Consider the following 120636-nt stretch of genomic DNA (forward strand, 5'->3'; position numbering starts at 1 on the left):
CAATGATGTGGTATGTAAATATGGAAACAATCAGTACAATGGTATGTTTATATATATATATATATATATATATATATATATATATATATATATATATATATATATATAAAACCACCCGATACCATCACAGTAAGGTACACTTGCTGACATAAAAAGCAGTAAATTAACAGTCACAAATAATCAAGTAATGAAGATAAAGGACAGACAACAAGCCCCAATGGCGTCATCTAGCGGCCAGTGGAGTGAGGGACGTACAGATTCTCTCCTCACAATCAAATCAGTATTCAGTACGGGAGAAGGTGTTTATATGGAAAACAAGGAACAAAGTCACTCCACAGACGCCAGAGCTAACGAATTAAAGCTGTGTAGATGTACGAACACATATTATACAATAAAATAAAGAGCGTTATACGTTACCTGAACGCCCACCTGTGGAAACTGGCGAGCGACTTCTCATGATATATACTTATTAAAACTTCCTGTGTAAAACAAGCTGGTTTACATGGAGTTGATGTAGCAGCTACATGATAAACTACGTATTTAATTATCGTCTATTGTCGCACTTCCTTTACACAGCTGTCGTGGTATCGGTAGTTTCCGCCAAAATACCAGTTATCCGCTACAAAATTTTTGTGACAAAAATTATATATATTATATTATATTATATTAATTTTTGTAGGGATTTATTTATTTATCATTCAGATTGCCAGCTGTGTGCAAAAAGGTATGCAAATAATCCTAGGATCATGTTTCCCGCCCCTCGGTCACGTGACGCAAACATTGGATCATGATGGCGGCGCCTATACAGAGTCTGCTGAATGAAATCTGTGCATCAGAAGATCCTATCGAGGAGCTCAAGAGCCTCCGGACGGTCCTTTTATCGACGCCCGTGAGCGTTTTGAGGCAGGTGGTGTCTGGAGCACGACTGGAGATCATATTCGGGCTTTTAAACACAAATGACAAGTGAGTGTTGATAGACTGCTGAGTCAACGGGCATAATACATACTGCATACTACTCACTGATGCATATATAAATGAACTCTCCTTCAGTGTTTTTTCTTAATTTTTTATTATTTTCAACATTGTACATTAATATTGAAGGCATCCAAACTATGAAAGAAAACCTATGGAATTATGTAGTAAACAAAAAGTGTTAAACAACCTAGAATATGTTTTATATTTTAGATTGTCCAAAGTAGCTAACGTTACCTTTAGCTTTGATGACAGTATGGCACACTCATGACATTCTCTCATCAGATTCACGAGATAGTCACCTGGAATGGTTTTCAGTTCACAGGTGTGTCTTGACAAGAGTGAATTTGTGACATTTCTTGCCTTCTAATGTGCTTTTGACCATTAGTTGTCTTGTGCAAAGGAAGGATGGGTACTGAGTCAATAGCCCTATAAGTGCTACTACAACTGCTGTACAAATCCATATTATGGCAAGAAACACTCAGTTAAGTAAAGAGAAAAGATAATTTCTTTAAGAAATAAAGGTCAGTCATTCCGAAAAATCTCAAAAACTTTAAATGTATCCCCAAGTGCAGTCGCCAAAACCATAAACTGCTATGATGAAACTGGCTCTCATGTGGACTGTCCCAGGGAAGGAAGACCAAGAGCTACCTCTGCTTCAGAGGATAAGTTTATCTGTTTATTAGAATGTTTTCCAACCGGACAACGACCCCAAACTAACCTCTAGGTTATGTAGGAGCTAATTGTCCAAGAAGGAGAGTGATGCTGGATCAGATGACCTGGCAATCACCCAATCTGAATCCACCTTAGATGGTGTGAAGAATGGAAAATATAAAACATATTCTCGGTTATTAAACACGTTTTTGTTGACTACATAATTCCATATTTGCCCTGTCATAATTTCAATGTTTTCAGTATTAAAATACAATGTTGAAAACAAAAAAAAATTAAGGAAAATAATTGAATAAGGTGTATCCAAATGATTGACTAGTACTGTGTATATATATATATATATACATATATCACATGGTTAAGTGAATCCAATCAACATATAATGCAAATAATTTTGATTTCAGCTGAAATAAACTTGAAAAAATACTTTAAAATGCCCCAAAACTTAGAGCATAGAACATCTACGCTAGATCTGCATTTGTTGAAATAAAACTTACCTATAATCCATATATTACACACTACAATTTTTTGCATTAAATCGTCAAAACTAACAAAACTATGATAATTTTAGAAAATTTGATAATCACAATATGGAAAAAAAAATTGTAGTTGAGAATAATTTTATACCATGAAAAACAGGATTTTTTTTCTTGCTCTCTTGAAATAAGAGTTTGATCTGTTAAGAGGCTGTACATTTGCATCATAAATTTCCTTTTTATGTATATTAATTATGTTTAGGAGTATTCTTTTTAAAATCAACCTGCAAAAAGCGAAAGAGTGGAAAATGTCATGTAAAACTAAATTCGGACTGTTTTGGGTGCAGAGAGCAGATCGAGGTGTGTGTGGAAATCCTGAGTCGTGTTCTTCAGGCTTTAGAACCTGTCCAGCTGGTTCAGAACTACAAAACGGCGCTCCAGAATGGACTGAACCATCCGGATGACTCGGTCAAAGTGCTCACCCTCACACAGGTCAGTGGTGCAGGTGCAATGTAGTTTTTCACCATGAATTTCCACAATTGTTTTAAACCTTAGTTGAAAAAATGCGAGCTAATTGCTTTGACAGAAGCAAATAGTATTGATTAACAACCTTGTAAGCTCACAGTGCAGCTGACTTTAAAGGTTTATATAAGGTGGTGATTTCTTTGCAGAATTATGGGTAATGACGTTTTTCACCAGGAATTCTGCTGTTAAACACGATTATTTAAAAAAATAAGTAAAAAAATGCTGGCTGATGTTTTCAACAAAGGCATAAACCATTGATTAAAAACTTCATAGCTCACAGTCTGTCTTTAAAAGTTTCCACGTTATAATTCAGAATCCATTAGGGATGCTCCGATCAGGATTTTTGCAGCCTATACCGATAGTCGATTTCTTGTCATGGTGATCGGCCGATACCGATGCTTAATATAGGCTACTTAATATAAGACAAAGATAAATACAAACAAAATGGAGCAGTCTGATGCAGCCCACAAGGTTTAATTAAACATTGTCCAATAATAAACTTTGGAGGACAACATAAACATTTAATCACCTAAAATAGAGAAGTCTGATGTAACTTAAACCTTGTCCAATACAAGCCTGAGCAGGACAAAAATTAAATAAATACATAATTTAAACTCCTAAAAGAACAAATTGGAGTAGTTTGATGCTACTCATTAGAAGGGATGGGCATTTCAAGCAAAAATATTATTCGAAAATGGCTGGGTATTATTCGAAAATCGCAGCCCTCCCCGTTATGCACGCACACATGCATGTATAGGCCACACACGAGAAAAGCGGAGTGGTCTGACGTTTAAATATAACTTAAAAACGTAAATATACATTTCATATTTGTTTTATATAATATAATGTTCTTTTTTAAATTTCACCTATGTTGATTATATGAAAAAGGAATCGCATGAGATAAGGTAAGATAGGATCATAAGATGCCCAATATATCAGGAGACATTTGGAGTGGGTCAGACATGATTTTGACCACTTAATTAAGTTTTGTTTTGTAGAAAGCCATTCTTTAAAGTGAATTTCGTTTTGTAAAAATTGTATCTTAATTTCAATCAATGTTTCATCAACCAATTGTCTGGATTTAATAAATAAGAAGCGAAATATAGCAGACAATATAATAGGACACAGAGGCGCCCGCGCGTGAACTGGAGCGCTTCTCATAAATGAACTGAAACTAAGCGTATACACGACATGCCTCACAGACCTGAGCTTGAAATGTCTACTTTAAAAAACAAAATTCAAATCGATAAGAAATGGGGTACTCTCTGCTTATAGGCTAATCCGTATGAAGTGTGCATTTCTCTCTATAGGCGCGTTCACTACATTCGAAGATGGCGTCAACATCGCCAACTGTATCTTTGCAGACAGAAAACACTAGTTTATTAATAAACAGCTAAAATGTATCAGGCTGCATAAACATTACTTTTGCCGGTTCTTTGTGGAAGCTTTATGCATGCGCTTGATATGCGGAATATGCAATATTACGATAACGCTCATTATGGTTTAGTATTGTCTCCCATATATATTTAAGTAATTAAATTAATATAAATATGCGATTAGACTAATTGCTTAAATGAACTACTCTTAGTCAACTAGAAAAAAAAAACTTTAGTCGTGCACGCGCAACCCAATTTATTTCACATATATCCTAACCAGCACGTCAGTGTGGGCGTTCTGAGCGAGCGGCGCTGTGTGGACTGAGCGAGCGAAGCAACTCTTCAGAAAGGCGATGTCTCTGGAGGACAACGCTGCTCCACATTATTTTGAAACATACATGGCAAATAGCTCATTTTTTCATTGTTTCTCCACACATCAAAGTAATTCCACACCGGAGATGACATGACTGTCAAATCATTTAAGTCCCCACGCATCATGTACCTTATTCTCACGTTTTGACGTAATGAAATTGTGATCGGTTTGTGAGATCGGCCAAGTTTAGTGAGTACCGATCGAGTCATAAAATGTGATTATCGGCCGATACCGATCTCCGGCCGATCGTTCGGAGCATCCCTAGAATCCATTCCTCTATGGAGTAAATGAATTGGATTTTTACTGTTGCACTCTGTACAAGTTTACTCCAAATATGGGTTGATCTTTCATGTCATTCATCCATCCGTTGTGTGTCTGTGTCCACAGATCGGCCGTGTGGCTGGTCACGCTGATGGAGTGACACAGATGCTGAACAGCGTGGAAATCCTGTGTGATGTGATTCAGTGCATCAGCATTGAACGTATCGCCGTGGCCAAAGAGGTACAGAGACCCACACTGCAATGCAACATCACAACAGGCAAAAAGAAAAGTCAAAACACTTTTCCTGTAAGAATTATATTGAAGTGGGTTTTTGTTATTTTATATGTGTTTTTTTGTAAGGCGATAGCTGCTCTTAGTAAACTCAGCAACACAAAGGCGGGGCTTGATGCTTTGTTCCGCTCTGATTTGCTGAACAAGCTGAAGGATGTGATGCACACCAGTGACATCATCAGATACAGAGTTTATGAGGTGCGTGATAAACGACGTATGAATGGAGTGAACTTTATGAGAGAATGGAGCTTAATCGTGTGCGTTCTGCTGTGTGTGTGTGTGTGTGTGTGTCCAGTTGATCGTGGAAGTGTCCACAGTGTCTCCAGTGTCTCTGGGTTACTGCGCCAACAGCAGTTTACTCTCACAGCTGCTGGAAGAACTGTCCGGAGATGATGTTTTGGTCAGGTAATGATCACACACACACACACACACACACACACATACACCCACAATATACTATGACACATTTATGCCTGCAGAGATAAACTTTCTCTCTTCTCTTTCCAGAGCAACTGCTATAGAGATGGTGACCAATCTGGCTCAGAGTCAACATGGCCGTCAGTATCTGGCACAGCAAGGCATCATGGATAAAATCTCCAACATGATAATCGCAGCAGAATCCGATGCCCTCTCAAGCCTTTACCTTCCAGGTGTGTGTGTGGTGGTGGTGTTGTTGTTATTGTTGTTATCATTATTAATATTGTTTGTGTTTTTGCTGTTGTTATTAATATTATTATGTATTTTTAAATCCTCATCCAGTAATCATTGAAATGTCATGGAAAATGTTAAATATAAATGCTAAAAATTTAAATATTATTATGAAATATTATTCTTTTTAAATCCTTATATTATTGAAAATGTAATGTAAATTGTCTATATTTAAAATGCTGAAAATAAGAAGAAAAATAATATGTACGTTTTCAGCATTTGAAATGTAGACAACTTATATTCAACAATTTGCATAACATTTTCAATAATATAAATTTTTAAAATATATAATAATTCATAATAATATTTAAATTTTTTCTATTTGAATATAAACAATTTATTTCAAACTATTTTTAAATATTTAAAATAAATAATAATGAATATTTAGAATTATATGAAGAATATTTACATGTATTGTTGTTGTTTTTATAGGTCTGGTGAAGTTCTTTGGCAGTCTGGCAATCATGGATAGCCCTCAGCAGGTCTGCGAGAAGTACCCAGTGTTCCTCGAGGTGGTCTTCTCCATGGCGATGAACCTTGACCCCACACTGACCCCTGTTGCCCTGGACACGCTCGGAGTGCTTGGCGGGACTGTGGAGGGTAAACAGGTCCTGCATAAAACAGGTAACTGTGTAAGTGAACGCATCCTCAGAATAGGCCATTCAAAGTGAGTCATGGTTCTGTTTCAGATCTGCTTTTAATAGCTGTGTCCCAATTCAGAGGCTGCATCCTTCCAAGGACACGGACTTCAAACGACACGCCTTCAAAGGGCGCGAAGTTCGACCCGAGTGTTCGGACTTGTGACAGCTGCCATTGATGAGTGCCAGTAACGTTTGTACTGGACTTTTAAAAAAAAAGTTACATCCAGCTGTCTGAAAACAAAACAGGGTTCACAACCTGCCTAATGTTCACCTAGGTCCATTTATGTACATAATAAAGAGTATAAACTATACAAAATCGCATTTTAGTAAAATATGTCAATATTTGATCCGCTTAAACGTTTTTTGGTTACATTTGTAGCATTAGATATTCAAGTAAGTTGAAACTTAATACTTACCCTGTAATGTAAGTGTAATCCAGAAATTTCTCTCTAACAAAATCCTTTCGTCACCGACGCGCAATGAATTCTGGGGTAGCCAATGCCGCCAAGGATCCATCTGTTGTATGCTTCATTGCCCGGGAAACAAAGGATGCATTTCGAGACCGCGTTTGAAAGAGCCTTGGAATTGGGAATGCCTTCATCGCACCGCTGTGACACAATCAGCCTTCGAAGGATGCAGCCTCTGAATCAGGACGCAGCTAATAACATACAGCACGATTCACAAACAAATGACTCTTATGAGCTGGTTCTTTTATTAAATCATTCAAATAGACTCTTTATAGATGCAAACTTTCTATATTCTTTCATGGGAGTTTATAACTGGAGTTTATAATTTTACAATAATTTTTTATCTTTTTATCCAAGTATCTGAAACCCTGACTAGACCATTGAAAATATTACAATTATTTATCATTTTTGATATAATTTCTAATTCGCGAAATGCAATTTCAAGTTTACTAGCAAATTTTGGTTGTTGATTATTTATCTGTTAAACTAATAGAAATTGAACTGTAAAGTTTGGGCCCTGTTATTAATTATTTAAATAAATAAAAAAATTGTACCGGTTTAAAAGATTCTCTGTATTATTTACAGTGTTATCTAAAACAGAATAACTTTCATATGTAAGCAAAAGGGACATAAATTAAGCTGAATCAGAACTAAATTGAGCTTTTGTAAGTCGCTTTGGATAAAAGTGTATGATAAATGCATAAATTCAAATAAATCAAATCAAAAGCATGCAAATCAGAATCTTACTGAATTGAATCTGTAAATCTGCATTGATAAACAGACCTACTAGTAATTGTGATGCTTGACTTTGTTTCTGAAATATTTGTAACTCTGCAGGTGAGAAGTTCACGTCGGTGTTGAAGAGAATCAGTAAAGTGGCCTTCGAGGGAGCCACTGAACTCCGAGTCCGATGTTTGGAGGCTCTGGCACAGCTGATCACGTTACCTGTAAGTGTGTGTGCGGGTGTTTCCTCATAGGAGCAGGATTTGTTTTCAGATTTTCCTGTGAAGCTGAAATATTTGTGGTTTGTGTAGGTGGAGCAGCAGACGGATGACCTGTTACTGTTGACCGAGTCGTGGTTTAACTGTCTGAGCTCTCAGCCGATGGGGATGATACGGAACATAAGCACACAACCCTTCCCAGAGCTCCACTGCAGCGCGCTACGAATCTTCACTGTGAGTTGTGTTACAAATGAGGCACTATACACAATGTACTAAACTACGTAGTGTGCACATTTAAAGTGCACTTTTTTTTTAATTGTCTCTGTGAACACACAACTTGCACTATACTTTATACTACAAAATGGCATAGAATAGTGCATAAATAGGCTAATTGGGACGATGTTAGAGCATGTGCTGCACAGACCAATCAGCAACTGACTTTGACATTTTTTTCTGATTTGAGACACCACCGACTCCACGTCACTGTGGTGTATTCCATCAAACAGGGTCCCCGCTGGTCCTTAAAATGTCTTAAATTCAGTTTAATCAAATTTAAGGCCATAAAAAGTCTTAAAGGTGCAATGTGTGATATTTCTTAGGATCTATTGACAGAAATGCAATATAAGATCCATAACTATGTTTTCAGTGGTGTATAAAGACCTTATTCGATGAGCCCTTATGTTTTTATTACCTTAGAATGAGACATTTATATCTACATAGGCGCGGGAATCCCCTTCTATGAAAGTCGACATATTGTGACGTCATGTGTCTACCGTAGCCGAAAGCGAACAAACAGCGCTAAAGAATCCTCATTGCTTGACTTACTACTCTCTGCTGCTGACTCAGACTCAGACGACGACATCTTTTGTCTTACGTCGGCCACCGTAGCTTCTCATTCGAGTTTGAAAACCGAGGGATAGACCGCGAGTGACTTGCTGTTTGCAATTCGCAAAACTCACCACTAGATGCCGCTAAAAATTACACACTGCTACTTTAAATATCTCAAACGGTATAATAAAGTCTTAAAGCTAGGTTAGGCTATTTCTTAGAGTCTGCAAAGTGTCACGAGAGACAGTGTAAAATTATCTCATGTCTCAAAGCACATAACATTATAATAATAATGAATACAAACAGCATAGAGAGCTCTGACCTGTACCACCTGACTGCTGCAGAATCATTTTGGCATTGATAATGTTGACATAGAAACACATAAATCCAAGTCTAAGGACGTAACAGCTCCTTACGGGTTGCTTATGATCTACTGTAAAAGTCAGCATGAAATGGAAGTTGTGATAGTCTTTTCTTCCCTATTGTGATGAATATCTCAGTGAAATAGTTTCTGGAACAACAAATGTAGGGCGGGACTTGAATTTGTACATGGGGAATTGATTGGATGGTTGTGGTTTGCTATTGGTCAATCTCATGTGAGTGACAGGTTGCCCCGCCCTCGCGCCATTAAATACATCATCAGAGAAGAAAAGAGATGTCATTGCAAGTTATTTTGATTACAAGGGCGTATGAATTTTAAAAATTGTGCACGGATAAATAATTTATAATAAACACTGCAATATCCCATAAATAAGAATTGTCAAATTTGATTTCATGGTGACTTTAAGCAGTACATGAAGTATTGCTTGAAGGTGCTTCTGTTGCTACATGAAAACGTCTGTGTATTTGACACAAATATTGCATCTAATTCACTTCATGTGTGATAAAGCACACAAACTCCGCTCGAGTGTCAATGCAGGAAGCAGAAAGTGTATAACTTCACGTACCGTTTTCAAGATCTCCCCTGCCCGCAAGCACCGATCGGTTAATCCAAACGCAGTTGAAGTCGTGTGTGTGGTGATCTCATAAAACGCATGCTTACGTTGTGTTCTGCACTGTTCAGGCCATTGGCTGTCAGCCGTGGGGTCAGCAGCTGATGATGGACACTCCTGGATTCCTGGAGTGGGTGATGGATCGCTCAGTGGGGAAGGGAAAAGAAGCCAAGGATTGTAAGTTTGAGCTGGTGGGGTCGTTGTTGAGCTCCTCGAGCGCTCAGGAGATCTTTGGAGCACACAATTACTTAAAGCTAAGAACCTACATGAACGAGGGACCCTATTACATCACTGCCGTGTCTACAGTCACCACAGAGGGAGCCGACTGAGAGACGCACAAATTCATACTTCACTAGGAAATCCAACTTTTTTTTTCCAATGTTTGAGGCTTGTTTTTCTGTCGAGAGCAGATGAAATGTGACCAAAAGCTATTTTAGCAGCTTCTTCTGGAGCAGTTTGAGTCTATAGCACTTAACAGACACACACAGCTGTTCCAACTGTTTATATTTCCAGATGTTGAATTTAGTTCGGTTTATAATTTGTTGTGGCAATAAAAAGTTCATTTGAGTGGTTTGTTTCTGATATGATTTGATTTATACTATTATTCAGCAAGGATGCATTAATTTGATCAAAAGTGACAGTAAAGACATTTAAAATGTTACAAAAGATTATTTCTAATAAATGCTTTTCTTTTGAACTTCATCAAAGAATCCTGAAAAGAAATGTATCATGGTTTCCGCAAAAATATTTTCAACATTGATAATAATCAGAAATGTTTCTTGAGCAGCAAATCAGTATATTAGAATGATTTCTGAATGATCATGTGACACTGAAGACTGAAGTAATGATGAATCAAAGTGAAGCAGTGGATTCAGGGTTGAGTTTTACTGGACAAACCTTGTTGCACACACATGCAATCCTTACTGCCTCACAGAGGTAAATGTACAAAATAATAACATTAAAAATACAAACAAAAACATATTCTTTCACACATCCATAAAAACTCCTTAGAGGCACATTTGGTGACATACAGGAAAGTGGCACTCTGGAAGATAAAAGAGTGGAATGATCCATTTCAAAGGTTTCCAAAATTTTCCCAGTGATCTGAGAAGAGCTGAGGGTGAATCTCAAGCAGGCTGAGTGATCATGAAAACAAAATCCTGCTTTTTTTCTTGAACAATCTAAGAAATACGTATGATCCGAATGCAGAGTGTATTTGATTGGCCAGTTAAAAGTAAAGGTGTAAATTCAGTTACTCCAACACTCCTTCATTCACCTTCTCAAACTGTTCCTGAGACAACACAAAAAAAATCAGCTGCCATTAAGATGAAGACTGGTTCTTCCAATTCACTTCAGTGGGAAAAAATATCAAACCATATATCAGAATTACCTAACATATTCTCAAAAACTTTTATACCAAAAAGAAAAACCCTCATCATTCGCTAACCCTCATGTTGATCCGAAACTCTGACTTCTGATGAACGCAAAAGATATTTGGAAGAAAATGTTTTGTTTCCTACAGGTTTGGAACAACATGAGGGTGAGTAAATAATGACTGGATTGTTGATCTGAGAATGTCATGTAATGAAGTGTCATTACTAATACTGACTTAACCACTGATTGGTTGATTAAATGTCAATACTTTGGATAGATCACACGTTTTATCCTCCCATCTGCTTTGTTCTTGTCCAGCCATTTCCCACAAATGAATATCGTGGTCACACCATTGGCTGTGTTCGTAATTTCGATCCTGCTCAGGAGCCAACCAGGACTGAGTCCGGAGTTATCGTGCTCCACACACACTCGGAGCAGGTCACCCATGTCCAGCAGTTCCAGAATAAACCGGTTGGTCTGGCCACGCTCAAACAGGTTCCTGAACTTCTGGCAGAGTTGCCTCCGGCCGGAGTCGCCGTTGGAGCCGAAGATGGTGATGAAGACGTTGGCGTCGGTGCCTGAGCCCTTTTCGTCGCCTGTGATAACAATGGCCTCGTATTTTACAGGTACAAGGCTTTGGGCCTTGCTGGTGAAGCTCTCGATGAATTTGCTGCACTCGAATGTCTGAAACTCATCTCGTTTTGAGGAAAGAGGGATGGCGGCGTCACATCGGAAGATATACCTGAGTGGAAAATGACAGTTTAGGGTTAGTAAAGAGCATGCATTTACTAGACAATAACTCAGATCCTAAAGGTTTAAACCATAATCTAACACTGCTCTTAAAATCACTCACTTATTGCCTAGCTCCTTCTCTGTGACAACAACCTCCTCCACAAACCAGGAGGCTTCAACTTTGACTTTCTTGCCATCTTTAGGGATGTGTCCCAGACAGATACTAGCGATGTCTCCCAACTCCTTGGAGGAGAACTCAAAGCGGTCTGAAGAGCCTCTGAAATCACACATTACACAGACTGACACATGTTAACCAATGTAAAAATAATAGCAACTGAGCAGTGGCGTAGCACAAATCCAGGGGGACCATAAGTCCAGGGACCCCCTTTGGTGGTGGGGTTAGTGTACTTGTTTATTTACTAACTTATTTAATAATTTAATTAGTTTTATCCCGGAAATGACAAGTGCAAAATCTAAATCGCTGTCCATCATTTTGCGAGCAATTGTTGAAAGTTTTCGCACAATATTTGAAATATTTTTTATGAAATATTTTATGAAATAATATTTTAAATATTTGCTTTGCTCGAGAGTTATGATGGTGAAGAAGTCTCAAACCCCAGTCCGTTATTCACTACAGGAAGTGAAAGTGAAATATAGCATGGATAAATGACCCGTAGCAGATATATACAGGTGGAGCTGGGGAAGCAGGAGGGTTTCTGAAAGTGTACTGCGCTGCTACAGCAAATGCTGTACAAGTATTTGAAGGTTAAGCACACAAGCTTATTGGCTAACTGATACAGCAGGAACCAATCAGCTGTGCCCTATAGAGATTCATGTGACTGCAAGCAGGTTTAGTTAAGGACCTATTATCCTGTGCCATAGAGTTTTATGACAGAACTTTGGATTTGAAATATTTGGAAATAATATTATAAATGCAAACATTCCCTCTTACTCAAAATTCTAATATGCCAAAAATTACTCTGTTAATGTTTCTTGTCTTCTCATATTCAATTAGAAATTAGGAGCACGGAAAATGATATTTTTTTTAAACTCAAAATGGCAAAGTTGAGCAGTTTGTATCAGAGGTGGACCAGCCTAAAAATATAAGCTGAGACACACAGAGAGCATTACTATGAAGCCCCTAAAGGGACATGGTGAAGAAAATAGGAAATAGCAAACATCGTGGCTGTACACTACAAAATGCTTATAATAACACAAAAAGAATAGCTTATCATTGCAGAGCTGTAGTTTTAACAGAATCCCCATTAGTATGTATCACTACTCTTTCCCTGTCTGTTACTGGAACCATTCCTACCAATACTCTGTTCGTTGTGATTTTGTAATACACGATTTGTGGGGTACATTTTCATCCATTTCACCACTCAATCACTACTTGTTCTTGTATATAAGATATAAAATACAAAATACAAGATACAAAAATAAACAATTAAAAATAATTCCAAAGTGGTGATTTGGGGCCCTCTAGAGTCTGTGAAGTATAAAAATAAAGTCTGTGCTATATGAACCTTTATTCATATAGCGCTTTTTACAATACAGATTGTTTCAAAGCAGCTTTACAGTGATAACAAGAAAATAATGCACCCCCCATACCGTCACCTATGTGTACACCTACCGTAAAAAACGCTTCTTTTTAGTCGAGTTCTCCATCACAAATTCTTTGGAACGTCCCTTCTTCCCTTCTAGAACGATCCAGGCGTTCTCTTTGGTTTCAGCATCATCTGTATCTGCTGTCTTGACCAGAATCTCATATTCTGTATGAGGCAGAAAGCAAAACACATGGCAAATTTGAGGGTCAGTAAGATTTTTTTATATTTTTGAAAGAAGCCTCCTCCGCTATTGTACATTTTAAAATGTAATATACCTTTATGTAAAAAAAAAAATTTTTTAAGCTACGTTAGTATGGAGATACATGTAAGACTGTGTCTGTCTCACTGGTTTTTTCATCGAAATCCACAGCATCATTGTTGGCACACGCCAGCTCTCTCATTATCTGTCCATCATCCTCTTTCTTGGCGAGCCAGCGGTCACATTGGAAACGAAACTTCTTCTCCATGATGTCATCATGCACTTCCACATACTCCAGGTGCCAACCAGGAGCCAGACCTGCCAACACAAACACACACACATATACTAGTTTTGAGCATATAAACCTATAAAAGTTTTATGACAGACTTACCCTGAGATGAACTGGCTAATTTGCTCATCACTAATTTCATTGGCTCATTAGTGTTGTGCTGAGCGCTCTGATTGGCCTACCTGAGTTGTCATGCCAAATGCGCACTTTCGAGAGCTCGCCCAAGCTGAGGATGTCTGGGAAACGGAAAGTGTCCGTCTGTTTGCGTTCAAACTTGTTGGTGTTGCTGCTTTCTTTCAAAGCTAGCGTTCCAGTGTCACCATTCTCGCCGAAAATAATCATCCACACGTTAGCATCGGTTCCAGCCGCTAAAAAACCAACCAATCATAGGTTACAATCTGTCTGTGACTATTAAAAACAACCAATCAAGCCTTTAACAGTATGAAAAGTGTGTTCACACTTGCAGTTCGGTTCTTTGGGTTCTTTTGGTCTGGACCAAAAAAGAAAATGATACATTTAGAAAAAACTTGAGCATTCTGTCCTTTTTTGGGTCGCATCTTGTGACATTACATCCTGTTTTTGGTTCGATTTGATGTCTTTGGTCCCTGTTGCGTCCATATTTCAGTCGCACCACCCCAGAGTTTGTTTTGGAAGCGGACCGAGACCCATCTTTTCAGGGGTCTCAGTCCGATTGTTTGGCACCAGGGTTCAGACGGCAGCGTTCACGCTTATTCAAATGTACCACACTAACAGAGCAATCGCAGCAGAGTTCGTTTTTTAATCGAACCAAACATGCCAAGTGTGAACAAACCCTCAAAAAAATTGCAGACCGTTTTGAGGAATTGCGTACCAGTTGCATCGCTGGTCTTCACAGAAACGGTGTAGATGGTGAGCTCCACCATTTCCTCATCATCTATCACGGCAGACATTTCACATATGAGGGTTCGTCTGGGCCCGTATGATCGAGACAGCCATTCCTCGTACGTAAATAATGCCACTTCATTCGTCAGCAAGTTATGCAGTTCAACCTACATAGATGCGCACATTAATACGCTCAAAGGCTTGAGAAGTTCCAGTATACTGTATGCATCTTTCTCTTACAAACCTTATCCAGGAACCAGTCAGGTCTGCTTCCAGAACCATCTATACGCACTCTCATCTTTCTCAAAGGAGCGATATCCTCAATCTCCAGATTGAATGTGTCCTTCTGCCCTCGCTCAAACCTGCACACATACACACACACACATCAAACATACAAAAATTAGACCGTTTAAACATATATGTATAATAATCATTTTTAGGAGACTCTAGTAACCTATTCGCTTATAGTTACATTCTAATTTCCTCTATTTTCATAAATATTATAATAATTTCAGCTCAAATCAATATTTTTGCTAAATAAAATGCATGAAACTTTATATTTATCTTGCACTAATTACCAGCTGACTGTACACTATCCCTGTGTTTCTTTGTGTGCGTGTACATACGTACCTGTCCTCTAATTTTGGCAGCAGCATTTCCTCTGACGTGCCGTGGACTCCAAACACAGTCATATAGATCTGTGTGTCCGTACCTGCATGCTGGACGTCTCCTGTTATCACGGTTACCTCATAGATAACCTTGGAGAAAGATACCTTTCATGAAGTACTGTACACATCTTTTAAAAGTTTGGGGTCAGTAAGATAAAAAAAAATATATACATATATATATATATATATATATATATATATATATATATATATATATATATATATATATATATATATAAGGTCCTTCTCAAAAAATTTGCATATTGTGATAAAGTTCATTATTTTCCATAATGTAATAATAAAAATTAAACTTTCATATATTTTAGATTCATTGCACACCAACTGAAATATTTCAGGTCTTTTATTGTTTTAATACGGATGATTTTGGCATACAGCTCATGAAAACCCAAAATTCCTATCTCAAAAAATTAGCATATTTCATCCGACCAATAAAAGAAGTGTTTTTAATACAAAAAAGGTCAACCTTCAAATAATTATGTTCAGTTATGCACTCAATACTTGGTCGGGAATCCTTTTGCAGAAATGACTGCTTCAATGCGGTGTGGCATGGAGGCAATCAGCCTGTGACACTGCTGAGGTGTTATGGAGGCCCAGGATTCTCCGATAGCGGCCTTAAGCTCATCCAGAGTGTTGGGTCTTGCGTCTCTCAACTTTCTCTTCACAATATCCCACAGATTCTCTATGGGGTTCAGGTCAGGAGAGTTGGCAGGCCAATTGAGCACAGTAATACCATGGTCAGTAAGGCAAGGCAAGGCAAGGCAAGTTTATTTATATAGCACATTTCATACACAATGGTAATTCAAAGTGCTTTACATAGAAGAAATTAAAATAATCAAAAGAAATCAGAATAATTAAAACAGTTTAGAATAAAAGATAAAATACAGAAATCAGAATAATTAAAACATAAAATAAAATACAGTGCAAACAGTCGGACGAACAGTGGCACAGTGCTCATTCAGTAAATGCACAGTTAAACAGATGTGTTTTGAGTCTGGATTTGAATGTGACTACTGTAGGAGCACATCTGATCTCTTCTGGAAGCTGGTTCCAGCTGCGGCTGGCATAGTAGCTAAAAGCAGACTCGCCGTGCTTAGAGTGAACCCTTGGTATTTCTAGCCGATGTGATCCTAATGATCTGAGTGATCTGTTGGGTTTATATTCACTGAGCATATCTGCAATGTATTGAGGTCCTAGGCCATTGAATGATTTATATACCAGTAATAATACTTTAAAATCAATCCTAAATGTAACTGGCAGCCAGTGTAAAGACCTGAGGACTGGTGTGATGTGTTCATATTTTCTCGTTCTGCTCAGAATCCTAGCAGCAGCGTTCTGTATGAGCTGCAACTGTCTTATGGTCTTTTTGGGAAGGCCAGTGAGAAGTCCATTACAATAATCCACCCTACTGGTGATGAAAGCATGCACAAGTTTTTCTAAGTCTTGACTGGAAACAAAGCATCTAATTCTTGCAATATTTTTCAGGTGATAATATGCTGATTTAGTTATTGCTTTGACATGACTACTGAAACTAAGGTCTGACTCCAGAGACACACCCAGATTCCTGACTTGATTTTTAGTTGTTTTACCCCTAGACTGAAGGTATGCGTTCACCTTGAGAACTTCATCTTTGTTTCCAAACGCAATGACTTCAGTTTTGTCTTTGTTTAACTGAAGAAAGTTTTGGCACATCCAATTGTTTACTTCATCAATGCATTGGCAAAGGGAGTCAATGGGGCTGTAATCGTTAGGCGATAGGGATAAGTAGAGCTGTGTGTCGTCTGCATAGCTATGGTAAGCGATTTGGTTCTTTCTCATTATTTGGCTCATTGGGAGCATGTACAGGTTGAATAGGAGTGGCGCAAGAATTGAGCCTTGAGGGACTCCGCATGTCATGGATGTCCACTCAGACTTATGGTCTCCTATACTCACATAATAACCTCTGCCTCCTAAGTATGACCTGAACCATTTTAGGACTATCCCAGAAAGCCCGACCCAGTTTTCCAGCCTGTCAAGAAGTATTTTGTGATCGACAGTGTCAAATGCAGCACTGAGGTCGAGTAGTACCAGCACTGATAATTTGCCTGTATCAGTATTTAAGCGAATATCATTTATTATCTTTATGAGCGCGGTCTCTGTACTGTGGTGCGGTCGGAAACCAGATTGAAAATGGTCAAAGTATCCATTCGAGCTTAAGAATTTGTTCAGCTGATTGAAGACAACTTTTTCAATGATCTTGCCTATGAAAGGAAGATTTGAGATCGGTCTATAGTTGTTTAATATGGTCTTATCCAGATTGCTCTTTTTCAGGAGGGGCTTGACAACAGCAGTTTTCAGGGAGGTCGGAAAACTCCCAGAGAGAAGTGAGGCATTTACCACTTCTAGGAGATCTGCTTCTAAGCTGTGTAACACATTTTTGAAAAAAGATGTGGGAAGTGCATCAAGGGCGCAGGTTGATGTTTTTAGTTGCTGTACGGTTTCTTCCAAAATTTTGCCATCAATTTCTTCGAAATCAGACATAGTGGCTACTTTCTCGTGCTGTTGTCTGATCTGCCTGACACCAGCGCAACTCAAGGATGAGCTGATCACCTTTCTGATATTATTGATTTTCTCAGAGAAGAAAGAAGCAAACTCACTGCACTTTCTCACTGAGAGCATTTCACTGGGAATCTGGCTTGGGGGGTTTGTCAGTCTCTCTACAGTAGCAAAAAGAGTGCGCGTGTTGTTTATATTGCTGTTTATAATATTCGAGAAAAAAGTCTGTCTAGCTTTGCTTAGTTCCTTATTGAAAGCATGGATGCTGTCTTTGTAGATGTTATAATGGACTACAAGTTTTGTCTTCCGCCACATGCGCTCTGCTTTTCTGCATTGTCTTTTCATATTTTGCACTGCTGTTGAGTTTCTCCAAGGTGCTTTTTGTCTGCCACTCTTCTTCCTGACTTTCACAGGAGCAATATCATCAATTACACTCTTAACTTTTGAGTTAAAAGAATCAAGGAGAAAATCAACAGAGTCAGCAGATATGCTTGGTGTTAAAGATATAGCCTTCATAAATAGTATACTAGTGTTCTCATTTAAGCATCTCTTCTTGACAGACACAGATCTAGCTTCAATGGCAGGAGAGATCAATATATCAAAGAAAATACAAAAATGATCAGACAGTGCTACATCCTTAATAACAATTGATGAAATGTTTAGACCCTTACTGATAAGTAAATCTAGAGTGTGTCCACGATTATGTGTGGCTCCATGTACATGCTGAGTCAGATCAAAAGTTTTTAAAACAGTTTTGATTTCTTTTGCCATATTGTTTTCTGCATTATCTATGTGGATGTTAAAATCTCCAGCAATGGCAAAGCAGTCAAACTCTGAGGAAATTGTTGATAACAGTTCTGTTAAGTTCTCAGCAAAAGCTGGAGAGTATTTTGGAGGCCTGTAAACAATGATAAGTAAAATGCGTGGAGCACCTTTTAACACAATACCCAGATATTCGAAAGACGGGTAATTCCCAAATGATATTTGCTTACATTGATAGACATCTTTATAAAGAGCAGCTAAACCTCCGCCTCTTCTGACAGCTCTGCAGACACTCATAAAAGTAAAGTTAGGAGGGGCTGTTTCATTGAGGACTGTTGCACTGCAACTTTCTTCTAGCCAAGTTTCATTTAGCAACATAAAATCCAGGTTGTATGTGGTTATTAAGTCGTTGACTAAAAGTGATTTAATTTTAAGTGAGCGGATGTTTAAAAGTGCTAACTTAACAGTCTTACTTTTTGTCCCCACAGCAATCTTGGTATGTCGTGTAATAGGCACCAGATTAGATGGGTTTGCTGTACGGCTTTTGAAGGCCTTAGACTTTCTATCATGTAATCAAACAGCGATAGAAAAAGATACAGGCACACTGGGTTCCCGCTTGTTCTGTAAACATTTGAGAAAGTTATTGTTATCATAGCGGGGACCCGACACATATCACTGAGAGCTGGTATCAGTTGTTTTTGGTTCACCTCGAGCCGCCGGAGGAGGGTGTGGGCCCTGGCGCTGTGGCAGAGGCCGAAGAGCTCTCACAGGTGGAGGGGGAGGGCGAGCTGGGCCCGTAGGCTTTGGTGGTTGTGGGGCCTGGCGTTTTTTGGTTGGTATCTGGGGGCTCGCAGCAAAAGAGTGGGATAGTCTAGTTCCAGCATGGACCAGTTGTTCCATTTTCTCTGAGAAGCACAGAAGTGGAGATGCTGGAGAGAGTGATAATGTTTCCGGTGAGAGTGATTTTTGCTCTGGTGTTATTGGAGGCTGTAATATGCTGTCCTGGTTTCCCTGGCTGTTTTCCAGAAAGTCGTCCTTGGGTGCTGTATATTGGAGCAGTGCTGGTATGTCACAGTCTGTCTGTGGTGAGCTCTGTGGGCAGGGCTCAGCTGAGATTTTGTCCGTGAGCAGAGGTTGTTGTGGCTGAGTGGTGTTATCACTGTCCTTGTGTGATGTGTCAACCGCATGTCCATTCAGGGGCTGAAGTGAAATCCTGTGGTCATTCATACTGTATCCAGGTGTGTGTGTGCCATTCAGGTTGAGTGGATTGGCACACATTGCAGAAGGATGACGGAGGGAGAAGTAGATATTGTCCTTTAGCACTCTTGAACCAAGTTTGTTTGGGTGGTGGCCATCCTGTTGAAACAGTTGCCTCTGACTCCAGAAAAGATTGAAGTTGTCAATAAAGTTCACTCCTTTTATATTGCAAGTTTTTTGCAGCCATGTATTAAGCCCAAGCAACCGTGAAAACCTGTTTGTTCCTCTTGCTGGGAGTGGTCCACTGATGAATGTTTGAACTTTCAGTCTTTTAAGTGTTTCAAAAAGTTCATTGAAATCCTTTTTAAGAAGTTCCGACTGCTCTTTATGAATATCATTCTTCCCCACATGAATGATGAGTCGATTTGCAGTCTTATGTTTCATCAGAATGTTCTGAAGTTCCCTGTTTACATCAGATGTTGTTGCTTGTGGAAGGCAGCACGTTGTTGTATCCCTGGTATTAATGTTTCTGATTACGGAGTTGCCCACTATCAGAGTCCTGGGCTCGGCTGCACTGTGAGCTGAGTGCAGCTGTCTGCTCGACCTTGAGCCCCAGTTAGCATCAGTGTTAGCTACTGGCTGATTCTGTCTGTGTGTGATCACATTCATCAAATTTGGGGATTCCTCATTCATTAATACTTCAAATCTGTTCTCAAGATGTATAGGCGGTGGTAGGAGACAAGTGTTTGCAATCCTTGTCAGAGCCGTATCTGGGGTAGAGGATGCTACTGCAGTAATATGTGATGCTCGTGACAATCTGATGTCTCGAGTGCCTTTGGGTCTTGCACCCTGTTTGTGCCATCGATTAGTAAAACGATCAGCTTGTTTCTCTACACTCAGTATGGCCTGTCGAGAAGGACTAGATTCATGGGACTCACCGGCTGTATGCTGAGGACGTCCATGACGAAGCTCTGTTGTGTGTTCCGTCTGGTTTGGTGGTCCCGCAATTAACTTTGTTTCAAGAATTGCAATCCTTTGTAAAAGTCTGTGGCAGTTGGAGCAGCAAGTAGATTCCAGAGGAGGCATTTTCTTATCCTTATGAATGTAGGCAGTTTTGTTTTCTCTTCCCCGGAATGTAAGCTTTCAGTGGGAGGCTGGTTGAATAAAATAATTCTGCTTTTTTTTTGTAGTAATCCAAACGTTTGAGCACTGTGCTGATTTGCTGAAGTTAAAATTAGGTGATAAAAGGAGATAAAATATAGAAATATAAAAGCGATAGAGCAAAGCGCGGAGCAGTAAGCGAGAGCGTCCGAACAGTAGCTGAGCAGGAAGCTGAGCAGTAAACCATTTACCAGTGGTTTTGGCACTGTGAGCAGGTGCCAGGTCGTGCTGAAAAATGAAATCTTCATCTCCATAAAGCTTTTCAGCAGATGGAAGCATGAAGTGCTCCAAAATCTCCTGATAGCTAGCTGCATTGACCCTGCCCTTGATAAAACACAGTGGACCAACACCAGCAGCTGACATGGCACCCCAGACCATCACTGACCGTGGGTACTTGACACTGGACTTCAGGCATTTTGGCATTTCCTTCTCCCCAGTCTTCCTCCAGACTCTGGCACCTTGATTTCCGAATGACATGCAAAATTTGCTTTCATCCGAAAAAAGTACTTTGGACCACTGAGCAACAGTCCAGTGCTGCTTCTCTGTAGCCCAGGTCAGGCGCTTCTGCCGCTGTTTCTGGTTCAAAAGTGGCTTGACCTGGGGAATGCGGCACCTGTAGCCCATTTCCTGCACACGCCTGTGCACGGTGGCTCTGGATGTTTCTACTCCAGACTCAGTCCACTGCTTCCGCAGGTCCCCCAAGGTCTGGAATCGGTCCTTCTCCACAATCTTCCTCAGGGTCCGGTCACCTCTTCTCGTTGTGCAGCATTTTTTGCCACACTTTTTCCTTCCCACAGACTTCCCACTGAGGTGCCTTGATACAGCACTCTGGGAACAGCCTATTTGTTCAGAAATTTCTTTCTGTGTCTTACCCTCTTGCTTGAGGGTGTCAATGATGGCCTTCTGGACAGCAGTCAGGTCGGCAGTCTTACCCATGATTGCGGTTTTGAGTAATGAAACAGGCTGGGAGTTTTTAAAAGCCTCAGGAATCTTTTGCAGGTGTTTAGAGTTAATTAGTTGATTCAAATGATTAGGTTAATAGCTCGTTTAGAGACCCTTTTCATGATATGCTAATTTTTTGAGATAGGAATTTTGGGTTTTCATGACCTGTATGCCAAAATCATCAGTATTAAAACAATAAAAGACCTGAAATATTTCAGTTGGTGTGCAATGAATCTAAAATATATGAAAGTTTAATTTTCATCATTACATTATGGAAAATAATGAACTTTATCACAATATGCAAATTATTTGAGAAGGACCTGTATATACTTAAAGACACATTAAATATTACCAAATATTTCTATTTAAAATAAATGTTGTTTTTTATGTTTGTATGTATGTATTTTTCAAAGTTTCCACAAAAATATTTAGCATCACAACTGTTTTCAACATTGATAATGTTAAGAAATGTTTCTTGAGCAGAAAATCAGCATATCAGAATGATTTCTGAAGGATCATGTAATTACTGTTTTAACTGTTTTGTAAACGGTTTACTGTTTTAACTGTTGATCAAATATATGCAACCTAACATTAAAAGAAATCTTACCTACCCCAACTTTTTGAACAGTGGTGTGTACTGTAATCACCTTACATAAGCTATTGAAATGAAACGGTGTACCTTCTGTGAGATGTTGACAGTTTCTGCATCCTGCACAATGAGGAAGCGGGCAGTGAGTCCGTCTCCTCTGTCTTTGGCCAACCAGCATTTACAGCGGAACACGTATCGCACTGCTTTAGTCGGCACCTCGACGGACAACTCGTCCACTAACCAGCAGCTCTCAGGGGTCGCCCCATCGTGACCCAACTACACACAAAACAAACCACCAATCTCTATACGTGCTGTACAACAAGCTTATGACATACAAAACTGAACAATCTGTGTGTGTTTCCTCACTTGCACTGTCTTGATCTCGCCAACATCAGATCCATAACAGGTAAAGTAATCCAGGGATCCAGGCAGGAATGCATTTTTCCCATCTAAGTCGAGCCATAGGCGGTCTGTCCTCTTGTTCTTCTTTCCTATGATGATGACGTACACTCGGCTACTCGTCCCAGCATCCCGATCTGAACCCGTTGTCACCGAGAAGTGGTAGGGGATCACTACACACAAAACATTAATTTTTTTCCCCTCTTATTAAATTCAAATAGAAAATAGTGGTGTTCAATCATGTAAAACTTTTTAATGTTAAATTTTTTTTTTGCATTAAATTAAATTAATGCAATTAAATTAAATTAAATATTTAATTGAATGCATTAAACTAAATTGCATTAAATTAAGTTTAGTCAAATTAAATTAAAATAAGTTATGTTAAGTTAAATTAAAAATATATATTTTATTTTATTTAATATATTTTATTATTTAAATTGGTATGTTGACTAAATAATAACAGAATATTTTTACATTTTGAAAGCTAAAAAAAATATAATTAAATATTTCAGATTCTGCTCTGTTCAAAAGGCAAAAAAATCAAATATACAATTCTCAAATTCATTTCACTCAAGTTGTTACGCTGACAATATAATTTGAAATGAAAATTTCAGATTAACTGGTGGTCTCAGAATTTTGAAGCCCACTGTGTTTCGGAGTGGGACTCTATACGATGTACATACGTGATCCTTCCTCTTCTTCGTCATCTTCCTCTGAATGCCGTTTCTTGTTTTTCTTGTTCATGTTGCTGTCGAAATTTGTCACTTTTTTAATTGGACAGAAGGCGGTCTCTCGCTCTCCCTCATACCCCTACATACACACACAGAGAATATGTAGATGCACTCTCGACTAGTCTGTAACGCAACATTGTTAACGCATGCATGCATGGGCGCACGCATGCACACACGCAGGCAAACCTTAACGTAGAACACCCTGTCGATCCGTTTGTCCTCCCTCTTTCTCGAGAGCCATCGCTCACACAAAAACAGAAACACTTCCTCTGTGTCTTGGTCCACTACTTCCACCTGGTCCAGGTACCAATCAGCACTCAGCATGCTGTTGTCATGGCGAATGCGGATCTTGAACACCTGGCCCAGATCCACTGCTTCTAAAGTGAACGTATCCACCTGACCAATCAGAAGCAGTCGTTGTCAGCAGCCCATCAGAGGGAAAATACACTACTGTTCAAAAGTTTGAGGTCAGTACTTTTATTCAGCAAGGATGCAATAAATAGATTGAAAGTGACAAAGTATATATTATATTATTATATTAAGTTCTTTTGAACTTACAATTCATCACAGAATCCTAACAAACATACCACAGTTTGTGGTAATAATATTAACAATATTAAGCAGCACAACTGTTTCAACAAATAATACATAATTTTTCCTGAGCAACAAATCACCATGTTAAAATGGTTTCTGAAGGAAAATTCAGCTTTCATCACAGGAATAAATTATGTTTGAGAACATTAAAATAGAAAACAGTTGTTTTAAATTGTAATAATATTTCACACAATATTACTGTTTTGTCTGTATTTTTGATCAAATAAATGCAGCCTTACTGAGCAGAAGAGACTTTCCAAAACATTTAAAAAATATATTACTGACCACAAACATTTGAATGGTGATTCAAATGATTTTAAATGATGTCTTTGTTCATTAGTGTGAGTTACTTTTCATGGGGTAAAAATCTCTGAAGATGTTCTCACATAGATAATAAAACATGAGAAACTTTGAGGACATTGCCAAATGGGGAACAGCTTCATAAAGGTCAAAATTTTACCCAAAATGAAGAAGCATTTGGATGATGCCCTCATAAAGACAGAAATAAGTCTGTATTTGTGTGTATGTCTCACCGATCCTCTCTCAAACTTGTTGGTGTTCTCAGACTTGCTGAGTTTGCGTTCTCCAGTGTCGCCCATGTCTCCATAAAGAGTGATGAACACGTTTGCATCTGTGCCAGCTCCATACACATCCCCTGTGGTTACTGTCACTGTATATGTGTGTACTGCAACACACACACACACACACACACACACACACATGCAAAATCATTCCTGTAGCTCAAACAGTAAAGCATGGCACTAGCAACACTAAGGTAATGGGTTTCTTTCCCATTGACGAAGTGCATGAATTGAATAAGGTATAGTCTGACTTACTCTCCAGCGCGTCGTCCACCTCCGTCTCGATGACTTTGAGGGTTCCGTCTCGTGAAAGTTTCTGTACAATGATGTCAGAAGGCACCAGCTCCCGAATGGTCTCGCCATCCTCCTCGGAGCGAGCCAACCATCCCTCACACGGGAATATTGCCGTCTCAGAGCCCTACATGTACACACACATTTTTCAGTCTTGGCAGGCTGGTTATTAGTCTTTTCCTTTAGGTTTTATTAGAGGAAATTAGATTAATAATACTGTGAAGAATACTTTATTCAAAGGTTAAATGTTTAATTTTTTCACTTCATCCTATCTTCACTTAAAATGTAACCCTACATAGGTAAAAAAAAATAAAAAAATCAGCTTCAGTGTCGCTTTTACAACATTCTTCTGTTTGTTTGAGTGGTTGTTATCTGACTCGATGATATGAGTCTGGGACTGCATGTTGACCAGTTTGGATAGACAATGGGATAAGGGCTAGTTTCAAATTTCAGTAAAATAATCACATAAAAAATAAAATCAAATATCAAAATCCATCACACAGGCAATGTAAAGGAAAGCATGTAATATACACTAGTGTGCAAAAGTTTGGGGTTGGTAAAATTTTTCAATTAAACATTTTTAATCAAGTGACAATTTAATGCAAAAATAATTATATATTATTATTATTATATAATATATACGGTATTTAAAGGATCACAAATAAATAAAATAAAATGAAATATTATTACAATTTAAAATAACTGTTTTCAATGTGAATATATTTTAAATTGTATTTCATTCCTGTGATCAAAGCTCAAATTTCAGCATCATTACTCCAGTCTTCAGTGTCACATGAATGATCCTTCAGAAATCATTATAATATGATGATTTGATGCTCAGTAAACATTTCTTCTTCATATTATTATTATTATTAATGTTGAAAACAGATGTGCTGCTTCATATTTGTGTGGAAACCGTGCTCAATTTATGTCAGGATTCTTTGATGACTAGAAAGATCAAAAGAACAGCATTTATTTGAAATAGAAATCGTTTATAATATTATAAATGTCTTTACTTTCACTTTTGATCAATTGAATGCATCGTTGCTGAGTTTTGAACAGCAGTGTCAATGCACAGTTTGTGCAGGTGGACGTGTGTGTTGATAACAGCTGAGTTTCACGCTGGTGTGATGTGCTTGACGGCACTACAGCGTTTCACTCTTCTACTGTACACAGATAGCGCTGTGGAGCGACAGGTCAGAGAAGATTAGTCACTGGAACTAATTATACACAAGGCAACAGAGAGCAGATGTGGGTCAATGAAATGGGTGTACGACAGACAGTGGAGAGGAAAAAAAAGGTTTCCCACAGCCAGACGGGAACATTCAAGACTCAACCTAGTTTCACGTTGCCAGAATTAAGACTAATGTACATTATCTGGTCCACAGTGTAACTTAGTCTGACCAAAATGCCTATTTAGGCAGGAGGGGAATGTCTGACCAACATGTGAAAGGATCAACCACAGTTTGCTGCTTTCTGGAACATTTAGGGAGCTGAAATTGGTATGCTATTTTGGATCTCTTAAAAGTATTTTCAAAAATGTTGTAGGCTAAGATTAGAAGTCTGTCACATTGAACTGTACAGTAGATGTAGATTTGTACACACATAAAGTTTAATAAAGTATGGTACAAAAAAAGCTTGATACCTTCCCTTTCCGGAGCAGTCTGCGAATTTCCACACGGTCTAAATGCCAGCCAGGATTCACCCCACGATTATCGTGACCTATACGGATTTTCTCGATGATATCTCCTATGTCCTCCAACTGCAGAAGCCCAGAATCATCATCATCATCATTGTTGTCAGTGTAAGCCCGTCTTTGAATTATTAATAGAAAGTAAAAAACTAAGATGAAAAGACCAGCTAAGACCAAGGTGAATTTCGTCCAGGCTGGTTTATGGCAGTTTGTACTGGTCTGGTGTTGGTTCAGCAACAAAACTTCACAAGCAAAACTTAGCAAATGAATTAGATTTGTTTTTTTTTTTCAATGCCAGCCAGCTTCTGTGGCTATTTTCATGCCGAGAAACATGTATGGCAAAACTATATCAGGTTTTTTCATATTAAGCAGGGCAAATAGCATTGTTTTTCAAGCACACTAGCTTTCAAAACGGAACATGACCAGCACAGATATGACTTCAGACTCCTCATTTACCTCTACAATGAACATGTCCTCCGCCCCTCGTTCAAAATACATCTTCCTCTCTCTCTTATTGACGCAGAGAGATTTCTGAGACGAACAAACTCCATTCTGCCCGTACAGGATGATGAAGACGTCTGCGTCTGTTCCCGCAGCAAATACATCACTGGTGAAGATTTTAATCTCATAGGGAACAACTACAACACACAAAAAAAAGTGCACAATTAATCACTAAAACTGTCTGTGTAGGACTGTCTGTGACTATGATGAGGCACAAATTTGCATCTGTCTGTATTTATGAAGCATGCAAATATATATATATATATATTTTTACTTTATTAGGATACAGCTGTACATTCTAGTTTAAGGGTATCTGTATATGTGTGATTGTTCACCTAATTACAATTTTGGGCACAAAGCTGCAAAAATAAAATGACATAAGACGGTAGCTAAAGCTTTACAATCTCCTTTTAGATATATAATCTCCCCAAAACGTACAAAATAAGAGTTTTAATCACTTCTGAAATCACTAAATTATGTTTATTATTGTTGTTAAACTAAAACTATTGAAAATCGATTTTGAAATCAAGCTAAAATAAAATCTAAACATTAGATCAAAAATCTGAATTTAAAAAAGAAAACAATTTGAAATGTTACCTGGGCGTATAAGTGAAATAAAATAAGTTGAAGTTGAAGAACGAAAATTACTGAAGCTAAAACTGAAACTGAAGTAAAATAAGAAAAGCACATAACGAAATTACTAAAACTTAAACTAAAATTAAACATAAAAATAAAAGCTAATTCAAAATATGAATACATACTATAACAGTATATACATAATACTCAAATAAAAATCGAAACTAATTAGTAAAGTTACAGAAGCTTAATTTAATGCCCCTATTATGCTATTTTAAATGTTCCAAATTTTAATTGCAAGAATGACTTGAGCAGAACGCTTTGCAGCTGTTCTTCCTCACCATCAGCATTAACAAGTGTATGTTCATCAACAAACCGATGTCTATATTTGAATTTATCACGGTGCACATGTGGGAACTGCAACAAAAGGCATAAAGGCAATTTATTTATCGTCCACATTCGACCTTACAACTTTGCAGACCGTTTACATTCACAGACAGCTATATTATTACACACTGTATGAAATGTAATATTCAAAAAAGCACAATAAGGGCACTTCAAAGAGCAAAAAAAGACATAGAAATGTCTCCATTTAGGTAAACAAGTGTTTGTTTTTACTACAAGTGAGCTAAATCTGATCAAATCCTCCCGTATTAGTCTGTAATCATTATAATTAGCTTTGTAAAAGAGTATAGCAATAGAGTCGTGTGTAGGTGTGTGTCATACAGGGAGTGTAGAGATGTGTCTGCAGTTCATTTGGGTACAGGTCTCTGACAATGACACCATCATCTTCTCCTTTATCCAGCCAGCGGCCACATGGAAACCGCAGCAGCTGACCCAGAGACGGAGCATCGATCTCCACCCAGTCCAGAAACCAGCCTGGAGACGCACCTGAGAAAACCACACACAAACACACACAAACAAACACTGATATTACATTATCCCAAATGATATTGAGAGCCACTGATATTACATTATCCCAAATGAAGTGACAATTTAATACAAAAATGACAAGGGCATAAATGACAAAGAAACACAGATTCATACGGACATAAATAAACCTTCATTTTCATTATGCATGCATAAACCTTAATGAATTCATTATACATGCACAAAAGATAATTTTTTGCAAAATGCATGTTAACTTTTTATCAGGTTTTAAAATGTTCCCCTTTAGATATATTTTACAATTCAAGGAAACACATTTATGTCATTTTACACTACCGTTCAAAAGTTTGGGGTCGGTTAGGTTTCTTTATTGCTTTGGAAAGTCTCTTCTGCTCACAAAGGCTGCATTTAACAGTCCAAATTAAAAGTATTTATTTGAAATAGAATCTTTTGTAACATAAAAATGTCTACTGTCCTTGACAAATAAAAGTATTACAAAAAAAAATCTTACTGACCCTAAACTTTTGAAGGGTAGGGTATGTTTTATGATGCATAATAGATTATTTTCACTTCATAATGAAGCATTTTCAAGCCAATTTGGCAATACTTTGAAATGAACCTTTCTTGCAGAAACGTCTTTACGATTATGTTGTAGTAAAAATACAGTTTAAAACTCAATAACCTGTCTTTATATTATCTGTAAATAATATCACTGTTCTAAACAACACAATAAGTTTATTATTATGAATGGTTGTGCGTTACTTCTTTTTGCTGTAAAAAGAACAGCGGTTTGTTACAGTGTAAACACACAAACGAGCAAACGCACACACAGATTTGAACTCAACCAATCCTCAACTGCATCTACAGAATGTAGATTCAGTGTATTTGTGTTTTCAATAACTTAAGCATTAATAGAGTGATATTTGCTGTGAGTGTGTGCATGTGTGTACCTGCGTTGTCGTGTCCGATGCAGATTCTCTTGAGTTTTCCGATGTCCACAGCCTCAATGGTGAACTCATCAATTAATCCCAACTCAAACTTGTTCTTATAGTTCTTAGAAGCCTTTAGATTAATGATACCTGACACAAACACAAACACACTTTTCTGTAGCTGAAGGACAATTAGTACTAAAGAAATGCAATGTTTCCAGGTTACCTGTGTCATCTTTGGTTCCGTAAAGAATGGCGAAAACATTTGCATCTGTCCCGGCATTCTTCTTCTCCCCTGTTTTTACTCTCATTGTGAATGTGGTTGACATGGCTACACCCACACACCCACACACACACACACACACACACAATCAATGCATAAATGCTATGAACAAATACTAACAGGTTAAAGCAGAATGCTTGTGTAACATTCAAACCTTTTTGCTCTAGTCCAAGTTGAGCAGGCGACGACTCCTCTTCTTCATCTTCATCCCTCTTCATGAAAGCTTCATCCACAGGCACTAACTCACGGCACAGCTGCCCGTCATCTTCGTCAACTGCCAACCAGCGCTGACATGGAAAAAAATACCTGAACACACACAAACACAATCAACACAACCCATAGGAAATAGAAATCACAAATGAGATGTTGTTTCTCTATACACAGTAATGAGATTAAATTGAGCAAATTTAGAATTAAAGATCACATTTTTCATCTGAGGAAAAAAAGACCTCAAAATTAGACCTCAGACTAAAATTTTTGTACTTTTTACAGATTTGTTGTCCACCTTGTTACACTTCTTATCGGCCAATAAAACATAGCTTATAAATCTCTCGTTATGCTATATTATCCCCAAATATTGGATCTTTTTGTCAATTTCTTTTCTTTCAATTAGGGCAAGTGATGCATTTCTTCTTGGAACTGACTGATTTTAGGCTTCATTGATTTGAGGTGATGCACCTTTTTTGAGTGAAAAAAGCAGTATTTATAGACAATTTTGTCAATATTCAATAAAAATGAAAAATAAATGCAGTTTATCACACTAGTGTGCTTTAATGTTCAACCAGGAAGTTTGTTTTGAAATGCTTTTATCATGTACAAAATGGCACAAAGTCACACTTGTGGTGTTCCAAATTGTAACATAAATTACGTGAATATGTAATATATACAACATAGTATATTAATGATACTAAAATAACACTGCTCAGTGAAGATCTAAACAATGTCTCAAATTATGCTTAGGTTTGCTTGATACCAAAGTCCGCAATCCGAAGTCAGCGATATCAATATAAACTCAAACATTTCTCATCTAACATTCCCAAGATAGAAAGATCTGAAATGGTAACCACATTAATTGTATAGCTCTCTACTCTTACTGTGCATCAACAATGTACTCATCTTCCTGACGGACCGGCAGCAGCGAGTGAGACTGGGGAAACTCACATCCAGGACTCTCACCACCAGCACTGGCGCCCGCCAAGGGAGCGTTCTCTCCCCACTGTTCTTCTCCCTGTACACTAATGACTGCACTTCTAAAGACCCCACTGTCAAGCTCCTGAAATTTGCAGACGACACCACTGTCATTGGTCTCATCCAAAACGGTGACGAGTCTGCTTACAGACTGGAGGTTGAACAGCTGGCTGTCTGGTGCAGTTATAACAACCTTGAGCTGAACACGCTCAAAACGGTGGAGATGATCGTGGACGTCAGGAGGAACAGCCCAGCACTCCCCCCACTCACCATCATGAACAGCACTGTGGAAGCAGTGGAGTCATTCAGGTTCCTGGGCACTATCATCTCTCAGGACCTGAAGTGGGACAATCACATTGACTCCATTGTGAAAAAAGCCCAGCAGAGACTGTACTTCCTTCGCCAGCTAATGAAGTTCAACCTGCCACAGGATCTGCTGATTCAGTTCTACTCAGCCGTTATTGAGTCTGTCTTATGCACATCCATCACTGTCTGGTTTGGTTCAGCTACCAAATCAGACATCAGGAGACTACAACGGACAGTCCGGACTGCGGAGAGGACCATTGGTGTCCCCCTGCCAAACCTCCAGGACCTGTACTCTTCCATTCAAACATTACTTTTAACCTGACATATAAGATATATCAGTGCAAGTGGTTTTCAGTTAAAACAGCTCAAACATGAATTTTAGTCTGGGACTTGTCTTAACCCTTATCTTTGAAACCGAGGGAATGTGTTTTGAGATGTGCATGACACTTACATGGTTTCATCTTTTGTATCAAAGATCTCAACGCGGTCCAGGTACCATGCAGCATTCGCCTGCTTGTTGTCATGGCGAATCCTCAGTTTCTTCAGCTGCCCCAGATCCATCCCAGTGATTGTGAATAGGTCCTCCTGAAAATGATCCACATTCAGATGCATTCTGCACACGTTTGAATGTGTGGGTGTGTTGTGTTCCAATCACCTGTCCGCGCTCAAACTTGTTGAGGTGGTTTGACTTGCGTAGTTTTCTCTCGCCTGTGTCGCCCATTTCTCCATAGATGTTGATGTAAACACCTGCATCGGTTCCGGCCCCCAGCACAGTCCCAGTGAACACATGAACTTCATATGAGTTGTCTAAAACAAATGAACACACAAGAGTATTTTTTATTATTCCAAAAAGCATAATAGGAGGACTTTAACACTTCAGCCACACATAGAATGTGAGCAATTCAAAAAGGCAAACTAATTAATTTTATTATCAAATTAAACTTATCTGAAATAGCTCAAGCAGACTTTACAAGGAAAACATTTCACAAAAAGACTAATTTAAATAAAATTGTAAGGAAATACAAATGCATTTAAAATAATACATTTATTAATTATATTATATTATAATTATACATTCAAAATGTATATATATTTAATGTATTTTTTTATTTGAATGTATTAATTAATTTGTGAATTTTAAATAAAGTTCAAATTGATTTAAAATGTATAATATAAAAATATATATACAGTATATCAATAGCTTTTATACATATATACTTAAAGCATTGAATCTCTCTCTATACCCTCTAGGTCGTCGTAATCCTCAGCACACAGCTCGACGAGTATCTCTCCATCCTCTTCACTACGAGCGAGCCATCGGCCACATGGGAAACTGAAAGTTCGAACGACTTCCTTCAATTCCCCTGGGGATTCCTCTTCTTCCTCCTACTCATGATTGTAGAAAGTAAATATTCAGATTAGTAGTCAAACAATATTAGTTTTTCAATAGCTGATTTGCCAAAATTTTACATTTGGTCCCTCACAATATAAAACAATTAGGACTTGACTAAAGTTACTCTAGACTTAATTTAAGTCTAAATTAAGGTCTCATTGAGAAAATACACCTTTTTTGTTTAGAAACAAAGAGCTAATGGTCAAATGGTTTGTCCCCAAACTGGCCTTTTTCTTCTTTTTCTTCTTCTTGTCTTTCTTATCCTCCTCTTTTTTCTCTGGTTTCACCATTGCCATGACCAGCCGTTTAACGTCCACTTTCTCCAGGAACCATCCAGCCCCTATTCCCGAGCCGTCATGGCCAATCCGGATCTTATAGACACGCCCTATATCTAGGGCCTCAATCTTAATCAACCAATGAAAGAGAATTCTATTCAGACACAACCAATCAGATTCCAGAAACTTATCATTTAGCTTTTAAAATAAAGAGTTAGATTTTCATGTACAACTCCATTAACTCACCCTAAAGATCTCAGTGGTTCCTCTCTCAAAGTTATTGGATCGGCTCTTGAGCCGTATTAATTCAGTTTTTCCTTCCTCACCATAAATCTGCAGGAAGACATTTGCATTCGTCCCTCCGGCCCACACGTCTCCTGTCACTACGGTAACTTCATAATTGATCACTGCCGATTAGAAAACACTGATTAATCATTTTTAATTCACAGTAGCTGATCGGAGGAAGATCTATTATTCTACCTCAGATTTAGACTTCCACTATTAACAGTCACATTTTTATTGCATATATTGCAATAGCACAGTGCCTGCAATGGAAATGTCATGGGTTTGATTCCCATGGAATGCAAGAACTTTGGGGAGGGGGGGCATTTTCAAACGTATAAATGCAAATGAAATACATACATTTCTCTATCTCCAGAGTCTCACTTGGGTAGATTTCCACCTCCACCTTCCCATCAGCCTCATCCTTACAGAGCCAGCGGTGACTGGGGAACATGTACTGCAGCCCGTGCACCGGCACCCAGATCTGAACGCTGTCCAGAAACCAACCAGCTCGCAGGCCCTCATTAGTGTGGCCAATCAGCAACCTCTTTACCTACAGGACCCTCCCACAGAGCGGAGGGGAGTCACGATAAATACACAAATCCGGCAGATTCATTTTATTACATGAATCCTCACACTTAACACAATTTCTTTGTCGATAGTTAGTTGCATAGTTAGTATGTACCTATCCTAATAGAATAAAATAGAATAGAATAGAACACAAATAGAACACAATAGAGCAAATGTAAACAACGGAAATAGAATAAATATGAACATTAAATAGAATAGAATAGAATGAATTTGAAAAATAGAACACAATAAAGCAAATGTAAACAGAACAAAATAGAACAAATTTGAACATTAGAAAGAATAGAATAGAATGAGTTTAAGAGAATTTGAACAACAGAACAAATGTAAACAACGGAAATAGAATAAATATGAACATTAGATAGAATAGAATAGAATTTTAACTTCAAATTGAGTGAATGGGACTAACCTGATCAGGTAGCATACCTTGCCAATGTCAAAGGTCTCAATTGTGAAGATGTCCGTCTGTCCCGTCTCAAAATAGTTCCCCAAGTCGTTATCGGAGACGACCAGCAGCATCTTGTTGGTGTCGCCTTTCTCTCCGTACAGCTTTACGAACACCTTTGAATCTGAGCTGGCACCATTAATACTGCCTGTCTTTATCGCAATGTGATAGCCAACAGCTGGAATAAACACACTCTATTTCAGTTTTTATATAAACTTCTATGTTGAATGGTATTGTATCTACTTTTATTACATGGCTTGGTTGAATTCTAATGTAGAATGCGGTCTGTTATTTCTTGATAATTCTACATTCTACATTAGAATTCAACCAGTGTCCTAAGCATAACATGGTGCTAACCATGAAAAACAGAGCGTTGCCATGGACACAGTTCTGTTCAGTCTGGAGCAATACAATCATTTTTAAATCAATAAACTCATTTTTAAATCAATATTTTGTGCCAAATGATTGATTTATTTGGTAGGTAGCCATGTAATACGCGGGATAATGTAGACCGAGGCGGTTGTTAAAGCGAATACAACCCCTTCGGGCTGATTCAAGACCCCTACGCCTGTCGGGGTTGTATTAGCTAACAACCGCCTCGCTCTACATTTTCCCTTACTTGATGTTTGATAAGTTATGCATAAGATAAGTTAAGACTCCTCATGTTGCTCATACTAGTGATTTGAATAAGCCCTGTTTGTGCTACAGAGATGAATGATGCATTAAATCGTGCAGCTTGTTGAGGAGGGATGTGGTATGCTACCTATTTGCACTTTATATTTGTTTCATTATTGCACACATTTGACATTTTTGTACGTGATTATGTTTGTATGTACCAGTGTGCACTCACTGAACAAACGTTGACCATCATCAGTAGGGACTAACTCTCTCACAATCTGTCCGTCGTCTTCGTTACGATCTAACCACCTGAGATGAGACAGAGAGAGAGAGAGAGAGAGAGAGAGAGAGAGATACAGTAGGTGAGTGTGTAAGTGTGTGTATTTGTGCGTGTGTGTTATAGGCGTGTGTGTAACCAAACTCTCTGGTTGGTGTAGGTAGGGTTTCCTCTGCACTCTTTTAGTGTCCATTAGTAACCAGAGTCTGTTTTCTCAACTACATAATTGACTTAAACACACTCTCCCATGTTCTTTACCCGACCAGACAAACGCACATATGGGTACGTACTTATACTGCTATGTAAGCTTGGAATATGCTTTCCCACATCTAATAATGTCTTGCCTGAAACATGGGAACTCGATGGATGACGCCTCAGGCTGCCCCTCCTCTCTGACCATCACCTTATCCAGAAACCAACCACAGCCTCCACCTCGTCCGTCATGACCAATCCTAACCCTCCTGATCTGTCCCAGTGTGACGCTCTCTATCAAAAACTCATCAGCCTGAGAAAAGAGTAAAATACTTACTATTCCTGCAATATATAGTATACATTCTGTGCACATTGTGCAGTGCACACTGTACTGAGTTCTGTATCCCACAACACAATGTGTTTATCTTTAGATTTCATTTCCAAAATGAAGCGGAAATATGCTATTACTAACGCTATTTATTTGTATATAAATATTTATTGTTAAATTAAATCTGCAATTATCTGATCAAAAATGTTGGTATATTATTAGAATTTAAAATAACTGTTTTCTATTAGAATATATTTGAATATGTAATTTATTCCTGTGACGTAAAAGCTGAATTTTCAGTATCATTACTCTAGTCTTCAGTGTCACATGATTCTTTAGAACTCATTTTAATATGCTGATTTGTTCCATTCAATGATTCATGCCAGCATGTTAAATGTCATTACTCACGTTTCCTTTTTCAAACTTGTTGACGTTGTTTTTGCTCATGAACATCAGACGCTCTCCGGTGTCTCCTAATTCACCAATGATGTTCAAATAAACACTGGCATCTGTTCCACTTCCACTGATGTTTCCCGTGCAAATCGTCACGCGGTATTTAATAACTATTAATTAGGCAAAAAAAAATACAAATTGCAATATGTGTGTAAAAATCAATTTGGGAAAAAATCGAATAATCTCTATCTTAGCTTTTTCCCCAACTGTAAACTATTGATATAATGCATGACTGTGATTGGGATTTTATCTTCCATTAGATCAAAACACGTAAACGTTATTCATTGGTTCTTTGAAGTCACTTGCGTTAGAAAAAGAACTTTATTCTTATTAAGAACCGTTATTCATTGTATGGTGCTCTCGAGTTGTTACATGGTTTTTACAAGTTCTTGATGTTTCATCATTGGTTCTTCAGATCTGGGTTTTGAGTTCTGGGTTCTTTAAAGAACCAGTACTACCATGTAAATGGTTTTCTTAAGAACTAAAGAATTTCTTTGTATGGTTTAAAATGGTAAAGGTATGGTTTTTAGGCTCTAACTTGAACCTTTATCTTTAAGAGTGAACGGACGTGTTTTGTATTTTGTGCTTTGTGTTCTCTCACTTGGTAAAGGCTCTGGCACAAGTTTTCCAGTAGCTGGCAGTTCTCTAATGATCTCATTGTCGTCTTCATTGATGTCCAACCAACGGTTACAAGCAAATGAGTATTTCTCTCTAGTAAGGGTCTTCATCAATGTCACCTTTATGCAGACAAACAGTAAATCAGAAGAAAATGTTAGAGCTTAGAGCTCTGGCAACATACTGGACAAACAAAATTCAGAAAGAATGTAAAGTTATAATTTAAATTATAATATAAAAAGTCAATCATTTTATCCCTTAAAACTCATCCTTGAATAATCAAAATGACATATTTCAATATTTTTTCCCTGTAAAAATAGGTTCTTCATGCTTTAAAATAGCTTGAATTGAACTCTACACACTAGCTTCATTTAGTATACGCGGAACCATGAATAAGCAAATTAGCCCCGCCTCCTCTCACTTACACCAGCTCGGATTACCTGATCCACTTGGTCAACCGTAGCAAACGCTGCACAATGGCAAGTGAAAATATTGGTTTAATTCAGCCATAATATGTTTGAACCAGATTTGAAACTGATTAACGCTCTGTACAACGTCGGACACATAAAGGTAATTAATGTGATTCACTTTTGGATTGACTACTGTTATCAAACAGCTAATAACGTCTTGCTAATGTTACACAAACCATGTCCCCGTTGATGGGATTGGTTACATGTTTGTGATGGTAGGAAAGAGGGACAGTTTTCGAGACTGTCTTTGGTACAATGCAGTTTTAAGGAGAAAATACTCAACCATCATGTTACCTGATGAATTTGCACATGGTTTGTCTTAAAAATACAGACATAAAAGACATTAAAAAATTGTTTTTCACCACTGAGACTGTTTAAAAAAAACTATGCATATAGGATAAATTATGTGGTATGCATATAGCATGGCACAGATCATTAGGACTTGCAAGAATTTGATTAGAAATATTTGAGTTCATATTGAGTTTTTTTGGTTGCTGACTCACTTGTCAAACACTAATACATTTATTTTTAGCAGTACAGTGCACAAGTCATTTTAAATGGTACCAGTATCTGAGAAAACGGGATGCTTGCTTGCCTAAATCATGATTACAGAGTGAAATGGACAAATTGGTTCTGTGTAATAGTGCACGAGCCTCTAGTGCAGGTCTCTCACCCTGCCAAGGTGCCAGCCAGAGAACGGATTCCTCTTTTCGTGCCAGATTCTCAGCTTGCGTATCTTCCCGATATCGGGCATCTCAATCTAGAGCACCAGCAAAGATGCAAATGTTTTACACAATTCAACCTTTTCAAAACTACAGTGGCCCTGAAAAATATCTGGACCCTTATAAATATCACTGCATTAGAAATAGTAAACTTTGATAAATTCGTATCTACTATAATGACATTTATAAATTGAATACTCAAGTGTACAAATATGTTTTAGGACCACTGTTTATTCATAGAATGAGACACAAATATAAAGAGACAAGCAGACATACAATGAACTTGTCACACTGTCCCTGTTCAAAACTGTCAGATTTGCTCTCGAGTTTCATCTCATCGCTCTTGCCGTTTTCTCCGTACACCTGCAGAAAAACCTGTGCATCGGTGCCGGCACCTTTAATCTCCGACGTAAAGATCCACAGAGACCAGGGGAATTCTGTGAATCACAAACACACAGAAAAGATGAATTTGTGTCTTGATAGTTTAAGAGTCAATTCAGCAATATTTTTTTGGATGATTATAATTTTAACATTGATTTAATTTTTTTTTATGAATATAATTTTATTTTATTATGGATGTTATTATTTTCATGATGACTATTTTTTATTATTGATGTTATTATTTTCTTTGAATATTATTTTATTTTATTATTACTGTTATTGTTTATTAATATAATTTTATAATTGGTGCTATTTTTTTAATTTTATTATTTTTAAGAATACAATTTTATTTTATTATTGGTTTTATTATTTTTTATTAATGTAATTTTATTTTATAATTGTTTTGAAAAAAAATGTATTACTGATTTAATTATTTTTTATAAATGTAATTTTATTTTATTATGGATATTATTATTTTTATGATTACTGTTTTTCTATTATTGGTGTTATTATTTTCTATGAATATTATTTTATTTTATTATTAATGTTATTTTTATGAATATAATTTTATTATTGGTGCTATTTTAAAGAAAATATTTTTCATTTTTAATTGATCTTATTATTTTCATGAATACAATTTTGTTTTATTATTTTTTATGTAATTTTATTTTATCATTGTTTGGAAAAATATATAATTTTATAATTTTATTATTGATTTTATTATTTGTATAAATATATTTTTATTTTATTATTAATGTTATTATTTTCTATGAACACAATTTTCTTTTTAAATTCATTTTAAGGTTTTTATGAATACAATTTTATTTTATTATTGATTTTATTATTTTTTTACTTTTTGCATTATCATTTTGCAAAACTAGGTCATTGACTGCGTGATTGCACTGAAAGAATGACAATAACTTAGTTGAAATACAACAGCCCTATTTCAGAACATGTAGTGCCTGGTTACACTGGATTACAGGTGCTTAGTGAATAAGATGCAGGTCTTTACACTGAAATACTGAAATAATCATGTTTAGTGAATCTGTAAAACTCTTTGGATAAAAGTGTTTGCTAAATGACTAAATGTTAATGCAAATTTGCCCCTGACTGTTTTAACAGAGCAATATTTTGATAATTAGCTCACTCTTTTGCTTTTTATGTCTTAGTGAGACCATCTCGTACAGTTCTCGCTCCACCAGTCCATCACCCTCATCTTCATCCAACCACCTTCCGCAGGGAAAAACCTGCTCTAAGCCTGTGAACGGGCAGTATACGGTCACCTTTGAGAGAAAGAGAGAGATCACACATTGTATGTATGAGTAAGTTACGTTAATGAAAGCTTCAAAACACCTTATAGCCCCAACACGCACCTTTTCACAATACCATCCGCAGCTGATCCCAGCGTTGTCGTGTCCGATGGTAACTCTGCTGAGCGGGCTGAGCAGTTCCAGCAGCTCCACGTTAAAGATGTCGATCTGGGCGCGCTCAAACGTGCCGCCCTCCAGGAACAACTTGCCACTGTTCTTAATTCCCTTACGACCGTGCATTACGAGGTGGATCTTAGAATTAGTCCCCGCTCCACGAATATCACCCGTCATCACCTGTACGTTATATACGATCGCTGCACGCATACACAACAAACAAATTCCAAATCTCTGATAAATCATTTCTAAGGCCTTTAAATTATCAGCATGATCAAAACTGTACTGAAAATCTGCTATATGCCTTCTGTCGTCTGATTTCATACAGTTTTTGCAACTAAAAGACTTTTTAGAATAATGATAAAAACGTACCCGTTCAGCTCAAGGTTCACGTGTGTCTCTGCTATGAAATCTTTACTGACTTTTATAAAGTAAGTGTAAAAATAACTTTTATATTTAGTTATTTCAAGATGAACATTTACTGGACTGAAGCAACTTTTGTTTACTTGACTAATCATACATCTTTTTTTCTCTTTTTTTTGTTGACAAATCATGCTAAAATGTGAGTATCGAACATGATCCATCAGGCTTTTGAGGAACATTCATTTGTACATCTCTCAAATACTGCTTTTGATTGCATTATATTTTTGATCATAAAACTAAGCATTTAAAATTCATCTTACAAAGACATATTATTGGGAGATATAGAGTTACAACTGATATTTAAATGCATTTTATGTCAGTAGTCTGCTATCCTGTTGTAAAGATCTCATTGATTTACATTTACAAGCTATCAGAATTTCATTTTACTTTTTGGTCATATAAATATCAGTATCTGCACCAAATTGCATATTTTTGCTCAGTTTGGGCATCTGAATAACTTATGTGCAATAAAAGCCTAATGTATCAAATATGATGCATAACATAAAACACATATGCAAACTTTTTTAGATTTTCTTTTATATTTTTACAAAAGGTTCAATAAACATTTTTTACATTTTAAAAAAATTGATTATACTACACGTCAGGGTTAAGTAGAACTTAATGTTTGATTTTACATATAATTAACCTAAGATTATTTAATCACCAATATAGCATTTTAATCATATGCACTTACTTAACACACAAACACACACAGCTCTTACCCATTGGTTGAGTGGCCCCGACGAGCACATCTCTTTGTATTTTGCCGTCCCCTTCTGAGATGTCAAACCATGCATCAACAGGAAACTCATAAACCTCTTTATTCCCCATGTCATCAATAACAACCTACAACACATCACCATAACACATAAACCATTAAACCATATCAATCACAGAGGAGAGAGAAACAAGATATTCTTTATGAGGATTATATTTCAAAAGTGCATTTGTGTACTTTATCACATGCCCAACCAGCAGAAGACCCCTTATTGTTGTGTCCGATGGTGATTTTTCTAAGTCTGCCGAGATTTGGTGCTTCGATGGTGAATTTGTCTTCATTACCGCGCTCAAAATTGTCCTTTCCCTCGCTGGCCAGCTTCCTTTCTCCTGCAAACATCACACCAAGACTGTGCAACATAAAACACTAACACACACAGAAACATCGACTGGTTTTACTACTAACCTGTATCCCCAAACTCTCCAAAAATATTTAGATAGACATCAGCATCAGTCCCACTGCCTTTAGCATCCATTGTGAAAACACTGGCTATGTACTTGTTCTCTGCAATACATGGACACACACACACATTAACACATATACAAGGTAAAACCTGCATTTTATGGACATGTACAATGTTTCTTGGCCATTAACTAAGATTACACCATGGTATTTTTTTGAAAACCCATGGAGCACCAGAAACCACCAGTGAGGTCTTTCTTAGAAACAGCTGTGACATCTAGTCTTTCTCTCTCTCTGTGACATGTAATGTTATATTGTCAGCGGTATATGGGAATGTTGGACTGGTGATATTGTGATCCCCACCTGAAACTCTACTCTACTACTAAATTTCTCCTAATCCTTTGTATGCAACCTGAGTCTGGTTTGGGCTGGTGATGTTTGTGTGCATGCATCCATCATCTATGGTCACGATCGCATGATCTATGTGATGTAATCTATGGTTTATATGGAAAAAACATATAAATACTGCATGAAGTATATCTATAGGTTATGTAGTATTTATTACTGTGTTTTTATTTGAGAGACGTAGAATTTAATCTGATGTACTTTACGTATTCTACATGTGTCAATGAAAAAATGATAGTGTGTCATATTTATGTAGCATTATGTGTGTATGAGTTCTGCTGGTTTTATATTGACTAAGGATTACCGCGTTCCATGCAAGATAGAAAATGACATGGGTTTGGGACAACATAAGGATGTGTACATAACAACAGAATTTTTTTTTTGTTGATGATATCTTAAATACTTAATAATTGTAAGATATGTAAAAAATAAAATAAAAATTGCTCTAGACACATATATGGCAAATTTGTCAGGTGATCCAGTAAAATAAATATAAAAGTAAAATAAAATAAAATAAAATAATGTTCTAACAGGTTAACCTGTTAATTTATTGCCGCATTTTTAGGTGGTCCAATAATGGGATTCATTGTGCAAGTATGTATTGTAAATAAAAGGTCACAACATACGTTTTGGAATGTCCATTGGGTTTAGGCTGCCCAACAGATATCGGACAGTAAGTCCGTCTGCCTCTTCTCTGCTCAGCCAATTGTTGCAGGCGTAAAAGAAGCGGAGGTGTGGCCTATTCATGTCAGTCACAATGACTCGGTCCAGGAACCAACTGGCACTCATGCCTGTGTTATCATGCTCAATTCTGCATTACAGGAAGTACATCACAAATTGTAACTTTTAAGACTTGCCTTTAAGGTAGTTACTCTTGGATGTATGCGGATGTATGCATGTACCTAATTTTCTTTATTGGCCCAACATTGTGAGTTTTGATCCTAAAGACGTCAGTCTTGTTCTTTTCGAAGGCTGTTCTGCTCCTGAAATAGAAAAATCAACCAGTGAATAGACTCAAAACTAAACGATTTACTGTGTCAGTCAATCAAGCTTCTAACTTTGTAATGCACCGATATCTGAGACTGACTATGAATGAGAGTGTGTTTATGAGAGAACCATCTGTCACTGTCATTGACCCACATATCATTCTACGGTCTCTTGCGTTGGCTTTTGCAAAAGCATCTCTCTAATCAAAATGCAAAATGCATGAATTAAAAATCATCCAGTATGAATTACACATCCACTCACACTGCCAAAGTACTCACACACATCCACACGGACTTACCGATGCGGTGAAACCAACACACATGTCACCTGAGATCAGCAAGCTGAAACCGCACCAGCAAACTTTGGAAATGATGACATTTAGACAGATTCAGAGATTCTGTTAAATATCATCTCGATTCCAAAATGTTGCATGTTGACTGTCGGACAGACTTACAGTCCAAAAACATTTATTTTCTATTCTGGTGAAACTCTCTGAGAAGGTGTCAATGAAATTATACATAATAAATTAGTTTTGCTGACTGGATGAATCCCACGAAAACGTGTCTGGAATGTCACAATAACTATAGGCTCCCTTTCCTTAAAGTAAAATTACTTTTCTTTAGATATTGGGGTGAAATTTAACCCATTTATGTTCTTGACAAGTTTCGTGAGATGCACCATCTACCTAAATATAGGCTACAATGTTTCTCAAATAGGTTGTAAAATCAAAAATTTGGAGACATATAAGCTAAACAAATGATTTATGAATAGACAGTTAGGTGTCCAGTTTATGAATTGTTCTTCATCTTCTTCTAAACTTTTCTGAAGCTGCATCTGTCCTTTATTCTCTTTTCTAATTTTTAGAAGAGTCATTATGCAACATTAACCGTTTGGACATTCATCTGAGCAAGTAAAAACTCTCCCATTAGCAATTCAATTCTAAATCATTTACCGATCATTGATCGGCACTGATCAGGATGACTGATTACTGTAGGGAGAGTTTTAAGGGTCTGTCGTTGTACTCATATAAAATCAACACGCACACATGGGAAATTATATGTGTGTGGAGATTTTTATGAGTAGCCTACCTTTTGTGTTGAATATGCGTAAACTTCTCATGTTTTCCTGAAAGACCACAAAAGGAAGTGATGCCATTTGACTGTATCCTCTCATTGATTCAATGAGAAAGTCGCATGAATCTCTTCACCTTCAAATGAATGTCCATGGTGATGCTGTATAGAGAGCACATCCTGTGCTTTGCACCATGTGATTATGGGTAATGGATGAGCCAAGCATGAAGCATTAAAATTAGTGGTTGGACGATATATCGGCCGATATTTTGCATTTTTAAAATGTCTGCATCGGCCGATAAGTTTTTCTGATTGGCCGATGTGTTGGAAGCGGGACCTCTATTTTGACGGGCGGCGCTGAGAACACCAGCGCCTGATCACCAGCTGATCACACAGCGCTCACTCACATTCTCCGTCAGACATATCTAATTTGTCAGACAGAACTGGTAAACAAAGAAAGTAAATGGTATGCGAAAGAGTAAATACTTTTATAGTATTTGTCACAGAAAAGGCAAACAATCATGCTAAAATAATTTCTCATTTACCGTCAACATTCAGCAAATGCGCATCTACATCATTTAAACAAATATCTGAATATTTAACACACATTTAATTTAACAAACCTTGCAGATTTATTCGAATCCAGCTGTGATATCTTGTGATGTGTGCATTTGTAGCCTGCATTAACGTGTTACTGCGACTGACGGTCCGGTTGGTCCGTGTGAAGTGAGTAAATGCGAACAGAAGATCAGCTTCACAGGAGACGCGATCGAAAAACTTTAAATCCTTCATTTTAAAATATGCTGTGCTATATCCAGTTGCCCACTGTGTCATATTCATATCATTTTCACTGTGTGCTGTATGTAAAATTAGCGTTACCTTGTCTTTATTTGAAAAAATATGATTACCAGTGCGCACGAAATTACCAGATTACTTAGTGCCCTATTACAGTTTACTTTCTTTTTATTCACATATTCATTTATTTTTAAACAATTACTTAATTTGTGAATTTGTTGTAGGTTCAAGAAGTTGCCATCTAAAGTATAAGCATGTTTATTTTAAATATTTTTGTTTTCTAATTTATTAAATATTCATTCAAATAAATATAAAGTATATAAAAAATATCGGCTGCCCTGCTCGGGTTAGTGTTACCCCTAACTCTTATAAGATATCGGCATCGGCCATCAAAAAAACAATATGGTGGACCACAAATTAAAATTCATGTCATAAATAATTCATTTCATGAATAATCATATAGCCCTACTAAGGAAACTGTTTCCCAAAGATGTGTAGGTGTGAATGATATGGTCAAAGCATGCAGGATGTTCTCTTGTACAGCATTGTGCGCGAAAAGCAATGCACGGCCACACACGAGCAGATGAGGTGGCCATGTTAATGATATACCTCTTTTCTGTGCTGTAGATTGAAGAAGAATACAAAATTAAATAATTAATATGACAGATATGCACTGTCACTGTCGAAATCCACAGAAATTCGTACTTATTTTGCACCATAGACGTCCTCAAAAATACCGGAAAATTCAGCTGACACATGAAAGATTTGAGAATACAAAACAATTACAAGTAGTTAGTAAACACATCTTGATTTATGCATCGATCCCTTTAAGAAAAATTACTTGACTTTGGAAACTCTCAAGATTAACATCATCAAATACAGATGCAGAATTGAAGCATAACTTACTTGCTGGCCAGGTGAACTTTGGGAGTCACTCCAAACTCTCCAAACATGGTGACGAACACATTAGCATCAGTCCCAGCACCCTTAACATCACCCGTGATGGTCACCACCTCGTACACTGAGGAGATAGCAGAAATATTGGTTATATCTCTGTTATACCCGACCTCCACCAAAGAAAGCATCTTGTTTTCATAAGATTAGAAGGGTTGTAGTCTCAAATGCAGTGCTCAGGTATATCCTGTGTAACCCAACAACTTGCTATTCTGAGCTCACCCACTTTTGTATAAGCTGAATTGCTGTAAGCAATATCTCTGTAACTTAGCCATGTTAATGGAGTGAGAGTACGACATGGCCCTGATGCTCACTGTGTGACCTCTACCTTTCTCTGAACCACTGCAAGACCTGTAACAACCAAATGCATGTTTTATCCCGAGGAGCAGCATGTAGGCGTAACGTACAAAAATAGTGGAAAAATACTATGGAAGTCAATGGGACCCAACAACTGTTTGGTTACAGACATTTTTCAAAATATTTTCTTTTGTATTCAGCAGAAAAAAGAAACTCATACAGGTTTGGAACAACTTGGGGGTGAGTAAATGATGACAGAATTTTCATTTTGGGTAAACTGTCCCTTTAAGTTGCGATGTATAAGGTACTGTTCCCCTGGGTCGGTGCAAAGTGATAACCTCAATTCAACGTGCTACACCTGACTGAACCTGACAGCTTGACGTCCACCGTGCTGAATGCGGTTTTGATGGTTCCATGAAAAGGCCGATTAGAGTGTAATGTTTCAGGCCATAAAGAGGTGCCCATCTGATTCAAATCCACCTCTGGCACAGCGCCCGCCGCCGTTCTGTCATGATACCCTGCTGCCAGGACACTGTAATAATCAGCCAATCCAGACACGCTTCTGCTGTGCCAAACAGAGACCTCTAGAGCTGTCTGCCAATATGAAATCCGGAAGGTTCTGACTGGACGTTAGTGAAATGATCAGAATTTGACTGCAAATCAGATACTGACACTCTTAAAAATGGAAGTTCTGATTATGATTTGCTATTGCAGGCCTAAAAACAAGAACTTTTTAATCTCCATATTGACACTCCAGAAAAATCGTTCATAAGGCGTGGATTATTTTGCTCTTTTTAAAAAAACTTTAAGAAGGATCTTTAAAAAAGACATTCCTCCCTCGTCTATTTCTGTTTTCGCCATTCAACCTCCAACGTTCAAGTAATCAATTAAGAGATGTTCCAGGGTTAAAAGAAATCCAACCTGTGAGAAACCGAGAGGACAAGGGTGCCTGACTGAGAGTGAAAGCAGAGAAAGAGAGACAGACGCAGAGAGAGAGAAAGACAGCTCATCCCCAGAAAAGACAGACAGTTTGACAGTAGGTCGGGTGGCTCTACACTTAACTAAGTCTCCAAATGTAGGCTAATCTGCTCATTTAAAAAGTTAGTTCATCAACAACAAATTACAAATATGTCATTTATTCACCCTCATGTTGTTCTAAACCTGCTTGCTGAACACAAAAAGAGACATTTTTGCAGGCAGTTCACATTAACCAAGGCAGACATGCTACAAAAAGGACAACAGTAGCCAATTATGCACAGTATTCAAAGTCATTCTAGATTTGTGTGAGAAACAGGCCAAAAGTTGTTAATTGATAATCTTCTCCATCACTGAAGCTCTGAAATTTCTGTATGGTGTTTTTATGATTTTTTATTTATTTTTTTGTCAAAAAGTCATGGTTACTGCATGGTGTTCTTTCAAACCCATTATAGCATGTTGGTAAGAAAATGAGGGTGAGTAAACGATGACAGAACTTTCATTTTCATGCAAATTAATAAATGCATAAAATTTTGACAAACTGCTTTGGGGAAACCTCAGCGGGTCTAGTTTAAACACTCACTTTCTCTTTTGTCTCGATGAAAAGACTTGAAGAGACAGACTTGAGAATAAAAAGAAGAACAGGAGTGGAATCCTCTTCCAGAGTCTACCTTTCTTTTTGTTGAATTCATCTTCTTGATCATCCGATTCCTCCGTGTGATAGTTCACCAGCTCCTCCTGGTAGAGCTCGGCATAATCCACCTGTTTGACCTTCGACTTCTTCCCCTTCTTTGGTTTCTTGTCCTCGTCGCTGTCGGAACCTTTCTTTTTCTTTTTATCTTTTTTCTTCTTCTTCTTATCCTCCTCTTCCTCCTCCTGCACGGCATCCTCACCCTCCTCTTCCTCGGCCGACTTCTTCTTTTTCTTGCCGTCTTTGCTCTTTTTCTCCTTGGACCCCATGTCGTCTTGTCCTTCTTTGCTTTCGGATGGTTTACGCTTCTTTTTCTTCTCTTTCCTTACCTCTTTTCCCTCCCGTTCTTCGCTTGAGGATTTCCCTTTGGTCTGTTTTTCTGTGCCGATAGGCTCATTGTTGTTCTGCTCGTCTGTCCCGTTGTCATTCTCTGTCACCTCAACATCTTCCCTGTTCTTCTTTTTCTTTCTCTCTTTTACGGAGTCCCTCTTTTTTCTCTTCTCCTTTTCTGTAAGTGTCTCAGTGCTTGCTGTCTTCTCCTCGAAACTCTTCTGTCTCCTCTTTGCATCCCTCTTACTCTTTCCTTTCACTGTTGGCTCCTTCTCCTCTCCTTCGTCATCCCTTTCTTCGGTTTCTGTTGATTTTTTCTCTTTTGTGGGCATCTTTTATTCATCCAGAGTGTGGCGGGGTGAGGGTGAGCGTTTCCTCGCCGTCTGCGGTGTAAGGTGTCGCTGTCTGACCCGTGCAGGCCAATGGGCCCCTGCGTGCAGCTGGAGCGGGGCCTCAGCTCGGAGCCGGAGGCTCTCTCGCGCAGGTCCTGCGGTGCGGTGAAGAGCTCATGAATAATTACTGGTCCCAGAGTGGTCACATGATCTGTGAGAGAAAGCAAATGAAAACGGAGAGGACAGCGAAAGAGAGGGGGGTTGGGCCTCATAATGTTCATTATTCATGGTCCTGGGATCGCTTTACTAAAGCACGGCGTGCGTTTATATGCGCAGACTAACTTTAAATGGTTTATATTTATAAAAATACATAAACACAATGTCACGAGAAATATGTGCTCATTTAAACACATTGTACATTTCAAATGCACATAAACAGAAAAAGGGCATAGAGAGAAAATGAAAGGGAGATTATAACAAAGACACAGACAGACAGAGATAGAAAGAGAAAAAAGATACACCAGTAGAGAGGGAGTATTACAGAACAGATAATTAAAGATGCTTCACTAACACTTGTAAATAATTAACACTGATTTCATTAACACAGATAAATAAGTTATCGCCACTGGATTAACGTGGTCAAACTATTTAACATGCTTTACCCAACCTAGGCAATAAAGAAGATCGGGCTCCTAATTTAGGTAAATTGGCGCCTGGCTGAAAGTGGAAGAAGTCGCTCTAAAACACTTGTGTGTGAACATACAAGAAAATGAGCATAAACAACAGCTCATAAACACTTTTTAAATTTTCTTGACTGTACAAACCTCGCCTTCACAATGTTGTTAGTGCTTTGGCATTCATATGACAAGTTGCAAGTGTTCTGGATAGTTGGTTTTAATTGTTCGGATTAGTTGTCAAGTAGTTTTTTGCCGGCCCAAATCAAAATAGCTCACCCCCGAACAGGGATTAACAGTAAAGTTAGTTTCTTCTGGCCAAAACCCAAAAATGTCTTTAAAAAATATATTAAAATTACATTTATATGGATAGCTTAAAATTAATTATATAATTTGTTTAGTTTTTTTACTTATACGTGTGCAAAATTTAATTATAATTTTAAACGCATGCATTTTTTCAACAAATGTTCAATTTTGTTTTTAAAGAAAAAAATATGCAGTATTAGCTGGAAATTTTATGGATAGAATGTAACTCCAAGACAGCCATAAATTCCTAATCAAAAATGATGGAAAATGAAAAAAAGATGGCATACAAAACAAAACATGTCTGTTACTTTCAAGGCATTCTTATGCTACCAAAGCAATCACAATTCAGTCTTGCAATTTCTACAAAACATCATATTTACTCATTTAACAATCACATCACAAGCAGTATTCACACACACACACACACACACACACACACACACACACACACACACACGAACAAATAGAAATCATCAAATGTCACAGAAAACCAAGCCATAAACATGTAGCCTACAAATGTAAGATTTGTATTGGTGACAGTGCATGCAGAACTGGTCTAAAAAGACTGATACATAACACGTTATTAGTCTAATGCACATAATGCTTACAACTATTGCTAATTCTTGTGTATTGCTAATCTATATGTGTATGGATTGTTTTGTCTTGGTTGATTCTGAAGAATTTGAACCCATAAGAAAACCTTCTAACTCCTGCCATTAGCTTTATTACGAACACCCGATACTGCTTTCATCTGATAAACACACACACACACACACACACACACAGCCTCACAACAGCTCATTTACACACTGTATCTCTCGCATACATGGTTTTATATCCCCTCTCTCAAATTACCTCAACAAGGATGTTGTGTGTGTGTGTGTGTGTGTGTGTGTGTGTGTGTGTGTGTGTGTGTGTGTGTGTGTGTGTGTGCGTGTGCGTGCGTGTGTGTGTGTGTGTGTGTGTGTGTATGTTTTAGGTTTTGCTATCTTTGTGTGTAGGACGTTTATCTTGTTCTGGTCATTTACCACAATAAAAACACCAGCCATATTAATTTTAAAGGGAATAACTCACACAATGTCTTTCCTTTCGTACAACTTATTTCAGTTTGCACATGTAGAAACATCTTGTTGGCATAAACACTTTTACTAGCACTGACATGACCAGCAGAGGGCGATATGACAGACAGAGCGCTGCCATGATGCACAGTACACACACATACAGAACACACACACACACACACACACACACACACACACACACACACACACACACACACACACACCATATGTTAAATTATTCACTCTTCACTAAACAGTCTGTTGTAATCAACAAATGGGTCAGCTGACCAGCTAATATACTTACATCTGACCTTCTTGTCGGTGTTTGTGTGTGTCCAGTCCGCTTTGTAAACCGGATCAAGTGGTTCATTAAAGAGAACCGATTCAAAAGAACGATTCGTTTTCTGATCTAGTTCTGTGAATTCTTTGAGAGTGAATAATGCATTTTAATTTTTAGGTGAACTCTTCTTGCAGGTAACACTTTACAATAAGGTTTCATTTGTTAACATTACTAAACTACATTGGACATTCTATAACAATGAACAATACTTCTACAACAATACTTCTTAGTTTAGCCAAGATAATGTTATGCTTAGAAAACATTTTAATGTAAAATGTTGTATCTGTTAACATTAGTTAATGCATTGTGAAACAAGAACATGAACATTTTTATTAGCTAATCCTAAAGGTTTATAAAGGCTGTAAAAAATATATTGCTCATGGTAGTTCATGTTAGTTGATGCAATGTTACACTCTAAAAAATGCTGGGTTGTTTTAACCAAATTTTGGGTCAAATATGGACAAACCCAAATGTTAGGTTAAAAATGTAATGTAAAACATTTAACCCACTGGCTGGGTTTGACCATATTTGACCCAAAGTTCGGTTAAAACACAGCATTTTTTTGTGTGTAACAAGTTAATTTGTTTGTCAAATTACGCATCATGTTTGATAAGCATTTAAATTATTAATAACAAAACACCCCATCAGTATTTTCAAATTATTTTATTAATCATTCCAGGGCATTTTACATTAGAAAACATATTCTATTTCCTCTGATTTTCTCCAGGTGATCTCTTTTTTCAGATTTCAAAAGTATTTATTTATTATTAAGTATTTCTTAGTTAATTTTTGTCCGGTTTATTTCAACTTCTTAAGTTTTTTAAGCAAAACTTACCAAGGAGTTTTTAGACAGAAATACAGTTTTTTACAATCACTTTGCTACTATTTTCAGAACCTTGATGTCATTTTTCAAAACTCTAGACACAAAACTCAAAACGGTTATCACTTGTAACACAGGCTGTCTAATGTTCAAAACATTGCATTGTGCATTCACATCTTTAAAGAAATCTTGCACTTGCACAATCATTGGTTCAAAAAACAAATTTACTGTGAAATACCATTGAAACACAACTATAGATCACCCACACACAAGCAACCGATAGTTTCACTCTGTCATTGTTCGTACAATCATTAAATATTGTAGAACAAAATAGGTGATACAGGTTTCATTATGGTACTACATGTACAGTAAATACCTCTGTTACTGTAAAGTACTGCAGTAGTAGAGAGAATACAGACAAAGTGGAATCATTGAACAAAGTTTGTAATATATTGATGCAAAACACTACAGTACAATCACAACATTGGTTTATTTTAATCAAAGCAAAAATACAGTAATTAGCTATGAAATAGAAAAGAAAAGACAGTACTGTAAACCATCAAATGCAATGAAATAGAAAAGAAAAGACAGTACTGTAAACCATCAAATGCAGTGTTCCTCAACTTGCTTGCACTGTAAGAAATAAAACAGCAGTGATTACTGTACTTCTACATTGTCATCAACTCTGTGTTGTGGATTTGGCCACAGGTTCTCATCTACATCACAATGGATGTTTTCATTAGCCAAACATCTTGGAAAAAACCTTCGGGCATGGCGAATCCAGGCCTGACACTGGTCTGCTGTGATGTCATTGCAGGCGTCATCCATGGCCTGGAGAAGAGTGACTTGTTCATGAGGGTGCCTATCATGAACCTTCCATCTCCATGCGGAGAAAAATTCCTCAATCGGGTTAAGGAAGGGGGAGTATGGGGGTAAATACAGGGTGGTAAATTGTGCATGGGCCTGAAACCATGCTTGCACCACATGAGCATGATGGAACCTGACATTGTCCCAGACAATGACATAGGTCACACCTTCAGCTCTACAAACCTGATCGAGCTCATCAAGAAAGGTGACAAGGAGAGCTGCATTATATGGTCCAATATGAGGTCTGCGTCCCACCACACCATCTTCTGATATAGCCGCACACATGGTAATGTTGGCCCCACGTTGTCCAGGTACTTGGATGGTTGCCCGCTGGCCAATGAAATTCCGACCTCTCCTCCTTGTCTTGGCCAGATTAAAACCTGCCTCATCCAAATATATGAATTTGTGATGGTCGTCATCAGCATCCAGCTCCATCACCCTCTAAAAATACATTTTGGAAAGAGATTTAGAGATTACCGTACAATGTAGAATTTTTGGGAATGTTTTTACAACAGCCGTCTTGAAACTGAACTTACCTGAACATACTCAGTCCTCATTTGTTTCACTCTGTCTGCATTTCTTTCGAAAGGCACATGGTATAGTTGTTTTATAGATACCTGGTGCCTTTTCAGTATGCGTGCAATAGTCGGCAAACTTATGGATCCCACATTGTTGAACATGTCTTCATTGTCCAAGATATGCTGGCGAATTTCTGTAAGGCGAATATCATTTCTGGCCCGAACCAAATCGACCACAGCCTGCTCTTGCTGGTCAGTTAGAATTTTGCCTCTGCCTCCACTATTTGGCCTAGTCACAATTCTACAGGGAACATTAGAGTAAGAAGACTCTTGGTCACATCACCTATTCTGTGATACACATTGGTATGCAGTCATTTGACAATTGAGAGTAGCATAATGTTTAGTGCATGCTGATAACTTACCGGTTCTCATTGCGGAAAGTTCTGATTATTGAGGCCACGGTTGACCTTCTCAGGTTTGGTTGTATCATTGTAGCCGCCTCAGTCATTGTCATGCCATGATTTATGACATGGTCTACAACTATTGCCCGAATTTCATTGGACACTCTATGCTGTTGCTGCCGCTGTCTTGGTCCGTGGCCTTGTCCTCTACCACGTTCCCCCACACCTCTCAAACGAGGCCCACGACCACCTCTCAGAAGGGCTGCCTGTCCCCTACCATTCCTTTGACCAACACGTCTTCCTCGTCTTCCTCGTCTTCCTCCCACCACTGCTTGACCTCCATTGTGACCTGGATCACCTGCTGGCTCCATGTTACGTATCACTATGCTCTTGCAATTGGATCCCAATCAACTCTTTATATACTCATTCCACAATGTGCCCTCAATCATCAGTAACGAGTTGGCAGAATTGGACAAGCAATTCCAAGGGCCTGCATCTCTACAGTGCAGTACTGTCAATACTTTAAATAGTCTGAAAAGGTGGTACAGTATTTGGGACCATAGACACAGTGTCTGATGAAGCATTACAGTATGATATAAAATATTAGGCTACATCCATGGATGTTGTAGTCTAATTGGTTCATGCTCCACGCTAATTGGTGACAATGAATCTCGTTATCTTGAAACTTTCATGATTTACTGTAAACATGGAAGATTGTTTGTCTGTTTCCATACAACTATGCATTAAGAGTAACGCAACAGTTACTTATCATTTTGAGCAGTTGTATCAATTGATAGTTAGATCAGTGTAAGGAAATGAATAGACATTCATTTGAAATGTAATGTGTGAATTGCCTTTTGAAATAGTAGTACTTTGATGTTAAGTTGTGTCATATTGAACAAGTGATTTTTGTTGAATGAACAAATGATCTAAGTTTTATGTGTATTGTATCCAAACAAATGAGAAAATGGTTAGAGTTTTGAAAAATGTGCATTTTGATAATTGGTTGTGAGTTTTGTGTCTAGAGTTGTGAAAAATGACATCAAGGTTCTGAAAATAGTAACAAAGTGATTGTAAAAAACTGTAAATACACTAAACTCTTGTAAGAACAGTGAGGACATCAGGTGAGGAAATGACATCACAGAATTAAAAAGAAGCGTGTGGAATGTTCCATTATGTTATTTAGATCCTCATTCAAAAACAGAATTGTATAACAATAATGTAGGTTTTCCCCAATTAAGTTCTGAAATATCGAAAAACAAACATTTTGTTTGTGTGTGTGTGTGTGTGTGTGTGTGTGTGTGTGTGTGTGTATGTGTGTGTGTGTGTGTGTGTGTGTGTGTGTGTGTGTGTGTGTGTGTGTGTGTGTGTGTGTGTGTGTGTGTGTGTGTGTGTGTGTGTGTGTGTGTGTGTGTGTGTGTGTGTGTGTGACAAAGACAAAGATGGCAATATCCGAAATCCTTGTGCGGACATTTTTGGTCCCTTTGAGGAAAACAGTTTATAAATCATACAGAATGATGTTTTTTGATAATGTAAAAATTATGGGAAGGTTTAGGAATACAGGGTTAGTGTAAGGGGGCAGAATATAAAGTTTGTACAATATAAAATCATTATGAAAGTCCCCATAAAGCATGAAAACACAATGTGTGTGTGTGTGTGTGTGTGTGTGTGTGTGTGTGTGTGTGTGTGTGTGTGTGTGTGTGTGTGTGTGTGTGTGTGTGTGTGTGTGTGTGTGTGTGTGTGTGTGTGTGCGTGTGTGTGTGTGTGTGTGTGTGTGTGTGTGTGTGTGTGTAGGTAAAGGACGAGAACTCCAGAGAAATCAAACTATGTTTGTCTGATTAACACTGATTAACCTCTGAAACTGATCAATAATTTACTACTGGATCAACATCTGACACCAACTCTGGATATCTGAGAGAGAGAGAGAGAGAGAGAGAGAGAGAGAGAGAGAGAGAGAGAGAGAGAGAGAGAGAGAGAGAGAGAGAGAGAGAGAGAGAGAGAGAGAGAGAGAGAGAGAGAGAGAGAGAGAGAGAGAGAGAGAGAGAGAGAGAGAGAGAGAGAGAGAGAGAGAGAGAGAGAGAGAGACTAAAAATAATATAAAAACACCACAGAACTCACTTTAAAGAGAAGCAGATCTGTGTACTTTATTGGCTTGACAAACAACTGTACATGTGTTACCAAAACAATGGTAGGTTAACTGACAACAAAAAAACAATGCATGATAGCTAAATATGAAATAAATATTAATAAAATTCATAAATAATAAAAAGTAATAATAGAATAATATTGTGCAGTTTTAGAAATCAGTGGTGACAGACAGATAGATAGCTAGATGTCTTTAAGTTGTCTTCAAGTTTCATGAAATCAGGATCTCAAATTGCAAATATTAAAAAGTTGATTTCTTGGTAAAGTGATAAGGTCACACTGTTATCACAATATCATATATGACAGAAACAAAGCATATAAAGTTCAGCATTATGAACAAGTTCAGTCAATTTAAAAGACACTAAAACCTGAATCACGATTGTGTGTGAGAGAGAGAGAGAGACAGAGAGAGAAAAACCAATGGACTATAAAAACATTCCTCAACATAAACAACTGTGTTGGATTTGATTACACAAAGTGTTACTTCATTTGTAAATTATCATACAACTTCAGAACCTATGCGTTAAACATGTACAAGCATTTACCATTATACATAAAAGTTTCAGCTGAAATGTTCAACTTCATGCCAAACTTTATGCACTGACGTGGTTATTAATGAATGTTAAACTCGCTCTTAAAACAGTGTTATTGTTATAAAGGGCTCAATGTGCCTTAAACAGGTGCAACGTGCCACAATCTCAGGCAATTTGAATATATTTTATGTTTAATATACAACTGAGTGGACTGGGATTTTGGACCAATGATATTCCAGTGTGGAATCTGCAGAATTCCACTCTGCTACTCTGCAGAAGTAGAAACCGTAGAAATAAAACATTCTGTTTTACATAATTTGTCGCTATTTTGTTGGGCGCATGAAGTCTCCTCACAAAGTTTAAAACGTGATATCTGCTCAGATACACAAATACGACACAACTACAGAAAATCACCGAACAGGAAACACGAAACACTTTGCAACCGTCCCGACATGATTTTGTAATAAAAACACGTAGTAATAAAACGGCTGGCCTTTAAGGCAGCGATTTGGACACACGCAAGTACACATGCGTAAGTTCCGTAGTGCCAGGGGGGAGGAGCTCTGCAAACGGGAGGAGCTCTGCAAAACGAACCAATCAGATCGCACGTTCAGCACCGACCCTCGTCCTCTTCACCTGCAGGGCCCCGTGTGCACGCGCAAGATGCCGCGAGCGTGCATGTGCATGAAGTTGAAGATCTCATTCGGCATGGCGTGGAACCCGGGGCGGGGCTTGACGTTGTCATAGTAATGGTGTGTTATGAAGATCCCGGAGGGATTCATGGGAAACGCCCAGAAGCCGTAGAGATGCACTTCTTCGCATAACTCCATGGCCGCGGTGACAAGCATTAGGCCGCTGCTCAGGCGCTTGGCTCGCACGCCCTGCACGCCCCAGAAGCGCTGCACGTTCAGCAGGTACTGCGGGTGGAAGAAGAACACGCCGCGGGTTGACTGGAAGTCGTCCAGCATGTACTTAACACGGAATGACACGTCGGTGTTCCGCGTGTTGTAAAACGCCGGCAAAACCACCGAAGAGTTCTCGTAATTCCGGAGAACGTCATAAAATGGCTTCCTCCATTTCTCCAACTTTTGAAACCTGGTGCAAATAGAGAGAGATAATTAGTGTCCGAATGGTTGTGTTACAGGAATGCAAACTGATCTCATTAGTATTCATAGATAAGTTTTTGCATTAAGTATAGTTATATTTTTTATAGTTATATTTCACCCCCCAAAAAATAAATGCATAGCCTATACATATTAGTTCTGTCAAATCGATTAATCTCATCTAGCATAAAGGTTTTTGTTTACATAATATATGTGTTTGTGTATATTAGTATATTTATATATATGTATATATATATATATATATATATATATATGTGTGTGTGTGTGTGTGTGTGTGTGTGTGTGTGTGTGTGTGTACAGTATGTGCGTATATACTATACAATATATATACACACACACATATATATAAATATAATATATATTAACTCATGTAAAAGACTTATGTTAGATGTGATTTGACAGCACTAATATATATATATATATATATATATATATATATATATGTGTGTGTGTGTGTGTGTGTGTATTTATTTTTTGCTTAAAGAAAATGGAGAGTATTTTAGGTTAGTTAAGATTTGACAGTGACATTCTTTTCATGATTATTAAACATTATATATCCAAACTCTCATTATCGTAATGCTATTTTCGTATTTATATAAAAGTAACTAGTAAAAGTAAAGATTTTTTTTTTAAATCACTAAAGTAAAAACTTCAGACATATTACTGTGATGATAAATTACCTCTCAGTTATAATGCTGGGATTTATTGTTACAAGATCAGTCTTAGATCCCACATCTTCACTGTACACATCTGAGATAGGAGGAATATTACATCTGAAAGAGAGATTGAATGAGATGATCTCTAAATATTCCAATGATCTAAACAAAAACACACACAGCGCTTCTGCATTTTACCGGAAGACAAAGTCAGCGGCATCAATCTCTCGTCCACACTTGCTGCTTTTGATGATGCCGCCGTTCCCGATGACAGCACATTTTTTAAACTGGGATTTGGAATAGGGCATGTCCTGCAGTCAGAGCAGAGAATACATTCAGAAACAGGACAGGAGGAAACGAAATGGGATTACAGGGATGGTTGATTGGAGATGGTTGCTTGGCAACTGTTGCCGGCATTGAGTTTCTAGGGTGTGATCACTGCAAAAGTTGCTAGGTAACGCTTGCCTTGATACTTGATTTGTAATGTTAGTCAGGGTGTGGCTGCTTCACGCAGGAGATTCAACTGAAGAAAAATGACATCTGTGTGTGCAAAGAGACCTCATATATGCAGATATAAAATCTCCTCCTGCACCTCTGGCAAAACAATCTATTCCTATTGGAATCCGTCTTAAAGAATCTTAATTGATTCACATATGAATCTTATGTGAATCGGATTTTGTCATTCTGATTTGATTCTTCTTTGTGACACTTGTTAACACTTAAAGCCTTTATATAAGTATTTGAATGAATTACTGTATGCCTTTTAATGAACCTTATAATGCATTGCATGATCTCATTAATAACTGTAACCACAGTTATAATACATTATAATGCGTATCTATGCAGGCAATACAATGCATGAAAACATGACAAACAACTAATTTCAGACGGAATAAGGAACCTAAACAAATATAATGCATTTGAACTAGGTTTAAATCTGTTTTAATATATAAAATCTGAATTAAATCAATTAAATCTGAAAATATATAAAGTATTATAACACATTATGAATACCTCAAGTTCTATTTTATTGGAATAGTGTCTTGGTAATAATGATGGAAATAGTTAAACTCCATTAGAGTTTCTTTTCTTTTTGATGTCCATTTTATCCTCTTGGAACAAAATGTTCTAAACTATCGGAATCTAATATGAAACTTCCAATTAGGAATGGCTCTAAATGATGATGAAATTCTTCTCTTTCAAGCTCATGTGGTCAAAAAGAAGCACTTTAAAGATGAATTAACTCTACGCTCACTCACATCAGGGAGCATTTTAAAAATCTCCGGGCTGATGTGCAAGATTCCACTGGTATCCACCTCGTAACGCAGTTTAGTGCCCGAGGGAGTGTTTCTCTTCGTGGTAAACAGGAAGGAGGGGGCATTGCAGCAACGTGACAGAGACATTCTATTGGACAGGGGGAGAGATGACATCATCATCACTTTGTTACAACAAAAGAAGCCTACTGGACATCAAGAGAGATGACATCATTCCTTTGACAGAGAAGACCCATTGAGACTGTTGAAGTTGTGGTGGGATAGAAGTAGACAGGAAAGGAAAAAGTGGACTTGTGATTGTGGGACTCACTTGAAATGATCCGACTCTTCCTTGTTTTGCTCCCACTTACACGCCTGCAGGTTCCTCCATCGCTCAAACAGCTCTGATGTCTTCACCCTAAAACACACGCACGCATGAAGTCAATTACATACAGCAATAGCACAAGTGCGGTTTCCTTAAGAATCACTACTAAAGAAAGGAAAGGAAGCGGCGTTCTTGCTCAGATATTATATTTCTTTAAATAGATGCTCTTTTTACAAGGTCTGTCCTTTGAGATGAGACATTCATCAGGATATCTGACTCCCGCTGGACTGCTTACTCTCTACGTACAGACATCTGAGAGAGAAACGTACATGGTCAGTACTTTCACATCTGTGATTTCTTGCCGTAGTTCCTTGCAGGAAGTGGAGTTGAACTCCAAAGAGCCATCGGAGCGTTCCAGATACCTGCCAGAAAACAGAGAGTCAAACACTCGGCACACACTGCCATGGGCTTCCAGACTAACTGAAGATCCTTGTTGCACGTTTGCATTTCTACAGTCTTGCCAAACAATCCTGAGGGAATGCCAATGGATTTCTATCATAGCCTGGAACCAATCCTAACAGAATCAAATATGAATCCTCTAAGAACCAAATAATACATTTTCTTTATTTACACTGCATTTGTATTTCATATTAAAGGGATAGTTCGCCACAAAATTAAGATTCTGTCCTTAATTACTCACGCTCCTGTCGTTCCAAAACCGTAAGACTTTCGTTCATCTTCAGAACAGAAATAAAGCTATTTTTAATGAAATCTGAGAGCTTTCTGTCCCTCCATTGACAGCTAAGCAACTACCACTTTGACGCTTCAAAAAGTTCATAAAGAGACCGTAAGAAATATGAATTGAGCGGTTTAGTCCAAGCGTAGCTGTCAATGGAGGGACAGAAAGCTCTCAGATTTCATCAAAAAGATCTTCATTTGTGTACGATGAACAAAATAAACAACATGAGGTCGAGTAATTAATGACAGAATTTTCTGAACTTTCTGACTCCGAAGCCTCAAATTATCAAAGACAATGTCTGAAGCCCCATAATATTTCTGGTGCTTCTGCTGTAATGAGAAAGCTGCTAATGTTCAAACATTTTTATTTACAGAAACTAGGAGTGGCAATTGAAATTAGTTAAATTAAATATATAAATATTTGTCCAGTATTATTAAATTATGTAATTCCAGAGGTTTCAATAACTAAATGTTCTTCAGCGTTTAAACTTTTTGAAATTATGAAAATGTATGTATAATTACAAAATATGATATACTTATAGAAGAATATATATATATATATATATATATATATATATATATATATTTTTTTTTTTCTTTTTTTTTTCTAACAAATAGGAATTTCTACCTGATAAAATTTAGAGCTTGACATAAATAGAAATTAATTTATAAAATTGTATTAAAGTTTCCAGATTCCAATTTAGATTTTCCCTCATATAGCCTATCCAAAATGTTAACTGTAAAAAACTTTTTAAAAAACTAAAACAACAACAACAGTGAAACATTTATTTGTGTATATATGTCCATAATTTTTCTAGGTCTTCTTGTTCCCATTTGGATTGGTTCACAATTATTATAGGAATTCCATAGAAAACCTTGAGGATTCTTCAACTTTGAAGACACATTCCTTCTGATATGCAAGACAAATTCAGCTTAAAATGGTCTTTTCTGATGTTCTGAGGAGAAATATAAAAGAAATAACAGTTTCACCACGATGAGAAGAGGCAGCAGGGTTTGGATGGATGAAATATGAGTCCTCACCTTGGTTGTGAAACAGAAATACAGAAAATATGCGTTAAAAAAACATGGACTAAATGAATAAACTCTAAAATAGAATGTGTGATCTTGCCTTAGGCATGGCGTCTATGAAAACATATCAGTGCTTTGAGTTTCCATTTGAATGGGCTTTAAATGGACTGTAATGGTGGACGGACGGCCTGCTACTGCAGACCACTTACTGATATTGAAAATGACATCAGAGCCAAAATGGCTGCTAACTGCCTTTGCAGAAGCCAAAGGCCTCCCATATAACATGCACATGACTTTATGTAAAAGGCTACAAACCATACAGCACTTATATATATATATTTTCTTCTTTGTTATATAATAACATGTTCTAAAGATAGATTCCATGTGACCATATGACTATATAATAAAAAAAAATATTATTATTATCAAAAATATTTGTATTATTATAATTATTGAAAATATTTGGTAACACTTTTCGATAAATCCACTTTCTAGACATTCTACTAACTATATGTAACTTTGCAACTATATGTCAACTAACTGTCATTAGACTATTAGTACACTGTCTGCTTAATATCTGTGCTAATTTTTTTTGATGCTCCCCAACAGACATTCTACTTACTATAAGTAACTTGGCAACTACAAGTCAACTTATTCTCCTAACCCGAACCCTAACACCTAACCCTAACCTACCAGTCTACTACAGTCTACTATAGCCTACTAATACTCTAATGAGAGTTAGTTGACATGTAGTTGTAAAGTTACTTATAGTTAGTAGAATGTCTAAAGTGGACTATCGAAATAAAGTGTAACCAATTATCTTATTTTATTATTATTATTAAAATATAATAATTGTATTATAATTTTATTATATTACTATTGTAATAATAATACTGCACTGTAAAATGAAAACCTGAGTATTTAATAATAATAATAATAACAATAAGTATATAACTATTATCATTATTATTCAAAATTGATTTTATTAGTATTTAATTTTTGATTATTTTAATATTATATTTTTATATTACTATTGCATTACATATTTCCATTGTATTATTATTTAAATAGTATTTTCTTATTATTATTCATATTAATAATAATACATAAAATGCTGTTTAGTGGTTTAAATGCCATCTATACCAACACTACTTTGAATAATTAAAAAATGGTTTGTAATGAAGAGTAATGACAAAATAGCAAAGAGAGAAATAAAGTGAAGGAGCAATGGAAGGCAAGGCAGAAGAAAAAGAAACACATTTAGCGATTCCATACATCTCTGACTGGAGTGACGTCATGACATGTGACTGTGCTGTAGCCTGAAGAGGTGCACACTGGGTAATCATGAGAGACCTTATGTGTGATCAGTCAAACACCCTCGATGACACATTACAATCTTCTGTGATCATTTTTATGAAAAGAAAAACCGTAAAAAAAACTAAAAACTATTTGTTTCAGTCAAAAAGAGGCGGTGCAATGAGCAAGCGGGAATCAAGTCATGACATGACACACACACTCACACTCCACTATACAAGCTGTTTGCGTGCACACACACACACACACACACACACACAACGAGGGTCTCCCAACCTCAGGTAGAGGGGAAGGGGGTGATGGGGTCAGAGGTCAGAGGTCAAGGGACAAGGGCGGATGGAGAGTTGCAGACAACATGCAGAAACGGACCGGCGGTGTGCCGAGCACTGAGCATGAGCAGTCGGACCTTCGATGGAAAAGAAGACGGAGAAGAAACATCCTCAAGGGTTGGCAAGGAGGTGAACTGGAGATGCCATCAGTGTGGCCTACCTTTTCTTTCCTTTTTTTTTCTTCTGCATATCAGCTAGGCAGGGCGTGAAAACTACGGAGATCTGAGCCTCAGAGTGCTGAAAACTCTGACGGACACATCTGTCGAGATGCATACAAGTGGATTAGGTTTAGAGTTTAAACTTGTGGTTCAATGACCCTTCAGTTCCTGAAAACCACAACAGCAGGGTTCCCCGGGTACACATCCCATCCGTTTTCTCCACAGGGCAATAAGCAGTTAAATATAGCGGGGCTAAAGGCACATCTTAAGGAAATTGTGCTTTTCAGTTTGTGGTTGCAGAAAAAAGATATGTTTTTATTGAAAATTGATGGAGAATAGGTTTTGTAAATCATAAAAATAGTTTGTTTGTTTAAAAATCGTATAAATGTATGAGGTGGCAAGGTGGGTCTTTTACCCCACACACGGGGTAAAACCAGCACACATTTTTTATACAAATACTTAAGCCAAAAACAATATGTTTTTAATAATGTCTCATAAAGTTCATACTTGTTCAGTACAATCACTTTATACTATGTACAATTTTTGTACTAATTTTTTTAAATAAATATACGTCATTAAAAGTACAGACACAAAATTATTTTTTAAAAAAGTAAAGATTATGAAAGTATTGAATGAGATCCCATTATAAATTAATATAACTTTAGTAACCCCAACTTAATATTTGATATTTCCCATCTGAATCTAACCATGTCATCTCACCAAATGGAAAAGTCAGCCAGATATTTATTATCATATTAATTACTGTGACAGCAGGGGCGCCTTTAGCCCCAAATCTTATACTTTTATTCTTCCGTTATTAAAAAACTGTTGCTTTAATTACCTTCAACAAAACTGAAAATTATTTTTCAGATCAACAGATCATACATTTGTCTCAAAATATATTCAATAATTTTTTATCAGTTCTCATTTGCTACATAACTCTACAACATTTTTTCAAAAAATCTAATATTATATCAAATTAGTGCAGAATCAACTTTGTGCTGAGCTGAATTTTTGTTCCAACTAGTGGTTTAAAAGAGAATCAAGGTAAATGTGCCTTTAGCCCCATTATAATACTATAAATAACAGCACCCTGCATCATATTTGCTGAATGAAACCCAATCCTTGTTTCTTACCATTTTTAGGGTGCTGATTCCAAAAATAGTGCCTGTTTTTTTTTTCTCACAAAATGTTTGACATTATTTTATGCCCAATCCATGATATCAAGCTTACAATTATGGCCAGTGGCAGAAGAAAACGCTAAACAGTGAAGCTAATTTATTTATAAACTTGTGTATAAAAGTGTTTATGTAAAGTTTGTTGACATTTGTTTTTCCACTCCTTTGCAGATTAAGTTCAATGATACATTTTAAATACTCAGGGTTTCTGCAGGTTTTATGAAGGTACATTTAAGACCTTTTTAAGACCTTTTAAGACCAAGTAAAGAATTGAAGGGAACTAAATACATCAGTATGTTCTCTAAATGTAATGTCTAAGAACACTTCAGAGTTTGAAAAAACAACTTGCAACAGATATTCATTACTTTTTAATCCATTTTACAAAATAAAAGCTTAAATTCCTCCGCTCAAAACCACTAGAATATGGAAATCACTTTTTTGCTGATCACACTACAAAAAAATGATGCTTTTCCTCTGTATTTTTGTCTTGTTTTCCAATGCAAATGTCTAAAGATTCTTAAATCATGATACATTTACTTAATACAAAGTCTTGTTTTCTGTGAAACTGATCAAAATGAAGTGAGTTTATGATTGAAACAAGAAGAGATATCTGCCAATGGGCTCAGAAATATAAACTGAATTCAAAGATGATTAAAGATGTTTTAAACATGTTTATTGGAAAACAGGACAGAAATACTGAGGAAGATTTTTTCTGCAACATTTAATGCCATGATTTTATGAATTTAAAACTTTCCCCTTTAAAACCTGTTTCAGGCCTTAATTTGTGTAAGGGCGAAAAAATTATTTTTAAGACCCGCAGAAACCCATTAAAACCACACCTTTGACATTTAACTGCCTTTGTTATTTTGATAAGTGCATAAAAGCTCATACATATACAGTATAAGATGAAAAATCTTCATTCTTATTTTGTGAAGAAAAAAATGCATGAGATGGAAAGTTTTTGAACGTAGCATCATCAAATTAGGTAATAATAGGCCTTTTTTTGCAAATCAGCACAAAAAAAATCAAGATGCAGGGCTGTGTACCATTTATATCATATTTAATAATACATAATTTAATAAATATGTTTAATAACTGTATATTGCAATAACCGTAAAATATATTGTATTTTCTTAAATTAATTACTTGCTTTATAAATTGGTTTATATTGTACAATAATCTGATTCATCTACTATTTGTGCAATGCTTTATGGGATAAGTCAATTTCCATTTTAAGTGCAGTGGCTTTGCTCAGATATTTCGACATGCAAATAACTTGCACTATACAATAAACCAAACTGCATGGAATGCTGTTTCCCACAATGCAATGTGTCCAACATTTCCTTCCCCTTCCAGTATGACGAATAAACCAGAAGTAAGTTTTACAAAATGTAACATGCTACTGTTTGAAATGTGTATTATGAGATAATACAAACGATTACAATTACTATTTTAACAAGAATTAGCTAGTATACAGTGAAAGCTATATATTGTGCAATATACAGTAAGTTAGTATTCCACTGTGAAAAAAACACAGACCTACACCTTTGTCTATTTTTTCTCAGATGTTCAAACTTTCACTTCAAATCAAAGTTTATGAGGTTGCGATTCATTTCACAGCAGGTTTGGAGAAAGCGGATGGGACAAATACTTCCTGAAGTGATTACTGCTGTGCTCAATTTCTTCTTTGGAAATCTAAAAGTGAAACTCTAATTAGTCCTGGTCCTCTGATTCGCTCTGATAATCGTGAAGTGTTTTTTAGTAGCCACATCTCATCTGATTGGCTGATGGAATTAGATGTGTCTCCGGTCCATACATGCAAGCGGCTGATCACTGGCTGTGTGGCATTCTCTCTCACTTTCTCTCTCTCTCTCACTTTCTCTCTAGAGTGTTGGTGTTGTTGTTGAGAGGTTTCTGTGCGTTTTGTACCTTTTCCTCCCATTTCTGGCCGGCTTCATCGCTCCATCATCGGGGTAACTAATGAGCCCGCTCCAGTTGCCCACCTCCTCTCCTTTGAGGCGGGAAAACTGTTGCCCACTAGTGAAAAAATGAGGCAGGTCGTTTAAGGTTTCATTTATTTGTTCAAGGCAGCAAATAAATGTCAAAAACACACAGATTTGTAAGATTTGAGTTTTTTCAATTATGGCTTATCAAAGTAGGTACAACTTTGTGTATGCTGTTACTGAAAATCTTCCAGATCAGACAAGTGACATGACAAAGATGCAGACCACAACAGCCCTCCACAGACTGGAAATAACAAGTCTTTACATTTACAGAAATATCATCATTATCAGCTGCAGTCCACATGTAGCCTGCAGTGACGACAAAAGTGTTTAGCGTGTAACGTTACATGTACCTAACATTTTCAGTATGAGTCTTTTGCTTGTGTACCGAACGAAAACAGTGGAAATTCTCTCAAACTCTGTGTTGTGCCTCAAACTAAAACATGGTTTGCGCGACTGTCGAATACGTGTTGCTGTTCGGTCATTTTTGACCGAAAAATTGTGCATTTGTTTTTTTTTTGGAATGGTCTGAAAATTGGTAAAGGTTTTGGCAGTTGCTGTGAACACACACACACACACACACACACACACACACACACAAATCATGGACATGATTCGAAAATGTTAAATGGTCCTGAAAAAAAAAATAGTAACACTTGTATGGTTCGTACAACACACTTGTATTGGAAATGAATGGGAGACAGCAACCAATAATTTGGAACACCGCTTGTTTAGATTTATGTCTTTTTTCTCACAGTTTTAGAGTAAAATGTGTTTTGCAAAATATATATTTTATATAAAAATTTGTAAATGGTATTTTTGCATTTTTCATAACATTATTTAAAAAAAATCAAGTTCACCTTTTTAAACTTTTTTTTTGCCAAGTGTCGTCTTTAAAAAGAGACTGAAGTCTCAAAAGCATTCAAGATTTAGGACAGTTAAAGTTACAAATATCATTTTCAGGTTCATGCTCAAAAAGTAAATAAATGGATTATAACTACTTTATACATATAATTTAGTACCATAAAATATTAAATAAAAAAACATTCTCAATAGTTTTTTTTCCTGGTCATTTTAGTGTACCGTTACACCCCTAGTATTTAAACACTTCAAAATGTCAATAACAAGAGTATCGAACCAAGTGGCATCTGCAAACAAAAGCTGCACTAGTTTTTAAGTAACCTTGCTTGAAAAGTGTGCTTGTCCTTTCTTTCCTTAAAATAATAATAGTAATTTGGTTTGTTATTATATTATCTAATCCAAAGACATTCAGACATTTTTAAGTGAGACTTATATCTTGAAAAAGCAAAAGTGTTGATATAGTACTGTACTGTATTAGACCTTCTCTCTGTTACAAACATCACAATAAATTCAGGAAAACACTGAATAATTTTATCTGAACTGAAGACATGTATTACCATTCAAAAGTGTGGGGTCGGTAAGACTTTTTCATGTTTTTGAAAATTTTCAAAAATCAAGGCTGCATTTATTTGATGATGAATACAATAAAACCAGTAATATTGTGAGGTATTATTACAATTTAAACTCTTTTCTTTTTGAATATATTTTAGAATGCAATTTACTGATCAAAGCTGAATTTTCAGCATCATTACTCCAGTCTTCAGTGTCACATGATCCTTCAGAAATCATTCTAATATGGTGATTTGCTGCACAAGAAACATTTCTGATTATTATCAATGATTATGAAAAAGACTTGGAAATAGGGCTACATTTCATATCAGGATTCTTTGAATATAAAGTTCAAAAGAACAGCATTCATTTGAAATAGTCTTTTGTAACATTATACATGTCTTTACTATCACTTTTGATCAATTTAATGCATCCTTGCTGAATAAAAGAATCAATTTCTTTCAAAAACAAGACAATCTTACTGACCACAAACCTATGAACGGTATATAGTGTAAATAGTATTTAAAATACAGATGTTGCAAATCTTCACCCTGCACATGGTCTTATTTTGCATGTTTCTGGATATTAATCTTACTGGTGCTTATTTTGGCTTCAGTGCTTTATGGATTAAAACACTGATAAACAAAGAGAGAGAGAGAGAGAGAGAGAGAGAGAGAGAGAGAGAGAGAGAGAGAGAGAGAGAGATCAGACATATGCTGGGTAAGAAGAAAAGCAATAGTCCTGATTATTTTACAGGCATTTGGGAGATAAGACATTGCTTGTAAAATCATAATAAAAAACAATGTATCTAGGATCTTCTTTTAAAAATGTATTAGTGAATGTATTTGAATTTTTTTTTTTTTACTAAACCAATCAGGCAGTTTCATATAGACAGCATTTCAATAGAAATGTTTAAATCTGTGAACAACATGATGCCATCTCTCTTTTTTGGTACATTGTTGTCCCTGAAGAGAAAGTACACTAGTTTAGAAATTCGCTGCAGTAGCCGACATGCACATCCATATCCTGAAATAATCAGTTTAATGTGGACATCAGCTCTTCAAATTCCTGTAAACAGTGTGACCAGGATGAGAAATGCAAACTCAGCTGCTAATGTGAAGAGGGAGAGAGAGAGAGAGAGAGAGAGAGAGAGAGAGAGAGAGAGAGAGAGAGAGAGAGAGAGAGAGAGAGAGGAGGAGGATATGAAGGATAGATGCTATTCTGCAGACGAGTAAATAAGGTCACAGCTGAAGATGTAGCTAAATGTCAATACTTTTTCTGCACTTAGCAAATCAATATCTCCAGGACAAAGGGGAAATTTCAAGCCTGGAAGTAAAATAATGGCAAATGTTTTTGAAACAAAAAAGCCTGTTGAATTGTAGGCTACTTGAAAAAATTAGGCATTTCCTTAACCATGCTTGCATTTTAATGCATTGTATTTTTAGGACTTGCATTTTTATAGGCTGAAATTCAGCATGTTTGAATATTTAAGCTGTGAATATTTCAATTCAAAACATTTCAAACACATTTTCATTATTCAAAATTCAATTGTCCATATTCACATTTCACATTTCACGCCCAAAATATTCAAACTGTTTAAAAATACAACCTATAATATTCAACAGGTAATTTTCAGTCCATTTTATTTCGCTTTGCAAATTCGCCTCCACAAATTCAGTGGTTCAAATTCGACAGTAAATTCAACATTGACATCCAGGAACTGCAGGAAAAGCAGTAGATTACCGAGCATAATCTCCATCTGCTGTTAGTCATCCTCACCAGCAGGGAGTGCTAGCGCGTGTTGTTGACGAAGCCCGAGCAACAGTTAGAGCAAGCCATTCATTCATAAAAACTAATTTACAGCAATTTAAAGCTGCAGTAGGTAACTTTTGTAAACAAATATTTGTTAAAACTGTCATTATGTCCTGACAGTAGAATATGAGACAGATAATCTGTGAAAAAATCAAGCTCCTCTGGCTCCTCCCTTTGGTCCTATTGCCATTTGCAGAAATACACCGCTCCTGGTCAGAAACAACCAATCAGAGCCAGGAGGAATGTCTTAGCAGTGTCAATCACGCTCGTGTACGCACTGATCACCCCTCTCTTGCACAGCGCGAGCGCGTACCGTCGTTCGTGACTCTCCTGTTCGAACTCGTTCATACAAATGAACAAATCTTTCATTCTTTTCTTTCAACGAACGAAATGACTCGAAAAAAGATTTGTTCATTTTGATGAACGAGTTCGAACAGGATCACGAACGTGCATCACAGAACAGAGCAAGGCGAACATTTGTGTCTATAAAACTTAAAGTTTTTTATTTATTTTTGAAATGAGCGATCGTTTCGCTAGATAAGACCCTTATTCATCGTCTGGTATCGTTTAAAGCCCTTTGTTATCGTTAAAAGCCTGGAATGTTTTCAACAAAAACCTTAATTTCTTTTCGACTGAAGAAAGAAAGACATGGACATCTTGGATGACATGGGGGTGAGTAAATTATCAGCAAAAGTTTTTTTAAAAGTGAACTAATCCTTTAACGTTATCTTACTAGCTATTTATAACTTATAGAAAGAGTGCAACGTTATAAAGTTACATGTATTGCGAAATACGTAACGATTTGAGGACCAAGTTTGTAGTCAAAGTATGGCCAGGCCATAGTCAATGTAAAGCATATTGTTGATGTTTCGTCCCTATTAGTGAATGTTCCATAACTGTTTATAATCCGCCGTCATCGGTGGTCCTGTTTACTAGCCTGCTCGTTCACGGCATGCTCCGCTGTGGGGGAGGAGCTGTGGAGGGAGGGCTGTAGCGCAGCAGAGAGCAAGGGGGGTTTGGACATGTAAGTTGTGCTTGTTCAAATTTTCAGGCTAAGTCAACATTTTCTCAAAACTCCCTACTGCAGCTTTAAGTGTATTCGTTTATATTGTAAGGAACTCAGCTTTTTTGGAAATATTAATAATCAATAATATCTTGTTATTATTAATTATAAATATTTGGGTCAGTTAATTGGATTAACTTGATGTGGCTGAATTAATATTACAATCAATTAATCAGTTCGTCCAAAGAACTATTTTGATTATTAATTTATTCTAAGAAAAGGGTATCTTCCATGATCACACAAGAATAATTATTTCTTCGCCTGTACAGCACTTTGAGCCAGTAGCAAAAACCGTGATCGTAAAGTGACTTGTATTGCAAACAAAACAGAACCAAATACATATTATGTACAAGTTTTATTAACTAAATATAGATATTTATATGAATATAAATAAACTAAACAACATACACACATGAATACATAAATAGGTTAGTGATAGGATGAAATTGGAAACCGGAAGAGGGTCTATGAGAAGAACCATCAGAATTTCATTTTCACATTTCATTGAATTGGATACTTGCATTTGTAATGGGAACAATTCTTGAAGTTGTTGAAAATTGAAGTCGTTGATGGTTCCGGCAGTGTCAAGTGGAAGTTGGTTGAGCGTTCTCTTTCTCCAGGAACGCATGACTGGTTTGGTGAAGGCCTGGGACTCTGTTGAGGCCACGCCGAGCACCCAGGAGAAGTGAGGAAGTCGGAAGGATGGGTGATTGGAGTCGTTGTTGGTTGGAGTCTTTGTTGGTTGGAGTCTTTGTTCCAAAACTCCTGAGATTGTCCTTGGTTCTTTGTGAGAGAGTCTTCTCTCTTTTCCATGAGGCCGGATCTGGTTGGAATCGAGGCCTGCTGGGCCCTGGGGCCCTCGTGGAGGGGGAGGGGGCTCCCCAGTCTCACCAGAACAGTGTTGCGGCTGGATGAAAAAACTAAGAGAGGGAGGTCACATGTGGAATGTCTCTAATAAGGCCTGGAGAAGATCCTCCCCTAAGGTTTGAATGGACCTATGAGTAAGGTGACATGTCCGAGAGGGGAAGCGGCTCTTAGTTTATTTATGGTCTTTGTCCCCAGCATGCTTAGACTGTTCATTCAAGCTCAAATAGACATAACAAATTCACATTGCATTCTAAGAGAAGGTGATGTACATCAAAGTGTGTGTCATTAAATGAGGATTAATTTGCTATGAAGCATGATACAGGTGAGGTTATATTGACCGTTGGGTGGTCGTTCAACCACATACACCCCAATCAAACATACCATGTTGTTATACCTAATAGTACACGAGACAGTAAATCATCACAGTTTCTGTGAGGCATGTTCCTTCATAGATCAGAGTAACACCGCAAAGTTTATTTAATTAAAGATGGTCTCTCTCTCTTAAGCATGTGGCGCATGTGGCCACATTCCTTTGAGGTCGTAAAGTCTGTTATCAGTCTTAAAGTGTTCTGTAACCGGACACCCGGCTGACAAAGTAACTTCATTTGTGAGGTTAGTTTTGGGGGAGAGTTTCATAGACCTTTATATTCATTAAATATAGTGAATATGAATAATTAGTGTGTGTCTGATTGGTCCAGACCCTACAATATTGTATCGTCATTATTATGACGGCTGTTTTATGTTAAATTCAGCGTCTTCACGGTTACTTTTCCTGTGTAGCCTAACGTAACGTGCATCTTTCTCTACCGTGAACTAGATTATAATGTTATTCCCCCGATGCGGATGTACAGATCCAATGTTACATTTGAGGTAGACATATATTTATCTTGGTTGTTTAGTTGCCTTAACCTTATTGGCTATAGGCTATAGGCTATAGCGATGTGCTGCACGCAGTAGACTTCTAGGGTTCCCCTCAATAATTCAGGATTCCCCTGCTGGACATATAAAAGGCTTAACGCAGCTTAATGGACTAATACAGTGATATAAAAGATCAAACTCGCAGGTAAGCAGATGGACTCAGAATATGAACTTAACGCACAAAGTTTAATGCTGAGCATTTCCCAGTGATACTGGCATAAAGTTGGCATTGGACAATTCGCACATTTAGGGACCGTCTCTAAAGTTACATACGACAGGTATACACGTTTCTAACTTCAATAGCTTTTGAAGAGAACGACTTATAGTCATAAAACCAACTGTAAAGTGTTCATGTAGGTTTCAGGCATACTGCGCAGCCTTTAGATTTTTGATATTTATTCAAATAAATTGAAGTTTGCTATTAAAGTTAGATACGTGTATATCAATGTTGAATGCATAGATATAAACACAGTTAAACTAACAATAGGACAACAATATGCAAGTGCTATGACCCTTCCCAGTTTAATCTAATGCGATAGGCCTACATGTAGGCATATGTATGTATCTAATATATATAGGCCCATATATATATATATATATATATATATATATATATATAGAAAATGTTAGTATTAATTGATCAAGTGTTGATTTTATGCCAGTATATCACTGGGAAACACTTCATATTCTGAGTCCATCTGCTTGCCTGTAGCCTATACAGCCTACATCCCCAATATGGTGCGAGTTTGTTCTTTTATATTACTGTATTAGTCCATTAAGCTACGATATCCTTGAGTATGATGAGGTATTGAGGGAAACCGATTATAATCCCGTTCATGGTAGATAAATCTGATAACATGTAGGCTACACAGGGAAAGTAACAAGGAAAGTTATTGAATTAAATCGCACATACACTGACCCAGATAATCATCACAAAAAACTTAATGCATGCTCAATTGCTGTAAATGAGTTTTTATGAATGAATTCCTGCAGTTCCTGGAGGATGTCAATGTTGAATTTTATGTCGAATTTGAACCACTGAATTTGTGGAAGCGAATTTGCAAAGCGAAATGAAATGGACCAAAAAATTGCCTGTTGAATATTATAGGTTGTATTTTTAAACCGTTTGGATATTTTGCAAGTGAAATATAAAAGGTGAATTTGAATTATTGAATTTATAATAAGGAAAACGTGTTCGAAATGTTTTGAATTGAAATATTCACAGCTTAAATATTAAATCATGTTGAATTTCAGCCCATGCCCGTCAGTCAAAATGCAAGCATGGTTAATGCAATGCATATTTTTTTCAAGTAGTGCAATTCAACAGGCTTTTTTGTTTCAAACACATTTGGCATTATTTTAGGCTACTTCCATACTAAAAGTAGCACCAGTGTAACAGAAGCTAAGAGGAAATCGTAATAAAATAACCTTGTTGCAATAGATTAATATGCATAAACGTCTATATACAGCAATCGCTTCTTGCCCTAGCCAGTTCAATGCGATTTTATCTTGAGCTGTAACTCCGCGCCAACCTCTGCACAACATGACAGCTTTAAGAATAATTGCAATGGCATTAGAAGGCCAACTCCACCATAAAGTGCTTTTAATAATTATAATATAATTTAACCTGACAGAAGCTTTTAAGAGTACGTTTTATTCAGTGCCTTTATACAGTTCTGTGGATGCATTATTAATGCATGCATTTGTCAGTGTCTCCACAGCGGCAGCCAGGCTGACGTGTAGAGCAGCAATCTGAGAGCTGTGTTTGTCCCCGCTTTAATGCTGAACTGATGTAAATATCAAAATAACTTCACTGTCACATGCTTACACATATTCTGCAGTGCATATACAAACTTCATCGCTTAGAGGTTGCTCCTCCATAGTGCAGGAGACTTAGAGGTGCAGTAAGCGATTTATGAGAAATGCTGTTGATGTTTGAAATCACCAAAACAAACGCGCTCGTACACAAAATGATTACACCCTTATCTTGATAGCTCTGCCCCCAAATCAACAAACACGCTATACACAGGCACCTCCCCCTTATGAGTGGACACAACCCTTTCTGCTGATTGGCTACAAATGTGTTTGGTGCTCTTCCTGATTCACTTTCAACAGCATTTCTCAGAAATCACTTACTGCACCTTTGATGGTGATATTTTGACATTTTCTGAAGAAAATGTGTAAGTGGTGCTCAGAGTCCAAAAATCTAGTAATACTAGTAGTCTATTATATTTTCACATTACATTAAAAATACTTTTAGAATCAATATTTATAAAGGCACAATTGAAAAAACATGATGATCATGATGAGTTGCATGTTGATTCAGAACCCAGTTAATTCAGATTCCAGACTGAGTCAATGATTCATGAAGCGATCTGACAGTAGGGCATATGGCTGCGTCCGAAATGGCATACTCTCGTGAGTAGGTACTTATTTTGAATAAGCTTTGTGACCACTTAAAAACCATTAACTTTACTTAATGTCTTCTTTTACAACTTCATTGTAAAAATGTAGTAATATGTACTGTTCACACATGCCTTTGTTACTTAGAAAACCGAAGATTAATTGGTTGGTTTAAGTACCAAAAATAAAAGAGCAGTGTCAATTCTTAATATAATTTTCACTCGTTTCCTCCACTTATGCATATCTTCCTTAGTTGCGTTCATTCATTTTCCAAAGTCATCTTGAATGTTTGAATTTTCAACTGAAAAGTCTGAGAGAAGAACACATAAGATCATAAATTGATGTTGATTTCCTAAAATGGTTTTGTTAGTGTTCCCTTTGGTTGGGCACTTGGAACATCATTTATAAGACTATAATTCTGTTCCTATTGATGAAGGTGATCCAACAAGAAATCACAGTTATTTGTGGTTTCAAAGGAATAGAAGTAATAAATATGTTGCTTTAAAAAGGTAACCAACCAGATCATTACCCAGTTTACTTTTCAAGTAGAATTATGATCTGTTATAATTGTATTCCTAACACTAATGTTATAAACGGCTTGATAAACACCCCATGTAGTTGTGACAATATCTTGCAAATGACCTTGCTTGAGTCACACACAGACATCAGCATTCAGCATGCAAAACAAATCAATGGCAACAATTTTATTTATTTGTTTTAATAATTGTTTTACATTTTATGCAATTGCTTAATTTTTTTATACCGCAGAGTTCACTCTGGGAGTCAGTAATTCTGAGTAGCTTTACTAAGTCAAGAGTAAATCTATAAAGTCAATTATCAAGTACTCTCTACAGTTCTTTTTTAGTTGCTAGAACTGTTGTGTAAGTGAACTAGACTAACAGCAATTGTCAGAACATCATAAAAATCCTATTTCACTTTACTTCGTTTTTTTAAGTCAATCGGTTTGCATGCTTTTTTTAAGTAGGGTTAATTAGAGTTTACAGTGCAGAAGACGGAAGTAGTAGGTCATCCGGGTACTTTGCCGGAAGTAGTAGGTCATCTGGGTACTTTTTGCCTACTCTTTGAGTACTGTGAATTCGGACATGATAGCGTTTCTATGACTTTCCCAAAATAAATGTTTATTGATCCAAGCCAAATGAGCAGTTCTACTAGAATAAACCTTAATATGGCTTTACACCCTCTTTAAGTCTATGGGATTTTTAAACTATTTTTTATCATTCACCAGGGTTTAGGATTTGGCCAAAGCCATAATCATTTGACAGTTTAGGAATAGAAAATACCATTACCCTTGGCAAAACACCACTAAAAATATAGAATGACCCAGATAACGTGATCTTGGAAGTCAAATGTTTCATATTCAGACTATTACTTGGTCTTAAGTTCATTTTCATAATGAAAGCATATGTTTTTTTAGTAAATCTGAGCTCAGTTTTTTATTCACAGATCTGCTTTGAAACACTAAGGAAAGGCAAAAACTCAAGTCTCCATTTGATCTCCATTGCTGTAAGGTTTTGAATCTGCAGTTTACATGTTACATTAAATCCAAACAATCACCCACCCATACGCTTGTTTCTCTCCACTTCAGCAGAATAGATACGGGGTACAGGACAGCATTCATGCAATCAAAACGCAGCCGTCAGGCTCTTATGTCATGAATGCTGAGTGTGTGTTAGAGGTGGACGCAGGAGGGGGGTTCAGGTGGGAGTGTGAGAAAGCTCGAATTCAGCATATGGGCATCTGCTGGGACGCAGGAACCATAATGCACTGGGGGTGCTTCTTACGAGAGACGCCATTTTACATAGAAAAACACACACACACACGCACACTCAAACACCCTCGCAATGCTGAGCCCTCTCACTGTGCTTACCTCCGCCCCCAAAAAAACTCGAAAATGATTCACCTAGCTTATTCTTAGTATGATGTCATTTTGATGTAAGTGGACCCAAAAAAGGTATGAAATTTGGGTCTTATGAAACAGCACCATGATTTCAATGCATAATTAATTTTCAGTGCTTGAATCTAGGCTATGTGCTCATGCAAAAAAACAACAACCAAAAAAAAAGTCAGAGGCTACATCACAGTCTTCCAGTGCACTTTTTTTTATAGCCTATATCGTATTATGGACATAACAAGGTTCTGCAATATATGGATTTTTGCTGTCACACAGGTTTATGCAAGATGTATGAGCTGTTTAAAGGGCTGAAGATAGAAAAAACAAACAAATCAAGAAGAGAAAAATAAACAGAGGAATAAGAAAAACAGACTTAAGCGTCTCGCTGCATAGACAGTCATTCAAGGGACTGTGTATGGCATGATTTAATGGAGCTCAAATTTAAGAGGTTTTGAAGCAATATGGGTGCAATATGACTAGAATACGTCTAATAACTGGTGAAGACTTTCATATTATAAGTATAAAGTATGCCTTATTATACAGAACAGATACCCACACAGAAGTTTTTTTTTTTTTTGCATTATGCACCATTGATAAAATCATAATCTTACCTTTTAATGTAGTTCTTCCCATAGAGGATTTGCTGCAATAAGGTAACCAGTCCAAAAGCACATATGAAAATAAAACAGAGGGATCTGTTTCCTAGCAGATCTCTACTATATGTCGGATCTGAGTAGCCCATCCTTCAGAAAGCCACGGTCGCTATTGCACTACAGAATGAGAAGACACATCGAGGCACACCCGCGCGTGTTTACCGTCCTCACAGGCACTGATGCGCGCTCAGTCTCCATAGCAGCTGCCGTTCGCCTCAGTGTCGCGTTTGAGCAGTCTGCCCGTGCATATGTCTGAGAAAGCGCAAGTATCACTGCCCACTGAGGTGAATCTTCTGTATGCGGACGGGTAGAAATCTCGCATCACCTGCAAAGACGCGACACTCCTGCAGAATGCGCGTCACGAATGCAGAGCGCGCGCAGTCGGTGACGCGCTCCCCTCCCTCTCATCAGCACCAATGGGGCAGGGAGGGATTGCAGACCTAGACTGGTTTCAAACCATTAAAGAAAGACGACACAAGGGTTTAGGGGGCATTAGAGCAGTATCAATGACTGCAATTACAAGAGAAACATGCTTTGCAGCGCTAGTTGGACATTATGTTTGGTTGGCCAAACAAAACGCCATTATGATAACATGAGTAATGCAGAAAAGATTAACTAAATAAAATCATATTAATAAAATAGTGATACATATGTGATAATAATATAATGAACATAAGTGATAGTAAAAGTAAGAGGAAATAATTATTTCTCATTGGAAGGCCATTTTAATGTTTTCACCTAGGTGATTATTTTTAACTGACAAACAAAATTTAAATATTTTACTGTGATGACATCATACTATATGGGAGAAAAGTGTCAAAAACAGGAATTGCATGAAAAGGAATCAGTGATTTATCATGCAGTGATATCAGAGGATTGTGTATGGCCTATGAAGGTCATAAAGGATTTTTTTAGGGGCAGTTTGAGACGTTTTTGGCAGCTGTGTTATTCATGTTTACATTGACTGTGAGCCCCTGCAGTTAAAATACCATGTGTAAAAGACAAATCAATAAAATGGCTGGCTTTGTTTCCCGAAGAAAATGCTAAGCAACACATTAAATTCATCCTATTTACTTTTGTTGTCTTTAAATTAAGCTAATTATAAATTACTACACCAAACCCTCCACCTAAACCTAACATTAACAGGAATCTTTAGTACAATCTTAAGTTTAAGATGTTAAGACATAATTTCCTCAAGATGTTTTGATGGTTATAGTCAGATGTGTATAATGGTTGTACTTCTATAGGCTATAATGTAAATATGCTATATTAATAGGCTAAATCTTGCTATCGTAGTTGGCATTTCTGGAACAATTGCTAATTAATTTATCCTTTTTGTGAACAGAACAGCTACTTATTACGTTGAAAATACGTTTTGTCGTCGTCATTAAAAATATTTGTTATATCTGTCCGCAGTGCAACAAGAGGGGGACGCATTTAGTTGTTGCACCGTATGAGTGCCGGCGGTGTTTTAATGGAACACCGAAACCTCTTCCGGTCTCTTTCGAATCAGCTCTGAGGAAAGATGGTGAGTTTTACAGCGCCTTGCCTTCAAAATCCTCCAACATCTGAATCGTGGCTTGTTTTAAATCACTGTGACATTAAAAATACCACAAGCATATGTATTCAAGACTCAGTATCATCTATTATGTTTGTGATTCCTCTATAATGAGAGGTTATAGATGATTTTATTTTATCGGTTAGCATGACGCTTAGCATTGCCGTACATTTTAACGTTCTCATGAAAATAAACCGGTTAGCTTTAAAACGATCTCCAGTATTCATTTAAATCGTTTAATTATACATATTCTTGGTTCTTAAAATAGTTGAGACTGTATAACTGTTTAAATTAAACAGTCAAGAAACGAGCGTTAGAAACTAACGTTAGTTGTATAGTTATCGTAGTGGTGTGAGTTTACATGGTTGGCTTGTGCAGACATGTTGTTTTGTTTCAAAGACTATTAAGCTGCTCTTCTAGACAGCATTTTTGTGCATAGTAGTCTCGCAGACTAGTGTGTTTCCTTCCCTAACAGTTTATTGAAAGTCATAGTTAACCGTTCTTTCTTCCTTTTTCATCATTTTTGGGCATGATAGTCTCAACTTATTTAGCTTCCTTCATATCATTGTGGTCAACAACCTAGCGAGCTGCTTTATTTAACCGCATGTTTAGGAATTACAATCTAGTGAGCCGACTACATAAACATCATTTTTGTGCACTATAGTCTCAGAAAAGACAACATCACAATGTTAAATCCAATCAAGCTGCATATTGATGAATGCTGTCTACGTAGGCAACCTGATGTATGAATGAGACCATTTAAGCAATGTGAATTTGTAAGTTTCTATTGTTTTTCAGACGAAGGGTACGTCATCTTTCGGTAAGCGTCGTAATAAGACGCACACTCTATGCCGCCGCTGTGGATCCAAGGCGTATCACCTGCAGAAGTCCACCTGCGGGAAGTGTGGTTACCCTGCCAAGCGCAAGAGAAAGTGTAAGTTCACAGTTCAAAGATTTGAGCTGACTTTCTTTGCACAGATACAGGTTCAAGCAGCTTTATTGCAGTGGTAACATAAAAAAGTGCCCCTATTATGCTTTTTCAAATATTGCCTTTCATGCAGTAATATAGCTTTTTGTGAATGTACAATGTCTTAAGTTTTAAAAATCAAAGCACACAACAAATAGTTAGCCTAGTCTCCTTAAAGATAGAATTTATTCTGAGCTGCTAAAATGTTCTGTCTCACTTCCTATTTACATAAAACATTTGCATAGTGCAAGTCTATGGTCTTCATTGGCTGCCTGTGAACATCTACTTTGACCCTGTAGTTGTAGCTGAGACTGGAAGAGTTTGTCTTGTGTTCTTGAAGACACTGTTTTCAGTGCTGTGAATCCACTTTGATGCACTTCTAAAGATGAGGACTCGCGCTGGAATTTATACTGAAAACCCGACGCCATTGTTAACTGTTCGTATCAAGTGCTTAGGAAGATCTGGAGCTGAAGATCAGACATTGTAATAGACGTTAAGTTTCAGACACGCACTGTAAGCGTTCGACCAATCACAACAGACTGGGCTCAGAGTAGGCTCGTGGAAAGGAGAGATTTAATTTTCAAATGAACCGTTTTCAGACTTTAAGAAATTAGATGGTGGAATTGTTTCTCCTTTGATGCATGTAAACCTATTGTAGGAGACATTCAAAACAAACTCAGAAAAACCTTTAAAATGGCATAAAAGGGGCACTTTTAAAGTAACACATTAAAACAATTAAAAAAATAGGGAAATGCAAAAACAGCTGTGTTCTGTCTGCTATATTAACTTGCCAGTGATGACCAAAAAAAAAACAAATGTCTGAACAATTGACTGTCCAGTGATAACAGTGTTTTGAACTGAGGTAAGCTTGAGATGATGAACAGAACACAGGTGCTCATCTGGTCAAATGCATTTTTATGTTTGCATGTGTGTGAAGTGTAATGATTGGTTTTGTTTGTAGACAACTGGAGCACTAAGGCCAAGAGACGCAGCACCACAGGAACTGGCCGCATGAGGCACATGAAGGTTGTTTTCCGCAGGTTCAGGTGAGTAAACGTGCAGTCAGATTTTCATGCTTCTAAGGGTATTTTTACACGACACCGTTTTCAACTGAAAACACAAACGTTTTGGCTGTTCATTTACACAACCGTGTCTTGGGGGCCTGAAAAAGCAAGCTTTCGAAAATGGTGATGGCCTGCACATGTTTACACATGCGTATTACGTGCTTGTGGAGTGTTTCTTAAGATCCGTGTGAACAGGATTGTTTTGACAACGTTGTCATCTGTTTTCAGTACATCCTTGTTGTGTAAACACCCTAAAAGTCCTTTAGCTTTACATGGAATTTTTTTTAGTTCATTTTTTCCTCAGCATTTTCAAACTTGCTTCTTTTTTTTTTACTTTTTCACAAATTGTTTTTTTTTTTTTAACAGATTTTTGCCGTTTTATAGATTATGCACTTTTATTTTGAATATGACTCTGACACACTGAAAGGTCTCAGCAGGGTCGAGGTTGATGCCGTGATTTTTAACTGTAGTTAAGAGATCTTCTGTTGATTCTGCACTGATGCTTGGTCAAAACTCGAGTGCATGTTGTCCGGTTAGATTAGTTGGCTTACCAATGATGTCCAAACATAAATGTCTGAACTAATGACTGTCCAGTGATAATAATCTTGTACTGAGGTAAGCTGGACACATGCACTCGTATATGGACCTCTGTTCGGATCGGTTTTCAGTAATCCGTTTTTATTCCTCAAACTAGTGGATTTTTGAAACACCTGTTGGCGGGGATTTTATTGAATATCTCTGTAATTGATTGTTAGGGATCTTGTGAAATATCCCTAAGGCCATTTAAATAGTTTTTCTACATTATCTGTGTGCTGTAATAACTGAAATGTTTTCTGTGCATTTCAGAAATGGATTCCGTGAGGGAACCGTGCCCAAGCCCCGTCGGGCAGCTGTGGCTGCGTCCAGCTCCTCATAAAACTGTGTTTCCAATAAAAAGTGATATTTGAAATCTGTCTGAATGCCTCATTCATTCTCAAACACTTTTGGTACTTCTCAAACTGTCTAACAAAACAGAATTATATCAATACAAACCAAATGCTTAATTGAAAAGATTTTTTTTTTAAAGAGTACCATAGTGAATTCTTTTGGTCTTTTCTAAGTTTTTCAGCTTTCATGGAAGCTTTAACCAGAGTTGAGAATTTAAACTCTTGATCAGTTGTTTTGCAGTATAAAATTCTAATGCACTTATCTCGCTAGGAAATAACTTTGTTAATTTTCTTGTTGCACTATATTGGGTCAAAAGCAATAAAATAAGACCCTTTATTTTAAAACTTTATTATTCAATTCAGGCGTAATCTAAATACTTTTTTGTCTTTGATACAAGAATGTGCAGGGTGTCAAAATAGTGAAAAGTCTTTTCTGAAATCCTCTAACTCCATGTTGGGAAACATAAAAATAACAAAAACAGTGAGAAATCTAAAGCGTGTAAAACAAATGCTGTGCTAATGTGATCTAAAGTGAGAAAAATGGTGAAGTGATTCCATAAATGCATTTTTTGTAAACAAACCAGTTAGGAGTTGCTGCAGAAAAAAGCTGTGATCGTGAACACTTTTTTGGGGGGGGGGATTGTGTGCTTTGACAAGTGATGTGTTGCAGTTAAAACAGCAAGTGAACATTAAATACACTAAACCCAGACAGAATAAATCTAGACTCAGCTCAACTGAAGTTCTAGAATGAGATTGGCTGATTTGAGTCTTGTTCTGGAGTTCTTCAGGCTCTAGACCCAGTACTGTTTGGTGGTGATGGGAGGTGCGTGAGGTCTGTGTTTCGGGATGTGGTTCTGAGTGACGTAACATGGGTCGTAGTAATCCCATTCCAGAGCGGACGCCCAGACTGAGCCTGGGAAACCATCACTGTCCATAGAAAGGATACGCAGAGATACACCTAAATGAACAATTAGGAGAATTCAAAGAATGAACAAACTCCAAATATACACATCAAAAGATTGGAATAATTATGTTTTTGAAAGAAGTCTCGTCTGCTCATCAAGGCTGCATTTATCTGATCAAAAAATACAAGAAAACGGTAATATTGTGAATTATTACAATTTAAAATAATTATTTTCTATTTGAATACAAGTTCAAATGTAGTTTATTCCTCATAAGGTTTATTCCTTATTCCAAAGCGGAAAATTCAGCATCATTACTCCAGTCTTCAGTGTCACATGATCCTTCAGAAATCATTCTATGATGATTTGCTGCTCAAGAAACATTTCTTTATTATTATCAATGTTGAAAACAGTTGTGCTGCTTTATACTTTGTGGAAACTGTGATAGGCCTTCATTCAGTTTATACCAGTTTGGGGGTAAGTATTTTTTTAAAGAAATTAATGTTTATTCAGCAAGGATACATTCAACTGATACAGTTCAGTAACAGTTCAGACATTTATAATGTTACAAAAGATTTACATTTCTTAGAAATGCTGTTTGATATTTTTTTTTTACTTTCCATTAATCAAAGAATCCTGAATAAAATGTATCACTGTTTCCACAAACATATTAAGCAACACAACTGATGAAAAATAACCATTATTAAAAATTGAGCACCAAATTAGGATATTACAATGATTTTCTGAAGGATCTTGTGACTGAAATCTGGAGTCATGGCTTCAAAAAAAAAAAAAATCTTTCACAGGAATAAATTACCTTTGAAAATATATTGAAATAGAAAACAGTTGTTTTAAATTGTAATAATATTTCACATTACTACTGTATTTTTGATCAAATAATTGCATCCCTGGTGAGCATATGAGACTTCTTTCAAAAACATTAAAAATTTTAATTGTTCTGAACTTTTGAGCAGTAGTGTTTATGTAGTGCTGGGCCTTTATATAATCTTAAAGAAATGGTTTGAACTTTTGAATAAATGAGATCACAAAACTGGCCTGCACTGGCTCCGAAGTCACTGTCCAGTCCAGAACCCCCCGCCGAGGGGCTTGATGACGCCACATAACAGGAGATCTCCGGCGGGATGATGCTGGTGGACTCGCACTCCACATGGATCTTATCCAGAGAAGCATTCTCCAGGTCCATAGTGCTGCTTCTACGCATGGAAGTCATCGGAATAGTGAACTGTAACCAGTGCAGGGAAATGGTTCAATTACTTCCACAGGATCAAACATATTTCACTGGGAGCCAAAAAAGGTACAGAATGGCACTATAGTAATAAGCTACTATGGTTCTACCAATAGTATAGTGGGGTGTTTAAATTGTAGTGCCATTAGGAAAATTAACCATGGTTTTACTATAGTAAAAGTGTAGTAACCATACTTTTTTGGCAGATTGATTACCATTTGTTTAAGTATATGAAGTAAGTTTTACTACATATAGTCCTACCATGGTTAGTGTAGCCAAACCATGGTTAATTTGTTGGTTTAAAAACAATTTTATTTTAATTTTTTTTGGGGGGGGGGGGGGGGGGGGGGCTATTTGTAGTAAAACCCGTTCATTTTCATAACACCCACTATATGGAAATGGAAATCAAAATTACCACCGTTTTAATTACCAAGGAACCATGGTATCAATGGTGGCCCATAACCACCATAAACCTTCACATCTTGTGGTTTTGTACATTATAGTGCCATGTAAATACCCCGCTATATGAAAATGGCAAATTACCATAGCTTTAAACAACCAATTTGAAGAACTGTGGTATTAAATATGATACCATTAGGCCCATCCCCACAACTATGAACATTGAAATTGTTCCTTAATATCCATTAGGCCCATAACCACCATAAACATTGACATCTTAACTAATATTGAATAGGCCCATAACCACCATAAACATTGACATCTTTCCTTAATAATCATATTAATATTCAGTTTTATAAAGCACCAGGATTAAGAACTGGCATTTTTGAACATAGGCCTACTCGTGTTTTTGACCCTACCCCATTTGGAGTCACATGAAGTGCTGGTGAGTTCGGTGGGACTGTGATGACTCGCTCCGTGTCCGAATCACTGGACAGGAGCAGAACCGGGGCGCTCTTCCTCCAGTTCGGCACGCGCAGTGACTCAGAACCGGCGTAAGTGGCCCCGTCCGGGCGTAGAAACCTGGCACGCTGCCCGGTGGCCCTTCTCTCCGCTGAGGAGGTCAGGGATGAAGTGATGGGTGGCGCCAGCATCGGCTCCGACACCGAAACATAGTTGGTCTTTCTGTTTGGAGCGAACAGAGGCTCATCAGAGAAGCGGGTGATTCTCTGGCGGGTGGAATATGAGGAGTGCATGAGCGAGGTTTCCGACCCGCATCGGTCTCTCTTCCTCCGGGTCATGCGGAACAGCTTGTATCCCACGAACAGGCAGTTGAGAAGCAGGAGCAAAAGGACGCAGGGAATGAGCACCAGGATCAGCAGGGCCAAACTGGACACCGGGAGGCCCTCGGGTAAGTTTGATGAGGGCACAGCCGATCCCAGCTGCGACATTTCATCACAAATCAAGATAGATAATGTGATGTTGATGTTTACACAATTTCACCTGTGCTCATTAATGTTTTCATGTAAAATATTATCTAAAAAATGACTAAAACTGACAGTCGACTGTTGAACCGCAGGTGCGCCCCATTGACATCAATCAATTGATGCGTCAAGAGCTTTCTGGCTTTTCACCGCTTGAAATCAACATTTACAACACCTTTGCAATCTTACCTCATAGATGAGAATGCCTTTGGAGTGTTACGTCTTTTTTGTTTGTTTGTTCTCAAGCTCTTAAAATATCACAATAATGAAGTTCAATATTGCAGGGAGTCATTTTTTGGAGGACTTTCAGCTGAGGTGAAATCAAGAGTGTGATTTCTGACTGGAAAAACAAGCAAAATCACCCGGAAACTTCTGGATGCTTAGGAAAGAAACATTGGGTGACAAATATGAAATGTAAATAATATTAGCCTAATGTTATAGCCTTCCTATATATTTTTCCTACTTCTATTATGTTGCTAAACGTCACTCACAGGGTTGTGAGCCGGAATAGCCAGGATTTAGGACTATTAAAATATAATGTATTTTTTTGCATGTTCCCAAATTATTCTAAATAAAAACATACAGTGGGCCTACATCTTAGAATCCCGACACATAGCTTTGATGTAGCCTAATTAGCCTATTTCTTAATTAATTTTTGCTGAGGCAAACGTTTGGTGTTTTGTTAGCCAGTGTTGTTATTGTTAACTAAAACTATTAAAAATCGTTTTTGTTAATTGAAATAAAATATTAGTAGCCTATAGTATTAAATAAAACCCTAAAATTATATTTAAAATCCAACTGAAATACGTTTATGTTGAAGTAGGCCTACTAAAGCTAAACTGGAAAAAACTATAATAAAAATTTCGCATAAAATTAGGCTACTTAGCCTACCTAAAATGAAAATGAAAATATCAAAATATTAACACTATAATGGTATATAAATACAACTAACACCGATATTATTTTATTATAGTAAATATTTGATTGTATATTGTTCTCACCATGTAATTGATTTCTATGGACGAGAGAGGGCAGTATAAGACCAGTTTAAGATTGTAGTCGTCATTCATTTTCATTAGTTCAGTTGTATGTAAATGCAATCACAAGCACAGTACATGTTGTTCCTTTGTAGCCGTCAAGTAAAAAATTAAAATGTGAACCTAGCCTTGTTTCATGTAGAGATGAGGCCCTTTAGATGGTCCCTTAAGCACTTACTTTTATGTCCATTCATTTGGAAGGAACATTTATGCAAAACAATTTACAAGTGAGTAATAAGTCCACAGAGAATAATACACACCACTTATGCTGAAAGCACAAATACACAAGCTCTGTAGGTGTTGTGAAATGTCATGAATTGCCTCCTCCTTTGATGTTAGAAGAAGTGAAAAATACTTATATTTCTGCATAAATTGTACTAATTTGAAAAATACATATGCACAAAAGTGGATGCAATGGTGAGCAAATATTACACTTTAGATTAACAGTTGACTTTTTCAGTGTTTCAAAGAAATATAGGATCACACTCTTCTAAAAACAGCCATTCTGACCCTGAGTAAGTGTAAGTGTCATTTTAAGCTGCAAGTATGATTCATGGGATGGGACACAAACGCAGCTATGACTGACACAAGACAATGTTCTTCTCACTCAGACAGTTCATATATTTGCACATTTCCTGTGAAACCCAGTCTGTTGAGCTGGACGGAGTCATTTCCAAATATCCCCTTTCAAATATACAGTACACTCTCAGAAACAAATGTGCAAAAATTATATAATAGTAATAATGTGCAAACAAATTGGAAGAAAGATTTGAAAAGAAAATGACATAAATCATGTTCCAAATCTAATCAAGAGTATATATATATATATATATATATAAAGGTCCTTCTCAAAAAATTTGCATATTGTGATAAAGTTCGTTATTTTCCATAATGTAATGATAAAAATTAAACTTTCATATATTTTAGATTCATTGCACACCAACTGAAATATTTCAGGTCTTTTATTGTTTTAATACTGATGATTTTGGCATACAGCTCATGAAAACCCAAAATTCCTATCTCAAAAAATTAACTATCTCTAAAATATATGAAAGTTAAATTTTTATCATTACACTATGGAAAATAATTAACTTTATCACAATATGCTAATTTTTTGAGAAATTTGAGAAACAAATCTAATCAAGAGTATATATATATATATATATATATATATATATATATATATATATATATATATATATACAGGTCCTTCTCAAAAAAATTGCATATTATGATAAAGTTCATTATTTTCCATAGTGTATCAAGGCACCTCAGTGGGAAGTCTGTGGGAAGGAAAAAGTGTGGCAAAAAACGCTGCACAACGAGAAGAGGTGACCGGACCCTGAGGAAGATTGTGGAGAAGGACCGATTCCAGACCTTGGGGGACCTGCGGAAGCAGTGGACTGAGTCTGGAGTAGAAACATCCAGAGCCACCGTGCACAGGCGTGTGCAGGAAATGGGCTACAGGTGCCGCATTCCCCAGGTCAAGCCACTTTTGTACCAGAAACAGCGGCAGAAGCGCCTGACCTGGGGTACAGAGAAGCAGCACTGGACTGTTGCTCAGTGGTCAAAAGTACTTTTTTCGGATGAAAGCAAATTTTGCATGTCATTCGGAAATCAAGGTGCCAGAGTCTGGAGGAAGACTGGGGAGAAGGAAATGCCAAAATGCCTGAAGTCCAGTGTCAAGTACCCACAGTCAGTGATGGTCTGGGGTGCCATGTCAGCTGCTGGTGTTGGTCCACTGTGTTTTATCAAGGGCAGGGTCAATGCAGCTAGCTATCAGGAGATTTTGGAGCACTTCATGCTTCCATCTGCTGAAAAGCTTTATGGAGATGAAGATTTCATTTTTCAGCACGACCTGGCACCTGCTCACAGTGCCAAAACCACTGGTAAATGGTTTACTGACCATGGTATTACTGTGCTCAATTGGCCTGCCAACTCTCCTGACCTGAAGCCCATAGAGAATCTGTGGGATATTGTGAAGAGAAAGTTGAGAGACCCAAGACCCAACACTCTGGATGAGCTTAAGGCCGCTATCGAAGCATCCTGGGCCTCCATAACACCTCAGCAGTGCCACAGGCTGATTGCCTCCATGCCACACCGCATTGAAGCAGTCATTTCTGCAAAAGGATTCGCGACCAAGTATTGAGTGGATAACTGAACATAATTATTTGAAGGTTGACTTTTTTTGTATTAAAAACACTTCTTTTATTGGATGCATGAAATATGCTAATTTTTTTAGATAGGAATTTTGGGTTTTCATGAGCTGTATGCCAAAATCATCAGTATTACAACAATAAAAGACCTGAAATATTTCAGTTGGTGTAAAATATATATAGACTATATATTTAGGCTATATATATATATATATCAGCTCTCATTGGTTAGAAAAAATAAAGGATTCCCTCGATGAAACCATGCAGCACAGAACCCAAAAAAATTTTGTTCTTTCTTTTCTGCTATAACAGACTCCAGTCTTCTGCGGAGGTTTTCCACAATGGATGCTGAAACACCAATGCAGGGATTTGCTCTCACATAAGCATCAATGAGGTCAGGCACTGATGTTGAATGGTGGACGTGATTTCACAACATGTTCCTGGATCAACATCTTTGTTGATCCTGGAACAACATTCCAATCAACCAATCAGATTTGAGAGACAAGTTTAAAGTTTATGTCAAGTTTAGTCTTACAACCAGGGCTAGGTGCTTCTACATCAGTGTTATTCACCTATCATTTCTCTTTGATTTTAGGGATGGGTTGTAGGTTGGGTTAGGTTCAGGGGTAGGGATATGGTTAGGAATATGAATATAATTTCAGACAGGAGTGTTGTTCCGGGATCAGCAAAGAATGTCTTGGTAAATCACGGTGACCTGTTGTATGGTGGAGTCTGGTTCACTGTTTCAATGCATCCCAGAAGTCTTCAGGTTCAAGTTTGGCCTGTGCACAAGTCCTTCCACACTAGACTTAATGAACCATTACTTCATCAACCACACTGTGCTCAGGGGCATGTCCAAGAGATTTGATTCATTTTTTTCTGTATATTAATTAATCTTGGATGTGGTCTTGGTTAGTTTTTCCTGTGGAACACTTTGTGCTGTACAAGTAAAGTTACTATTTTCATCTTATGAAAGGAATCGGGAATATATAGAAGGCTTTGAAACTATAAAAATCATGCTGATTAAATATTTAAAAGCTAAAACTTTCTGGCAGCTACTGGCTTTTAATCAACCACAACATGGCCTCGTATAGCTTTTGTTTATTAGTATTCAAATCCACAGAGCAGAAACCCTTTCTGGTGTGAATTATTAACATCTCAAATGATTAATACAGAAAGATCTTCTTTATTCTTCTTTTATCTTTTTGAATGTTTTTTGTATGGCACAGGTGAATAGGGTAAAAACTGTAGCTAATAGATATCACCATACTTCTGAGCTTTCTGAAATGTTGTTTAAATATTCAAATGAGTCATTGCCGAATTTAATATGCACTGATTTGCATGCATTTCCAGAACTGAAATATTATTTATCTGATAAATAATCTTTCTTATTTCGGATCTCTTTTTATCACTCCATAAATCAGAAAATACTTCAAACCAGCTGAAAAAAAATAAAAATATTTTGGGAATAAAATATTACATAAACCAGGCAAATGATATATGAACAATCCTTTGGAATATAGATAATAAAACTAGAATATAATAAAACTGCAAAGTCTGGTACAAGTGCTATTGAAGGGTAATTTCTGGCTCAGTGCATGAAAAAGTACATTTTGAGTATGTATTGTAATTAAAAGCTAAAGACGCAAATAAATAATGTGTAATAAAATTAACATTTAATTTGATGTTTCCTTCCCACTTGCCCAAAATTGACCCGTGCATGAAAAAACACTGGTTTTGCTTAAACACTTAAACATATTTGTCCCTCTTGTATGTAATTTATTGCATGCATCCTCCATGCATGCATTCTTCATCTTCTATTGTGAGTACTTAACCCATTAAAGACCACAATACCAAATGCCAGTCATTTCAATAATAAAAGTTTATTTCTACTTACAAAACATGCGTTCATCTTACATGCAAGGCAATATCTTAAAGTCACATTTTCTCTGTATAATTTTTACAAATAATTCATTGGAACATGACACAGGAATCTCTCATAGAGACTAAATCACTGACAGTTCTGTACATGAGTACAAGGTCGTCATGGTTAAAGAAGTATGCTAACACTTCAGGGTATAGCACCTATGCTCTTCAGTCAGAGGAGCGTAGGTGTGTGTTCAGCGTGTGTTTTTCTCAAACACCTCATCTTTGTACCAATCACACTTACGCAGGTATGACATACCTATGTGTAATATGTTTGTGCGAGCATCCCATCTCACACTTAAGCGTGTGTGTGTGCCTCACAGAGACAAACAGCTGACGTTAAGTCCATCACTGAAATTAGTGTGTTAGTTAACACTGTCCCAAGCTGTGCTTGATGATCTCCTTGCTGCTTGGAGGAATGCGATCTGGGAAAACCACTTGGAATTCAACCAGTAGGTCGCCGCGCTGGGCTGGGTTTTTGGCTCTGGGAAGCCCCTCTCCTATGAGCCTTCTCAATGAGCCGGGCTTGATTACATCACTGCATGGGAGGGGCTTCATCTGTCCATCAAGCGTAGGAACGTTAACCGTGCACCCACATAGAGCCTAGAGGAGAACAAAGAAAGAAAAGTGTTAAGCATTGTGTCACTGGACCTTCTTTGATATAAAGGTCTATATCGATCCTCCAGCATCTCTCTTTGTCTTGAGGTAGGATCTGTTATATCACACACTGCAGGAGCAGAAGAGCTATAATGCCCCTCTGGCATATGTTGTGAGGTCTAATCCACTCGTCTATATATGATGCTTTTATGTAATGCGAGTATGAACGCGGGCGGAATATAGGCCAGACAGATTGAACATTACTGTTACGCAACGGCAGAGAAGAGCCGCTAATCGCTCTCATTTCTCAATGATGCTCCAGTCTGCGGGGGACGAGAGGTGTGCGTGGGAAGAGAAAGATGAAGTGGATGTGGAAAATGAGAGAGGGAGAGAGCGAACGAGGGCGAGAGGTTTGGTGTGGAAAGTAAGAATGGAAAGAATGAAACGGTTGTTTTTAACATCCGGTGCCAACTCTGATATCTGAGTAGGACTGCCGATTTAATGACCATTTCTGTTGATAATTTGACAATTAACTGGCTACTATTTGGCCAGGTTAAGATTATTGGCATCAAGTGATCAATTTCCGCTTGGCAGTGTCTGTTCTAAAAGTGTCAATGGACTTTTCAAGGGATAATAAACTATGATTGGATTTTTTATGTACATATCACCATTATATCATTATACATTATTATCAGTGATGATAAACGCAGAATATGTCAATTAAATGGCCCTTTTAAGATTTTCGGCATCAAATGATCAATGTTCGCTTGTCTAGTTATCAGAAGTGTCTAAAAGTGTCAGTTCCAGTTTCAAGGGATAATTAATCATTTCTATTGTTTAAATACAATTATGTAAAATAAGTGTAAATTTCATTCAGATCGTATTTATATATCCTCATTATATCAGCCACCCTGCTCTCTAGATATTAATATGGGTCTATTCATAGTTAAGTCTAAGAAAATAGATGCATGAGGGCGTAAAGGCAAAATCCAATCCACTGCTAGAGAGGAGCGAATGACAGAATGTGTGTGAGACGATGCTGAGAGGCGAGGAGGAGGTGTGCGAGATGGGAGGGGGAGTGTGTGAGAGTGTGTGCGCTGAAGCTGCGGGGGAGAGAAGCTAAATTTAGACTCAGCTCTCTGCAGAGGCTTATTGAGTACCAGCGACTGCGAGGGAACATTTCGTACTGCCACGCACACGTACACACACATACACATCTCACCTCTCGCAGCGTGATGGTGGTGGTGTACACAACATGTGAGCCGTCTCGTCTGAAATGGGCGTGTTTCTTCTCCTTAACAACGAAGGCCAGGTCGTTAGGGGCGTGGCCGAGCATCTGATGGCCCTCCTTTGGGAAGGTGATCCTGGTGCCCTCCTTCCATCCCTTCTTCACCTCCACGTCGAACACGCGCTCTTCCGGCCTCAACGTGTGTTTGTCCGTCTGCCGGAGGCGGGTCACTTTCACACGCTTTGTCACGCCCAGCAAAATGTCCTCCAATGACACGAGGATCTCGTGAACCTCAGCCACGCCCGGTGGCTTTAGCCCGCCCTTGTTACGGCTGAGGTGGGGAAGGGGGTTCCTCATGAACGGGTTAAACAGGTCGTCATCCGAGTCGACTTCAAAGTTGAAGAACATGTGCCAGGAGTGGGCGTCGGCTTTTGAGGTGCTGTGGGAGGAGTCGCTTTTGTTTCCAGTTGGAGCTACACCCCCCTTGGTCAAACCTGGAGGAAGATGAAAAGCTTTTATTAGTGTGCATGTCAAAAAAACGTATCTGTTTTTGGAAGGGGTTCACTCTCCGGTTAATAAAGTATGGATAAATAATTTATCAGTCAGTGTGATGACTGTATGAATCAGTTTAGCTGAGGTTTTTGGAACCCACTGAACTCGTCTAAAATGGGTGTGTTTGCACTGTGCATTAATTGCATTTTGACATGCAAGTGCATACATTTGTGATTGCAATTTATTCTCACCTTGTTGATCATAGATGCTGCGTTTCTCTGGGTCGGTGAGAACATCGTGGGCTTGTGCGATCTGTTTGAATTTGTCCTCTGCGTCTGCTTCTGGGTTCTTGTCTGGGTGGTAACGCAGCGCCAGACGCTTGTACGCCCGTCTGATCTCCTCCTCATTAGAGTCACTTGACACACCGAGCACAGAGTAGTAATCCACACACTCTGGTGAGGACGGGGGGCTAGACACCTCGGGTTCTTCACGCGGCTCCTACAGACACACAGACAGATGGCAGGAGTTTAGAGTATGCTCATTTCTAGTTCTCCTTGGTTAACATACACAAGGTGATTCCAAATAAAAAGATGAAGTTCATTGGTTTAGAAGGGATACAAGCACCAAAGACAATGAAGGGGGTCCCCTAATATTCAGAGGCGATGAAATTTTTTTTTTCAATTAATTTTTACTGAAGAATGAAGAATTAGTTCTTCTTGTGAATAATGCACAAATAGCAGAAAATAAACTTCAACTTTAAAAAAATAATAATAATAATTTGTATGGTTTAAAACAACGATCAAAAATTTTAATTATATTTTAATGTAATTATTATAATTTGTAATATATATGAATATATTAAAGTATAAGCATACATTAATTTATTTAGTCTAACAAAAGCGTACAATTTTGAAGAAAAAATAATAATTTTATATTCTCCACTATAAAGTGGGGCACAAATGCACAGATTTTTAAAATGTCTCAATTCTCTATTATTTAATGTACACTCAAAGTTTTTAGGTGTATATTATATAGATATATATAACAAATTATAAATCTATACATGTCTATATTCCCCACTATATATCACTGAGTGTTTATTAAATTGTAGAGAAAACAGAGGTTTATATACAAAAAAACATCCTCTATATTCTCCAATATATAAATCTATACATTCATATTATATTGTAGGGAATAAAGATGTGCATTAATATGCCTCTGTATTCTCCATTATGTAATACCCCCAAGTTTTGGGGTGTATATAATGTAGTGGAGAATATAGAGGTATAGAAATCCATAGGTAAATAGATTACCTCTATATTCCCCACTATATAATAAACACCAAAGTCTGTGAGTGTATATTATATAGTGGTTAATATAGATGCATGCATACTTGATTTAAATATAAATGTGCAGGGTCTCACCTCCGGGGTCCATCCCTCCTCTCCGTGGATCACTTTCACTTTGCACTTGACATTCTTGTGTTTGACGCCGAACTGAGTCCAGATGAGAACCATGATGCTGTTGCTGTTGCTGCCGGTGAGTGAGTGTGAGCCGAGCGCGTGACTGCTTGAGCTGTGTCTGATGCATCTCCCGCCGGTCTCCTCGAGATTTTATACCCGAGCTCTACTCACGGCGCCCACGCTGCGTGACCGAGCTTCCCCTAGCACGCCCAGTCTCCGCGTACACGAGAGGGAATACCGCGTGCCCACCAATCCACGCTCGGCTCTACTGCAGAATAAGATGAGCATCACGCGGATGTGTGCGCCCACCTCTCCATGTGGAGGAGCGTTTCCGGAATTCACAATGAGTCTCATCCCTCCCTCTCTTTCTCTCCCTATCCTTCCATCCTAAATTGGTCTCCTGTTACAAACTGTTCTTTCGGATTGACGGCCAGCATTTTGGGTTGAAAGTAGTGGATGACAATAGATGATTTTTTTGTGTGCATAGAATGGCAGTGAAAAGTAGGGAATGATAGCAAATTAACACGAAAAAATGCATATTATATATTTTTAAATAAATAAAGTACAAGGCGAATTTGTAAATAGGCACCTCCACCTGAGACGTGCACCTTTTTACTAAATTTTGTACTTTAGTTTTACCGTAACCCTTTATTTACACTTGGTCACCTGTTTTTATAATTGCCATTGTGTTCGAAGAACATTTCACTGTCTGAAAGAGTTGTTCAGTTTATAGTGCTAAATTAGCATTATCGAAATTAGGCAATAGGATAATTAATGGATTACTAACTTATAAAATGTCGATGGTGGTTACTGCCCTCCCTGTGTTTTATATATCTTATATTGATTGTCCTCTGAAGATCTGTGCTTGAATTTTAGTTTTATTATAAATGTCAAATCATGTTTGATATGCTTTGAGCAAGCAATAAAGTCTTATTAGCAAATTTGCATATACTCTCTCTCTCTCTCTCTCTCTCTCTCTCTCTCTCTCTCTCTCTCTCTCTCTCTCTCTCTCTCTCACACACACACACACTTCTGTCCCTTTGTGTCAAAGTGCAATTTAAACAGATGGAAAAAACAGCCAGAACCGCTGCACCCACACATTCAATTACAGGCAATTAACGTGTGCTTGTCAAGGCTGGTGCATTGCTTGTGTACCAATAGTTCTTTGTGCTCGTCACGGTGACAGTTCAATGTTCCCATCTCTGCGCAGGAATAAAGATGTCTCTGCGTATTCACAATCACGATCGAGAGCGCGTTCACAAACTGTATTCGGCGTTCATGTATTAAAGCGGAGCCTTGGGGAATGTCGCATTACGCAATGTACGTGCAGGTGAATTGGCTTGCATTCCTCGGTACATAAATGGCCATATTTCCTCGGACGTTACGCGTTCAGCCAATCACAGACTAGAGATGCTTCAGGATTCCCGCTGGCACCGGAATATTGGACAAATTTGGTGTAGATGTCCCTGTCAGAAACGTCAGAGAATCTCTCATCCAGATTTCTTCCATTTTGGAAAAATAGAGAGAGGTTGCGCATGAAAACGGAGCTGAGTGGTGTGAATGGCACCTCGAAATCTGTAATTATAGACCGACCGGACATTTCCGTTGTGTCTCGACTCTCGAAAGACGAATGTGTCCAGGCATGTGAGATCGCCGTGAAAATGTTTCTGAGGAAACTGGGAACATTGTGCTAGTACGGTGTCGAGGACAACTAGGGAACATTGCGCTTCTGCTATGTAAAGCTCTGCAGGGGATCGTAAGTCGTGATCTCGTGCTTTTAATAATAACTCTCGCTCGTGACCAGCGGAAGCCCAACTGTGCCGCGTAATTTTCGCGCCCTCGTGGTGGCGACATCTTTTTTCCGCGCGCTCTGGACGAATGGTCGTTATTAACGTCCACTTAATGACTCCTATATTATTTCCCGGCTAAATTTACCCATCTATAATCCAACAAGAGCGAATGAGGTTATGTAAACTTAGTTAATTGTTGTTCATCGATTTTAACTGATTAAGCGTTCTTCAATGGCCCTTAGCCTAAAAACAGATTAGCTTGAACCCTAAAAAATACTAGATCTTGACATTTTCTGAAGAAAATGTGCTTGTTTTTAGCCTTTTGCTGAGTGGTTTCCGTCACAAATCAAAACAACCTATCCCAAAATGATCCATTAAGGTCTTGTCTAGCTGGGATTTTTACCAATTTTATCGTAGGTGAAAACCATATCTGATCACTTGGAATAGTAATAGCACCTCTCATCAATAAGATACCAAAATTAAGTTATTAATGTTTGTTAATAAGTAACATGTTTTGAAAAAAAAAACTAACCCTATGAACACAAAATAAAAAATCCAATGTGCCATGTTTTTTGGACACTACCATGGAAATACCATGCTATTCTTCAAAGTAGGCCTACCTTAGAGTGACCGGAAAATACAATGCTAGGCTATATAATGATACCATCATCATACCATAATAATACTAGAGAACCTTTTTACTAGTGGAGCCTATCCGATTTTAGAAAATATTTTGCACTCTACTCTCTTTCTATCTAACCTTTTCCTCGTTTTTCCATATTGTGAGAGAAGCTATGTGTTGCAGGGGAGTGATATTCACAGATTCGGTTCTTCCTACACCATCTTCTCCTTCTGTGCTGACTTTTTCTCCCTCAGTCTCTATCAGTAAAGGTTACGGAGGTGATTCATAATGAGTAAAGTGGCATTTGACAGCACCTCTCACTTCATATCCATCTCGGAGTCAGATTCATTTGGTTGTGTAAATAATTACATAATGAACTGCTTTGTTAATGAATTCAGCCAAGATTGGTAGACAGATAGAGTGATTGTCTGAAAAATATTAATATTCAGATGCGTAAAAGACATGAGACAAGGTGGACAAGAGAGAACACAGTAATGAGAACTGACTGTTCTAATAGCTAGCAGCAATAGTCAGTTGAATGTAAAGGCCATACTGCCATCTGCTGACCATAGTATGTATATGTTCTGAACAGTCTAAGCTTTTTTTCCTCCTTCAAACTCTCTAATAAAACAGCTTCCACATAAGGAGGAATGTGAATGGAGGCAAGAACTGCTGAGGTTAGCATGAGCTAAGTGCAAAAACAGCGTGAGAGACTCTACTCTCGCAGTTAACTCACTCTGGCAATAATGCTGCAGAGCAAACAGCCTCTAATGAGAACAAACTAACTTAAATTCTCATCAAACATAAGCTCTAGTCCAAACATAAGCTCTAGCCCTGGTGAGCTGCTGGCCAAAACAGCATTTTAAGGCATCATAGGCATGTTCCTGATGTTCCAAAAGGTAGGCAGCATAATTAAGGTAGCCTACCTTTTAGCTAGTCAAGTATCTCGTTTCATTTAGGATGTTTCCTTTGAATACAGCTGGCTAGGTATCCAGCTCACTCACTAGATTTTAGAACAGAGCTATTGTCTCTGGGCCACAGAACATACAAATTTTAGTCAGATGGAAGTACAGTCATACATAGGACAGAATGACGTAAAATGTTGCCACAAGTTTTGAATAGATTATTTTATTGGTGCCAAACATGAATGTGAGACTCCAAGTTTAGGTTTACTTATCTTTTATCATAATATGTGTCATCCTTTCTTGCAAATGTTCAATGAATGTGATGCAAATCTACTTGCATTCAAGGCAGGTAGCAAAGAATTATAACTTGTAACTGACTGAGAACAGGAAATAATGTCCATCTCATCTAAATGTCATATGATCTAGCTAATTTGTTTAAGTTTTTTGACCTAATAAACAGTAAAAAATTAGTTGATTTAAAAAAAAGGCATACACATTGTGTATACACGTATCCCAATTCTACACACACACACTGTGTACAAATGTGTTTCACACTTTCAGAGACACACATGACTGTGTGTAATGGTGTGTTAGTATAAACATAGCATTACGGGAATTATTTACAGGGGGTCCATGCCATGTTGTGTACTGAACTCCTGGAAGTCCTCGGGAATGGTGTCTGCAAAAGAGATGATGGTAAAATACTATATGAATATTTTATAGGTTCTGTAATAAGTTTTGAGCATATGGTGTGAGTTTATATTTGCTTGTATGCACACTACCATTCAAAAGTTAAGGTAAAATTAATTGAAATGTTATAATTATATATAAACAAATTTAATGAGTTTAATGCATGCTTGCTGATTTAAAGTATTCATTTCTTTTGTTTTAATTACTTTATTTGAACAGTTATGGATTTGTTTATGCTTGTTCCAACTTCATTGTTTAACATGTTTGTGTTTTCTAACCATTGCAGCGGTACTTCAAATTTGACCAGATGATGTTCTCCTGAGAGAAGCAGAACACTCCCAGTCTTCCTCCTCTCATTGTGGTATCAATTGTCACCCCAGAATCTGCCACCAGCTCTGAACCCTCATAGAAACGAACCCTAAAAAAACACATACAAGTCTGTACTGAATCATCTTGATTTTTAACACTTTTCTTTCTCATTTGCTAGCTTGGCTTCAATTTTGAGTCACCTGAATTTTGATTAGCTCACCTGATGTATCCGACTTGTGGGCGGTGTTGCAGGTACCAGCGATATGATACCTTATCCTTCCAGCCAACGTTCCTTGGATCCTTCCACAGGAGACGCACCTGATCATTAGTGTCACCTGTATGCCAGAGAGAGTTCCTCAAATGCTCACCTGGACCAGACTTGGACTTCACTGCCTGAGAGCGAGAGATAAAGATTAGTTCTTTTAATTCCATGAAAGACTTTCTCACACATTTAGAGATCATATATATTAAAATTGATCTAATCAACCTTCAGCTGAATGCCAGGTTCAGCTACGGCTCTGAAGGGCGTGGCCTGCCAGTACGTCTGCTCCGTTTGCTTCCACATCACCACATAGAAACTGGAAGAGTCCTGGTATCCAAAGATGAAGCCGGCATAGTCGTCATCAGTCACCGTATTCACGTGGAACGTTCCCTCGAAATCAACACCACTGAATGCAGTGTAACCTGGTCGTCGGAGAGGCGAATGGTGTCATTCATGTAAATAATAAAATATATCATTAATCATGATGGAAAAAGATGCATCCACTCACCTACAGCGAGGCCTGGATCACTGTTCATGGTCTGGACAATCTCCATTCCCTTTGCAACAAGGCAAAGAATTTTTCAGAATTGTATGTCTCAAACACAGTTTTCTGTAGAGACGTAAACAATTCTATGTATCTTTTGCTGTACCTGGTTAAGAACCACCCAGTTGGGGTCAATCTGAGCATCACCCTCTGGGTCCAGTACAACTGTCTGATAGGCTCTGAAGTCTGTCAGCGTGATCTCTGCATTTTCTGGACAGTTATCGATCCTGTCGATTACCTTGTCCTGGTCAAAGTCGGATTCGCATATGTCGCCTACTCCATCATCTGTATAGAAATGAGCAGGTGAGTGAGGGATGATTGTAATACGATTTCTGTATGTTCACTGCATTAAGTACAATACTTTCTGTGAATAATGGGATCATTTTCTGTTTGATGCTTACACAAAGGTTTTGTAAAGCTTTAGAAGACTTTGAATATAGTGCAAAGTCGTACGTCAACTACTTTTATAAATCTTGACAGCCACTGTTAATTTTCTATTTTTGTTCTATATACTTTCTGGTTGAGTCGGCGATCACAGAATAATGTACAGTGCATGCTGTTGTCTATGTAAGGATTAGTGGTGTACTCACTGTTGTCATCTATCTGGTCAGGGTTCGGCACTAACCGACAGTTATCTGGTCCAGGTGGCAGTAAGTCGGGAATACCGTCATTATCATCATCATCATCACATTCATCTCCAAGTCCGTCTTTATCCGAGTCTAGTTGGGAGCTATTAATGACCAGCGGGCAGTTGTCCTTGCTATCTTGGTGACCATCACCATCACTGAAGATACAAAAAATGATAATTCATAATTTTGGTGTAACAATTAAGAAACTGATATGCAAAGGAAACCATGTCTCTGTTGCATGAATGATGGACTTTTTCATACCTATCTTGGTTTGTGTCGCAAGAGTCTCCAACTAGATCATTATCAATGTCAGACTGGGGAAAAGAGGATTAAGTGTAAGTATTACTTATAGTAAAAACAACAGAACAGTATATGAGGAATATTTGGGTGCCTGCGAATAATGTACCTGATTTGGATTTGGGATGTCAGGACAGCTATCGCACGCATCTCCCACACCATCCCCGTCACGATCCAGCTGATCACGATTTTTCACTCGCTGGCAGTTATCCAGGAAGTTTTTGATCCCTGACGATCCAAAAAATCAGACACCACAATTGGGAATGACTCAGTACCAAAAAGACCAATCTTTTGTTGGAACCGAATCATAGAGACTTTTAGATGTACTTAAATGTGTGTGTGTGTGTGTGTGTATGTATATGGATATCTCTTACCATCTCCATCCATGTCATCATCGCATGCATCTCCGAGGCCATCAGAATCGGTGTCTCTCTGGTCTGGGTTATCCACTCGGACACAGTTGTCACATGCGTCGCCATGACTGTCCTTATCACTGTTCAGCTGATTTATATTTGGCGTCAACCAGCAGTTATCCTAAAATCCATACATATACACAGGAACAAAGTATACTTAATAACCAGAGATAGAAACGCAAGAGGTAAGAGAATCTTACAGGAATAATTAGTGTGAGATTCTGTAGTGCGTTAACATATAAACAACCACGGCATGAATGTGTGTGTATGTATGTCAGTGTGTTTACCTGCTCATTCAATATTCCATCTCCATCTGCATCTGGGTCGCATGCATCGCCTTTCCCATCACCATCTGCATCCTCTTGACCCGAGTTTGGAACGGTAACACAGTTATCCTGGTGTTGAGGACAAAATATGAATCATCTCTCCCAGAGACGGGTAAGTGATGTCAGCAGAGCCGTAAGCAAGTCAATATCGATTGCATTGTTGCCATAATTACCTTTCTGCAGGTTGGGTCACGGCAGCGCAGTTTCTCATCAGGGTACCCATCAATGTCAGTGTCTTTACCACAAAGATAACCATTTCCAGCCCATCCAATGCCACACTGTAATAAACACACACAATCTTATCATTTGCCCTTGAGCATAATGCCTTTCTCATGTGTGTGAATGTGTGTTTCAAAGTACCTGGCATGTGATGGTGCCATCTCTCTCCTCTATGCACTGTGCATTGGGGTCGCAAGGGTTCTGTAGACGGTTTGCACAGCTTTTCTCTGGCTTGCAACCTCTGATCTGGTCACCTGTAAATCCGCTCTTACATCGGCCACATTGATATGATCCCTACACATACCGTAACACATAACACTTTAAGGTGCTATTCTTTTTTGCTTTGCATGTCTTTGTGACATATGATGGCACTTTGCATCATAGAAATGCATTATGAACATGTCGGTTCTCACCACAGAGTTCACACAGATGGAGTTGGGAGTGCATCCTCCATTATCTGGTCCTTTACACTCATCGATATCATCACACACCTAAAGACAATGTAGGAATTAGGAAATGTCCACATACCCAATCGTACACTAGACACCCCTTTGCTTATCACTCCATTAATCAATGGCAGTGCATCAAAATGTCAATGGCAAATGGTCCTTTTTTGTAAATGTCTGAACTTTGTGTTACAACAAATGACGTTCAAACTGTGGCGCTGGGGAAATGCTATATCTTTACACTTCATTTTACATAGAAAAGTAATGCATTAGCATCAGCCCCAAAACGTCAGTGACATACCTGCTTGTGCGTTTGTGCATAGGTCACACCAACACCCTCCAGTGGTTTGCCAGTGAATCCAAGAGGACATGCCTCACAGCGGAACCCTGGGGCCATGTTCACACACCTCACACCAGGGAAGCAGGGGTTAAATTGACACTGCAAAAGACACAAAAATGCATGGAAATGTCATGATTAGTGCTTCGACATATGAGGCAGCTGCACCTATGGTGGCTTGAGTTTGAATTCTGGCTCATGGTACTTTCCTGTCTAACACTATCCTGTCCAATTAAAATGAAGGTAAAAAAGACTTTAAAGAAAGTCTAAAGAATATTTTTTCTTACCTCACTGTAGGCAGGTCAACTTAAAGGGTCATGAAACCCTAAACCAAATTTTCTGAGATTTTAACAGAGGTATGTGTGTTGAACACCATTGAAGACAATGTTAGCATCTGTTAGATTTAATAGTAGGGGGAAAATGTTTAAATTTTAGTTTTTTTCCGCTATTTTTGTCATCCGGGTTTTAAATCTTCATCTGCTGTGACGTGGCGGAGCACTGTTAGTGCATTGATGACTCATCTAGGGCTGAAACGATTCCTCGAGTTACTCGATTACAAAAATTCCTCGAGGCAAAAACTCTGCCTCGAAGCCTCGTTAAATTCCTATGACGCGCACTATGCGCGCGGCGCAGGGATTTGATTGTTTCCCACGGACCGTTTATTCACACGGAGCTGTTCAGGAAGCATATATTTTGAATTTAGTTGGCGCGATGGCGGAGAATAAATATGTAAATAAACAGCAGAAATTGTCTAAAGTGTGGGATCATTACACACTTAATTCACTTAACACACTTAACTCGCTGAAACAAGGTAACGTAGTCTAAGCCTATTGATGTTCGCTGATTTTAATCCCATACTTTATTTGTAGCGATGTCGTGATGCGGTTTGACTAGATATGATTTTTAGCTTTGATGACATTTTTTAGTAAACGTAACTATCAGGTTAAATTGAAAGAGAGTATAGCCTAAAAAAAGAACCCCTACACACACACACACGCCAGTCAGACCAATTGCAGCAATGCATCACATACGCTTAAATATTCACTGTACACACCGCGACGTGATGGAGGAACAAATATTGTATTGCAGTCTTTGCTTTGCACATGGTTTGTATTTCACGTCTGCCAATTAGTTACAAAAAACAACAAAAAATGAAAGTCCCCAGCCTGTTGGTTTTTAACAAAGATTCGTAGTACTAATTTTTCAGTTAAAACGCACGGAACAAAAGTGTGTCAGCTTTTACTGCGTGTTCAACAACAAGTCACGTTAACGTTACAGCTCTTCTTCAGCGTTAAACTACCAGAATACACAAATATGCTTAGATGCTTAGAGTGGTTATATTATAACATCTTAAAGGAAAATTCACATAGGAGATAGCTTTATAACTTGCATACTATATAACTTATAGTATATAACTTATAACAGCTTTAACTGAAATAGACAAGTTTAATATAACTATTCTGTTAATAAAACACACACGAAAAAAAATATCTGATTACTCGATTAATCGATCGATTAAGTGCTAGATTAATCGATTACAAAAAGAATCAATGGCTGCAGCCCTAGACTCATCGGTGTCTCATAATTATTAATCATAATTTTTCATATCCTATTAGAAGACACTTTTTCTTAATTAATTATGACACCACGTGGATCTTTCCAATGACAGACATGTCAAACTGTGATATCGCATAGTAGATGAGCCAATCATGGGACGCAAGTGTTTGTTTTCGTGGTGTAGAAGTTCTAGTGCGTTGAATATGTTTCCTCGCGAATCGCGACACTGCAAACATCAACTGGAGAATGATGGACTTCGGCCTTGATGACGACCAATGCAAGTTACGTATTGCAAGTAATGCGGTACCAAGTCCCGAGGACTTTTCTATCCCTTCAGAGGATACTTTTTTTGTCTAAAATGTAACCCTGATCGTTTTACTTGGCTTTTGTTAAATAAGCACTCGTTATTACAATTTTAAATATTTCGATAATACCTCAATTGTATGCTTAATTCATGTAATTAAATATATATGTCATCGGGGTTCAGGGGGCGCGTAGATCTAGGCTATGCACGGAACTTTTTTTAAAGCGGAAAATTAATTATTTTCAAATATATGCATTCATAGTGTGTATATAAACAACTATATATTTTATAATGACATTATAATTAGACGTAAATTAATATGTTTTAAATAGAATTACGATTACTGTAGGCTAATATATGTAGCAGGGCATTCAGTTACTTTTGAAAGGACAATAATAAAGTGTCCGTGTATTTCATTAGACTAACTTTGCCAGCTATAAAAAAATCTAGCATTTCCTCACGTTTTACCAGTGATTTTTAGTGAAAGTCGATATGCATGGGCCACTGGCGATGACAGTTCCCCCTCTCCCCTGCCGTGACACACCCACTCCCTCCCTTCTTCTCACAGCCATCCACGCCCATTTAAGGTTGCATTTTTCAAAAAGATTGTGAGCTAGACTTGAGCTGAAAGAGGGGGGTTTCATGACCCTACAACTATAAGGTGTCACTTAAATCTCAAAGTGAGTGGCCATGTGTTCATTAATTTCTGTTTCAACTTTTGAGTTCTGAAAGTTGCAGTAAGATTTTTAGTACATCAAAAACATTTTATTTTAGAAAATCAACTCATAAATCCCACACACTACTCAAACTTGCATCACTACGTAATTTTATTCATTTCAGTCAATCGACTTTTCAGAAGAAAAAAGTAATTTGTCATGATATGACCCCTTCAATGAATAGGCATGTACCTCATCAACGTCGTCACAGCTGTATCCATCTCCAGTGTATCCAACAGGGCATGGACCGCACTCCACCCCTTCTTCTGTTTCTATGCACATATCATCACGGAAACACACTCCAGGAGTGCATTTTGATTTCACCACTTCCGTTCCGCCCAGACCTAGAGTTAACCAATAATATATGCATATTTGGTGTGGTTTGGGTAACTGAACACTCCCATGATTGAAATATATCTTGTTTGGGTCTCTTATCTGAATATATGCGTCAACAAACTAATGCATATCATGTTCTTGCTCAATGTAATGTCTTACCACAGGCCTGGCACTCAGAGATGGTGTTTCTGAGGAAAGAAGTTTCCTTCACCTGTAAACATGCGAAATCTGGGTCGTAAATAAGGGAATGTGGAAATTAAGAACATTAAACAAAGGGGTACAAAAGGATAATGGGCAGAAAGGTTTTACCTGCTGAATAAGTACATCTTTCAGCTCATTAATGACCTTTGTGAGCTCCAGCATCTGATTTGTAAGCTGTTTCGTGTTAAGTCCTTTATAAACCAAAAAAACATTTACAATTTTAGCAGACATATACTCACTCTCTTTCTTTATCTCTTCTTTTGGAATCTATTACCCAAAGATGCACTTAGTAATTATGCTGATTTTGTGCTCGCCGATATGATAGTCGTCTTGGATGGAAAAAGTTTGCTGCTGCCATTGGAAAATGCTTTATTTGCAACAAACTTCTAGCTGTAGCAACCAACCAGAACACCCCAGCAACTGTTTAGCAACACCCTGGCAACGACCAATAACACCCTAGAATTGTGGTGGCAGATTTTTGCACATGCGAGCACCACTCATGTTTTCGAGTTGTTACCTAAAGTCTGTACAGAGTCGCTCTGATGAGTGTGGCAGTCCTGCAGCGATGCAACATTTTCCATTGAATCACCGTATGCCAGTTTGAGCTCCTCCAACTGCTCCTGCCAATCAGAACAGAAAGAGCACAATGGGGAGTTTATTTTTCTGTATTAGTGCATGCATCAAAACCCTTCAAATATATCTCAGCATGTGAGTGTGTAACTGTTTAATATGTTGTATACTTGTGCTTTCCCCTGCATAGTTTTTAACTCCACTCCTTGTTGATTGTTTAGACCATTAAACACAGCTGGTAAATCTCTCAGCGTCTCCACCAGCCTGCAGTCCAGGTGTAGCTCCACCCCGGGCACCGGTAACACGCCCTGGCGGTGCGGGAAGCCCCCTGGGTGGCCCACCTCCAGTCCCTTAAGATGGAAGAGCAGCCGATGCTTCTCACCATCAGCCAGTTTCAGGTTGTTAAAGGTGACAGTACTCATCCTACCATCTCTGCGCAGGTATCGTAAAGTAGCTACAAAGAGAGAAAGTGTATTTTGTGCTTATCCATTTGCACATTTCTGTAATTTCTGTTGTTTTTAGAGCTTAAAACTTTTGTTTCCAAGTTAAAGGCAGGGTAGGTGATTTGTTCCAGAAGCATTTTTTGTTATGCTGGTTGAAAGTCTGTTTACATCCTGATAGCAATCACTAAATTTAGTGGTCTAAATATATTTATATGTATATATATCATCTGCGGGAGGCGTAGGACCATAAAATGTTCGTCCAATCACTGCATATGGTCCGAATGCAATGATACGATGTCCTACCTACCTGTCTATGCACCCTGCTTTCACTGACATTACACTTCATCAGTGCGTTTCATGCTATGCAGAGTTAGACATACGTCAATCACAGAGCAGCGTTACCGAAACAGCAGATGCCTTTTTACAGTTCTAGGTATACTAAAAACAACGAGCTTATGCTGCGTTCACACCATAACTACTGTAATTTGGAAAAGATGGAAAACTGTGACGTTCGTGACTCGAATTTATGTGTTTCAATGGCAACACTATCAACACCGAAATAAACTGCAGTCGGGTGTTACAGGTCAGTGCTCTTTAAAGGTGCAGTGTGTGATTTTTAGCGACATCTAGCGGTTCGGCTGCGAGTTGCACTGATGGCTCAGCCCACTGCTCACCCCTCCCTTTCGAAGAAGCTACGGTGGCTAAAATGGGACAAACATATCGTCGTCTGAGACAGCAGAGAATAGCCAGAGTAAGCCAAGAGTGTGTAACATTGTCACTGTTTCTGTACCATAGTCCATTAACCACATCATGGATAAAGTTTACAAAGCCATAGTCAGGTGAGGATCGAGGGTCTTAATATATAATATAATAATAGTAATCAGCTGATTGTCTCACAAACGTAACCAGCACATTTCCCCCCACATAGCAAACCCATAATACAGCGAGGGAGAAGAACCACATGAAACTATGCAACTATATATTTTTTCTAACAGGGTAGTAAAAGTTTAGGTGGCTAATATGAGCTGTTACTGTGGCTGAGCTGGTTAAAGCGTAAAGCCTTGTTTAAACTCGACGTGTCCGCGTGAGCCCAAAGGTGCTAGCGGCAAAAATGGCATGATTGTAACAGCGCGCGCGCCTCCGCATCCCCTAGACACCATTTACTACACACAATAGGCTTTTTTTCTCTGATTTTGAAAACTCTTCGCGATAGACTTGCTTCCAAGATCGACTTGTGAACCGCGATCGACTGGTTGGTGATTCCTGTAACGTTACTGTTTTACCGTCAATGACAGAGTACTAATCAGTGTCTCACGAACGTAACCAGCACATTTCTCCCCACATAGCAAAGCCATAACACAGCGAGGGAGAAGAACTAAGTTACATGAAACCATCCAACTACATATTTTACACCACTGACAAGGGAAAAGTCACTACTCACGGTGTTTATGGCTAGCTTCTAGCTTTCTGCGACTTCTCTTTCAAGGTAGTGACGAAACGCGCTCTGTAATGCTGTTTGTTCGCGTTCGGCTACGGTAGAAACATGACGTCACAATATGTCGACCTTCATAGAAGGGGGTGCCCGCGGTTATGTAGATATAAATGTCTCATTCTAAGGTAATAAAAACATTACGGTTTATTAAGTAAGTTCTTTATTCACCACTAAAAACATAGTTATGGATGTCATATTGCATTTCTGTTAATAGATACTCAAAATTTTTACACATTGCACCTATAAGTTGTTTTTTTATCATTATTGTATTGTTATGAGCTTTTAGACATGATGTAGTTTGACGCCATCTCTCATGATGCTTTTGTTTGCTCTCCTCTGTGTGCGTTTGTGTTTGTTTTTTTTTGGAGGAGGAGGAGGCGTAGCTTTGGAAATACGCTCTGGAGGGTATAGGATCTTATGCTTTCAAAGCTAGCTTGCTATTGCTGGCCTCTCTGAAAATTGCCTACTCTACCTTTAAAGTCAGTTGCAAATTGTCATAGTAAATGAATGCAAATAAAGCCCACACAGGTTTTTTCCCCCCTGAAATCATAAGCTTGAACAGGTATGGTACTGCCAAAGTTCACGTACCTTTGTTGAGTTTTCCGAGCACAGAGAACTCAAAGTACTTGCTGTTGTCTCTTGGATTGTACAGGCTGAATATGGTGTTTCCGGTTCTAGGCTGGAGACGAAACGTTGCGAGAATAAAGAGCTCTGTTACTCCCTGCTCTGCCAAACCTCCGTGCAGGAGATCCGGTAGACAGTCCGGTGACGTTAAGAGGTTATACACTGCGGGGAAAATGTTATTTAAATGTTATACAAGTGTTACTGAAACACAAAGCTCACAAACATGTAGTTGTTCCTCAGGCTAAAGCATGTTGGGAGTGATGCCCAGGCCCATTTTAGGTTGATGTCATTTCTGTTAGACGGTAAATATGGTTGCTGTTTATTTAGTTGGTTGCATGATGCTAAATAAATGTTTAAGGATTTGTAGTTCTTTGAAGTTTGTAAATGGCAATAATTAGTTTTTTATACATAACACAACTCAGCTGTAACAAGTCTAATGGCATGTAAATTTATTCAAATTTTGAATGTTTGGCATTGTGCATGGGAAAATGGTGTGTGTCTAAATGCTGAAACCCAGACCATATCTAACATGCTTGCAAAGTGACACAATTTGGTGAGAACCATTTGAAAAAGATATAGAAATTTCACTTCATAGAAATGTGTTTGTTGGGTTCATAAGCAGATAGGCTTGAATTTCAGATTAAAATCTTGAGTTTGTAACTGAAGCAACTGGTCTTAGTTTGTATAATTTAGATTGACAGGGATCAAACTGGACCTTATCCATTGAAAATTTTCGGTGGAAAACTTCATGGAAACCAGTTGAACGAACAGCCGTTGTGGTGTCACTGCCGGATGTCAAATACAGATGTTGGTTGTTATGGCGATGGAAGCGTGCCATTGGCTAAACAGGCAAACGTAATGTAGTATGAAAAAATGTTAATGACTTAAGAATGACGTCTTTTCCTATATTTGAACCAAAAAAGATTGTCTGACTCTCATTTCCATGCCTTAGCAATCATCACTAATCATCAACTAAGTATAATCCCACAAAAACCAAGGCAATTTTTGTTTATCTTCACTTTCTTGTGAAGAATACAGTTTGCTAATTTAAAAGATCTGTTTGTTGCTCAAAAGTATAATTTCTGTTCACAGATGGTGTGCTGAAATATTTACATGCTGACCGTGATTGTCAACATGTGTGATTTGGCTTTATGTATTATTTGTCATTTTAATGTTCAAACATTCTCTAAGTCATATGTATTGGTGTAAATATTACATTGACATTTAAAAGGGTAATGTTTATATCCTCATTAGGTGGAAGTACTCAGTGTGTGTGTGTGTGTGTGTGTGTGTGTGTGTGTGTGTGTGTGTGTGTGTGTGTGTGTGTGTGTGTGTGTGTGTGTGTGTGTGTGTGTGTGTGTGTGTGTGTGTTTGTGTGTGTGTGTTGTGTGTGTATGCGTGTGTGTGTGTGTGTGTGTGTGTGTGTGTGTGTGCGCGTGTGTGTTTTCTTTAAGTATTATGTGTCCGCCTTTCAGATTCAATAAAATAATGCAATCTCATCCTTGCTGCAAAAGACATTATGACTTCTATAGCCCAAAATGAACTACCTTTCTCTCTCTCTCTCTCTCTCTCTCTCTCTCTCTCTCTCTCTCTCTCACACACACACACACACACACACAGGCAATGACCAAAAAAACTAAATTGGAGCCTGATGCTTTGTGATAAACACATCTACATTGAAAGAGGATCAAAGTAAATAGGAAAAAGTGTGAGAAAAAGAGCAAGAGTGTAAATATAATTACAGTAAAAATGTTATTCTAAAATAACTTAAATAGTCATATTATTAGTTAAACCAGGCAACTTAACTAATGATGAGTTAAAGAAACATTTGAACCTATTAAGGATACTTTATGTGTACTCACCGGTTGATTCTGCGCTTGCTGAGCTGAGAGTCAACATCAGAGAAACAGCCGTGAGGAGATGAATTGTCCCGGCCATCCTTTAACACAACCTTCTGTCACCCAACAGGAGGAGTGTGTGTGAGAGAGAAGTCTTATGGGTGCTGATTTTTGATTCCTTTGTGTCTTTTGGCTACGAGAGTGAGTTTTATAGAGAAAGTCTGTGTGTGATTGAGTAGGACACAGGAGTGAGGGACTGAAGAAAAGAGCAAGGTCTGTCTGCATTCGGGTTTTAATGATGTGTGTGTGTGTGTGTGTGTGTTGAAACAGGCTGTGTATCAACTCACAGCAGCTGTGGTAGGTGGAGTCATGAGTCTAACAGACACCCCCATGCTGAGTGGGCGGAGCAACAAGTGGTGTCGTATAATTGGCGGGCCTGGCTCACGTCTGAATTCTTATTGGTACCTTTTATGAGGTTCCATTTGTTCCACATCCTTTTCTCCATCCTCCTTTTCCCTCCGTCCGTCCGTTCTTTCTTTCTCAGGTTTTCACATATTTTCCTGTCATTTTGACTGGCAGGTGCCGTAAAATACGCCTGCCGGGGTGGATCTCTGGGGAATTGTTTATAGATCACTGGATGGAGAGTTGCTGATGTTCCGTGAAGGTCTGATTCTTATGCAATGGATTCTGTAATAAAAAATAAATTAAAAAGGCAGATAAATATGTGAAGCACATACACTGGTAACAGCCGTTTAATGAGAGCAATTATCTCATCTTTCATCTCAATGGCAGTTTAATAACATTCACAGTAGCGCTTTACAAAAGGCAAAGAAACATCTAAGACTGTGAGTTGTACATTATGTTGTTGTGTCTATCCTTTAAGTAATGCATCAAATGCATCAAAATGGCCACACACACTGCAGCTAAAGTGTGTATAAACATCTGAAAAAATACCTAACAACACCCTAGCAAACCTAGCAACTACCCAAAACAAACTTAGCAACCTCCCACAATGTTCCAGCAAACACCTAGCAACCACATTAGCCAAAACACCCCAGCAATGCCATAGAAACCAACCAAGCAACTACCCACAACAACAAACCTCATAGCAACCTTCCACAGTGACCCAGCAATTATCCACAACACCTAGCAACACCCTAGCAACCACCCACCCATTTTTACAGGCAAGCACACTTTCAGTAGAAAATATAGAAAAAAAATGCTTCCTTCACATATAGCCTATGGATAGACAAATGACGACAGAGAGAATACATCTATATACTATCACTTGTCTCGTGGTGGAGCTCCAGAACGTTACTCATGGCTGTCGGTATCATTAATAACAGACTTGTCTGATACTGATATAGCGCTCACATACTCATATTCTTACCACGATTGGCCGATCACACTGACCACTGACCAATCACATGATGTTGTGGTGAGTGACATAATCCCACATCCTAATCAGAGGGGCGAACGCTGCTGTGTGTTTGTGTGTGTGTGTGTGTGTGTGTGTGTGTGTGTGTGTGTGTGTGTGTGTGTGTGTGTGTGTGTGTGTGTGTGTGTGTGTGTGTGTGTGTGTGTGTGTGTGTGTGTTAGGAGCTAAATTACAGTCCTTTGCTGAAGCTGCTCTGTCATTAAAGCTTTCTGAGGCATTATGGGTATGTTAAGACCCAGGTGGGCAAAGTTCTGGAAAGTTCTGATTCAAACCATCTCCCGTTGGTGTGTGTGTGTGTGTGTGTTACAACAGGATCTGGCCTTAAGTCTTTCTCTGAATGTCTGGTTATGTTGGATCCGTCAGTAGAGCAGCAGGAAACAGACAGACACACTTACACTGTATCCTTTTGTTCTCACTGTAGGTTTAGATGGCCTGACAGAGGCTGTTAGTTTGTTGTAAGACGACCCCACTAATGATCTTACCATGTGTGTGAGCACGAGGGTTCGGTTGCACACGTATCCGCGTCCATGTTTGTGGAAGAATAGCCGCAATCATGTGTTTTTGAGTCGAAAATCTCTTTAAAAAGACAATGCTGACTCCTGACAGCGTTCGTACCTGAGCTACACCTCTCACGCACAGGTCATGTTCAATGTGTTTATTGAGGCTGGTTACGGTCTTGCTTTTAACAACTTGTGTAACAGGGCTTTAGGAGCATGTAATTGTTCAGACGGGGTAAACTGAGGTGGGAAAATGTTCTCTTGAACTCCTCTCGGGAAGTATAATTTTCCCCTGACCTCCCCTCGGGGCAGCACACTATTCTTCTGACCTCATTCGGGACGGTGGAATGTTCTCATAACCTGCTCATAACTCTACAAGTTACAAACAGTGACTCATGGCACTTTTTATTCAGCTGAAAAAAAAACGGCCTAAAGTGGTTTGCTGGTCTTACCTGGCCACTAAACTTTTTTACATCTAGTTTGATGATGTTTAGAGGGGTTTTGTGTACTTGAGCCACTTGAGCAGGCCAACTAAATACCAGCTTGCCCAGATGGAAGACTAGTTAAGACCAGAAAATCAAGTTGAACTGATTTAAAATGGCCTTTTTTCAGTGGGTTCTTTCAGGTCCAATAACAGTTAAGCTCCATTTAGTGTTAATTAGTGTTATTATAATTAATTATCGGTGTTAACATGAGACTAGACCGATGAATTTGTTTAAATGATTTGTCAAGTTGCAGTTATTATTTTGTTTCTAGCTTGTTATATGTTTGGAAACAGATCTTTTAACCCTAATTGATTGTCATTTCTTTAACAACCATGTAGGAAGACACATCACGACCATATTCCATGATGACAATATCAATATTCACCAAGACTCAAATTGTAAAATTGCATCAATTTTTGGTCAAGATCTTCTATTGTCAATGCAAAGAGTCCAGCACTCTGTAAAGTCTCCTCCAGCACATCCCAAACACTTTCAATGAATTTAAGATCTGAACTCAGAGGTGCCGATTCATGTGTGAAAATGATTCTTCATGTCCCTCCCAACCATTGTTTCACAATCTGAGCCTGATGAATCTTGACATTGTCATCCTGGAATATAGTCATTATGTTTGTTCCAACATGGTTGTTTAAGAAATTAAAAGCTACACACTCCATCAATTAGGGTTAGAAGAACTGTTGTCGAACATATAACATAGAAACATAATAATCACTGCGATAATGATTCAATCATAGACTCCAAAGAGTGTCCAAAATTCAAACAGTGACTTTTTTGGCTGGGCAGTGTACAGTATATACATACAAATAAAATAAATGTAATAAATAGTAATAAACTAATAACTAAAATAAAATAATTTCACCTCATCCATCAGTTTGAAAAAAATGCATTTACAATGTACTTGTACATGTAATTGTATGGGTCAAGACATTCTGGAGGGCTTAAAAATGATTTTTTTTTCATGCATTTATATTAGTTCTGATCAAAAACGTATAAATAAAAGTTGTTAATGCAATTCGTGGGTGTGTATTTCTCTGTATGTAAACAGTTCTTCACATACTGTATAATCAGTCACACGCATTACTGGATTATGCAAAATTACTGGATTACCGACTTTACATGGTGATGACAAGAATATTGAAATATTTGATATGATTTGAACATTGCATAAACCAAGATTAGTAACTGATTGCATCAGTGACAGTCTAGTCTCATGTTAACACAAAACATTTTGAATTACACCAAAAAAATTGATAAATTAATTAAATAATTTAAACTTGATGTTTTAAAATCTTGACTGCATTTTCAAAACAAAAAATTTGACCCAGTGCAATGTCTTGCCCCCAATAGACTTCCACTGCAAGTTCATTCCTGTAAATGTGTTTTTGTTATTGCAAAAAATCTGATGGATGAGTCGAATTTCTGTGTTGTGGTAATCAATAGCACGCCAACTTTCCCTGAACCCGGGACATTTCTAGTACACAAGATTATGACAGCAGAAAATGTAAAAAAAAAAAATTTTTTAAAAGTTGAGCAATTTTCAAACCTCATAAATATTATTCTTGTCGTTTTCTCAGAAATGAGGGTACTGGGTAAAAGTACAACAACAGGCTTTGATTATCAGCTTCTGTTGTGGAGGATTGATGGAATCGCGGCGCTGTGGATCAACAGGAAAGCGTGAGGCTTTAGAAGACAAGCAGCTCAAATTTGCGGTCACACACTAAAAACCTCAAAGACACATCAGCCGAGATAGATGAGAGTGTGTGATGGATAGCATTCAGGGGTGTGTGTTGTGTGTGTGTGGTGAGGCAGGTTGCACATGGAAGCTATTATTCAGGTACTTAGTGTCCTCGAGCACAAACACACACAGGGATAAGTGCGCATGTGTTTGGGAAAAATGCTTGGACAAAATCAGGACGAGTTTAAAGCAAATGCAACGCTGTGCATTAATCATTTTGCCAAATAAATATTGATCAAAAGAAATGGAACAACTAGGGGTTGTTCATAACGAGTTCGGAAACTGTTCCTCAGTGCTTATTGCAAAAAGTTCACAATGATGCCATAGAAGAACTATTTTTTGGTTCCCCAAAGAACTTTTTCAGTAAATAGTTTTTAAAAGAACCATATTTTTATAGTGTTAAAAGACACTAAAAAGTTAAATAAATAAATAAATAAAAAACCTTTCCCACTACACCTTTTGTGGAATGGAAGGTTTCCATGGATGTTAAACCATAGATGCCAATAAATAACCTTCATTTTTCAGAGTAAGAAAAAATTATAAGAACATTCTTAAGAAATGTTTTTGTGAATTTCCAGTTAGGAAATGAGAAGAAAATGGCAGTTAAGAAGAATTGTATTTTTCAGAATATTTTGTGAATCTGGCCCCATGACTTTTGAAATCTGGTTTTGCAGTTATCAAGTAAAATCATCTTTATCTCCATCATCAAGTCTCACCACTGAAACCCCAAAAGCCTTGAACAGGTCTCACATCCTTTAACCCAAACACACTGACATTCATTCCACAACTTGGTTCCAACTTAAATCCAAGCTAGTCCCACAGACGTCTGGATCAGAGTGTTTGTAGCACTGGCATCGGGAGAGAAGACGTGTAACTCCTAAAGATATTTTCCCGGAATGTTAAAGGAAGTCAAGCAACTAAACACAAAAAAAAATCAGATGGGTATGTTTACCTGGAATGAACACGGGGGGAAAAAGTTCTGGAGTAGTACAAAGGTCCACTCTTATAAACATCACAAGGTGTAATATTGTGTATAAGCATGACTTCCTGTCAGATGGTGTCTGGGGTCCAGGTGGATTTAGAAAAAGTTAGTCTATGGAGGCTGAATAGGTCACATAGCTCAGGTAAATCACTATCAGATAAATGGAACCAGCCCCAAAACACTGACATCATCGCTGTAATGAGCTAATGGTCACATGATATCCGCTAGAAAAAAATCATCCTTGTGTGTGTGAGTTTTGACAAAAAATGCTTGACTGGATAATCTTGCTTTACCATGGAACGGAAATTACCTGATGTGTGTGTGTTTTGTATTATATAGTGTATGTGTGTGTATAGTGGCACATAGATAATGGCTTTCACAGAAAGAGAAGCAAAAGCACAGGAAATTGAGCAGTTTTCCAGACGGTTGCTCCATTCTGACTGATTTCATCGTTCAAAGCTTTCATCTTGCCGATAAACAGCAATAGAACAAAAATTATGGCCTCTTTAAAAAAAAAGAAAGAAGATGTTCTCATGATCTTCTCTTTCTGGAGAGGACATTTAAAATAGCTTAACCTATTTTTAGACCCCAACACATTTAAAGGGCATTTCACGGAATATTTTGCATACAAGTCAGTATTAAAATTATTACAATTATTTACTCACCCTCATGTTGTTCCAAAGCCGTTTGACTTTCTTCAGTGGAACACAAAGGGAGATGTTTACCAGAACTTTCATGCTTCTCTTTTACATGTACGACTTAAACAATGAATAATGATGGTGTGCAGAGTATAAAACATTTTATCAAACTGATTATAAATAAAATATGCACAGGAAATGATTTATAGACCTTATGTAGCTCCCCCCCTTTTCAGCGCTGCACTCGTTGTGTTCTGTCTTCCAGTTTGTAATTCCACAGCATAAAAAATGGTAAGATCTTACGGATTTAAGAATGAACCGCTCGTTTTAAAATCTTCCCTGTCTACAGACATTTTGTTATGAGATCTGCTTCAAACATTACAATTCTCATGATAACTTTCATTAACTCTACAATAAGTAAATCCACTTCACCAGCTAATTACTCTTTGACCGCGATGCCATAGAAATATACAAAGCTACCACAAAAAAACGAAAGTTAAAACACAAAATTCAAAAGATGGCTGCACGCTTGTTTCTCTGGTGCATAAGGTCTATAAAAACAAATAAAAAATGACAGCATGACTGATCAGAATTCCACATCTGCTTCACTGTAAACCCTAATAACTTGGCAGAACTCAAAAAAATTGTGACAGGCAGTTGCCCTTAAATTTTACAAGATGTCATATAAGTCGTAGGTGTCCTCACAATGTGTCTATGAAATTTCAGCTCAAAATACCCCACAGATCATTTATTTTGCCATGTCCAAAATGTCCCTTTTTGGCTTAAAGCAATAACACACTGTTTTCATGTGTCTTTTTAAATGCAAATGAGCTGCTGCTTCCCGCACCCTTTCCAGAAGAGGGCTGTGCCTTTACAGCTCTTGACTCGGATGCTCCGACAACAATAAAACAGGAGAAACCATATCAGTGTTGTCAGAATTGGGTTACTTTTACACTGTTGCTACGAGTAGTTTTTTTTAGCCCACAGGTTGAAGGGATTTTGAATAGCAATTGGGCCGGTTTTGTTATGCAAACCTGGCAACCCTGAACAGCATGGAGCGGTTTTCATAGAACGTGTTTTTGCATTCCACTGCACTGCTTTTCCATTATTTTCTATGTAAACGTGCTTGACAGACCTTGCAAACCTGCAACATAACAGAAACCACATAAATCCTAACATAACAGAAGATTAAAATAACACATTTCACTTTATATTAATCTTGTGCAAATTCACAGTCTATGCAGTCTGATGCAAAGCATGCTGGGAACTTGAGTGAAACAAACTCATTTCATTTGATTAATTGTTCAGTTTTACAGTATGGTAAATTACAAAATTGAAGCTGTAGATGTGACTGTTCCTTAGACAGGAAGTTAAGGGAATAAAAAAAAGAGTTAAATTACAGTATTAAGTCATTCGAGGCCACATGATACAGTAATTTTACAGTGGTAACACAACCTTCAATGTTTTACACCTTTAAATCCCTGAAACCCATGCACAGCCTCGAGTGGCTTAGTGGTTTTCTAAAATATTGGCAACAGCATACAGAATACAATAAAAGAGGCAAATGTTATAATAATAATCAAGAAATAACAATTCTTTTGCAGGCCATTTACAACTTAATGCATCAAAATGCAATTGATGTGCGATCACACTTAAGAATATCTGCTTTTTCCAAAAGATTTGAATGCTGCTCATGCAATCAGAATCTAGAGTCAATAATATCTGTTTTGTAAACTGATTTATTCACTGAATCTCTTTGTCCCTCTTCATTATACCTCAGCCTTCTCTTATCCACGTACACTGGTGTCTAGATTCTCAGACGTGAATTCACTGTTCAACCGCATCTCAAATGATGCATGCTCATACAGCAGACCTGAAGCATTCTGTCTGGTTTATAGACACACACACACACACACACACACACACACACACACACACACACACACACACACACACACACACACACACACACACACACACACACACACACTCCAACATCAGGCCTTCCGAGTCCTCGTGCCAAGAATATGTTTGTGATATTAAATAGTTCTACCATGGAACATAATAATACCAGATGTGTAAATATAGCAGCAGAGTGTTTTACGCATGGATCAGTAGACGTATGTGTTTGTGATCGTAAACTCTTGTACAGTATCCTGCTGGTATATAACATTTCCTGCGGCCCAATAAAGAGGCACAACTTTTTATAAATACACTCTTAAAAGTAAAGGATCCAAAAGGGGATTTTCACAGTGATGCCACAGAAGAACCATGTTTGGTCCCCCAAAGAACAGTTCTTAAATAACCTTTTTTCATTTTTTTCATGAGGAAAATTAAAAAAAAAAATCTAAAGAACCTTTTCCACTATTAAGAACCTTTTGTGCTGTGGAAAGGTTCTGTGAATATTTAAGGTTATTCATGGAACCATATACCAATAAATAATAATAACTTTTTTGTATATATATATACATTTAAGTAGTAAAGGTTCTTTATTGGCACTCTTAAGAAAAATTGTTCTAAACTACCAGATTAGGAACCTTTTTGGGGGCTAAACAGAACCCTTTTATAAAAGGGAAAATTCTATAATGGTGTTATTATGAACCTATTTAATAGTTTGTTCTCTTACGAAAGTACTCTTGTGTTGCATAAGCTAGCTTACGCTACGGGAAAAGCCCCTTTTCTCGAGAATAATGAAGCCAAAAATTATCCTTAATTTTGCATTAGTTTAAGACGCATTGCTGCATAGAGCAGACCTAGGCGAAGCAGCTCGAGTGCCTATTGGTTGCTCTGCGGCAACTGCTGCAGCCTATCGACGGACTGTTCGTGACTTAAGCACCAATGAGGACGCGGGCTCCCTTGCACGTCACATCCCGCCTGAATGGGCGTGGCTTATGTCTATATAAGCCGAGTCCAGATAGGATGTTCTTTGATTTTTCACCTCTTCAGCGAAGACTCCACATCGCTGAATCTCTGGAGAAGCCTGCGTCGTTGACGAAGCCTTCAGCGGGACGAGCATGTGCTTCGCAGAACAGGAGTTGGCCATCTTTGCCTCTTCTCCGCCCGTACCTGCTGTGCTTTCCGGCGCCCATATTCTTTTATACTTGCTGTGTGTTCGCCCTCGAACTCACTCTCTAAAAGAGCTAAGGCGTTGATACAAATGCCTTGTTTCACTAAGTGCAAAGCCCCTCTCAGCGACGGGGACCGCCACATCCTGTGCGTTTCCTGCCTGGGACGGACCCACGCCAACCTCGCGCTTTCCCAAGGCGGCTGCCCGGAATGCGAGGACATGGCTATGTCGACCCTGCGGGCTCGACTAGCCACATTTGACGTGGATCCCACTCCTCCGTCTCTTCTGTCTGGGCCGCGCCGCAAAAAGCGCCGCTCACAGAGAGCTCCGGAAGCTACCGCAGTGAGTGAATGCACGCCGGCCATCTCCCCGCGTGCATCGCTATCTGGTTCCCCTGCCTCGATCACGGCCACCCAGCCTCCGTCTGCTGCTGTCGTGCATCTCGAGTCGGAGGGGCAAAATGCGGATGAGGACAGCTGTTCTATTGCCGTGTCGTTGAGTGAAGAGGGGTCAGGCTCTATTCCTCCATTCCGGACCCTGCCCCTTCCTTGCAAGAGTCGAGCAGCGTGCGGGCTAGCGTCGACGAGGAACTGCTTCGCCTCGTCACCAAGGCCGTGGACGACCTCGACCTCGATTGATCGCTGCCCGAGAAACCCGCACCCAGCAGGCTGGATGGCGGTTCCTTGCCCTGCCGCCGCTCGATGCCTCAGACGAGGCCCGCTCCTTTCCTGCCAGAGCTGCACGAGGAGCTATCTTAGAGCTGGAAGGCGCCATTTTCTGCCAGGCTAAGGTCTTCTATCTCTTCAACGCCCTCGTGAAGGATAAAGGCTACCTCACCATTCCTCCGGTCGAGGAAGCTGTAGCCACCCACTTGTACCCGCCCTCCGCTGGATGGCAGGCCAAGCCCACTCTTCCCTCGAAAGCCTGCAGGACCACTTCATCGGTCGCGCATATGTTGCCGCCGGTCAGGCCGCGTCAGCCCTTCACTCAATGGCGGTGCTTCAGATCTACCAAACTATGGGCCCTGCATGTGTGGGCCATCAACGGGTATCCGCTGATCTCACAGTAAACGTGCTTAATACTATCACACAGGCTAGAGCGCCCTCTACTAGGCGGCTCTACGCTTCTAAGTGGTCAGTGTTTTCTAGCTGGTGCTCAGCCCGAAACCTAGACCCACAACGTGACAGCGTTACGGAGATCATCTCCTTCCTGCAAGAGCTTTTGGACGAGGGCAGGTCCCCTTCTACGCTCAAAGTGTATGTTGCGGCCATTGCTGCGTTTTTGAAACCTCTGCATGGTCAGCAACCGGGAAGGAACGATCTTATCATCTGTTTCCTTAGAGGTGCAAGGAGACTAAACCTTCTGCGACCCTCTATGGTTCCGGTCTGGGACCTCTCCACGGTCCTGAACGCCATGAAAAGCGGTCCCTTCAAACCCTTGCAGTCAGTGGACTTGCGGGTTCTATCTATTAAAACTGTTTTCCTCATGGCTCTCGCTTCAGTTAAGCTTGGAGTTTGGGCCTAACGACTCTAAAGTTGTCCTCAAACCAAGACACAGCTATGTCCCCAAAGTGCTCTCCACTCCGTTCAGAGCGCAAGTCATCTCCCTGTCAGCCCTGCCTGGTTCTGACGAAGAAAATTACGTTAATCTCCTCTGCCCGGTCAGGGCATTGACGATATATGTCGAGCGGTCTACTGCGTTCAGGCAGTCAGAACAGCTCTTCGTTTCGTTCGGTAGCCACAGCAAAGGGCTGGCCACCTCGAAACAGACTCTTTCCAGATGGATAGTTGACGCTATCGCGCTGGCTTATAGTTCTAAGGGCCTTCAATGCCC

General features: G+C 38.1%; 8 protein-coding genes and 2 non-coding genes across 20 annotated transcripts; 4 read left to right on the top strand and 6 right to left on the bottom strand.

Annotated features, from left to right (window-relative positions):
* Window positions 1–749: 749 nt before the first annotated feature.
* On the top strand, window positions 750–10090 carry psmd5 (proteasome 26S subunit, non-ATPase 5). The gene is made up of 10 exons (XM_077194336.1): window positions 750–963; window positions 2468–2612; window positions 4782–4895; window positions 5016–5144; window positions 5242–5351; window positions 5454–5596; window positions 6087–6278; window positions 7600–7709; window positions 7797–7937; window positions 9595–10090. The coding sequence occupies exons 1-10, from the start codon at window positions 788–790 to the stop codon at window positions 9850–9852; spliced, it is 1518 nt and encodes a 505-aa protein (XP_077050451.1). The 5' UTR covers window positions 750–787; the 3' UTR covers window positions 9853–10090.
* A 299-nt stretch (window positions 10091–10389) lies between these two features.
* loxhd1a (lipoxygenase homology PLAT domains 1a) lies at window positions 10390–50717 on the bottom strand. Of its 4 annotated transcripts, none has more exons than XM_077194334.1 (42): window positions 50665–50717; window positions 45647–45761; window positions 42791–42871; window positions 42515–42699; window positions 41487–41585; window positions 41259–41410; window positions 41026–41149; window positions 39830–40080; window positions 39604–39739; window positions 38352–38512; window positions 38027–38113; window positions 36870–37005; window positions 36224–36378; window positions 35640–35800; window positions 35251–35327; window positions 34382–34578; window positions 33728–33920; window positions 33332–33492; window positions 33038–33214; window positions 32662–32803; window positions 32073–32224; window positions 31869–32002; window positions 30078–30229; window positions 29867–29971; window positions 29662–29790; window positions 28550–28714; window positions 27203–27384; window positions 26699–26815; window positions 25018–25180; window positions 24715–24866; window positions 23774–23983; window positions 23540–23666; window positions 22824–23029; window positions 22548–22733; window positions 15216–15343; window positions 14830–14947; window positions 14575–14752; window positions 13907–14092; window positions 13583–13753; window positions 13263–13401; window positions 11751–11906; window positions 10390–11639 (listed from the first exon to the last, which is right to left on the bottom strand). In XM_077194334.1, the coding sequence occupies exons 2-42, from the start codon at window positions 45691–45693 to the stop codon at window positions 11159–11161; spliced, it is 6459 nt and encodes a 2152-aa protein (XP_077050449.1). In that variant the 5' UTR covers window positions 45694–45761; window positions 50665–50717; the 3' UTR covers window positions 10390–11158. The 4 variants fall into 4 exon arrangements, with proteins under 4 accessions (XP_077050449.1, XP_077050448.1, XP_077050447.1 ...); XM_077194333.1 differs by lacking the exon at window positions 50665–50717 and adding an exon at window positions 50374–50458; XM_077194332.1 differs by lacking the exon at window positions 50665–50717 and adding an exon at window positions 47638–48451.
* A 718-nt stretch (window positions 50718–51435) lies between these two features.
* On the bottom strand, window positions 51436–54735 carry LOC143700116 (uncharacterized). Its single transcript, XM_077194337.1, has 3 exons — window positions 53328–54735; window positions 52924–53206; window positions 51436–52828 (listed from the first exon to the last, which is right to left on the bottom strand). The coding sequence occupies exons 1-3, from the start codon at window positions 53675–53677 to the stop codon at window positions 52178–52180; spliced, it is 1284 nt and encodes a 427-aa protein (XP_077050452.1). The 5' UTR covers window positions 53678–54735; the 3' UTR covers window positions 51436–52177.
* A 689-nt stretch (window positions 54736–55424) lies between these two features.
* st8sia5 (ST8 alpha-N-acetyl-neuraminide alpha-2,8-sialyltransferase 5) lies at window positions 55425–78357 on the bottom strand. 4 transcript variants are annotated; one of them, XM_077194338.1, is made up of 9 exons: window positions 77088–78357; window positions 66018–66125; window positions 62913–63011; window positions 59672–59764; window positions 59349–59435; window positions 59024–59168; window positions 57963–58075; window positions 57789–57881; window positions 55425–57079 (listed from the first exon to the last, which is right to left on the bottom strand). In XM_077194338.1, the coding sequence occupies exons 1-9, from the start codon at window positions 77216–77218 to the stop codon at window positions 56617–56619; spliced, it is 1332 nt and encodes a 443-aa protein (XP_077050453.1). In that variant the 5' UTR covers window positions 77219–78357; the 3' UTR covers window positions 55425–56616. The 4 variants fall into 4 exon arrangements, with proteins under 4 accessions (XP_077050453.1, XP_077050454.1, XP_077050457.1 ...); XM_077194339.1 differs by lacking the exon at window positions 62913–63011 and having other exon boundaries at window positions 77088–77482; XM_077194342.1 differs by lacking the exons at window positions 62913–63011; window positions 66018–66125 and having other exon boundaries at window positions 77088–77482.
* Window positions 78358–78549: 192 nt separating this feature from the next.
* On the top strand, window positions 78550–81667 carry rpl37 (ribosomal protein L37). The gene is made up of 4 exons (XM_077194347.1): window positions 78550–78657; window positions 79486–79621; window positions 80616–80700; window positions 81565–81667. The coding sequence occupies exons 1-4, from the start codon at window positions 78655–78657 to the stop codon at window positions 81632–81634; spliced, it is 294 nt and encodes a 97-aa protein (XP_077050462.1). The 5' UTR covers window positions 78550–78654; the 3' UTR covers window positions 81635–81667.
* On the top strand, window positions 80439–80523 carry LOC143704868 (small nucleolar RNA SNORD72). The gene has a single exon (XR_013191813.1). It is a non-coding gene; the product is annotated as a small nucleolar RNA SNORD72 (small nucleolar RNA).
* On the top strand, window positions 81263–81340 carry LOC143704857 (small nucleolar RNA SNORD72). Its single transcript, XR_013191802.1, has one exon. It is a non-coding gene; the product is annotated as a small nucleolar RNA SNORD72 (small nucleolar RNA).
* A 182-nt stretch (window positions 81668–81849) lies between the features above and the next one.
* Window positions 81850–85753, bottom strand: hwa (huluwa). Of its 4 annotated transcripts, XM_077194346.1 has the most exons (5): window positions 85666–85732; window positions 85364–85553; window positions 84611–85132; window positions 83603–83789; window positions 81853–82602 (listed from the first exon to the last, which is right to left on the bottom strand). In XM_077194346.1, the coding sequence occupies exons 3-5, from the start codon at window positions 84989–84991 to the stop codon at window positions 82436–82438; spliced, it is 735 nt and encodes a 244-aa protein (XP_077050461.1). In that variant the 5' UTR covers window positions 84992–85132; window positions 85364–85553; window positions 85666–85732; the 3' UTR covers window positions 81853–82435. The 4 variants fall into 4 exon arrangements, with proteins under 4 accessions (XP_077050459.1, XP_077050458.1, XP_077050461.1 ...); XM_077194344.1 differs by lacking the exons at window positions 85364–85553; window positions 85666–85732 and having other exon boundaries at window positions 81850–82602; window positions 84611–84875; window positions 84963–85318; XM_077194345.1 differs by having other exon boundaries at window positions 85364–85753.
* Window positions 85754–90231: 4478 nt separating this feature from the next.
* LOC143700240 (dnaJ homolog subfamily B member 5) lies at window positions 90232–94350 on the bottom strand. The gene is made up of 4 exons (XM_077194348.1): window positions 94035–94350; window positions 92862–93108; window positions 92113–92612; window positions 90232–90896 (listed from the first exon to the last, which is right to left on the bottom strand). Exons 1-4 carry the CDS (start codon window positions 94125–94127, stop codon window positions 90663–90665), a joined length of 1074 nt encoding a protein of 357 aa, XP_077050463.1. The 5' UTR covers window positions 94128–94350; the 3' UTR covers window positions 90232–90662.
* Window positions 94351–97597: 3247 nt separating this feature from the next.
* On the bottom strand, window positions 97598–115914 carry thbs4b (thrombospondin 4b). 2 transcript variants are annotated; one of them, XM_077194350.1, is made up of 23 exons: window positions 115764–115914; window positions 109968–110630; window positions 108070–108267; window positions 105717–106000; window positions 105494–105596; window positions 105085–105167; window positions 104935–104986; window positions 104632–104783; window positions 101827–101964; window positions 101493–101570; window positions 101221–101373; window positions 101034–101138; window positions 100822–100929; window positions 100496–100655; window positions 100231–100349; window positions 100086–100138; window positions 99786–99979; window positions 99302–99480; window positions 99160–99208; window positions 98877–99073; window positions 98610–98782; window positions 98359–98498; window positions 97598–98069 (listed from the first exon to the last, which is right to left on the bottom strand). In XM_077194350.1, exons 2-23 carry the CDS (start codon window positions 110041–110043, stop codon window positions 98011–98013), a joined length of 2853 nt encoding a protein of 950 aa, XP_077050465.1. In that variant the 5' UTR covers window positions 110044–110630; window positions 115764–115914; the 3' UTR covers window positions 97598–98010. The 2 variants fall into 2 exon arrangements, with proteins under 2 accessions (XP_077050465.1, XP_077050464.1); XM_077194349.1 differs by lacking the exon at window positions 115764–115914 and adding an exon at window positions 111334–111677.
* Window positions 115915–120636: the final 4722 nt, after the last annotated feature.

This window comes from Siphateles boraxobius, unplaced genomic scaffold (assembly GCF_051911475.1).
Source record: "Siphateles boraxobius isolate OS27281-9 unplaced genomic scaffold, OSU_SipBor_1 11, whole genome shotgun sequence".
NCBI lineage: Eukaryota > Metazoa > Chordata > Actinopteri > Cypriniformes > Leuciscidae > Siphateles > Siphateles boraxobius.

What these genes read in the sequence shown, in the direction of transcription:
- rpl37 (XM_077194347.1), top strand. An exon ending in TGCCAAGCGCAAGAGAAAGT is followed by an intron (nt 79,622 to 80,615) that starts GTAAGTTCACAG and finishes TTTTGTTTGTAG; the next exon opens with ACAACTGGAGCACTAAGGCC. An exon ending in GTTGTTTTCCGCAGGTTCAG is followed by an intron (nt 80,701 to 81,564) that starts GTGAGTAAACGT and finishes TGTGCATTTCAG; the next exon opens with AAATGGATTCCGTGAGGGAA.
- st8sia5 (XM_077194338.1), bottom strand. Translation starts at nt 77,218, where the DNA reads ATGGGCTACTCAGATCCGACATATAGTAGAGATCTGCTAGGAAACAGA. An exon ending in GATGTGAAAGTACTGACCAT is followed by an intron (nt 59,436 to 59,671) that starts GTACGTTTCTCT and finishes CGTGTGTTTTAG; the next exon opens with GGTGAAGACATCAGAGCTGT. An exon ending in GAAGAGTCGGATCATTTCAA is followed by an intron (nt 59,169 to 59,348) that starts GTGAGTCCCACA and finishes CCTGTCCAATAG; the next exon opens with AATGTCTCTGTCACGTTGCT.
- LOC143700240 (XM_077194348.1), bottom strand. Translation starts at nt 94,127, where the DNA reads ATGGTTCTCATCTGGACTCAGTTCGGCGTCAAACACAAGAATGTCAAG. An exon ending in AGGAGGGATGGACCCCGGAG is followed by an intron (nt 93,109 to 94,034) that starts GTGAGACCCTGC and finishes GTGTGTCTGTAG; the next exon opens with GAGCCGCGTGAAGAACCCGA. An exon ending in CCACCATCACGCTGCGAGAG is followed by an intron (nt 90,897 to 92,112) that starts GTGAGATGTGTA and finishes GTTCTCCTCTAG; the next exon opens with GCTCTATGTGGGTGCACGGT.
- thbs4b (XM_077194350.1), bottom strand. Translation starts at nt 110,043, where the DNA reads ATGGCCGGGACAATTCATCTCCTCACGGCTGTTTCTCTGATGTTGACT. An exon ending in AAGATGTACTTATTCAGCAG is followed by an intron (nt 104,987 to 105,084) that starts GTAAAACCTTTC and finishes GCATGTTTACAG; the next exon opens with GTGAAGGAAACTTCTTTCCT. An exon ending in ATGGAATATTGAATGAGCAG is followed by an intron (nt 100,656 to 100,821) that starts GTAAACACACTG and finishes TATGGATTTTAG; the next exon opens with GATAACTGCTGGTTGACGCC.
- loxhd1a (XM_077194332.1), bottom strand. Translation starts at nt 48,319, where the DNA reads ATGCCCACAAAAGAGAAAAAATCAACAGAAACCGAAGAAAGGGATGAC. An exon ending in TGAATTCAACAAAAAGAAAG is followed by an intron (nt 45,762 to 47,637) that starts GTAGACTCTGGA and finishes CTATCTCCTCAG; the next exon opens with TGTACGAGGTGGTGACCATC. An exon ending in GGTGGACGACGCGCTGGAGA is followed by an intron (nt 24,867 to 25,017) that starts GTAAGTCAGACT and finishes TGTGTGTTGCAG; the next exon opens with TACACACATATACAGTGACA.
- psmd5 (XM_077194336.1), top strand. Translation starts at nt 788, where the DNA reads ATGATGGCGGCGCCTATACAGAGTCTGCTGAATGAAATCTGTGCATCA. An exon ending in TCAGATACAGAGTTTATGAG is followed by an intron (nt 5,145 to 5,241) that starts GTGCGTGATAAA and finishes GTGTGTGTCCAG; the next exon opens with TTGATCGTGGAAGTGTCCAC. An exon ending in GGAGATGATGTTTTGGTCAG is followed by an intron (nt 5,352 to 5,453) that starts GTAATGATCACA and finishes TTCTCTTTCCAG; the next exon opens with AGCAACTGCTATAGAGATGG.
- LOC143700116 (XM_077194337.1), bottom strand. Translation starts at nt 53,677, where the DNA reads ATGGAGCCAGCAGGTGATCCAGGTCACAATGGAGGTCAAGCAGTGGTG. An exon ending in ACTTTCCGCAATGAGAACCG is followed by an intron (nt 53,207 to 53,327) that starts GTAAGTTATCAG and finishes TGTTCCCTGTAG; the next exon opens with AATTGTGACTAGGCCAAATA. An exon ending in TGAGGACTGAGTATGTTCAG is followed by an intron (nt 52,829 to 52,923) that starts GTAAGTTCAGTT and finishes ATGTATTTTTAG; the next exon opens with AGGGTGATGGAGCTGGATGC.
- hwa (XM_077194343.1), bottom strand. Translation starts at nt 85,141, where the DNA reads ATGTCGCAGCTGGGATCGGCTGTGCCCTCATCAAACTTACCCGAGGGC. An exon ending in TTCATGTGACTCCAAATGGG is followed by an intron (nt 83,790 to 84,610) that starts GTAGGGTCAAAA and finishes CACTGGTTACAG; the next exon opens with TTCACTATTCCGATGACTTC. An exon ending in TGACTTCGGAGCCAGTGCAG is followed by an intron (nt 82,603 to 83,602) that starts GCCAGTTTTGTG and finishes TTGTTCATTTAG; the next exon opens with GTGTATCTCTGCGTATCCTT.